Source organism: Lampris incognitus, chromosome 20, assembly GCF_029633865.1.
Source record: "Lampris incognitus isolate fLamInc1 chromosome 20, fLamInc1.hap2, whole genome shotgun sequence".
NCBI classification, from domain to species: domain Eukaryota; kingdom Metazoa; phylum Chordata; class Actinopteri; order Lampriformes; family Lampridae; genus Lampris; species Lampris incognitus.
This window is the reverse complement of record NC_079230.1, coordinates 28167489-28270933: the sequence shown is the minus strand read 5'-3', so window position 1 is coordinate 28270933 and position 103445 is coordinate 28167489. Positions and strand designations below refer to the sequence as shown.

Genomic DNA, 103445 nt, shown 5'->3' with positions numbered 1-103445 from the left:
CCTCATGTGGACACACACACACAGTTTATCTGTTTTTATTCACCGACGTTACAAAATACAGATCATAACAAACCACACACGGGGAGCAGATACATACACGCACGCACACACGCACGCTATTGAAGCAGTGACCTAATGACTAGTTCGGTTTTCCAAAAGTACATCAACACTTAACAAACCACGCTGACTTTTTCTTCTTCTTCTTCTTCTTCTTCTTCCAAAAACGGCGGCAAACTGCAGAAACAGGTATCATATCCGGACTACACACACAGTTCAGGCTAATACGCGGAGGAATTCATAACACAGAGAATCACTTCCTGTAAGGCCGCATACATTCAATGCAAATCAAACAAAAACGCGTGTTGACGTGATTCAGGGGAGATGACGACGGTCGCCTGGACAGGAGGACAGAGAGTGTTTGTTAAACAGGACCCAGGTGGGGCAAAGTAAAGGAAACGGTCCTAGCAGCGCGTCACGTCCACGTGGGATCAGACCTGCGGCCAGCGCATGGATGTATTATAGTGCAACTGGATACCGGATCGAAAAATGGCGCCTGTTCATTCGCTCGCCTGGCGCATACGCCGAAAGTTTCTGGCTTCCGGGTTACTTCCGGGTACATGGGGCCCGCTGAATATGCGCAGTAGCGTTACTCCCATCGTGCCTTTAGGCTATGAGAACGGCTCGTAACACAGCCGTGCCCGTCAAGCAGAAAAAAATGTTTTTCTAGGCTTTGGAAATTAAAAAAAATATATTAAAACCCCATGGCTTAAGAATATACAACAGAAAGGGTAATAGCTGACCGTGATTATAGCTGCAGGTGTCTTGTCAATAGTTTTACAGGCGTCTCTTTTACAATGGTGAGGGAAAATGCTTTTTGGGCCTAAGGGGATTTTTCGCTGCAATACCGCGAGTGACCACTGGGGGAAAATTGCCCGCAAGGCTGAGCGGCGGCGCGGTATCCAATTCTGCTATAATACATCCATGGGGCAGCGCATGGATGGGGCAGCGTTAGCAAGTTAGCAGCGTTAGCAGCGTTAGCGGATAACTGAGGAACGGACGCTGCAGCGACCTGATGCTGCGGATCTGATTCTGTGAAACCAAACCCCAAATGTAGGTTTGGGGGTATGATATGGCCGTACATAGTGATGATCGCTAGCAAAGAACAACATCCACGGAGGCTATTGCAGATCGTTACTCGAAATTAGCTAGCTAACTTGCTAATCCCGTTTAGCGGAATACGCCCCTGTGACGAAGGACGGTCTCCTTCAGTGCACCTCCCTGCAGCCCTTAATTTAACCATCTACCGATCCAGGATGCAGGACAGGATTCCCAACGTGTTGAACGGGACAGAAGGATGGAAGGCACTTGGGTTTTGTAGGGGTCTCTGAAGGCCTAAAATACTTAAACACCTAAATGACATGGCTGTCCTGCCTTAAAGGACCATTCCGTCTTTTTTTTGTTTACAACCTGGGTCTTGTTTTCGTTGTTTCTGCCACCGTTCATATCGGTTATGATGTTATTTATGTCAGGCGTTTCAGTAAGGCCAAATTAACAAGATTATCTAAACATATCAAATGATTTGAAGTGAAAGTTTAAAAGTTATGAAGTGAGATGTCCAATATGATCAATGGTGGCTGACACTGCCGATCTACTTCCTGGTTCAACCTACAGGAAGCAGCAGCCTATACTTACTGTAGGTAGTAGTAACCATTCATAACGTAGCCGGCCAGCACAGTAGAGAAGTTGTAGATAATGGGCAGTCATGGGCACAGTCTCACTGAGACACTAGGGGCGCTGTTGTTTAAAGGACATCTAACTGATATGAACGATGGCAAAAACTACAAAAGTAAGAATCAGGTTGTTAAAATAAAACCGACTTATCTCTTAAATCGGACCCGCTGAAAGTGTGAAGCCAAATTCAAAGGGTGGAAGTGAACAGAGGGGGCCGCAGCACAGCAGAAGGACCCCGGCTGGTCCAAACAAGTCAATGAGGACAGAAACTTACTGTGGTCTACAGCGGCCCCCTGTGGTCACACGGAGATATTACAGCCTCAACACTGTAACGCAATTAGTCTCCCTGATATATGAAGATTTCTTCACTCTCTCGGGAGGGTTTTAAGATGCCGTGTTGATAAGCGGGTCCCTTGACTAGACCTGCGTAAGAAAACAGGCAAGTTGTGGCTTACGGATCAGGGAGACAGACTTGTTCCGCGGGGGTTAGAGGATGGTGGGAGAGGCTGGATTGGCCGAGAGCTCGTCGCTGCTATCTAGAGGTTAAATAAGGACAACGCGGATTTAAAAAAAACGCAAAACGTGATTTAAAAAAAAAAAAAAAAAACCCCAAACATCAACAGGCAGGAAGGAATTAATAACAACACTTTAAGAAAAGGTGCAGATGGTTAGAAGTAATCGTCACAATGGGTCCATTCAGGAGCCGTCGATGTTAATGTTAGAAATGCTTTAGTGTGCATGCAACATGTTCTCACAGAGCAAAGCCACGGTCCAACACTACACAACCACGCTGCTGCTTTACATACTGCACCTGGCTCTTGTCTTATGTATATATACATATATATATATACATGTATATATATGTATATATACATATATATACGTATATATACATATACATATATATATGTATATATATATATATATATATACATGTATATATATATCTGTGAGTGTATGTGTGTAGACTTTTGGGCGGGTGTGCGGGTGGCCCGTTCTGTCCAGGAAGAGGGTGAGTCTATGTTTGTTCGTGTGCGTCGTCGTAATCTAGTCAAATCCTTGCCAGTCACTCTGCTCAGAGTCGTACTCCAGCTCTACACCGACACACCGCACCCCCTCCAGCAGCATGGGCGTACCTTGGTGACGGTCTGTGAGAGAGAGAGCGGGAGAGAGAGATGGGGGAGAGAGAGAGATCATTAGGACGGTCCCTTATCGCTTTTCCGAACCGGGTGTGCGTCCTGCTGCCCTGTCACAGTCCAAGACGTCCTACAAATGAAGCGATGACATCACAGGACGAGAGAGAAGGACAGTTAGCCGCTGACGAGTTTCATCGAGTCCACAACACTAGATGGGCTGGGACCAAAGCCAACACCCTTGTGGAGTCCACCAGTGGATGAGTGTAACTCCTGTGCGCTGACGCCAGGGCGCCAATATTCTACTACGGAGACAAGCGGTTGCCATGACATCAAGTCGCTGTGGAGCGGCTTCTCGGCCAATCGGAGCACACGGCGGGGCTCACCTGTTCTACCACAGCAGGTAAAGCTGAGCGGGGCTGAGACAGGAGGAAGACGTCGGTCTTATGGTCTGTCTGGCACTGAAGAACCATTTCAATTTAAAGAAGCTTTATTAGGCACGAGAGGACACGACTGACGAGCCCTTCAGTACTCGAGCTGCTCAATAATATGGACATCCGCGGGTCTGAGACCGGACGCCCTGGGCGCTCTGAAAGGCTGCACCACAGTAGAGCGAGACAGTTTTCGTTGATAAGGAATTATAACAGTGAATATACTAGGTGATACCGTGCCGTGATGTGAGCCGTCATGTCCTCCTCAGCCAACACTACCGGGACCTTCGCGGCACTACATCGAACCTGGGATATATTGTGAAATTCAGGGTAACCGTATCTATGAGGACCCTCCGACACACATACTCTAGACGTCTGTGGACCGCGAGCTCCTCTGCCGTGCGCCGCACGCTGTGTGCGATGGACGCGAGCGGCGCAGCCGGGACGCGTCATCGACCAATCAGATCGCTCGGCTGATTTAGCCGTCTGTCAGCGATCTGATGGGGGCAGCGCTGGTGCGAATGAAGCCGCGGGAGCGGAGGAGGGGGAACGGGGGGCTTAATCCGCTGACCTGATTGTGATCCGGGCCTGTGCTGCGGGAATATCTGCCCAGATGTTCAGACCACACGGAGGAAAACCACTCAGCAACACACACACACATCTGTCTTCAGTCACGCACATGCACGACTTAACAATTTTAAAGACACACACACACACATTCTGCTGTTTTTAGCCTCCCTCCGCTGAAACAAATGTGGGTCCTTATTCACTCCGAATGACGCTGCAGCTACACAACAGGGCGTCATTTCACACTTCTCTAAGCCTGCCGGGGCCTCACCACGATAACGAGTGAACAATGAGTTGTAGTGATAAAACATCCGCTAGGTGTGTTGTGCTGAGCTGTACTGGGGAGCGTTGACTGTCCAGCGCTGAGCGAGGGACTCTGGTCATGGTGACGCAACACTCGTCTGCACATGTTCTGCGGCGTTCAGTCAGCTCGCTGTCCCTCGTGGGAAACGTGAGGTACTGCGGGGAGGTAACTGGTTTGTTCTGGCTCCAGGGTTCATCAGTCCAGCTCTTCCTGGCCTTAACTTGTGCCCTGACTCACTTGGGGTCCAACAAACGACCTCTCCGTTCCGTCTCAGTCCTCATTATACTGACCTGTCAGCAGGGGGCAGTAGTGCTCTGGTATGGTCAGCATTAACCTGCTATCCATCTATCTATCTATCTGTCCGTCCGTCTGTCTGTCTACCTATTTATCTATCTTTCTATCTATCTATCTATACACCCACCCGTCCGTCTGTCTATCTATCTGACTGTCTGTCTGTCTGTCTACCTATCTATCTATCTATCTATCTATCTATCTATCTATCTATCTATCTATCTATCTATCTATCTATCTATCTATCCACCCACCCGTCTGTCTGTCCATCCATCCGTCTGTCTGTCTGTCTGTGTCTACCTATCTATCTATCTTTCTATCTACCCACCCGTCTGTCTGTCTGTATGTCTATCTATCCGTCCGTCCGTCCGTCCGTCCATCTATCTGACTGTCTGTCTATCTATCTGTCCGTCCGTCCGTCCGTCCATCCGTCCGTCCGTCTGTCTGTGTCTACCTATCTATCTATCTTTCTATCTACCCACCCGTCTGTCTGTCTATCTATCTATCTATCTATCTGTCTATCTATCTATCTATCTATCTATCTATCTATCTATCTATCCGTCCGTCCGTCCGTCCGTCCGTCCGTCCGTCCGTCCGTCCGTCCGTCCGTCCGTCCGTCCGTCCGTCCGTCCGTCCGTCCGTCCGTCCCGTCCGTCCATCCATCCATCTGACTGTCTGTCTGTCTGTCTGTCTGTCTGTCTGTCTGTCTATCTATCTATCTATCTATCTATCTATCTATCTATCTATCTATCTATCTGTCCGTCCATCCGTCTGTCTGTCTGTCCGTCCATCTGTCTATCTGTCTGTCTACCTAACTATCTACCTATCAATCTATCCACCCATCCGTCTGTCTGTCTATCCACCCATCCGTCTGTCTGTCTGTCTATCTTACCCACCCGTCTGTCTGTCCGTCTGTCTGGCTGTCTGTCCGTCTGTCCGTCTATCTGCCCCCTACAGGACACGAGTATGAGGGGCCGTATGTGAGCGCTGTACATGGATGCTGAGTAAATGTGTGTGTGGGTATTGAACTCTCGCTCTCGGTGAAGGTCACTCTGGAGTGAAAGAGGAACTTCTGCTTGAAAACCGACTGAAACAAGGGAAGCCGAGTCTCCCGGCTAGAAGGAAGGGAACAGCAAACACCCGTTCACCCGGGATATTAAAAAAGCTATTTAACAGGCGAACGTAGAGTCGCTTATCCTCCTCGCAGCATTTGTGAACCGCTCACTTGTCAGCGGCGGGCCAGACGGCGACACGTGGCAGCCTGCAGGACACACACGCTGCAGTCCACACAGGCGGACCGGCGGACAGACCGTGGAGGACAGGACTGAACTACTGAGGCCATCAGAAACGCTGCTCACTATTTTCACATGGTAAAACGCTGCTCACCCATGACCCGGGCATGAACTTTGACCTTGACAGAAACTCATCGTTGGTTTCACTCAGCAGGAGCACCTCCTCACAAAGTACTCCCTCCTGCTGGGCATGTACTCACAGGTCACCTTCAGCCCACCTGGAGAGAGAGAGACGGGGGGGGGGGGGGCGGCGAAAGAGGGAGGAGAGGGTGGGGGGGAGAGATAGAGAATCATACACAGGAATCAGATTTCCTCTTTTTACACACAAAAGGCAAATACACACACATGTAGTATGTTACACATATGCACACACACACACACACACACACACACACACACACACACACGGAGCAGCCAAAGGTCATGTAGAGTTCAGTGTGTCAAAATAGATAGCTTATAAAGGTCACGGTCACGGATAAGTTTCTCATCTGCAAACGTGAAGCCACACACACACACACACACACACAGGCAAGCACACACACACACAGACACGCACACACATGCAAGCACACACACACACATACACACACAGACACACACACACACACACGCACATACAAGCACACACACATACACATGCACACAAGTGCACACACACATACACACACGCGCACACACGCACGCACACACACACACACATGCACACAAACAGACATACACATGCACACACACACACACCCATGCACACACACGGACACACCCACACAAGCATACACACACAAAAACACACACACGTGCACACACGTAAGCACACACACATGCACACAAACAGACATACACATGCACACACACACACACCCATGCACACACACGGACACACCCACACAAGCATACACACACAAAAACACACACACGTGCACACACGTAAGCACACACACATGCACACAAACAGACATACACATGCACACACACACACACCCATGCACACACACGGACACACCCACACAAGCATACACACACAAAAACACACACGCACACGCACACGTACACACATGCATGCACACACACACAAAAACACACACATGCACACACACGTACACACATATACACACATGCACGCACACACGCACGTATACATACACACACACATGCACACACACACAAACACACACATACACACACATGCTCGCACACACGCATGGACGCACGTGCACACATGCGCACAGACACACACACACACACACACGACCATAAATTAAGTCCCAGGGGATTCTGGGAGATGCAGTCATAATTCAGGAATGTGACAAGACACTTGAAAAGCTTGTGGTGTGACTCGTGTGAGATGGGACCTGGTTGATACTGGTGTGTGCTGCAGCCCTGTTTACTTTCACAGGACAACACACACACACACCCCTCTGAAATGCTTCATGTGCTGTGTGCTCATGCACATGCCATGCTGCAGCACAAACCGCTAACACTGACCACACCCATGTAGGCCGACATGGAGACTATAACCTGTCAATCTCTTCAAGCAAAGCCAAGGGTGTTTTTTACTCCAAATGACCATCTTATCAAGATCTCTCATCTCGTCATCAGCCACTTCTCCGGGGTCGGGTCGCGGCGGCAGCAAGCTAAGTAGGGCACTCCAGATGTCCCTCTCCCCAGCAACACCCTCCAGCTCCTCCTGGGGGATCCCAAGGGGTTCCCAGGCCAGATTGGACATGTAGTCCCTCCAGCGAGTTCTGGGTCTACCCCGGGGTCTCCTCCCAGTTGGACGTGCCCGGAAAACCTCCAAAGGAAGGCGCCCAGGAGGCATCCTAATCAGATGCCCGAACCACCTCAACTGGCTCTTTTCGACGTGAAGGAGCAGCAGCTCTACTCCGAGCTCCCTCCGGATGTCCGAGCTCCTCACCTTATCTCTAAGGCTGAGTCCAGACACCCTACGGAAGAAACTCATTTCAGTCGCTTGTATCCGCCATCTCACGCTTTCGGTCACTACCCAAAGCTCATGACCATAGGTGAGGGTTGGAACGAAGATTGACTGGTAAATTGAGAGCTTTGCCTTCCGGCTCAGCTCCCTCTACACCATAACAGTCTGGTACAACGTCCGCATTACTGTTGATGCTGCACCAATCCGCCTGTCAATCTCCCGCTCCATCCTTCCCTCACTCGTGAACAAGACCCCAAGATACTTGAACTCCTTCACTTGAGGCAACAACTCATGCCCAACCCAGAAGGAGCAATCCACCATTTTCTGGTAGAGAACCATGGCCTGAGATTTGGAGGTGCTCACTCATCCCGGCCATTTCACACTCAGCTGCAAACTGCCCCAGTGCATGATGGATGTTGCGTTCTGATGAAGCCACAAAACCACATCATCTGCAAAGAGCAGAGATGCAATTCTGAGGTTCCCAAAACGGACACACTCCTCACCTTGGCTGCGCCTTGAGATCCTGTCCATGATTATCACAAACAGAAGCGGAGACAGGGGACAACCTTGGCGGACTCCAACACCCACCGAAAACGTGTTTGACTTTGTGCCAAGCATGCGGACACAGCTCTCACTTTGGTTATGCAAGGACCGGATGGCTTGTAGCAACTGCCCCGGTACCCCATACTCCTTCAGTACCCCCCACAGTCATAAGCCCTCTCCAAGTCCACAAAACACATGTAGACTGGCTAGTCAAACTCCCATGCTCCCCTCAGCACTTCTGCAAGGGTAAAGAGTTGGTCCGTTGTTCCACGGCCAGGACGGAATCCGCATTGTCCCTCCTGGATCTGAGGTTCGACAACCGGTCGGAGCCTCCTTTCCAGCACCCTAGAGTAGACCTTCCCAGGGAGGCTGAGCAGTGTGATGCCCCTGTAATTGGAGTACACCCTCCAGTCCCCTTTTTTAAATATGGGAACCACCACCCCAGTCCGCCACTCCACAGTGCTGTCCCCGACCTCCACGTGACACTGAAGAGGCGTGTCAGCCAAGACAGCCCAACATTGTCCAGAGCCTTCAGCATCTCAGGGTGAATCCCATCAGCACCCGGCGCCTTGCCACCAAGGAACTTCTTAATATATCTTCTCAAGATATATACACTCATTAAAATATATAACAATTAAACAGACAATGTCACTGTTTTACAGGATTTAACTGACTGACAGACAGTGATAGGTCACAGTCTACTACTACTACTTTCGGCTGCTCCCGTTAGGGGGCGCCACAACGGATCACCCGTTTCCATCTCTTCCTGTCCTCTGCATCTTCCTCTGTCACACCAGTCACTCGCATGTCCTCCCTCACCACATCCATAAACCTGCTCTTTGGCCTTGCCTCTCCTCCTCTTCCCTGGCAGCTCCATATTCAGCATCCTTCTCCCAATATACCCAGCATCTCTCCTCCACACATGTCCAAGCCATCTCAATCTTACCTCTCTTGCTTTGTCTCCAAACCGTCCAACTTGAGCAACAAGTGATGGGTCACAGTGATATGGCCAATTTCAGGAAAAACCTTGGCTTTAAAATAGTTTGTGTTTTAGATTTCCAATATATGAAAGAGCTAAAATTACCACTTTAAGGTGGGCCGTGTGATTACAATAACTGGACTATTTTAAACAGCGTTAGTGAAGGAAGGATTATGTCTGGTGGCTCGTGTGTGACTGGTGTAAACAGATGATGACTATGAGCGTGTGGTCCAGCAGACTCTCTCACCTTCCGGTAGTGGGCTGATATTGGTGATGCGGAGGTGTGGGCTTGGTATCGGCGCCGGGCACACATTCTTCCCGAGGGCTGGAACCTCAGGCAAGGTGAACACGATCTCATACCTGTGTTGTGTCTTCAGGAAGCCCACCTGAGAGAGAGAGAGAGAGAGAGAGAGAGAGAGAGAGAGAGAGAGAGAGAGAGAGAGAGAGAGAGAGAGAGAGAGAGAGAGAGAGAGAGAGAGAGAGAGAGAGAGAGAGAGATTAACAGTTTATACTGACGTGGGTCTACTATCAGTCTATCTTGACGAGTCTCAGCATCAATGACTTGTTCCCAACAAGGGGTTTTAGGATGTGATGCCTCCTGCAGGTGAGACTGTGAACGGCTGGTGGGATCACCTGTGTGGCTGTGAGTTGGAGGGAGAAGGAATTGAAATAATTCTGGACCAAACACTGCTAACAACTGTGCTGGATATCTTATTTTGTCCATAGCTTATACTCGGATCAAAATCAGTAATCAGATTCAACTCTTCATGTTTGAAAACATGGCATAAAACACCCAGCAACAATTCTTATTGTAAATGACCAATATTGTTTTTTTTAATAACTGTAGAATGACTCGCATGGAGGCCGTGTTAGCGTCTAGGCTTAACATTTAATAACCATTGCAGGGGAACTCAGGCACAGTGTACAGGCATGTAGCTGTGTGTATAGTGCCGCCACTAGGCTGCATGATCACATGACTACTCTGTAAGGACGGAATGCAGGTCGGTACAAACATAACGCTACAAGCTTATCCACAATAACTTTATCCGTAAACTGTTCTCGGTTTGTCTCGAGCACTCCGAGGGAGTAGTCTAGTCCTCATTAACATTCATGAGCTGATCTTTGAATGACAAGCACAACCAGGCATTGTCGGTAAGGGTGGGAGGGGTTTCATATCTTGATGATTTGATCTGATTGGCTGTATGTAAATGAGTGTCTGACGACATCGTGAGTATCGGAAGAAAAGATCGGCTGACAGAATTTGAACTGGGGGGGGCGGCGCTTTTAAAAAGAGAAAAAATAGAACTGAACTGTACCTTTGATATTTGCATACAAACATTTACACATACATACACACAGATACGCCCATCCATCCACTATCTGAACCGCTTATCCTGCTCTCAGGGTCGCGGGATGCTGGAGCCTATCCCCACACAGATACATATAGACAGTATATGCACATACTTATGCACAAGAGATATACATACCCACACATCTCAGTACACATATTTAAGTACAGGCGGACATAGGCAGACAGGCTCATCGGCAATAACACATGAATAAGGCATTTATTCCAGCTAAATTATCCTGAATTATTAAAGCATCAATTGGGAGGAAAGAAATCTATTTTGGTATTTTAAAAAAAAAAAGATAGAGCAAGAGTGAATTCTATAAAGGGAGACCAAACATCCATAAATTTCTGACGGGACTTACGTCTGTTGTATCTGAGTTTTTCTAATGGAATTAAAGATAGCACTTCTTTGATCCAACTTGTGAATGATGGAGGCTTATCAGACTTCCAATTGTGGAGAATACGTCTCCGGGCTTGAAGTGAAGCAAATGCTATAGCGTTAGCTTGGGGTGTACTGACGTCTACACCCTCACTGGGAACTCCAAAAATGGCAGTGATTGGGCTGGGTTCGATTCTTTTACAACAAATATATGAGAAAGCTTCAAAGATACGACCCCAAGATGTACTCAAAGATGGGCATTCCCAAAACATGTGCCCTACTGTGGCTGGGTTCAGGTGGCACCTAATACAAGTAGGATCAATATTGGGTTAGAATTATGACAGTTTCTCTCTTGTGTAATGTAAATGATGTAACACTTTTAATTGAACAAGGCGATGCCTAAGGCAGAAAGAGGTGATGTGAATGCGCTGTAAGGAATGTTTCCAGATCTCTTCAGTGAGCTCGATGTTTAAATCCTGTTCCCAGGCTGATTTTGTTTTGTCCAAGGAAGGTGAGCCAGTCGCTTGGATTATATATTTTAGAAACATTTCCCTTGGTATCTGGGTCCTAGTCCAATATGATGTCTAACATGCTCTTTTCCTGCAGGGCAGGAAACAAGTACTGTTCTTTGGCAAAGCTGCGGGCCTGGAGTTACCTAAAAAAGTGTGTCTTTGGTATATTATGGTCCTGTTGGAGAATTTCAAATGAAGCAAAAATGTCATCTACGAAAAGGTCACTAAAAAAGATCAAACTGTTGTTATGCCACATTTGAAATGCTGCATCAGTTTGGGAAGGATGAAAGTGATGGTTATGTGTCAAGGGCATGTGGCCGCATGTACTATTGAAATTAAAAGTGTTTTCTGAATTGATGCCAAATTTTAAGAGAGCTTTTTATCACAGGATTATTGACATGTTTAATAGTTTGCCCGGGTAGTGGAGAACTCAGTATGAAAATTGGAGAGAATTGGGATTAGAATGGGACTCTATAAGGGCCCAGGTGGGGTTTCTTTTATTTTTAAATGCTGCAACCCAGTAAGTTAATTTAGCTATGTTGGCTGACCAGTAATGAAACATAAAATTAGGCAATCCAAGTCCTCCCATTAACCTAGGCATCTCCAAAATGGTTCTTTTTGATTGTGGCCTGGATCTATTCCAAACAAATGAAGAGATGTGACTTTCAAATTCATAAAACATAGATGTAGGTAAAAAGAAAGGAATCATTTGGAACAGATACAGGAAATGAGGCAGCACTGTCATTTTAATTGTATTAACCCTGCCTGCCAAGGAAACCGGTACCGATGTCCATTTCACAAGGTCTAGTTTTGTACAGTCTAGTAAGTTCTTAAAGTTATGGCCATATAAATCGTTCTAAGATTACGTAACAGTGATTCCCAGATAGGTAAATGAATGGTGTTCCAGCTTAAATGGAATGTTATTGTAGTTAAGCTCTGACGCTATTTGGTTAATAGGAAAAAGCAGACTTTAGGAGAAGTTTAATTTATAGCTCGAGAGTCTTCCGAAGTGTTGAAACATATCTATAAGCTGAGGTATGAATCCTACTGGATCAGACATGTAGAGAAGGAGGTCGTCCACATAAAGTGAAACTTTACGGGTAGAGTCCGTTCTCACGATGCCTTTTCTTCTGCTCTAAGGGCTATAGCCGAGGGCTCACTAACAATATTAAATGAATATGGAGATAGGCTGCAGCCTTATCTATGCCACGATGGAGGAGAAAATAGTCTGAACATATGGAATTGGTTCGCACTGATGCCTTTGGGGTTGCATAAAGTAGTCTGATCCATGTAATCAATACTGGGCCGAATCCAAATTTTTCCAGAATAGCAAGAAGGTACTTCCATTCAATCCAATCGAAAGCTTTCTTGGCATCTAGGGAAAGTACAACTTCTGCTTGCTGGGTAGAATGAGAAGAACGGAGCACATTGAACAGTCTATGCATGTTATAGAAGCATTGCCTACCTGGTATAAAACCTGTTTGGTCAGGTGCAATGATGCTAGAAATCACTGTTTCAATGCGTTGGGAGAGGATCTTGGTGAGAATTTTATAGTCAGAACACAGAATGCTTATAGGCCGATAGGCACCACAGTCTAATGGATCGCTTGTCTTTTTTCTTTTTTTTTTGATAGAACCAAAATGGTTGCCTGTGTTATCGTTGTTTTTCTTCCAGTAGTGTTTCTTGGTGTACAGAGCATAAGGTTGGAGATAATTCTGAAGAAAAGGATTTATAAAACTCTATGGTTATTATGTTTTTCTAGTAGAAACAAACATTGCAACATGCTTGACAAATAAAAAGTTATATGTTATGATAGAAAATAATGTTTCAATTTCAACATTAAGGCTCCAGATTGCAGAAAATGGCTGCAATTGCAGAAGTTGCATGAAAACTGTAAATCACTTCAATTTGCTTTTGGACCAGCACCATATGGAGGCCAAGACTAAATCTCGCCTCTGGCCCCCACACAGCCTGAAGTAGGCTCTGGACTCAGTGATACTGACCAACCAACAGCAGAGATCAGAAAACAGGAGGAGAAATCAAACTGCATCCTGTTTTACACCCTGATGCAAATGAACAAAACACCTGCTATTCCATCAGCCACATAGAGGACAATGCACATTTTTATTCACATATTAGATATACTAAAGTGTGTGATAAAGAGCGAGAGAGAGAGAGAGAGAGAGAGAGAGAGAGAGAGAGAGAGAGAGAGAGAGAGAGGAGAGCATGAGAGCAGCCAATGAAATGCAGTCACCCTGGTATTTGGAAAAGTGAAAAGAAATATCATGGAGAATTATTAGAGAAAAAGAAAATAGATGCAAGCTAAGAGAAATTGAGGACATGAAAGGAAGGAGATGAAAATAAATGAAGGACAGGGACGAGAGAGATGGCGTGAGAGAGCAGATGAGCTAAAACTCCTCAGGCCAGAGTTGAAAGCGTCAAACCGGCAGTTTCAGCTTTACACAGCCCATTTGGAGGGAGAGAGAGAGAGAGAGAGAGTGGGAGGGAGGGAGAGAGAGAGAGAGCGAGAGAGAGAGTGGGAGGGAGAGAGAGAGAGAGAGAGAGAGAGAGAGAGAGAGGAGAGAGAGAGAGAGAGAGAGAGAGAGAGTGTTGTGTTGTGTTGTTGTTTTACAAGCTTTGGCAATATGTACAAAACGTATGTCATGCCAATAAAGCAGATATTGAATTGAATTGAGAGAGAGAGAGAGAGAGAGAGAGAGAGAGAGAGAGAGAGAGAGAGAGAGAGAGAGAGAGAGAGAGAGAGAGATGAGACAGAGCGAGAGAGAGAGAGAGAGAGATTGAGAGACGAGACAGAGAGAGTGAGAGACAGAGCGACAGAGACAGACAGACAGACAGTGAGAGAGAGAGAGAGAGAGAGAGAGAGAGAGAGAGAGAGAGAGAGAGAGAGAGAGAGAGAGAGAGAGAGAGAGAGAGAGAGAGAGAGAGAGCGAGCGAGACAGAGAGACGAGACAGACAGACAGAGCGACAGAGAGAGACAGACAGAGAGACAGACAGACAGACAGACAGACAGACAGACAGACAGACAGGACAGTGAGAGAGAGAGACAGAGGGAGAGAGAGTGTGAGTGAGAGACAGAGCGACAGAGACAGACAGACAGACAGACAGACAGACAGACAGACAGACAGACAGACAGACAGACAGTGAGAGAGAGAGACAGAGGGAGAGCGAGACGAGACAGAGAGAGTGAGAGACAGAGCGACAGAGACAGACAGACAGACAGACAGACAGTGAGAGAGAGAGACAGAGGGAGAGAGAGACAGAGCGACAGAGAGAGACAGACAGAGAGAGAGACAGACAGACAGACAGACAGACAGTGAGAGAGAGAGACAGAGGGAGAGAGAGACGAGACAGAGAGAGTGAGAGACAGAGCGACAGAGACAGACAGACAGACAGACAGATAGTGAGAGAGACAGACACAGAGAGAGAGAGAGAAAGAGAGAGACACAGAGAACAGCAAGCGAGATGACACACACTAAGATCCACACATTCCCACAAAACTGTGAGGATTCACACATAAACACAAGTGGTATGGGAGCGACACCAAAGGACGAGGAAGAAAAGACAGAGAGGACAGACACACAGACACACTTTTAAAACCCGCCTAGGCTAGTAGCAAACACTTTACACCAGGACATCAACGGGGTTTTCAATCAATCGGTGATTTATTCCAAGAAGAGTATCTTTTAAAGCTACGCGTGGGTAAAGAGTTCAGCATCTCAGGACAAAACCAGTTGTTGGGGGGGGGGGCACACCCCCGCAGCCGGGATTCACATGACAGCCATACACATACCAATTCAAACCTACACACTCTGCTCCAGACTGCCAGGTCCCACTGTCAGGGCCTGTACCCCTCTACACACACACACACACAAACGCGCACACATACACACACACACACATACAGGCCGGTGGCTGTTTCCATAGCGACTCTACCCAGTTATGAGGAGGTCGGGTAAACGCCGGGCTGACAGTGCTCTATCTACACCCACCACTCTGAAGACCTACTCAAAGGGCTTTGAAAACAAACACACACCACACACACACACACACACACACACACACACACACATGCTGCAAAGAAACGATGCCGTTACTCTGCAGACTGTGAACATGAAATACTAACGAGCATAAAAAGCCTCTACAGCCAGATTAGCCACGGAAAGTTTTCTGCAGACTTGGTTTCTGCTTTGTTTCTGTGGTCTGCAGAGACCTTCGGAGCCACGGTGACCTTTATCTGCCGTCTGTGAGGGGGACATCCATCCCTGCCCTCCGTTATCTGGGGGGCGCACGCTGAAATTCAAATGCAATTTGGTTTTCTGCAAGTGCGTCCTTTATCAAGAACGCAGCGCTGAAGAGCTCTGATGGAGACAAGACCGCCAACGAGAACGCATCACGGGATGATAAAAGCTGATTCGCCGAGTGAAAGGAAGAGAAAGAGAGCCAAGAGTTGCATTTATTAATATCATATCAAGAGCTTTCAGGACAGATTCACAGGCAGACCATCTCAATGGTCGTCTGTAAATGCTCCTCATCTTACGTGACATGCACCTGAGGACCCGTGAAACCATCTCCTTCAAGGTCAAACCACATCAGCATCTCAGGGAACCTCACTTCTGCTGTCTGAAAACAGTTCTTCCACAAGCCGCACATCTGGACTCGACATTATATAACCACACGTCAGAGCCAGACTTGATACACTGAATCACGTATGTCACATCCAACAGTCAGTAATATCCGCTTCTGGTGTGGGAAGATGGCGGCGTGAATTCACGTTTGCGGCGGCCATGCGGTGTCTTTGTCCACGTGTAAGTTTGCATCTTTGTTTGATGGCTGGGAGAGCTGGCGCTGGATCGACTGGGAGAGCCTGGTCCGCTGTGTCTTGCGGGCCCAGGGACCACGGCCCTGCCTGGAGCTGTGCCCAAGGAGGAAACACCGAGGGTGGTCTGACGGGATGCGGACGCGGAAGGGGGCAGGCTAAGCTAACTGCTAGCCCATGCAGACCAGCAGTTCCGATAACACCGCGAGCGGTCTGGTGGCCGCCTCGCCTAACCTGGACTGTGTTTTTAGTGTCGTCGTGTGGAGTGCGGGGAGGTGTGTCAAGGGTGTCTGGCTGGCAGAGCTGGCGTCGGATCAGCTGAGAGAGCTTGGTCTGCTGCCTCCTGTGGTCCAAGGACCATGGCCCTGACAGGGGCTGTGCCCGAGGAGGAAGCACCAAGGGCGGTCTGACAGAAGCGGGGCAGGCTAAGCTAACTGCTAGCCCATGCAGACCGGCAGTTCCAACAGTCATCCTGGCTGGTGTTCACTCTCCCTGGACAGTGATTTTAGTTTGTGTGTTAGTGTGGATATGTGTGTTCTTGTATGTGTTTTTGTCTTTGTGTTGCACTGCTGTGAGCTGGGGGGGGCAAATTATGTTTCGTTTCATTTCATGTGCGCGATGTGCGTGAAATGAAACGACGAAGTGTTTCTGATTCTGGTCTTCATCATCATCATCATCATCAGCTACACCTGGGTGGCTGATGTCACTGAGGCGAGCAGAAGCAAAGCGGGCTCAGCGTGACTGCGAAAGAAAAACAAAGCTGGTTCCTTCTTTACAGCCGCTCCAGCTCTCTGATCCTCCCTCGCTTTATTTTCCGGCTTTTGAGCCGCTCGACTCCGTCCGCAGGGTAACGCTCCGACATGGGGAGAGTAAAGAGAAGACAGAGCGAGGTCTGTGGTTCTGTCTGGGGCTCCGACATGGGGAGAGTAAAGAGAAGACAGAGCGAGGTCTGTGGTTCTGTCTGTGGCTCCGACATGGGGAGAGTAAAGAGAAGACAGAGTGAGGTCTGTGGTTCTGTCTGGGGCTCCGACATGGGGAGAGTAAAGAGAAGACAGAGCGAGGTCTGTGGTTCTGTCTGTGGCTCCGACATGGGGAGAGTAAAGAGAAGACAGAGCGAGGTCTGTGGTTCTGTCTGTGGCTCCGACATGGGGAGAGTAAAGAGAAGACAGAGCCAGGTCTGTGGTTCTGTCTGTGGCTCCGACATGGGGAGAGTAAAGAGAAGACAGAGCGAGGTCTGTGGTTCTGTCTGTGGCTCCAACATGGGGAGAGTAAAGAGAAGACAGAGTGAGGTCTGTGGTTCTGTCTGGGGCTCCGACATGGGGAGAGTAAAGAGGAAGACAGAGTGAGGTCTGTGGTTCTGTCTGTGGCTCCGACATGGGGAGAGTAAAGAGAAGACAGAGTGAGGTCTGTGGTTCTGTCTGGGGCTCCGACATGGGGAGAGTAAAGAGAAGACAGAGCGAGGTCTGTGGTTCTGTCTGTGGCTCCGACATGGGGAGAGTAAAGAGAAGACAGAGCGAGGTCTGTGGTTCTGTCTGTGGCTCCGACATGGGGAGAGTAAAGAGAAGACAGAGCGAGGTCTGTGGTTCTGTCTGTGGCTCCGACATGGGGAGAGTAAAGAGAAGACAGAGCGAGGTCTGTGGTTCTGTCTGTGGCTCCAACATGGGGAGAGTAAAGAGAAGACAGAGCGAGGTCTGTGGTTCTGTCTGTGGCTCCGACATGGGGAGAGTAAAGAGAAGACAGAGCGAGGTCTGTGGTTCTGTCTGGGGCTCTGACATGGGGAGAGTAAAGAGAAGACAGAGCGAGGTCTGTGGTTCTGTCTGGGGCTCTGACATGGGGAGAGTAAAGAGAAGACAGAGTGAGGTCTGTGGTTCTGTCTGTGGCTCCAACATGGGAGAGTAAAGAGAAGACAGAGCGAGGTCTGTGGTTCTGTCTGTGGCTCCGACATGGGGAGAGTAAAGAGAAGACAGAGCGAGGTCTGTGGTTCTGTCTGGGGCTCTGACATGGGGAGAGTAAAGAGAAGACAGAGCGAGGTCTGTGGTTCTGTCTGGGGCTCTGACATGGGGAGAGTAAAGAGAAGACAGAGTGAGGTCTGTGGTTCTGTCTGTGGCTCCAACATGGGGAGAGTAAAGAGAAGACAGAGCGAGGTCTGTGGTTCTGTCTGTGGCTCCGACATGGGGAGAGTAAAGAGAAGACAGAGTGAGGTCTGTGGTTCTGTCTGTGGCTCCAACATGGGGAGAGTAAAGAGAAGACAGAGCGAGGTCTGTGGTTCTGTCTGTGGCTCCGACATGGGGAGAGTAAAGAGAAGACAGAGCGAGGTCTGTGGTTCTGTCTGTGGCTCCAACATGGGGAGAGTAAAGAGAAGACAGAGTGAGGTCTGTGGTTCTGTCTGTGGCTCCGACATGGGGAGAGTAAAGAGAAGACAGAGTGAGGTCTGTGGTTCTGTCTGTGGCTCCGACATGGGAAGAGTAAAGAGAAGACAGAGTGAGGTCTGTGGTTCTGTCTGTGGCTCCAACATGGGGAGAGTAAAGAGAAGACAGAGCGAGGTCTGTGGTTCTGTCTGTGGCTCCGACATGGGGAGAGTAAAGAGAAGACAGAGCGAGGTCTGTGGTTCTGTCTGTGGCTCCAACATGGGGAGAGTAAAGAGAAGACAGAGTGAGGTCTGTGGTTCTGTCTGTGGCTCCGACATGGGGAGAGTAAAGAGAAGACAGAGCGAGGTCTGTGGTTCTGTCTGTGGCTCCGACATGGGGAGAGTAAAGAGAAGACAGAGTGAGGTCTGTGGTTCTGTCTGTGGCTCCAACATGGGGAGAGTAAAGAGAAGACAGAGCGAGGTCTGTGGTTCTGTCTGTGGCTCCGACATGGGGAGAGTAAAGAGAAGACAGAGCGAGGTCTGTGGTTCTGTCTGTGGCCTCCCAGCTGATATGAGGAGATTAGCAGTGATGAGAAACGACTCTCATCTTCTGCTGTCCTGCAAGGCTTACACATGAAGACCATCACAGCTCAAAGATGGTATAAAGGGAAACAATCAGGATGTCTCTCTCTGTCTCCCTCTCCCTCTCGCCCCTCCCTCTCTCTCTCTCCCCCCTCCCTCTCTCTCTGCCTCATGCTCTCTTGATCTCTCTCTCTCCCTCTCTCTCTCCCTCTCCACCCCCCTCTCGCTCCCTCTCTCTCTCCCCCCCTCTCTCTATAAGTTGTGTTCATTTTTGCAATGTGGAGCGTTTCATATTCTGTGACTATCATTTGAACAAGTCAGCGGTCAGACTTAACCCCATGTTTTGGGTTGTTTGTCATACGGTGGCATCAAAAGGGGGTGAAAGAGTGAAAGACAAGAGTTCCCCCAAAAAGAGAAATCAACTGACAGTCGGGCATCAAAAGAAGCATTTTCTGCATCCTTCCTCCTGAGCAGTCTGGACCTTGTCCCGGCCGTCCATCCACTAGACAGACCAAGACCTCAACACAGTGACTACCTGGTGTGCAAATCTTTCTTTCTTTTTATTTTTCCCCCTTTTTCTCCCCAATTGTATCCGGCTAATTACCCCACTCTTCCGAGCCGTTCCCGGTCGCTGCTCCACCCCCTCTGCCGGTCCGGGGAGGGCTGCAGACTACCACATGCCTCCTCCCATACATGTGGAGTCACCAGCCGCTTCTTTTCACCTGACAGTGAGGAGTTTCACCAGGGAGGCGCCAGTGCAGCGACCAGGACACATACCCACATCCGGCTTCCCACCCACAGACACGGCCAGTTGTGTCTGTAAGGACGCCCGACCAAGCCGGAGGCAACATAGGGATTTGAACCGGTGATCCGGGTGTTGACAGGCAGTGGAATAGACCACCACACCACAAGGACGCCGCCTGGTGGGCAACTCTTAAAAACAAGTAGAATATAGAATTTGGGGGGGGAAAATGTGCTGTGTCAAACATGCCTTACTGAATTTAACAAAGATTAAGACGGACATCACAGCCCTGTGGGCTGAACCGCTTAACAGATGGCGAACCCCGGCGTACCTTGACCATGAAGTTTCCGTCGCTCTCTGGGGTCACCATGACGATGGAGTCGTGCAGCTTCTCATCAAAGTGGACATGGGAGGGAGCACCGGCGGCAGGGGGCTCCTCCGCAAAGCGCACACCCCCCGCCTTGGCAGAGCCTAAAGGGAGAGGCCAGAGACAGTAGTTAGCTGACTGATAACACTTTACTGCCGCCGACGGTCTGACAAGTACTATACATCAGAACACACACACACACAAACACACACAAACACACACACACATCCAGATACTCTCATACACACATGCACAATGACACCCATGCAATACACAGCCTATACATACATGTACAGGCACTCACATGCACACAAAATGACACATACGCACACATGGCTACGCACACACACACACTCACACGCATGCACACTTACACAGGCACACACACAAAAACATGAAAACACAACAGAAGCACACACGCACACACATGCACGCACGCACACACAGTCACAAGGAAAAAAATGGGCACAGGCTTCAAGGCAGCTTCTCAGTGTTGTCTTAATCTGGAGAGACAGACAGACAGAGAGTAAGAGAGAGAGAGAGAGAGAGAGAGAGAGAGAGAGGAGAGAGAGAGAGAGAGAGAGAGAGAGAGAGAGAGAGAGAGAGAGAGAGAGAGAGAGAGAGACAGAGAGAGACAGAGACAGAGACAGAGACAGACAGAGAGCGAGAAAGAGACAGACAGACAGACAGACAGACAGACAGACAGACAGAGAGAGAGAGAGAGAGAGAGAGAGAGAGAGAGAGAGAGAGAGAGAGAGAGAGAGACAGAGACAGAGACAGAGACAGAGACAGACAGAGAGCGAGAAAGAGACAGACAGACAGACAGACAGACAGACAGAGAGAGAGAGAGAGAGAGAGAGAGAGAGAGAGAGAGAGAGAGAGAGAGAGAGAGAGAGAGAGAGAGAGAGACTGAAGAGGCAGTTCAGAGAAAAACAGATCGTTTAAAGATGTTTTTCTGGTACTTTGTGCCATTTTTCTGACAGGCTGATGAAGAGTATTTCAACTCGGGGGTATTGTGATTTGAGTCTGTATGACACACTGAACCACCAGAGCACTTCCAGTCCAGATGAACCAGCAGAGAACTCCCAGTCCAGATGAACCACCAGAGCACTCCCAGTCCAGATTAACCACCACAGCACTCCCAGTCCAGATGAACCACCACAGCACTCCCAGTCCAGATGAACCACCACAGCACTCCCAGTCCAGATGAACCACCACAGCACTCCCAGTCCAGATGAACCACCACAGCACTCCCAGTCCAGATGAACCACCACAGCACTCCCAGTCCAGATGAACCACCACAGCACTCCCAGTCCAGATAAACCAGCAGAGCACTCCCAGTCCAGATAAACCAGCAGAGCCCTCCCAGTCCAGATGAACCACCACAGCACTCCCAGTCCAGATGAACCACCACAGCACTCCCAGTCCAGATAAACCAGCAGAGCCCTCCCAGTCCAGATAAACCAGCAGAGCACTCCCAGTCCAGATAAACCAGCAGAGCCCTCCCAGTCCAGATAAACCACCAGAGCACTCCCAGTCCAGATGAACCAGCAGAGCACTCCCAGTCCAGATGAACCACCAGAGCACTCCCAGTCCAGATGACTGATAGTTGTTCAGCTCGGGGACATTGTGATTTGAGTCTGTGTAACACACTGAACCAGCAGAGCACTCCCAGTCCAGATAAACCAGCAGAGCACTCCCAGTCTAGATGAACCACCAGAGCACTCCCAGTCCAGATGACTGATAGTTGTTCAGCTCGGGGACATTGTGATTTGAGTCTGTCTAACACACTGAACCAGCAGAGCACTCCCAGTCCAGATGAACCAGCAGAGCACTCCCAGTCCAGATGACTGGCAGCAGAATGAAGGAGGAAAAGTAGAAAACTCCGAGAGGAGAAATTAAGGTCGGCAGTCTCCGGTTTAAACCAGAGAATGAGTTAAAGGTACACCCTGTAAGGGCACGCCGCCACCACCACAGCTGTGTGGAGCTCTGCTGACAACAAGAAACGTGACATCATATCACCATCGCGTCAAAATATTGTGAATGTATTTTAGAAGTGGAGACAACTGAGAGCCTCGAAAGGAACTGGGAGCACTGCAGCATGGGCTTGTTGTCTCAGTCAAGAAGTCAAGTCAATCTCATTTGTATAGCCCAGTATCACAAATTACAAATTTGCCTCAAGGGGCTTTACAGCAGCACAACATCCTGTCCTTAGACCCTCGCGTCGGATAAGGAGCAACTCCCTAAAAAAAAAAAACTTTAACAGGGAGAAAAATAGGAAGAAGCCTCAGGGAGAGCAACAGAGGAGGGATCTCTCTCCCAAGATGGACAACGTGCAACGGATGTTGTGTTTACACAATTTACAGAATGAGGCGAACTTTTACAAAGTCTGGCAAAAACCGCAGCTGTGTGCATCAGTTTCAGAGTGTACCTGCAGAGTCCACCACAAACCAACAAGACCGCCGCAGGATGAACACAGCTAGAGCTAATAACATGTAAGATGGATCCATTTGATTTAGGTGTGCTAATGAGGTAGCACTGAAGAAACTATTAACTTGTCAACGCTACCTCATTAGCACACCTAAATCAAATCAACAGCTGTGTTTATCCTGCTATGCTTACATCACTTGGTCGAAGATCAGCCCAGCCCTTACAGATGGTTCCTTTAGATGGCAGCAAACTCACTAAAGTGCTGCTGGGTTAAGTTGCTCTTTAAATCAGGATCTGTATCCAGATACATTGTCTAAATGAGGAAAGATGGAACCTTCAAGTTAACGCAATGTGTAAACAGTCGTCTGACAAGCATCGCTATCGAAACGTGATCTGATTTGCTTGGACCACTTCTGGAGGGGAGGTACCCCGTGTTCCTGTGGTGTCGGGTACGTCGGATATACGAGTTTCCGAATGAAAAGTAGCACATGAACGGCACACCCAGTCGTACAAACGATGTCAGTAAGTCGAATTTCTGATACCCAAGCTTCTGAGTTGTCACATAAATGTAACCTTTCACCTCTCGGGAACATGGCGGTCGTAACAGTTGACAGTAAGAAAACAGAGTTACTGCGTTTCTAAAGACAATCGATAAGCGTTTTGTGTTCTCTTCATTATCCAGCAAAAAGTGACACTTTACAAAAGTCTTTTAAATGCAAACAGCAGTCATGGCAGTGTTGGCTTTTGGACTAGTGCCATCGTGTTTTCTCCTCCTGACCAATTGCAGGTGAATTCCGTTGCAGGAAGATGGCGGCGTGAACTCATGTTTGCAGTGGCCTCACCCAGTAGCGGTGGGAAGATGGCGGCGCGAACTTACGTTGGCGGCGGCCTCACCCATTACTCTCCATGCAGTGTCTTTGTCCACGTCTGCATCTAAGTTGTCTTGGTTTGATGGCTGGGAGAGCTGGCGCTGGATCAGCTGGGAGAGCCTGGTCTGCTGCGTCCTGTGGGCCCAGGGACCACGGCCCTGCCTGGAGCTGTGCCCGAAGAGGAAACACCGAGGGCGGTCTGACAGGACGCAGCAGCGGGGCAGGCTAAGCTAACTGCTAGCCCATGCAGACCGGCAGTTCCGATAACACCGAGGACGGTCTAGCGGCGGCCTCGCCTGGCGTTGACTGTGTTTTTGGTGTCGTCGTGTGGAGGTGTGTCGAGGGTGTCTGGCTGGGAGAGCTGGTGTTGGATGGGCTGGGGGAGCCTGGTCTGCTGCGTCCTGTGGGCCCAAAAACCACGGCCTTGCCCGGAGCTTGCCCAAAGAGGAAACACCGAGGGCGGTCTGACAGGACACGGGAGCACGGCAGGCTAAGCTAACTGCTAGCCCATGCAGACCGGCAATTCTGACAGTCATCCTGGCTGGCGTTCCCTCTCTTGGACAGTGATTTTGGTTTTTGGTTTTTTTTATATGTTGGATATACGTGTTTTTGTATTTTGTAGTTTTTTTGCAGCTTGGATATATGTGTTCTTGTAGTTTGGATGTGTGTTTTTGTCTTTGTGTTGCACTGCTGTGGGCTGGGGGAAAACCATATTTCGTTTCATTTCATGTACATGAAATGAAACGACAAATAAATGTTCCTGATTCCTGACCGAGTCGGAGGACAAACATCACTCGCCGAGTCGGATCTTCAGAGTTCCTGAGGACCAGCCAACATCAGCCAGGGCTAAATGAAGCCCATAAAGCACGCACGCATACACACACACACACACACACACACACACACACACACACACACACACACACACACACACACACACACACATGAACACACACTGCATGTGTTTCTACACTGCCCGTGGGAGGTGGAAACGCCATACTGCAGCTCAGTCTGAAGACCGTCATTACACAGATTCACTCCATTGCATCATGAACCACACGACCGCCACACGACCGCCACACGACCGCCACAGTAAACAAGTCACTTTAGTGACTCTCAGAACGCCTGGACAGAAAAAAAAACTCGCTTAAAATTAAGCCTCTCTAACAAAAATGCGTCGATGCCGCTTTCCTTTTCCTTGACTATTGTTGGGTGATAATAGACAGACTTCCCACCTTCCCACCCGCTCGTCTGCTTCGCAGTAACTGTGCCAAAAATGAGACCAGATCCCAGCGTGGACACAAAGCGTTCAAAGAGACCGCATCGAAGCAGCGGGCGGGGAACGCCGGGGACGCGATCAGATAATCCAGATAACGCATGAAGCTGATAACACACCCGGAGTCAGATGACGCGATAACGCCGACCTTTGACCCTCGGGGGCACCTGGTTCAGGGTGACCCACCTCCTCCTGCGAACCTGCAGGATCCCAACACAGACAGACATCCTCAGACTACACCTCTCCTCTCCGTCACTCCGCCCCGTCTGTCTTTTTGGGGATACTATACTGCAGGGCCCGTGCGGCGGTCTCCACGGGGCCTCCATTTTTGGAAAAACGGGCCGAAAGAAGCCAGACGCACACAAGCACGCGTTGAGGCTTACAAGCCAAACATATCGCCCCCCATTCCCGCAGCCAGGGGTTAGCTGGCGTTCCCCCGCGACGCCCGACCCTGCTGCCGTTTGTTGTTCTGCTGAGCGGGCGGGCGGGCGGGCGGGCCGGCGTTCACTGGTGTGAGAGGCCGGAAACCGTTCCTTCCACGTTTTCCCGGCCTGGAATGACGCTCCTCCGTCGCCACGAGCGACCTGCCTGACGCGGCGCTCCGGCACATTTTGATCTGTGCGCAGAAACATCAGTTTCCCACGGCACCGGAGGAGCAAGACGTGAACGACGTCTAAGATAAACCGACGGCGATCTCCTGCGCCGCGCTGAAGCGCCTCTGATGCTGCTTTAAATAGCAGCAGAAAGTCCTTCAGAGAAACTTACTGCTGACCTCCCCTGAACCTCGGAGGAGGGATTTTCCATACAAACTTAAACTGCTAATAGACGAGTGTGTGTGTGTTTGTGCACGTGTGTGTGTGTGTGTGTGTGTGTGTGTGTGTGTGTGTGCACATGTGTGTGTGTGTGTGTGTGTGTGTGTGTGTGTGTGTGTGTGCACATGTGTGTGTGTGTGTGTGTGTGTGTGTGTGTGTGTGTGTTGTGTGTGTGCGCGCTGGGAGTTTGATCCAGCGGAAACTCAAATACTCAGCAGATAATCCAGAGCACACGAAGAAACAAAGTGTTTTTTGTGATGTGAGATTTCCAGATCTGTTTTGTTTCCATAAACACCCTGACTCAGTCACAAGCACCCGTACGCATGAATGCCCTGAAACCCTCTCTCCCTCATTCTCCCACCTCTCCCCTTCTCTCTCTCTCGCTCTCTCCCTCATTCTCTCACCTCTCCCCTTCTCTCTCGCTCTCTCTCGCTCTCTCCCTCATTCTCCCACCTCTCCCCTTCTCTCTCTCGCTCTCTCCCTCATTCTCTCACCTCTCCCCTTCTCTCTCTCGTTCTCTCTCCTCTCCCCTTCTCTCTCTCGTTCTCTCTCTCTCGTTCTCTCTCCTCTCCCCCTCTCTCTCGTTCTCTCTCCTCTCCCCCTCTCTCTCGTTCTCTCTCCTCTCCCCTTCTCTCTCTCGCTCTCTCTCTCATTCTCTCACCTCACCCCTTCTCTCTCTTGTTCTCTCTCTCATTCTCTCCCTCTCTCTCGTTCTCTCCCCTCTCCCCCTCTCTCTCATTCTCTCTCCTCTCCCCCTCTCTCGTTCTCTCTCCTCTCCCCCTCTCTCTCGTTCTCTCTCCTCTCCCCTTCTCTCTCTCGCTCTCTCTCTCATTCTCTCACCTCACCCCTTCTCTCTCTCGTTCTCTCTCGCTCTCTCTCCCTCTCTTTCTCATTCTCTCCCCTCTCCCCCTCTCTCGTTCTCTCTCTCTCGTTCTCTCTCCTCTCCCCCTCTCTCTCGTTCTCTCTCCTCTCCCCTTCTCTCTCTCGCTCTCTCTCTCATTCTCTCACCTCACCCCTTCTCTCTCTTGTTCTCTCTCTCATTCTCTCCCTCTCTCTCGTTCTCTCCCCTCTCCCCCTCTCTCGTTCTCTCTCCTCTCCCCCTCTCTCTCGTTCTCTCTCCTCTCCCCCTCTCTCTCGTTCTCTCTCCTCTCCCCTTCTCTCTCTCGCTCTCTCTCTCATTCTCTCACCTCACCCCTTCTCTCTCTCGTTCTCTCTCGCTCTCTCTCTCCCTCTCTTTCTCATTCTCTCCCCTCTCCCCTTCTCTCTTTCTTGTTCTATTTCGCTCTCTCTCTTTCTTGTTCTTTCTCTCATTCTCTCTCTCTCTCGTTCTCTCCCCTTCTCTCTCTCATTCTCTCTCTCTCTCTTGCTCTCTCGTCTCGCTTTCCTCTCTCGTTCTCGTTCTCTCACCTGTCTCTCGTTCTCTCTCCTCTCTCCCCTCTCTTGTTCTCTCTCCTCTCTCTCTTGTTCTCGTTCTCTCTCCTCTCTCTCCCCTCTCTCGTTCTCTCCTCTCTTTCTCTCTCCTCTCTCTCCTCTCTCTCCCCTCTCCTGTTCTCTCTCCTCTCTCTCTTGTTCTCGTTCTCTCTCCTCTCTTTCTATCTCCTCTCTCCCGTTCTCTCCCTCTCATTCTCTTGCCTCCCTCTCGTTCCCTCTCCCCTCTCCTCTCTCTCTTGTTCTCGCTCCTCTCTCGATCTTTCCTCTCTCTCTCTCATTCACCCTCTCTCTCTCTTGCTCTCTCTCTCTCATTCTCGCCCCCCCCCCCCCCCATCCCTCGGGCACCATGCTGGTGATTAAAAGCTAACCAGTGATGGTTGATTTATTCAGAGGGCCGAGAGCTGCTGTCAGCGATCTGGGCAGCGAGAAGGGAAGGGAAGCTGCGTGTTCAGAGGGTTTGCTTATCCAGCCTACATTACTGATCCCAAATACTGAAGCACAACGTGTGACAAAGACGCAGAGACACGCGCGTCGAGCATGGTGTAAGAGGTCTCGAAGTGGAAAATCTCACAGACTAAACAACACAACTGAACTAATGATCTGTGGATCTTACGCGTCCGTTTCAGGGTTTAGTGTCTTTACATCCCTGCACACAAGTTGTTGGGAGCCAACACAAGTGACACAATGACTGACATGCTGACATCCGGCTGACAACTGAAGAAAACCATGTTTGAAGTGTTGATGTGGCCAGACTCAATAGTTCAGCACAGAGGTGCTCCTGAGAGAGAATGAGTGAGGGCGTCTGGGTGGCGTGGCGGTCTATTCCGTTGCCTACCAACACGGGGCTCGCCGGTTCGCATCCCCGTGTTACCTCCGGCTTGGTCGGGCGTCCCTACAGACACAATTGGGCGTGTCTGCGGCTAGGAAGCCAAATATCCCCCTAGGTAAACTCCTCACTGTCAGGTGAAAAGAAGAGGCTGGCGACTTCACATGTCCTGGTCGCCGCACTAGCGCCTCCTCTGGTCAGTCGGGGCGCCTGCTCAGGGGGAGGAGAGAACTGGGGGGGAATAGCGTGATCCTCCCACGCGCTACGTCCCCCTGGTGAAACTCCCCCCCTGTCAGGTGAAAAGAACTGGCTGGTGACTCCACATGTATGGGAGGAGGCATGTGGTAGTCTGCAGCCCTCCCCGGATCGGCAATGGGGACGGCTCGCAGAGCGGGGTAATTGGCCGGATACAATTGGGGCAAAAAAGGGGGAAGTAAATAAATAAGAGAAAGAAAGAAAACCATGTTTGAAGTGTTCATGGGGCCGGACTCAGTAGGACAGCACAGAGACGCTCCTAAGAGAGTTTGAGTTAAATATATTGTTAATGTTGAAAATATAATTCAGTGCTTCACCACCACGGCATCGATTTAAACCCTGCGCTGACTTCATCCGGGCAGCTTTGGCACTGTAAACCGCGCCGCAGATTAATTCCACATGCTTGCTGATCGTATCTTCGTATCGCTTATGAAACACGCGCCATTAGCGAGCCGCCTCACTCTCGCTTCATGAAACTTTCATACACGTTCATATCGCAGATTACAAATCCCCGCTGTTGGCAATCTGGGTCAGTGTAATGAGTTTAGTGTTACATCACGTGCCATACGGCAGGACTCACGAGGAGGAGGTTTATTATCCAACTCTTCCTCACAGATCTGAGGCCAACACCGAGTCCAAGCACAGACGCATAAATACAACACTTCATTCAAATATCAACAAGCTTTAACTGAAAATTCACTTCTGCACAGAGGAACATCTTGCCCGGCGACTGCTTAGGAACTGCAAGCACAGGCGGGAAAATGGCGTTCAGGCATTACCGATCAGAACCGAAAAACACGTGTTAAACATTTGGGTGGATTCTTCATCACGACAGCGGTTTACGGCAGTCGCAACTTTGGTAAAAGCTAACATTTCTGCAATAAACTAGCTAAAGGCAATGAATTAGTTATTTCAGAAAAGCGAAGGTTTTTTTCACGTCACGTCTCTCATAATGCTTCTTATCTGTTCTTAAAAATCACCGGAAAACCGAGTTCTGATGGGGATTGCTCACATGACCCATTTGAATAAGCTGACATCATCACAAATCAGTCAGACACAAACAAAACACCACGATACCGACTTTTTGGAGTAACTATGTAGAACCTCAAGATTTCAAAGTGTCGTAATTTTTCCTCTTAAAACGCTTATACAGCCAAAAGAATCCCCGTTTGTCTTGGTGACGCACTCGGGAAACGAAGACCTAAAGATCCAGTCCAAAAAAATCTTGTTTTCAATCTCATATTTTTTAACAGAACGTTTGTTAAAGTGAAGAACCCCTGAATATACGAAATGCTTTTTTTCTGACAATGTGACTAAAGCCCCGTGAGGAACTCTCCTCCTGGCTGTCAACACAATTAAACCGTTTCAGACAACCAATCAGCTTCTGGTGATAAATGACATCATCTAATACTATGATTTGATTGGACAGTCAATGAATCATCATCATCAGTCTGTCAGTTGGCCAGTTTTTGAATAGTTGCCTAGCAACATCATACTAGTTAGCGAGCTAGCTAGCTAGCTATAAATAAAGAGTCTCGTGAACTCAACCTGCTGGGAATTGTCTGTTCAGAGAGGGGGCGCTAACACAGTTATAACAAATCACATGATACTTGACAAATGACTCTCCTAACATGAATATTACACTATAAAACTTGTCTGACTGAATTAAAATCATTGGACTGGATCTTTAAAGATTAAGTGGATTATGTGACCTGACTGGTAGGACTATTTCTCTCCTTAAAGACTTTGTGTAATGCAGCACAAGACCTCAACAGGAGCTCAGAGACAGTGCATGTATTACATTCACAGTCAGCCTGATAATGGGACGATTTCATTCGACGAGGCTGATGGGAGGTTATCAGCACTCAAAGTTACAAGGGTACACCATATCCAGCACGAGATATAGTGTACCCTTCAGGATGGGAACCTATGGAAATCAAAGTGGGAGTAATCATCTGTCAGGTTCAGGAAGGTCCCTGTGGGCTGGGTGTGTGGAGGGGAACTGGATCTGGGTCACCAGAACTTTCCACCAAGGCTTCGTGAGGAGCCGTTGACCTAATTCATCAACCCATCGGTGCTGGATAACCCCACTGTCATACCAGCTTCCGCCCACCTTTTTCCTTTAAAACATTAAAGCAAGGAGTATACTAAACAAAAAAATGTCCAGGTCATGGTTGCATCATATCCTGTGTATTTCTTAAGTTCTACCACACTGAGGGTCAACCACCTAACAATTAAAGACTTTCATTGAAAAAGAAAAGCGCTATTATCACCATTTAGGAAATTATATGTATTCTAATTAAATCATTGCTGGCAGAAAGTCAATATTAAATTCTCAATGTTATTGAATATTACTGAGTGAATATTATTGAATAGTGACAATCTATATGACAGAGTCATGTAGTGCCAAATTAATTGTCTCGAAGTGAAACCTTATTAATGATTCTATTCTGTCAAAGTCTGTCCCACAATAGAATAGAGTGTACATGTAAAACTCATTCATTCTACTTTGCTGTTTGTTTTCCACCCTCGTCTTGTTTGAAAGGTCAGCTCAGCGCAGCGCTCAACAGGCTTCACCTTTTGTAACCTGGGACATTAATAGAGGGTTGTGGTGGGGCGTGTGCGTCCAAGCGATCAATAGCTCTCTGGAAAATACAATACACACCACAGAGAAGCATATCCAGGCTTCTAGCACGCACAAACACACACACACACACACACACACACACACAAACACACACACCTTTGGCTGGCTACTTGGTCGGCCAGGTCCCAGCTGATGAGCGGAGAGCCTTGGGCCGGGCCTCCGTGTCAGACTCATTATCACAATACTGAGATCTCTGTCCTTTTGTACGGGCCCAATAATCCACATTCTCTGGCAAGCCGCCCAGACAGCGTGAGAGCAAGGACGCGAGAGGGCTTTTCGTTTCCCCCAGCCAACTTCGGGAACGCCTGCCTCTGACTGGCTAAGGTCAGGTTTAGGGTGGGGTTAGGGTTAGTGTGAGCCAATCGGAGCTTTCGTCACATGGAAATTTGATCTAAAGTTGACTGGAAAAACGTTACACGCAGCAGAGACGCACACACATATGCACACACATATGCACACACACACACACACACACACACACACACACACACACAGAGGCATGCATACACGAATTCACACGCACATGTGCACGCGCAAGCTACCAAATTGGCTTATTTCAGCTGAATCTCTGCTCCTCTCCCTCCGACGAGCTGTCTGACTGCGTATCTGCTCCCAGCTCTGTCGGATATTAGTCTGGCTCTGGACCTTCTTCTTCTTCTTCTTCCCCTCCCTTATAAATGTCAAGTCTTTCCCTCACCATGTTTCCCCACTGGACCATCTCTCCATGTCCTGAGGCCTCTCTCCATGTCCGCCTCTCACCTCTGTCTTCGGCACAGGGTCCTCTCTGATTTTCATGGTACTGCATCACAGCTCTGTGCCCAGGTCTCCAGCTCTGTGCCCAGGTCTCCAGGTCTGTGCCCAGGTCTCCAGGTCTGTACCCAGGTCTCCAGGTCTGTGCCCAGGTCTCCAGTTCTGTGCCCAGGTCTCCAGCTCTGTGCCCAAGTCTCCAGCTCTGTGCCCAGGTCTCCAGCTCTGTGCCCAGGTCTCCAGCTCTGTGCCCAGGTCTCCAGGTCTGTGCCCAGGTCTCCAGGTCTGTGCCCAGGTCTCCAGGTCTGTGCCCAGGTCTCCAGGTCTGTGCCCAGGTCTCCAGGTCTGTGCCCAGGGCTCCAGGTCTGTGCCCAGGTCTCCAGCTCTGTGCACAGGTCTCCAGCTCTGTGCCCAGGTCTCCAGCTCTGTGCCCAGGTCTCCAGGTCTGTGCCCAGGTCTCCAGGTCTGTGCCCAGGTCTCCAGCTCTGTGCCCAGATCTCCAGCTCTGTGCCCAGGTCTCCAGCTCTGTGCCCAGGTCTCCAGGTCTGTGCCCAGGTCTCCAGGTCTGTGCCCAGGTCTCCAGCTCTGTGCCCAGATCTCCAGCTCTGTGCCCAGGTCTCCAGCTCTGTGCCCAGGTCTCCAGGTCTGTGCCCAGATCTCCAGCTCTGTGCCCAGGTCTCCAAGTCTGTGCCCAGGTCTGCAGGTCTGTGCCCAGGTCTCCAGGTCTGTGCCCAGGTCTCCAGCTCTGTGCCCAGGTCTGCAGCTCTGTGCCAAGGGCTCCAGCTCTGTGCCCAGGTCTCCAGCTCTGTGCCCAGGTCTCCAGCTCTGTGCCCAGGTCTCCAACTCTGTGCCCAGGTCTCCAAGTCTGTGCCAAGGGCTCCAGCTCTGTGCCCAGGTCTCCAGGTCTGTGCCCAGTTCTCCAGCTCTGTGCCCAGGTCTCCAACTCTGTGCCCAGGTCTGCAGCTCTGTGCCAAGGGCTCCAGCTCTGTGCCCAGGTCTCCAGCTCTGTGCCCAGGTCTCCAGCTCTGTGCCCAGGTCTCCAGCTCTGTGCCAAGGTCTCCAGGTCTGTGCCCAGGTCTCCAGGTCTGTGCCCAGGTCTCCAGCTCTGTGCCCAGGTCTCCAGGTCTGTGCCCAGGTCTCCAGCTCTGTGCCCAGGTCTCCAGGTGTGCACTGCTTTTTTACGGCATACACACCACTCGTCATGACTTCTTACTGTCTGTCACTTCTTACTATTTCTACCCATCAAAGCTTTTTTTATTTTTTGGCTTCCCCCCCCTCTTTTTCTCCCCAATTGCACTTGGCCAATTACCCCACTCTTCCGAGCCGCCCTGGTCGCTGCTCCACCCCCTCTGCTGATCCGGGGAGGGCTGCAGACTACCACATGACTCCTCCCATACATGTGGAGTCGCCAGCCGCTTCTTTTCACCTGACAGTGAGGAGTTTCCTCAGGGGGACGTAGTGCGTGGGAGGATCATGTTATTCCTCCCAGTCTCCCCCAGTCCCCCACCCCCCCGAACAGGCGCCGCCGACTGACCAGAGGAGCCACTAGTGCAGCACTCAGGACATGTGGAGTCGCCAGCCGCTTCTTTTCACCTGACAGTGAGGAGTTTCCTCAGGGGGACATAGTGCGTGGGAGGATCACGCTATTCCCCCCCCCCAGTTCCCCCCCCCACAGCAGCGCCCCGACTGACCAGAGGAGGCGCTAGTGCAGCGACCAGGACACATACCGACATCCGGCTTCCCACCCGCAGATACGCCCAATCGTGTCTGTAGGGACGCCCGACCAAGCCGGAGGTAACACAAGGATTCAAACCGGCGATCCCTGTGTAATGGCAATGGAATAGACCCACCGCACCCCTCGGACGCCCCACAGTTGATTTTTTGTGACTTAAGGACATCCACCCTCCGTCGCAACCCGCCCCCTTGTCTCTCTCTGCCGTGTCTCTCACATGCATGCGACCGTGTTGCAAGCTGTTTGTTTTCCCTTGTTCAAAAAGCAAGGCAGCATTTAGCACAATCCTCTCAAGATAACCATGGAAACAAACCGGCTGTCGGCTTGCATACAATAGTATTCTCCTCTCTCGCTCACACACACACACACACACACACACACACACACACACACATATACACACACAATTGTATTCTCTAGCGTTACATTTGCAGGAAACAGCAGTCACTTTAACACATATACGGGCGCTTACACACTTGTCCACACACACATTTCATTTGTTTTATACACACACACACACACTCACACACACACACACACACACACACACACACTCTCTGGCTTAGCATAACCTCTCCCTGGTTAGACGCCAACATGCACATGCTGGGGGGGGGGGCGCACACATGAACACATTTACAAAACAAAACATTTCCTGTGACACCCGACTCGTTCCCAGACACATAAACACATTTCCTGAAATGCCGTCAATGGGAAATCAATAGCGAGGCTCCTTCTGCACCGTCTGCCACCCGGTAATCTTATCAGACAAAGAACAAAAGGCCGGGGGAGAACTCTTTGTGAGCAACAAAGAGCCCAAACTCAGGCGGGGAGGAGATGAGACGCATTCACAGGCGGTGATAAAAAAGTGCCGAGTCACTCGGGGGAGTCTCCCGGGTCAGGCCAGCCTCGTCTCCAGACGAGGTTTTCGTCTGGCCCTTCGTGCTTCTGAGCAAGAAACCACAAAACCTGCTTGCGTCGACGCGTATCACCGGCGCTAGCTAGGTTTCTTTAATTTCAAGTTACCCAAAATATCACAACTGCCGCTGTTGAGGAACTCCCCTCCAGGTTGTCAACACAATTACGCCGTCTCAGACAACCAATCAGCTTGTGGTAATAATGACACCATCTAATACTGTGATTTGATTGGACAGCCAATGAATTGTCATCATCAGTCCCTCGGTTGGTGTGTTTTTGAATAGTTGCCTGGCAACATCGCGCTAGTTAGCGAGCTAGCTAGCTATCAAAGAAAGAGTCTGCCAACGTCAACCTGCTGAGAACTGTCTGCGTTCACACGGGGGGCGCTAACGCAGTTATAACAAATCACGCGATGCTTCTAGAGATGAAAAAAAATGACTCCTAATATTAATATGAAACAATAAAACTTGTCCGGCTGAGTTAAAATCGCCGGACTGCCCGCGTACGAAGATGACGAAATACACGAGAAGGTCCGTGCACTGTTGTTAGCGAGACACGTTTATTTCCCCTGATGAATAAAGCGGTTCCGAGTCTCGTCCTGAGTCGGCTCTTTGGCTTTTGAATAACAACAGCTGGCAGTCCATCTGGTCGGAGCAGAGGAAGGAAAGCAGCGTCAGAATTAAACGGAGACCAGATCTACTGAACGGAGACCAAAAGAAATCTGATTTAGAGCCAACAACAACTGTCTGATTTCCTCTGTGAGACCGAACAGGCCCGGCTCTCTGAGCAGCTCTTATCGTGTGCTGTAATTCCTCCCCGCCACAACCAAGGAAACGACAAAAATAACAGAAGAACAACAAAATAATCACAACTCATTTTGAAAATGGTTTTTTGCGCTCATTAATGGAGGTATTTCATATTTCTATTACAAAACAAAACGCATCTTTACTCCCCCCTCCCCCTTTTCTCCTCAATTGTACTCGGCCAATTACCCCACTCTTCCGAGCCGCCCCGGTCGCTGCTCCACCTCCACCCCCTCTGCCGATCCGGGGAGGGCTGCGGACTACCACGTGCCTCCTCCCATACATGTGAGGTCACCAGCCGCTTCTTTTCACCCGGCAAGTGAGGAGTTTCACCAGGGGGACGTATTGCGTGGGAGGATCACGCTATTCCCCCCCCCCCCGAACAGGCACCCCGACCGACCAGAGGAGGCGCTAGCTCAGCAACCAGGACACATACCCACATTCGGCTTCCCACCCGCAGACACGGCCAGTTGTGTATAGGGGACGCCCGACCAAGCCGGAGGTAACACGGGGATTCGAACGGGCGATCCCCGTGTTGATCGGCAACGGAATAGACCGCTACGCTACCCGGACGCCCCTATTCTTGCACATTTTTTGTACATGACAATTGAATTGACTCATTTCTGATCCCACACCACGACGTCCTTCCCCCTTAAACGGTGTCCCCGGTGTCCCGACTAGTGCAGTCATCCTCACAGGGAGTGAAGAGTATCCAAAACACTCACTCTTCCTCGCAGTGGCCATGTCAGGATGGCAGGTTCAGAGCAGATGGACACACTTGGACAGACCCGGTCACAGCCTCATCCTCCCCGCCGTCTGACCTCAGAACCACCCTGGGAAACGGTGGGGATGAGAAAAGAGAAAAAAGAAAGAGAGACAAAGACAAAGACAAAATTACATGCAAGGATTAAATTAAAGCAAGCACACGGGGGGGGGGAGGGGGGGAAATTTGGATAAAAGCTGTTTGCAGGAAACTAATCAAACGAGGAAACAACAACTTGCCTCAGTAAGCTGAGGTGGTGGGGGGGGGTGGGGTATGTTCTTTGGTAAATCCACCCACCCCAGGTCAGCGTGTATTTCAATGGAGAGTCCAGCTGTGCAGTCCCGGTCAAACCGGGAGGACTGCGGAGTCCCGACGGAGACGCAAATTAAAAGGAAAACAAAACAGCGCGCTAAGAGGATTAGCTTCGGGACGAGGCTGCTGCTGCTGCAGGACTCGGTGGAGGTTCGCGTAGACGGAGCAACATTCAGGACACTTCAGGGTGGTGCCTCACATGCAAACAGGACACACACACACACACACACACACACGAGTGTGGTGCAGCGGAGGTACCCAGGAGGTGCTCCCTGCTGTCCCGTATCGTGAACAATAACACGTTCTAACACCTTTCATCCCTGTAGCATGAACATCAGATATATATTTTTTTTAAAAACAGGTGAAACCAAGACAGATCATCTGCTCCATCGCTTCTCAACAGGGGCGGTCACAGAACGCCGGGGAGCTGGAAGCGTATTTTTGCAAGGGGGGCGCCGAAGTGTCCCGGGGGTTGGGTGGGGTTGTATCGTATCAAAATATCAGAAAAATGGTGCAGAACAAGAAAAAATGCCACCAGTATTGTACTGAATACCTCAGCTGAGGAGTCATACCTTCTCCCACCTATGCACACCTTCCAGTGTGTTTACTGTGGTTACCGATGAGGTCGGGAAACCCTCACGTCTCAGAAGACCTTCACGTCTTTTTTTGGGGGGGGGGGGATTTTTGTCCCCAATTGTCAGTTGTACTCGGCCAATTACCCCACTCTTCCGAGCCGTCCCGGTCGCAGCTCCACCTCCACCCCCTCTGCTGATCCGGGGAGGGCTGCAGACTACCACGCGCCTCCTCCCATACATGTGGAGTCGCCAGCCGCTTCTTTTCACCTGACAGTGAGGAGTTTCACCAGGGGGACGTAGTGCGTGGGAGGATCACGCTATTCCCCCCCGGCTCCCCCTCCCCCCTGAAAAGCCGCCCCGACCGACCAGAGGAGGCGCTAGCGCAGCGACCAGGACACATACCCACACCCGGCTTCTCACCCACAGACACGGCCAATTGTGTCTGTAGGGACGCCCGACCAAACCGGAGGTAGACTAGACCGCCACGCCACCTGGACGCCTCAACCTTTATGTCTATTTGACGGATGCCGCGTCAATTTAGCTTATACCCTTCAAACGTTAAGATAAATAGCACCATAATACAGGACAGCCTACATATCCTTATGCTTTTTTTCCAGTAGCCTCACGCTTTCCTTGGCAGGCTGCTCTTGTTTTCCATTGGATCAATTAATAAAAATGCTTCTCGTTTGGCACGGGGCGCAAAATTACTGCTTTCTGATTGGCTGCTGTTTGTGATCAATAACGACACCTAATTCAAGTCTGAAAGCCAAATTTCTACCCTTTGCATTTGTTTAAGACTCGGAAATTTCATTTCATTTCACGTGGCTTTTCTGCAACACGGTGGCCCAGTGGTTAGTTAGCATTGTCGCCTCACAGCAAGAAGGTCCTGGGATTCGAACCCCGGGCCATCCCGGGTCCTTTCTGTGCTGAATTTGCATGTTCTCCCCGTGTCTGCATGGGTTTCTCCCGGGTGCTCCGGTTTCCTCCCACCGTCAAAAAGACATGCGTGTTAGGGTTAATACTCCTGCCTGTGCCCTTGAGCAAGGCAGTGGAGAGAAGAACTGGAGTTGGTCCCCGGGCGCTGCAGCTGCCCACTGCTCCTGTACAATACACTTTATGTAGTGTGGGTACAGGGGATGGGTTACATAGACAGAATGAATTTCACTGTATGTATGTACAGTGACAATAAAGTACCTTCTTCTTCTTGCTCCCTGGGAATATCTGGGAATATCTGGGAATATCTGTCCAGTTAAACCAGCTCTGTTATTTGGGCATTCGGTGACACACTTTTTAATTATATAACAGAATAATAATCAACATTAATATTCAGAGAAGACAATTAGCCTACATATTAATTGATGGGGTGGCGGTAAGGGACCTGGATAATGGGTAGGGGGGCGCTGGCCCACAAAACGTTGAGAACCACTGATCTTCTCCCTAGACGATAACCGAGTCGAGCTAGCAGCCAGTTTTATTATTATTATAGCATGCCTAGCCTGGTGCATTATGGGAACAAGCAGCGTGATAGGATTACGTGGTCAGCCGGTTATACTGCGTGATGAAGTTACACAATTTATGAAAAGGTTTTCCAAAAGCACCATGGTGATCACAGGACAATACACTGTGTTGAGACGGATGCCCTCCTAGAAATAAAACGAGAGGCCTCGTCTCCGTCTAAGAGACAGGTGCCTTGGGTTTACCAAGCCCCGTGATAGCGTCTCTCATGGAGATCTGATCAGAGAAAGATGCGCCACTGATCCTATTGTTGGAAACACTCACAGAAAAAATAGACGATAGCATGCTTTGCTGAAAGGCTTTCTCACGAACGGTCTCAACATGCCACATTTGGATAATTATAGCTAATTATTAAACAAGCGGGGAATAAAAATAGAAATATTAACCGAGATGCTTCCGCCTCTGAATCCAGGACGTAGTCCTATTCTTGCTTTCTGTACATGTGGAGCGAGTATTTTTTTCTTTGTGAAAAATGTTCCCCCCTTTCTCCCCAATTGTACTACTTGACCAATTACCCCACTCTTCCGAGCCGTCCCGGTCTCTGCTCCAACCCCTCTGCCGATCCGGGGAGGGCTGCAGACTACCACATGCCTCCTCCCATACATGTGGAGTCGTCAGCTGCTTCTTTTCACCTGGCAGTGAGGAGTTTCACCAGGGGGACGTAGCGCGTGGGAGGATCATGCTGTTCCCCCCAGTTCCCCCTCCCCTCCGAACAGGCGCCCCGGCCAACCAGAGGAGGTGCTAGTGCAGCGACCAGGACACATACCCACATCTGGGTTCCCACCCGTAGACACAGTCATTCGTGTCTGTAGGGATGCCCGATCAAAAAGGAAGTAACAAGGGGATTCGAACCGGCGATCCCCGTGTTGGTAGACAACGGAATAGACCGCTACGCCACCTGGACGCCTGCGAGTATTTTTTTTCCACACAAAATACTCATGTGCAAGCGTCGCTCACGTGCAGCAACGTCCAGGACCTGCAACAGAATACAACTCCACCTACAGATCAGACCCCGGTCAACCTCCAGGAACACCACGACGCCCCCATCAGGACCTTTCCCTTCATCACGGCTCTGCCTCTCCTGGTGAACAAACAAAAGGGTCTTCTCTCACACACAGCTGTTCTCCGGGGCTGTGTGAGAGCAGATCGGAGGGCATTAAGACACAACCTGTTGGATGTAAAGCGTCAGACAGCCTGTGTGTCCTCAGCATCCGTCTCACATCCTGCACCGACGGAGGAACCGCATCATGTCTTCTGTTTTGCTTCCCGGATTTGAAGCTTTAGGAAATGTTTGTGCTCGCAATACTGTGAAGAACAACATGGCAAAAGGTGCTCTTCTGTCCTTCTCTTTCTTCACACGCAAGAATTTCTATCTGCTTTAATGCCCCGTGTCACGCTCTTTTATTTAGTTGTATTTCTGTTGTGTCTTTTCTCTTTTTTTCTCCAATTTTTGTGTCCAAATGTCCCAATTTTTGCTTGCATTAATTTTTTTTAAAAACGCTAATAAACAGATTAAGTAATGGATAATATTGCTTATATACTACTGTAGATTCCCAAATCAGTTGTAATTTAACAATTTTTGGCTTCTTTGTTTCAGTTTTAGGAAAATAAGTGTTCCACCTCAAACACTCCACCTCCAAACCCCACCCCCCTCTCAATTCATTTCAATTCAATGATGCTTTATTGGCATGAATGTATTAATTACAATGTTGCCAAAGCAAAACAGGTCAACAGAGTACTAAAAAACAAACAAACAAACAAAAAAAGGAGAAAAAAAGGAAAAAGGAATACATAGATCTGGCAGAGACATAGAACAGCACTTGAACAGCAACTAACAGTAATTGACAGTGTTTTGGTCACTCACTGACCCTTAGGCTATGGCATTCTGACACATATTGTGCCGCAAGGTGTGACCTTTGACCCTCTCCTAAAACCAGTGGCTATTGTTCTTTCTCATCCAGGAGTAGAACATTTGGAATCTGGTTTTCAAATTTCTCCTGGTATTTTTCTCTTATGTTCTAACCCAGCCACTTAGGATGCACAAGCCAGTGCATTCTTAGTGCCGGTCCCAAGCCCGGACAAATGGGGAGGGTTGCGTCAGGAAGGCCATCCGGCATAAAATCTTTGCCAAATCAAATATGCGGATCATAAAATCAAATATGCGGATCATGTCCAGAGACAGCTACAGAGGAGGAAAGGTAGGCGTGTGGAGGTGAGAGTCTGAACTTTGAATGTTGGCACTATGACTGGTAAAGGGAGAGAGCTGACTGATATGATGGAAAGAAGAAAGGTAGGTACTGTGTGTGCAAGAGACCAGGTGGAAGGGGAGTAAGGCCAGGAGTATCGGAGGTGGGTTCAAACTCTTCTACCATGGTGCGAATGGGAGGAGTAATGGGGTAGGGGTAATTCTGAAGGAAGAGTATGTCAAGAGCGTGCTGGAGGTGAAGAGTGTCAGACAGAGTGATGAGTATGAAGCTGCAAATCGAAGGTGCATTGCTGAATGTTATCAGCGCATACACCCAGCAAGTCGGGTGTGAGATGGACGAAAAAGAAGAATTCTGGAGTGAGTTGGACGACGTGGTGGAGAGGGTACCCAAGGAGGAGAGAGTGGTGATTGGAGCGGACTTCAATGAACATGTTGGTGAAGGGAACAGAGGTGATGAGGAGGTGATGGGTAGGTATGGTGTCAAGGAGAGAAATGTGGAAGGACAGATGGTGGTGGATTTTGTTAAAAGGATGGAAATGGCTGTGGTGAATACATACTATGTCAAGAAGAGAGAGGAACACAGGGTGACATACAAGAGTGGAGGAAAGTGCACACAGGTGGACTATATCTTATGTATAGAAGGTGCGATCTAAAAGGGATTGGAGACTGCAAGGTGGTGACAGGGGAGAGCGTAGCTAGGCAGCATCGGATGGTGGTCTGTAGGATGACTTTGGAGACCAAGAAGAGGAAGCAAGTGAAGACACAGCCAAAGATCAAATGGTGGAAGTTGAAGAAGGAAGACTGGTGTGTGGAGTTCAGGCAGGAGTTAAGACAGGCACTGGGTGGTAATGAAGAGTTGCCATATGGCTGGGCAACCACTGCAGATATAGTGAGGGAGACAGCCAGGAAGGTACATGGTGTGTCATCAGGACAGTGGAAGGAAGACAAGGAGACTTGGTGGTGGAATGAGGAAGTACAGCAAAGTATACAGAGGAAGAGGTTGGCAAAGAAGAAGTGGGATAGTCAGAGAGATGAAGAAAGTAGACAGGAGTACAAGGAGATGCAGCATAAAGCGAAGAGAGAGGTGGCAAAGGCAAAGGAAAAGGCGTATGGTGAGTTGTATGACAGGTTAGACACTAAGGAAAGAGAAAAGGACTTGTACCGATTGGCTAGACAGAGGGACCGAGCTGCGAAGGATGTGCAGCAAGTTAGGGCGATCAAGGATAGAGATGGAAATGTGCTGACAAGCGAGGAGAGTGTGCTAAGAAGGTGGAAGGAATACTTTGAGGGGCTGATGAATGAAGAAAATGAGAGAGAGAAGGTTGGATGATGTGGGGATCGTGAATCAGGAAGTTCAGTGGATTAGCAAGGAGGAAGTGAGGGCAGCTATGAAGAGGATGAAGAGTGGAAAGGCAGCTGGTCCTGATGACATACCTGTGGAGGCATGGAGATGTTTAGGAGAGATGGCAGTGGGGTTTTTAACTAGATTGTTTAACACAATCCTGGAAAGTGAGAGGATGCCGGAGGGGTGGAGAAGAAGCATACTGGTACCGATTTTCAAGAACAAGGGTGATGTGCAGAACTGCAGCAACTACAGAGGTATAAAGTTGATCAGCTACAGCATGAAGATATGGGAAAGAGTAATAGAAGCTAGGTTAAGAGGAGAGGTGATAATCAGCGAGCAGCAGTATGGTTTCATGCCAGGAAAGAGCACCACAGATGTGATGTTTGCTTTGAGAGTGTTGATGGAGAAGTATAGAGGAGGCCAGAAGGAGGTACATTGTGTCTTTGTAGATTTAGAGAAAGCATATGACAGGGTGCCGAGAGAGGAGGTGTGGTATTATATGAGGAAGTGGGGAGTTGCAGAGAAGTATGTAGGAGTGGTGCAGGATATGTATGAGGGAAATATGACAAGAGGGACCACTCAAGTTGGACGGTTTGGAGACAAAGCAAGAGAGACAAGATTGAGATGGTTTGGACATGTGTGGAGGAGAGATGCTGGGTATATTGGGAGAAGGATACTGAATATGGATCTGCCAGGAAAGAGGAAAAGAGGAAGGCCAAAGAGGAGGTTTATGGATGTGGTGAGGGAAGACATGCAGGTGGCTGGTGTGACAGAGGAAGACGCAGAAGACAGGAAGAAATGGAAACGGATGATCCGCTGTGGCGACCCCTAACGGGAGCAGCCGAAAGTAGTAGTAGTAGATTTTTCTCTTATGTTCTGGAATTTCTCACAATTTAGCAGGAAGTAAATCTCTGTCTCGACCTCACCTGCTGTACAGTGACCACATATTCTTTGCTCTTTTGGTAGCCAAGATGTTGTGTGTCTGTCCTTTTCTGTGGTCAGACTGTGATCAGTGAGGCCGTACTTGGTAAGGATGTGTCTCTGCTTACTGTCTCTGACAATGGACAGACAGACAGTCAGCCAGTTTGTATTCTCTTTTTAGGGCCTGATAACGCTCTAATTTGTGTTGTCATTTGGTTTCTATGTCCCGATGTTCCAGATATGAGTTGTTGCATGGTGTGATGATGTGGTTTACTCTGATATGTGGTTGGTTAGCAGTGCTGGTCTGAAACTCATCTGTGATAGTGGTTACGGGGATAGTTGGGTTCACAACCAGCTGACTGAGGGGACTCTTTCTTAGCTCTTGGATTTGAAATGCTTTAAACTGCAGTGTGTGGTGGGGACTTCATTTAAGGTGCATCCAGAATTTAAGTGTGATCTGTTTTGGATATTTATTATCAATGGGAAACGGCCTCATTCTGCCCTGCATGCATTTCTTGGCGTTTTCCTTTGTACGTTTAGCAATTTTCGACAGAATTCTGCATGCAGGGCTTCTGTTGGATGTTTGTCCCATCTAGTGTAGTCTTGCTGACTGAGTGGACCCCATACTTCACTTCCATATACTGCAATGGGCAGGAGGACACTGTCAAAGATTTTGGACCAGATTTTAATTGGGGTGTCTGTTTTATAGAATTTTCTTTTTATTGCATAGAAAGCTTGCTCTCTCTCTCTCTCTCTCTCTCTCACACACACACACTTACCAATGCCGGACTGATGGCTCCAACGGCAACTTGAGGTTTGAACTTTCTTCTTCTGGTCGGAAACCCTGGTGAAAAAGACAGTTAGGATTCAGAGACAGGTTCCTTTGTTTTCTCACTTTTATACAGGAGGAAAAGATGTCACGCTTTCCGACAACAGTCTGGACTCAGAGCAACTTCCTTTTCCAACAGCATAATATGACGGTGCTCCTTCCAACAGTTAAATGGGTCACTATGATTAGAAAACTGCTCCAGGGATTGAAATATACAACTCCCAGCTAATAAAATGGAGGCTAACAGTGTCACAGTCACAGCAGTGTTTTACAAGGGAGCGACAGTTTGGAAATAACCCACATCAAGCAAAGCTTCTGCAAAAAGACTCAAATTGAATCCTACTGACTCTTTTGCAGGAACTCAGAAAATATCACTTAGTATTGCATAGCCTTATTTCCTCTAATGTGAACACTAACCTACTCTCCACTAAAACTGGGCTGTTGAGACGGATGACTCACGAAAGCAACCCATGAATCCGTGTTCGCAATGGCTCAGAGAAGGATGTGTGTGTCTGCAGGATGTGTTCTGATGGAATCGGATAATTTCATTTTTGATAAGATCATTTTTTTACCTACATCAAAACCTGAAAATATCCACTTAAATAAAGTGTTGAATAACTTAAGCATTGGACCTTGTTAATTAATCATTCATACATACAGATTTTTGGCTTTGGTCACGGCTCCAAGAAAGCCATGACCAAAGCTGCCAGCAAGGAAGGGAAGAAGCGTTGAAAGTCTAGGAAGGAGAGCTATGCCATCTACGTGTTCAAGGTCCTGAGGCAGGTCCACCCCGATATCGGCATCTCCTCCAAGGCCATGGGAGTCATGAACTCTTTCGTTAATGACATCTTTGAGCACATCGCTGGTGAGGCTTCTCGTCTGGCACATTACAACAAGTGCTCCACCATCACCTCAAGGGAGCTCCAGACCGTCGCCCGCCTGCTGCTCCCTGGTGAGCTGGCCAAGCACGCCATGTCTGAGGGCACCAAGGCCGTCACCAAGTACACCAGCTCCAAGTAAACTACCCACTGACACCAAAAATGGCCCAAATTTTGGCCTGGCAGCCTGTCCAGGGTGTCTCCCCGCCTGCCACCCAGTGACTGTTGGGATAGGCTCCAGCATCCCCGCGACCCTGAGCGCAGGATAAGTGGTTTGGATAATGAATGGACGGACAAATTTGTTCTTACACACCCATGGGATTTTTTCTAGCCCCCAAGTCTATCTTGTAGACCAGTGTAGAACCTGGGTAACCCCTGAATTTAGACACCAGTTTGCTAACACCGATGTCTTTGCAGGCCTGGGTGATTGGCAGGGCTGGGCAGTCTTATCCAGAAAGGGCCGGGGTGGGTGCAGGTCTTTGTTCCCATCAAGCGGTTACACACCCGTGTCTCCTAATCAAGTTCCTCAGCGAAGACTCTACTGGTTGATGAGTGGGATCAGGTGTGTAACTGCTTGGTTGGAACAAAAACCTGCACCCACACAAGCCTCTTTCTTGATAAGATTGCCCACCCCTGCTAGATGTTAGGGTGAAGGAGTTCCAAATAACTCATCAGGCTTTGCTGTGACTGTCAGATGATCTTGAGAGCCCATGGGTGTGCAAGAACACATTTGTACATATGAACGATGGATGAATGAGACCCACTGTCTTTTACCTCTTAATAGCCGTAACAGTGACAGCTAAATATTTCTTCGCATGGAGAACAATAAGGTCTAATGTAACTCAGTCCCTCTCAGAGAACACCCCCGCAACGCCCCCCCCCCGCAGAAACGAATGTAACTCAGTCCCTGTCAGAGAACACCCCCGCAACACCCCCCCCCAGCTGAAACGAATGTAACTCAGTCCCTCTTAGTGAACACCCCGCAACATCCCCCCCCGCAGCAGAAATGAATGTAACTCAGTCCCTGTCAGAGAACACCCCGCAACATCCCCCCCCCCCGCTGAAACGAATGTAACTCAGTCCCTCTCAGTGAACACCCCGCAACATCCCCCCCGCAGCAGAAATGAATGTAACTCAGTCCCTGTCAGAGAACACCCCGCAACACCCCCCCCTGCTGAAACGAATGTAACTCAGTCCCTGTCAGAGAACACCCCCGCAACACCCCCCCCCCAGCTGAAACGAATGTAACTCAGTCCCTGTCAGAGAACACCCCGCAACGCCCCCCCAGCTGAAACGAATGTAACTCAGTCCCTGTCAGAGAACACCCCCGCAACAACCCCCCCGCTGAAACGAATGTAACTCAGTCCCTCTCAGTGAACACCCCGCAACATCCCCCCCCCCGCAGCAGAAATGAATGTAACTCAGTCCCTGTCAGAGAACACCCCTGCAACACCCCCCCCCCGCAGCAGAAATTAATGTAACTCAGTCCCTCTCAGAGAACACCCCCGCAACGCCCCCCCACAGCAGAAATTGTCTAGATTAGCACCGCCACTGGGGTTTAAAAGCAAGGGACGGCATGTTATAAAACAATTTCAGCAAGCAGCAACAAGTACCCGTTTCTCCCGTTTATGTTTCTCCATGAAGGGCTGATTGCTCTCCACCATTTTAAACTGTGGGAGTGACACGCGTGGGCTGATAATTTAACACTGGAATAGCTGCGTTATTATTTTATGCTGGCCATGTCCATTTACGGTAACGCAGCCCTTGGGGGTCGGAGAGACGGTTTCATTTTAAAACAAACAAACAAAAAAATGCAAGCTCACCGCACAGTTTTTAGACAAATCTACCAACACGGACAAACCTGAAGGACCAGCCAGCTGAGAGATGCACCTGCTGATCGCCTTTCTCCTGACGTTTGCGAAAAAAGTAAGCGGTCAACTGCTTTACTTGTGAGGCTTACCTTAGCTGGGCGCAAGAAGAGGACAAAAAGGAGGAAACCCGTCCAACTGTCTCGCGGAACAGCCGTGATCTGCAGAAGTTAGTGCAGCGGGCACCAAGGGTTGCTGAAAATAAGGAGGGGGGGGGGGAATCGACATTCACCAAAATATCCCTCGCTCTTCTTGCACTACACGCTGAACACCAAGTTCCGCATTTGGTCACGTGCTCCGCTCCGCCACCGACGCCCGTGCAGCGAAAACGCGGTTCCGCCGAATAAGTGAGGAGGTCCAGTCACCCAGGACTCCTGCGCCCTTTCTGTGGTACTGTGCGGCAGGGAATTTACGATCCGAGCCGCTTGTAAACAGCTTCGCTCTCTCCCGACGCTCGCCAGCCTGCGCGCGTGTGTGTGTATAGGAAGACGTCGCCACCTAGCGCATGTATCTTGTAGTACGCGTAGCAGGGGGGGGGGGCACCAAACCTGACACAACAAGGGGGGCATGCTGACACAGGCGGCCCCGCCACTATCGGTCTGACCCAAGCGAGCAGGAGTGCAATGGCAGGTAACGGCAAATCAAAGACAAGAACAACAAAAAACGAAGAGACATCTAGAAGCGTCTCGCGCTCAGAATGATGAGCCGAGACACGCGTCATGTCAGCATCTGGATGACAGGACCGAGTGATCAGTGACGTTGCTGAAAGCAGCGAACATATCTCCATGGTGTGTCCTGATATAGAGTATAGCTTACTGGCTAATTATTACAAACTGTTCTCTTCTCTCACGTCTTCTCTCTGAACGACGTCTTCCTCTTCCTCCTCTTCTGTGCGTGTGAATGGTGTGATGCGAGTCTCCCCCCGTGCGCACGTGTAGTCTGTCCTCCTCCCCCCCAGGTGTCCGTGGTGACGGTGGTCGCCACCTGGACCCTGCTTGGCACCCTCCTCAGCCCCTTTTCTTCTTATATATCTTATAAATCCACATAATTTTGTTATCCTGTTTCAGTGCTGTATCCTTCTCTCTCTCCAATGTGTGACTGCTGTTTTCTCTTGTCTCTCCTCCCGTGGGTGTGGATGGTGTGATGCGAGTCTCCCCTGTGTGCACGTGTAGTCTGTCCTCCTGTCAGGTCTCCATGGTGACGGTGGTGGCGTGGGTCAGGTCCTGGGCTAGTCTGGTGGCGTCTGGACACTGCTTGGCATCCTCCTCGTCATATTCTTCATACATTTTGTCATTCCATTATAATTGCGTCATCCTCTTTCAGTGTTGTATTGTGTAAGTTGTGTCAACACAACAGCCACTGCACGTTGTGCGTCTTGGGAGAGAGATCCCTCCTCTCTTGCTCTCCCTGGGGTTTCTTCCTACTTTCCCTCCCTGTTAAAGGTGTTTTACAGACCAGGGGCCTCGTGTGTCAATCGTTACTATGGGCAAATTTGCTCTTACACACCCATGGGTTTATTTCATTTTTAGCCCAAAAAATTGCCTGACAGTTAGCAGCAAAGCATGCTGGGTATTTGTAATTCCTTCCTCTTAACATCTATTGTCTACCTCTTGTAACGAGCAGTCACCCAGGCCTGCGAAGACATCAGTTTTAGGCAATCGGTGTCTAAATTCAGGGATTGTCCAGGTTCTACCCTGGTCTCTGAGACAAACCTCAGGGCTAAAAAAACCCCATGGGTGGGTAAGAACACATTTGCCCATAGTAACGGTTGCTACGTGAGGCCCCAGGTGTAAAATGTAAAACTGCTACTAGCTTAGTACAACTAGAGTTATCCAAAGGAGTTGAATCAAGTGCAACTGGACTTGGTATATATCCGTGAAGACGTTTCGCCTCTCATGCAAGAGGCTTCCTCAGTTCATGCCTTTCTGACTAGACCAAGCTAGTCCAACTTGGTCTGACTAGACCAAGCTAGTCTGACTGGCTGGTGATGAGACAGCTAGAGTTGAAACTAGAGTCTCAATAGCCATGTGTACTATTCTGCAAACATCCCCTAATCCTCTGTGAATAGTACACATGGCCATTGAAACTCTAGTTAATGGTCACACCCATATTTGCATATGAAACTGGTCAAGTCCACTTCATTTGTATAGCCCCCAACATCACAAATTACAAATTTGCCTCAACTGGTTTTACAGCAACACAAGTCAAGTCAAGTTGGTTTCGGTCATTATGCAACTGTATTGTTCGTAAGGGTGGAGATACCTGCAGTCAGCTGAGACTGAAGAGGTCACGTGCATGAGTGATGAAACGTTTCTGTCAGTAAACGCTGTGTCCAGATGAACTGATTCAACCTTCTTTGATTTTCTTATCTGGATTATTGAGCATGCATCAAGACACTTCCTAAACAGTTGTTATTCATTTGTTCACTTGTCTATTCGGTCACTATCTCACTCAAAAGCCCCAGACAGAGGTTTGACTCCTGGACCAGTGAGGCCAGAGTGTTGCTCCGAGGGTCCCTGCAGCCCGTCCGCAGGGTCACGAGGCCAGAAGACAGACCTTGAGGTGGGTGTGATGCTGAAGGTAAGGGACACCCAGAGGCACGCTCTTCTATTTGATAGACTCATTATAGAAATGCAGGCTATGTCATACATGCATACATATCTGTATTAGTATAAACTGGTCTGTACATGGTCTATACTTTAGGAATCAGGAAAATTTATTTGTCATTTCATTACATGCACCTGCACACATGAAATGAAATGAAATATTGTTTCCCCCAGCCCACAGCAGTACAATACAAAGACAAAAACACATCCAAACTATAAGAACACACATATCCATCCCTCCATCCATCCATCCATTATCCGAACTTCTTATCCTGCTCTCAGGGTCGCGGGGATGCTGGAGCCTATCCCAGCAGTCATTGGGCGGCAGGTGGGGAGACACACTGGACAGGCCACCAGACCATCACACAGGGCCGACGTACACGTATATCCAACATATCCCAAAAAAATTCACTGTACAAGAGAACGAATGCCAGGGTGACTGTTGGAACTGCCGGTCTGCATTGGCTAGCAGTTAGCTTAGCCTGCCCCGCTCCCGCCTCCTATCAGGCCGCCCTCAGTGTTTCCTCCTCTGGCACAGCTCCAGGCAGGGCCGTGGTCCCTGGGCCCACCAGATGCAGCAGACCAAGCTCTCCCAGCCGAGCCAATGCCAGCTCTCCCAGCCAAACACCTTCGACACACCTCCCCGCACTCCACATGATGACATCAAAACCACAGTCAACGCTAGGCGAGGCCGCCGTCAGACCGCCCTTGCCAGTCTGCATGGGCTAGCCTGCTCCGCTTCCGCGTCCTGTCAGACCGCCCACGGTGTTTCATCTTCGGGCACAGCTCCAGGCAGGGCCGTGGTCCCTGGGCCCACAGGACACACCAGACCAAGCTCTCCCCAGTGCCAGCTTTCCCAGCCATCAAACAAAGATGCAAACTCAGACACAGACGTGGACAAAGACACTGCATGGACGGTGCTGGGAGAGGCGTAAGTTCGCGCCGCCATCTTCCCACACCGGAGGGGTACAACAAAGGTTCAGTTTGAAAAGGCAGACAGGTGCTTCGTATTGGAGGTAATAATTCTTTCTTCTTTCTTTTTTACTTTAGTGGTGCTGTAAATACTTTATGTTTTAGAAGTACTCTCTATTTAAAAAAAAGACAACCTGTTGACCCAGCTGAAGTACTAATCATAATCACTGACCGCTTTCTTTCGCTCTATACGGGACATTGATGTAAGACTGATGCATTTCATATCCCCATATGTCTTAGTCGTAGTGCTGTCGATATGGACGCTCATTACCCGGAGGAGGAAAAGAACGAGGGAAAACATCAGGGGAATGTGTTACAGATGTTTTCGCTATCAAACGTCAGCGTTCGTATTTCTGCTACCTTATATCCAAAAAGCCTCGGTACACGTTGTGCTGGCAACCGTGTAGTCAGTGTGTTGTCTGTGAAATATGATTCATCCTACCTGACCTTTATTTTACAGGATATCCTCAATGAAGTGGTTCTCCAGGAAGGAGATGAAGCGTATCTAACGTTGGTTCTGGGGCGCACCACCTTCACAGACACTGTGTCCACTGACTATTTCAGGACACGGGCACATTTTCGGCGGCTTGACAGTTAAGTGCTTTAGTAAATGGACTCCATTTATATAACGCTTTTCTAGTCTACCGTCCACTCAGAGTGCCTTACAGTGTATGTCTCACATACATACGCTGGTGGTGGAGGCTGCCATGCAAGGTGCCAACCTGCTCATCAGGAGCAGTCAGGGGTTCAGTGTCTTACTGAAGGACACTTCGGCACGCTCTCTGGAGGAGCCGGGGATCGAACCAGCATCCTTCTGATTTACTAGACGACCCGCTCTAGCTCCTGGGCCATGCCGCCCCCAAACGAGTAAAGGGTGCAGCAGTGTGCAATACTCGAGTGCTGTGATGTCTGTGCATGTTTCCACCAGCTCTGTGGAATTGAATGTCGGAGGCTTTATAAAAACTGCGCACCAGGTGAATAATCTCATATCTGTCAGTACATGTAGTACTGAAGTCATATGGTCTATGCCTAGACCACATGCGGGGCTTCGTGGTCAGAGTATGATTTTACTCTGTAATTTTCTTTCTCTGTTTTACAGGATATGTTGGGGCAGAGAAAAGGGAAGAAATAAAAGGGATGTATTCTGAAGACCAACATCCCGGCTATTGTGACCACTTCTGCAGCCAAATGTTACAGATGAATTTAAAGTTACACACACACACACACGCACACACACACACACACACACACACACACACACACACACACACACACACACACATCCCAGCCTAGACTAAAGGGTGTCACTGAAATATATGAATTTAAAGGTAAAAATCTGCAAAAAGACTCTAGAAAGTAATTGATTCATGTAATTTATTAGAGGACCCTTAGAATAAATCATAAACTGTTCAGTACTGGTTTTTTTATGTATGTTACTATTTTTTTAATTCAACGTTGTATTTCTACTTTGTCGTTTTTCATCATCATTTTTACAAATCCTTAAAAGGGGTCCAACTTTATGCCATTTATGCAGCTGTGAATGACGCAAACCAGCCTATCCGACTCAGGGTGGCGGGGATGCTGGAGCCTATCCCAGCAGTCATTGGGCGGCAGGCGGGGAGACACCCTGGGCAGGCTGAGAGGCCATCACAGGGCCCCCCCACACACACACGCACACGCACACGCACACACACACACACGGTGGCTGGTGTGACAGAGGAAGACGCAGAAGACAGGAAGAAATGGAAACGGATGATCCGCTGTGGCGCCCCCTAACGGCAGCAGCCGGTAGTAGTAGTAGTAGTAGTAGTAGTAGTAGTAGTAGTAGTAGTAGTATTTTAGAGCACGTGTTACCAAATCAAGTGTCAGTCAAATCGTTTTTTGGGCGGGACTAGCGAGCTTTCGCGCGAGAGAAACGACGCGGGGGGGGGGTGAGTTGCCTTTTCCCGCTTCGCAGAAATTGTATTCGGTGAAACGGATAAATGTCCGGGGTTTACGAAGGAATATTTTCTTTTTCTTTTTTTTTCAATCAGTTTTTGGTCCAGTTAAATAACTATGTTAATAACCAACAGAGCATTACGCCAGAATGCACAGAACTGACTTGTGACGGACACCGGGTCGTAGTGAACTGCGTTTAAGCTAACGGTTGCTAGCGAGCGGCGCCCGGCTTACCCGCGTGGGAGGAACCGTTGTCGCCACGGTGACCGAGAGTGGCGGGCTTTTAACGGCAGCTGCTGAGTATCCTGGCCACGGTAGTTGACGGGGACCGCTTACCCGTCCATATTGCCCCGCCATCTCACTGGACCTTGGTTCCTTTCTCAAGTGGGATACTTCTTTTGACTGCGCAGCTGTGAGTACGTTGGATCCTTTCCTCTGGTTGCTATGAGCTCCTGCGTTGCCCGCCAGTGACAGGTGCCACGCGAGTGAGGCGTTGTCGCGGGCCGATATTTCCGCCTCAGTGTTTGCCGAGCGGCGTGGGCGAATACACGATGCCGCGACAGACCGGGTGGCCGTTAGCTACCGTTAGCGGCTAACGACCGCGCTATGCTAACCTGCTGCTCGGTCGCGTAACGTTAAGTTGATGTTTGTAGACTCGCCCTTTTGGTGTTCAGCGACGAAAGCGGCCCGGCCGGACCGCCACAGCCGGGACGCGAACCCGTGTTTCCCGCACCGCGGGCGACAACGTTAACCGGTCGACTAAAGCACTGTTTCTCAACCCAGTCCTCAAGGACCCCCCCCTATCCTGCAGGTTTTCATTGTAACCCTGCATAGGTAGCCCTGCTTGTACTTACTCGACCAATCATCTCGCAGCACTTAATTATGCAAGGTGTGCAACGTCTGACAAATGTCATTGCGGATTGGGTGAATAACTACAAACAGGCACCTATTCAGGGTTGCAAAGAAAATATGCAGGATACGGGGTCCTTGAGGACTGGGTTGAGAAACACTGGACTAAAGGGTCCAACCCGTTAGCCAAGCGCTAGCGAGCTTGTTTATCCGTGCACGTTACACCGTCCCCCTCCTTCGGGATTCGCGTCCCCGCGAATCGCCACAGCCAGGACGCGAACCTGAGGCTCCCGCACCGCGAGCGACAATGTTAACCAGTCGACTAAAGCAGTGTTTCTCAACCGGGGGTCCGTGGACCCCTAGTGGTCCTTGGTGTAATTGCAAGGGGTCCGTGAAAATAAAATATCTTTAAAAAAAAGATCCTATGACATTTATAGAAATAGGATTATTTTACTCAAATGTGACTGAGACCTTTATCTACCTAAACTATAAAGGGTAACGGGACTTTTTTCTCTAATTACATCTGTTTCACAAGCGTAATTTATTGTATTTTAATAAGAGATCTCGCTCCCGTTTGCATTGTTAAAAGTTACTGAATACATATTCTGTGTTGTTACATATATCTGAAAGTTACTGAATACATATTCTGTTTTGTTACATATATCTGAAAGTTACTGAATACATATTCTGTTTTGTTACATATATCTGAAAGTTACTGAATACATATTCTGTTTTGTTACATATATCTGAAAGTTACTGAATACATATTCTGTTTAGTTACATATATCTGAAAGTTACTGAATACATATTCTGTTTTTTTACATATATCTGAAAGTTACTGAATACATATTCTGTTTTGTTACATATATCTGAAAGTTACTGCTTAAGAATTCTGTTGTGTTAACTATATCTAAGTTACAACTGAAAGCTCTTATTTTTGCCCCAAAGAGTGAATAAATGCTATAATGCAATTTAAAATGCAGTTTCTACTGTTTCTATCAAATTGCAACCCCCCCCCCCAAGATCAGGTGGAGGGGTCCTCAGGGTAGATCAAAAATACGCAGGGGGTCCAGGACCCCAAAAGGGTTGAGAACCACTGCATTCGATCCAAAACCACCAGATTCACCAAAAGCTTTTTCCCCCAAACGCAACAATCGCACTAAACAAACATAGTTAAACCTCTCACAGCCACCTCTCGCACTTTAATGCCCGCGCTTTATCCCATTGCTGCTCCTTTATTAATCTTGTCTTGCTATTGTGTACTTTATTCCATTGCTGTTTTATCCAATTGCTTTTTTTAAAATCATTCTTGTTTTTTTAATGTGTGCTTTTTATTTATTCTATTGTTGCACCACAGTGGAGTTGCACTCCCAGTTTCGTTGTATTGAAAAGTACGATGACAATAAGGGCATTCAACTCAATTCAATAAATGAAAGACACGTGTTGCACCGATGTGCCGTCCATCTCAGCCAACAGCCCCCCCCCCCCACCGAATATTCGCTGTTGATTACTACCGAAGCTTTGGACCCCAAAAAAATTGTATTCGGGACAGCCCTAAATATTATAATATACTCATAAATGCAATAAGGTGTAGTGTAGGCTATTATTAATAATAATAATATACTATACTGCCATAATATACTGTATATTGTTGTACTACATCTCACTTTATACCATATTACACTTATATTCCATACCATTTATGCTGTATTATATTGATAGTTAGGTCTACCAGGGGTCTAAATACACTACTGATGACTTACATGTATTTCTTTTTAGAAAAAAAAACATTTTCTTTTCAACCCCGAAGCTTTCTAATGCGGAACACGTGAGTGCCATGATAAAATTAATAAAAGAATAAAATTGATTTGGAAAAGAATAAATACATGATAAGAATAAATGGTTGACAAATGTAAGTGTAGGAAAATGTAGCTCTAAATAAGTTCTGATCCGTACAGAATTGCAACCTTATATTAATTTTCCAGCTTCTATTTTATTCCTATTTATATGCTGCATTGAATGGTTAATCCTGTGATTAATGTGTCGTCATTGTGGAGCTCAGTGTTCCACGTGGTTGAAACCGTGTGATAGTTGTAAACGGATGCTCCTTCTCGCCTTATCAGTCCTTTTATACCCCAGACTGAGAAGGACGTTTGTTCTTAACCCCCGCCTCCAATCCGCTGACAAGTCGCCCGGCTAGCTCAGTCGGTAGAGCATGAGACTCTTAATCTCAGGGTCGTGGGTTCGAGCCCCACGTTGGGCGCACAAATTTTTTGATTTTGTGTAACCGTTTTTAAACGTGACCGTGTTCATCCTACTACCAATACTACTTTGCTTTCAGTAATACATTTCTCAAATCCACAGATCTGTGGAAAAGTTTGTAAAAGAAAAAAATAAGTGGAAAATGTTAACACATTCTTCCCATCTTAACATTTCATTTCTTTATGAGAATGTCAGCTGTGTCGCAGTGAGCTCTTAAGTTGTAGGTCTGACACCTTTTTTGAAATGAAATCTCTGTTTTAGCTTTCAACGCATTTTTAACAGCCATATATATATGCATACACATACTATATACATATAGACACTTATGTTACGACACATAGAAGCACTCTTTTTCATATGCACATATATACAGAGATAGATATGTACAAAAAAAAACAGAAGTCCACACATCGAAACAGGAGTGTGTGTAATACAAATTATGTCTGCATTGCGTGAGTGGTACCTTGTCTCTGTGGCGCAATCGGTTAGCGCGTTCGGCTGTTAACCGAAAGGTTGGTGGTTCGAGCCCACCCAGGGACGAGCACTTCCTTTTCATAGTAGCAATTTCCACTGTTCCTAGGTAGATCAGGCAGACCTTGCTACCCGCAGCTGAATTTGGGTTACAGTGGTTTTAATTCGGGGGTGGGATTCGCCAATGGAAGGTGTCAAACATTGTGCAGGCAGAGTGAGTGGCTCAATGGATACGGCAGCAAAGCTCAAAAACGCAGATCTCACGGTGGATTTGAATTACGCAGCTAACAGCACTGATCTGCACCGGGACGTCATGAAACAAAGACCGATGTCACATGACTGTTCATACTATCTCCTAACAAGCCAAGTGGCATACGAGTAATAGCCTGTGAAGATATGACGTTAGCATGCACAATTAATGTCTCTGTAACTCGGCAAGAAGCAATACACACATACATACAATACATACAACAATGCCTGGCAGTTAAGAGATTAGATTACATTACATTCGTTATATTAATCCCTGTATGGGAAAATGTAGGTGCTACAGCAGCAGAAAGAATTAAAAGAAGAATAGACGCAAGAGAATTAAAACAAGCATACAAGTACTAAAACAAACAGTATCATAAATGTGCAGCAGTCATACAATAGTATTGATAATAATAATAATAATAATATATACCAAGTCCAGTTGCACTTGATTCAATTCCTTTGGATATTGATAATAATATCAATAAATAATAGTAATAAATAACACTAATACTGAAATAGTAAACGCAGCAGTGTGCAAGACCAGACTAAAAGTTATGCAGTTCCAGACTTGGGGGTTGGGGATCTTAAGGCACTGTTGTTGCATGGTGCGATGGCTGTTGGCACAAAGGAGTGCCTGAGACGCTTATTCTTACCCATGGGGTGGATGAACCGGCGGTGCTCTCCGCCTCCACATTTCCTCGTGGCGTGGGTGTGAGGGTAGGCCCAGACAGTCCACCGTGTAGCTTCTCCGCTAGTAGGAGGCGCTGGATAGTGCTGAACGCACTGGAAAAGTAAAACCAAACATGGGCCATCGGGGGCGACCGAGCAGTGGTAAAGTCCAAACTAATGAACTACAGGTTTAGCTCATTCGCTGAGTCTCCGTTCCCCATGATAACTCGTTGAAGTCCAGTAGTCCGTTTCAGCCCTTCCCGTACCTCCTTACTGTTGTTTTGTTGGAATTTGTCTGCCAGCCTCAAATTATAGCTATATTTTGCCCAATTTATCTGTCTCCTCATCTCCCTGCCCCTCATCTCCTCCTTATAACTTAACATTAATATCGGCTTCTTCCCATTGAGTTTTAACGTCCTTATTGAACCATGGCTTATTGTTCGGGAAAAGGAGGACCTTCTTGGTAGGTACAGTGCTATCTTGGCAGAAGCAGATATAGCCTGTAATTGAGTAGGGGAGTTCTTCAGTGGTCTCCCCATGGTCCTCGATAAGCAAGTCCTAGTCGGTGGTGATATGATAACAGAAGTAAAAGGGATGGCATGAAATCAGACAAAACATTAGTTGGACAAGTCAAGTCAAGTTGATGTATATAGCACATTTAAAACAACCGCAGTTGAACCAAACTGCTGCACAAGCTCAAAATACAATATAAAATAAGTGAGACATATGAATATAAAAATATATGTAAAGACAACAATAAAATATAGAATATAAAGTGTAAACAATAAAACATAAGAGTAAAAGTATATTTGCACAATAAAATCATGGTGTCAAGCTCAACTTGAATTGAATGGCGGACAAGGTCAACAATACAAAGAACAAGAATAATATAGCCATGAAACAGTGCAAGGAAGATGTCATGCGAGTTTGACCACGCCCCCTTTTAATGCTAAAGGGGTCTCTGTGGCGCAATCGGTTAGCGCGTTCGGCTGTTAACCGAAAGGTTGGTGGTTCGAGCCCACCCAGGGACGCGTCGTTTTCGTTGCTGTGGTGGGATCAAAAAATTTGAATTGGTCAGACCCTACATGTGACTAAACATATGATAACGTGAGTAAAACGAACGGCGAGAAATAAGGCAAAACAAGAGTTGGACAAGGTCAGCGTTAAAAAGAACAAGAATGATTTATCCGTATAAACAAAGCAGGGACGATGTCATGCGACTTTGACTACGCCCCTAAAGACGTTAAAGGAGTCTCTGTGGCGCAATCGGTTAGCGCGTTCGGCTGTTAACCGAAAGGTTGGTGGTTCGAGCCCACCCAGGGACGCGACCTTTTCGTTGCTGTGGTGGGATCAATAAAAAGTGAATTTCTCAGACCCTACATGTGACTAAACATATGATAGCATGAGTAAAAGGGAGGACGAGAAATAAGGCAAAACAAGAGTTGGCAAGGTCAGCGTTATAAAGAACAAAACCACAACCGTAGAAAGAGTGCAGGGAAACTATCATGTGACTTTGACTGTGGCGCAATTGGTTATCGTGTTCAGCTATTGGTGGTTCGAGCCCACCCAGGGATGCGACATTTTCGTTGCTGTGGTGGGATCAATAAATCTTGAATTGGTCAGACATTAGTTGGACAAGGTCAACATTACAAAGAACAAGAATGATATATCCGTAAAAACAAAGCAAGGACGATGTCATGCGACTTTGACCACGCCCCAGAAGACGTTAAAGGAGTCTCTGTGGCGCAATCGGTTAGCGCGTTCGGCTGTTAACCGATAGGTTGGTGGTTCGAGCCCACCCAGGGACGCGACGTTTTCGTTGCTGTGAACCTTGGTCAGACCTTACATGTAACTACACATATAGCACGCTCACAATTGATGGCATGAAATCAGGCAAAATATTTGTTGGAAAAGGTCAACGTTACAAAGAACAAGAATAATATACCCATAAGAACAAGAATGATATACCCATAAAAACAGTGCAGGGACGATATCATGTAAATTTGACTCCGCCCCTTTTAATGCTAAAGGTGTCTCTGTGGCGCAATCGGTTAGCGCGTTCGGCTGTTAACCGAAAGGTTGGTGGTTTGAGCCCACCCAGGGACGCGTCGTTTTCGTTGCTGTGGTGGGATCAAAAAATTTGAATTGGTCAGACCCTACATGTGACTAAACATATAGCATGAGTAAAAGGGAGGGCGAGAAATAAGGCAAAACAAGAGTTGGACAAGGTCAGCGTTAAAAAGAACAAGAATGATTTATCCGTAAAAACAAAGCAGGGACGATGTCATGCGACTTTGACTACAACCCTAAAAACGTTAAAAGAGTCTCTGTGGCGCAATCGGTTAGCGCGTTCGGCTGTTAACCGAAAGGTTGGTGGTTCGAGCCCACCCAGGGACGCGGCCTTTTCGTTGCTGTGGTGGGATCAATAAAAAGTGAATTTCTCAGACCCTACATGTGACTAAACATATGATAGCATGAGTAAAAGGGAGGACGAGAAATAAGGCAAAACAAGAGCTGGACAAGGTCAGCGTTGCAATTGGTTATCGTGTTCAGCTATTGGTGGTTCGAGCCCACCCAGGGATGCGACATTTTCGTTGCTGTGGTGGGATCAATAAATCTTGAATTGGTCAGACATTAGCTGGACAAGGTCAACATTACAAAGAACAAGAATGATATATCCGTAAAAACAAAGCAAGGACGATGTCATGCGACTTTGACCACGCCCCAGAAAACATTAAAAAAGTCTCTGTGGCGCAATCGGTTAGCGCGTTCGGCTGTTAACCGAAAGGTTGGTGGTTCGAGCCCACCCAGGGACGGGCGCGACCTTTTCGTTGCTGTGAACCTTGGTCAGACCTTACATATAACTACACATATAGCACGCTCACAATTGATGACATGAAATCAGGCAAAATATTTGTTGGAAAAGGTCAACGTTGCAAAGAACAAGAATAATATACCCATAAGAACAAGAATAATATACCCATAAAAACAGTGCAGGGACGATATCATGTAAATTTGACTCCGCCCCTTTTAGAGTTAAAAGAGTCTCTGTGGCGCAATCGGTTAGCGCGTTCGGCTGTTAACCGAAAGGTTGGTGGTTCGAGCCCACCCAGGGACGCGACGTTATCGTTGCTGTGAACTTTGGTCAGACCTTACATGTAACTACACATATAGCATGCTCACAATTGATGGCATGACGTTACAAAGAACAAGAATGATATAGCCATAAAAACAGCGCAGGGATGATATCATGTAAATTTGACTCCGCCTATTTTTGCATTTAAGGAGTCTCTGTGGCGCAATCGGTTAGCGCGTTCGGCTGTTAACCGAAAGGTTGGTGGTTCGAGCCCACCCAGGGACGCGACGTTTTCGGTGCTGTGGTGGGATCAATAAAAAGTGAATTTCTCAGACCCTACATGTGACTAAACATATGATAGCATGAGTAAAAGGGAGGACGAGAAATAAGGCAAAACAAGAGTTGAACAAGGTCGGCGTTATAAAGAACAAAACCACAACTGTAAAAAGAGTGCAGGGAAACTGTCATGTGACTTTGACTGTGGCGCAATTGGTTATCGTGTTCAGCTATTGGTGGTTCGAGCCCACCCAGGGATGCGACATTTTCGTTGCTGTGGTGGGATCAATAAATCTTGAATTGGTCAGACATTAGCTGGACAAGGTCAACATTACAAAGAACAAGAATGATACATCCGTAAAAACAAAGCAGGGACGATGTCATGTGAGTTTGACTACGCCCCAGAAGACGTTAAAGGAGTCTCTGTGGCGCAATCGGTTAGCGCGTTCGGCTGTTAACCGAAAGGTTGGTGGTTCGAGCCCACCCAGGGACGCGACGTTTTCGTTGCTGTGAACCTTGGTCAGACCTTACATGTAACTACACATATAGCATGCTGACAATTGATGGCATGAAATCAAGCAAAATATTTGTTGGAAAAGGTCAACGTTATGTAACGGGGGCAGTCCTATGGTGTTCTATGCTGGTCAGCCTGCTGCACGCCCGTCACTCTCATCGTTAGCTCTGCGTTGTGTTCTAGTTGGGTGGGGCCCCAGGTGTTGTTGGGGGGGGCCCTCAGTCTCTCATCATCATCATCATCATCATGATCAAGGAAGGGGGGGGACACACAGGACTCTATTTGGCCCACCTTGCCATTTATTTTCGAAATAACTGGTTTCCACTGCCGGTCATTTGAGCTTTGTATTGTCCTATTCAGCAGTCTAGACTAGAACGGCACATATGGGTACTTCACTCGTGTGCGTTAGAAGGAGAAACCGTCCACAGGACTCCGATGTAAGGAAGGATAAACAAGTATTTTATCCCACAGCTTGCAGTATCTTCTTACAGGGATACTCAAGGTTACGTTCTCCTCAATCAGCAAAACTGTGCTACGGTAAGAAACACGTGTGGCTCGGCTCGGTCGCTGCTTGACCTCCCCCCACAAAACAAAAATGGCCTCTCCCGCGTTCCCTCTTCCGTGTACCCACAAGACCTCTCTCTTAAAGCGACAGTACATGTATATGACGGTCGTTGTAAAACATACATAAAAGTAAATAATGACATAAAATAAAATGTAGTAAACACAAATAACAGCACACAGACAGGATTTGGTGATATTTCATACTCAAACAAAATAAAATAAAAACATTAATTTTAACCTGGTTACAGTTACAAAGAACCACAATAATATAGCCATAAAAACAGTGCAGGGACGATGTCATGTAAATTTGACTCCGCCTATTTTTGCGTTAAAGTAGTCTCTGTGGCGCAATCGGTTAGCGCGTTCGGCTGTTAACCGAAAGGTTGGTGGTTCGAGCCCACCCAGGGACGTGACGTTTTCGTTGCTGTGAACCTTGGTCAGACCTTACATGTAACTACACACATAGCATGCTGACAATTGATGGCATGAAATCAAGCAAAATATTTGTTGGAAAAGGTCAACGTTATGTAACGGGGGCAGTCCTATGGTGTTCTATGCTGGTCAGCCTGCTGCACGCCCGTCACTCTCATCGTTAGCTCTGCGTTGTGTTCTAGTTGGGTGGGGCCCCAGGTGTTGTTGGGGGGGGCCCTCAGTCTCTCATCATCATCATCATCATCATGATCAAGGAAGGGGGGGGACACACAGGACTCTATTTGGCCCACCTTGCCATTTATTTTCGAAATAACTGGTTTCCACTGCCGGTCATTTGAGCTTTGTATTGTCCTATTCAGCAGTCTAGACTAGAACGGCACATATGGGTACTTCACTCGTGTGCGTTAGAAGGAGAAACCGTCCACAGGACTCCGATGTAAGGAAGGATAAACAAGTATTTTATCCCACAGCTTGCAGTATCTTCTTACAGGGATACTCAAGGTTACGTTCTCCTCAATCAGCAAAACTGTGCTACGGTAAGAAACACGTGTGGCTCGGCTCGGTCGCTGCTTGACCTCCCCCCACAAAACAAAAATGGCCTCTCCCGCGTTCCCTCTTCCGTGTACCCACAAGACCTCTCTCTTAAAGCGACAGTACATGTATATGACGGTCGTTGTAAAACATACATAAAAGTAAATAATGACATAAAATAAAATGTAGTAAACACAAATAACAGCACACAGACAGGATTTGGTGATATTTCATACTCAAACAAAATAAAATAAAAACATTAATTTTAACCTGGTTACAGTTACAAAGAACCACAATAATATAGCCATAAAAACAGTGCAGGGACGATGTCATGTAAATTTGACTCCGCCTATTTTTGCGTTAAAGTAGTCTCTGTGGCGCAATCGGTTAGCGCGTTCGGCTGTTAACCGAAAGGTTGGTGGTTCGAGCCCACCCAGGGACGCGACGTTTTCGTTGCTGTGGTGGGATCAATAAATCTTGAATTGTCAATGTTGTCTTGCAGCGGCGTTTGACTGGCCTGGCAATGATGTCGATTGAAAGAAGAATGCTGCACAGAATGAAGACTTCCGACAGCTTTTATGACAAAGTCATCGCAGAGTTTACAAAGAAGGATCGGAGGATGGACTTCGTGTACAAATACGGTAGGACATTGTGCGTATTTTTGAGCGTTCTTTGTATCGTGTTACATAGCTGCTGCGGTTTATCCTGGTCCGCCGAGGCCGCCGCTTGTGCTCTGGTCCGCTGTGGCCTCATGTTTGTTTATTATGGGGTACTGCTGTCGGTGACATGTGTGTGTGAGTGAGTGGGTGAGGGTTGCGAAGGTGTCATTTACAGTGGTGGGAGGGGGTTGTAGCGGGCGGGCCGTCGTGCGTGCGTGCGTGCGTGCGTGCCCCGGGGTGGGGGGGACGAGGTAGCATTCCCCGCTTCAAAGGTCACCGTTCGCCACTGAGTCCGACCCTACATGTGACTAAACACATGAGAGCGTGAGTAAAAGGGATGGCGAGACATCAGGCAAAACAAGAGTTGGACAAGGTCAACATTACAAAGAACAGGAATAATATATCCGTAAAAACAAAGCAGGGACGATGTCACTCGAGTTTGACTACGCCCCCTTTAATGTTAAATGAGTCTCTGTGGCGCAATCGGTTAGCGCGTTCGGCTGTTAACCGAAAGGTTGGTGGGGGTTGAGAGGGTTGCGTCAGGTCATCGCCAGCGGCTCTTAGATAGAGAATAGTGGTACCCGGAAGCTGCTGCCCGATGAGGCAAGGAGAAACATGTCCCTGCCGGAGAGGCCCGCCGCGAGTGGCCCCTAGATAATCAGTGGCACACGGCAGCTGTTGCCTGATGAGGGAGTGAGAATTTGCGTGTATGAGTGCGTGAGTGTCCCTGCCGGAGGGGCCCTCGATGACTGACGCAGCCCCCCTCCTCTTGATTCTGCCCATGGGAACGCAAATGGTTTTCGGTGTCAGCCTCCTCCTTCGGTGTGGGTCCGTGGACGTCACTGCCAGCTGTTACCGGCTTCGTGACATCAATAACTGGCGTTTATTTTTTTTTTATATGATCTCTTCTCTATTCTGCCATAACCTCTTCATTTGTTCTACTCAGTTAGCTATTTTCTGTGCTTAGTTTTCTTTCTCAAACGACTCTTGTGTTTAGTAGGCAGCCTCTCGTTCCTAGTTTACTAGCTCCGAGTTTATTCTAGCTTAGCGATTAGCGCTACTGCATTAGCCTAGTTTAGCAGTTAGCTCTATCGCGTTAGCCTAGCTTAGCAGTTAGCGCTACTGCATTAGCCTAGCTTAGCAGTTAGCTCTATCGCATTAGCCTAGCTTAGCAGTTAGCTCTATTATATTTGAAGTCAAAGCAGCCTCGTTAAAACGATGCGTGCCGCCTGTTCCGCAGTTACAGATAGGTGCTACGTCAGTGAGTTTTTCTCCCCCAAAACTTTAATTTAAAACAAAGAGGTACACAATTGTTATACAGAGGAAAAAAAAGTTTGAACAGACCAAGAGAGTTCAAAGTCCACTCGATTTAGGTCCTCAGAGTTCAAATAAAATGTACTTTCTTTAAGATATCGAAAGTCCATCCATTATCACCTGCTCAGAGGGTCGCGGGGAACCGGTGCCTATTTCCAGCAGTCATTGGGCGGCAGGCGAGGAGGCACCCGGACAGGCCATCACACACACACACACACGCACACACACACACACACCCCTAGGGACAATTTAGTATGGCCAAGTCACCTGACCTACATGTCTTTGGACTGTGGGGGGAAACCGGAGCACCCGCAGGAAACCCAGGCAGACACAGCGAGAACATGCAAACTCCACACAGAGGACGACCCGAGACGACCCCCCCAAGGTTGCACTACACTGGGGCTCGAACCCAGGAGTTCTTGCTGTGAGGAAACCGCGTAAACCACTGCGCCAACATAACGCCAATTTTTGACTATAGAAGATAATAATAAAAAAGGGATGGTCATTATTTTTGTATAAATCATTGAAATAAACTTATAAAATCTTAATCTATAACCAACGATGGTGTCATGTGAGTAGTTTGACTATTCCCTTTTTGATGTTCAAGTAGTTTCTGTGGTACAATCGGTTAGCGTGTCTGGCTGTTAACCGACAGGTTGGTGGTCAGGGCCCACCCACCTGGAGACATGCTCTCGAAACCTTTCGGTCAGTGGTCCCTGGCGGGTGGTATTCGGCCTGCTTGACACATTACTGATCGGGGGTTTAGCCATGCGATAGTCATACATGGCCTTGTGATGCTTTCTTAACAGGTTTGTCGTGTTGCCCCGTGTTGTAGCTACGGTAACAAGGCACGTTCTGCACATTACCTGACTCTCTGCAGCAGCTTCTATCCTAAATCCAGAACAGCTCCAGACAACCGACGTACTGCTCCTCTTTGAAACTAAAGTCACCTCTTCAGTGTTCGTTTCTGCTGAGGCCATTTTCACAAGATAGTAACGTTACTGCTAAAGTCAAGCGTAGCGTGGTAAGTTGCTTTCTTCACAGTTCTCACTCACATGTCACGTGAGCGTAGGGTAGCGTGTGTGTTCGTGAACCTTATGTGGTCATGTGTTTCCGACCCTCTGATTGGTTAGATTATGTAACGTTTAAAAAAACACTTTTATTTTAATCGCAGCCTTTGCGATTTGAAACTTGGTACTATTACATCGCGATTTCGGTTTCAATTCGGTTAATCATTCAGCCCTACTTTAAGGCTAAAGGAGTCTCTGTGGCGCAATCGGTTAGCGCGTTCGGCTGTTAACCGAAAGGTTGGTGGTTCGAGCCCACCCAGGGACGGGACGTTTTCGTTGCTGTGGTGGTATCAGCAAATCTTGATTTGGTCAGACCCTACATGTGACCACACATATAATAGCATGAGTTAAAGGCATGGCAGGACATCAGGGAAAACATTAGTTGGGCAAGATCAACTTTACAAAGAACAAGAATCTACTACTACTATCTTCGGCTGCTCCCGTTAGGGGGCGCCACATCGGATCATCCGTTTCCATCTCTTCCTGTCTTCTGCATCTTCCTCTGTCACACCAGCCACCTGCATGTCTTCCCTCACAACACCCATAAACCTCCTCTTTGGCCTTCCTCTTTTCCTCTTCCCTTGCAACTCCATATTCAGCATCCTTCTCCCAATATACCCAGCATCTCTCCTCCACACATGTCCAACCCATCTCATTCTTGCCTCTCTTGCTTTGTCTCTAAACCGTCAAACTTGAGCGGTCCTTGAATATAATCCTGTCCTTCTTCGTCACTCCTAGTGAAAATCTTAGCATCTTCGACTCCGCCACCTCCAGCTCCACCTCCTGTCTTTTTGTCAGAGCCACTTTCTCCGAACCATTCAACATAGCTGGTCTCACAACCATCTTGTAAACCTTCCCTTTAACTCTTGCTGGTACCCTTCTGTCGCAAATCACTCCTGACAGACTTCTCCACCCACTCCACCCTGCCTGCACTCTCTTCTTCACCTCTCCCCTGCACTCCCCGTTACTTTGGACAGTTGACCCCAAGTATTTAAACTCATAAAAAACAAGAATAATATAGCCGTAAAAATAGTGCAACGATGGTGTCATGTGAGTAGTTTGACTATTCCCTTTTTGATGTTCAAGTAGTTTCTGTGGTGCAGGGCCCACCCACCTGGAGACATACTCTCGAAACTTCTCGGTCAGTGGTCCCTGGCGGGTGGTATTCGGCCTGCTTGACACATTACTGATCGGGGTTTTAGCCATGCGATAGTCATACATGGCCTTGTGATGCTTTCTTGACAGGTTTGTCGTGTTGCCCCATGTTGTAGCTACGGTAGCAAGGCACGTTCTGCACATTACCTGACTCTCTGCAGCGTCTTCTATCCTAAATCCAGAACAGCTCCAGACAACCGACGTACTGCTCCTCTTTGAAACTAAAGTCACCTCTTCAGTGTTCGTTTCTGCTGGGGCCATTTTCACAAGACAGTAACGTTACTGATAAGGTCAAAGCGTAGCGTGGTAAGTTGGTGTCTTCATTTACTGTTCTCACTCACATGTCACGTGAGCGTAGGGTAGCGTGTGTGTTCGTGAACCTTATGTGGTCATGTGTTTCCGACCCTCTGATTGGTTAGATTATGTAACGTTTAAAAAAAACACTTTTATTTTAATCGCAGCCCATACGATTTGAAACTTGGTACTATTACATCGCGATTTCGGTTTCAATTCGATTCATAATTCAGCCCTACTTTAATGCTAAATGAGTCTCTGTGGCGCAATCGGTTAGCGCGTTCGGCTGTTAACCGAAAGGTTGGTGGTTCGAGCCCACCCAGGGACGGGACGTTTTCGTTGCTGTGGTGGTATCAGCAAATCTTGATTTGGTCAGACCCTACACGTGACCACACATATGATAGCATGAATTAAAGGCATGGCAGGACATCAGGGAAAACATTAGTTGGACAAGGTCAACATTACAAAGAACAAGAATAGAGGCTCCGCGGTGGTGTAGCGGTCTAAGCATCGGCTTTGTGTCGATGCAGTTGCCCACTGGGGACCGGGGTTCGCGCGTCGGTCTCGTCAGATCCGACTATGGCCGGACTCGATGAAGCAGCAATCATTGGCAACGCTGTCTTCAGGAGGGGGGCGGAGTCGGCTTGTGTTCGTCACATGAATGCGTCTCTGGGTGTGTCGGGGAAAATCAGTGGTTCGGCCTGGATTCGCCTTGTCACGAAAGTGGGGAGGCGTCTCCTCTGAGACTGCCGGCCGGAGAGATGCAGTTGGCGAACGCATGCAGTTCGAGGGTGGGTGTTTGAACTACAATAGGGATCGATTGGCCACTAAATTGGGGGCAAAAGGAAAAAAAAGATCAGAAATAACATTTTTTTAAAAAGAATAAATTAAACGGCCTGCCATAGTCTCTCACACATCAGAACACAGCATAACGAAGCCTCCATGTCCAATCAGCTTCTCTTTCACAATAGAATGTTGCCTGTTACCATGGATACGCCACATGCCACAGTATAATCTAGCGACATTTCTCCAAAAATCATCAATTTTCGCTAATATTCAAAAAGAAAGTACCGCGAAAAGTGATCGGTTCGTTAAAACGTTACAATCTCCAGGTGATGAGCAAATAATTTTAACTTTCAGTTATTGCACCCTGATTGAGTTTCGTGTTGCTTTTTAACCTCATAAATAGTCATCGGGCACCACTGGGCTGTTGGGAGAGAGGGTTGCGTCAGGTCATCGCCAGCGGCTCTTAGATAGAGAATAGTGGTACCCGGCAGCCGTTGCCCGATGAGGCAAGGAGAAATATGTCCCCGCCGCGAGTGGCCCCTAGATAGTCAGTGGTACCCGGCAGCTGTTGCCTGATGAGGGAATGAGAATGTGCGCGTGTGACTGCGTGAGTGTCCCTGCCAGAGGGGCCCTCGATGACTGACGCAGCCCCTCTCCCCTTGATTCTGCCGATGGGAACGCAAATGGCTTTCGGTGTCAGCCTCCTCCTTCTGTGTGGGTCCGTGGACGTCACTGCCAGCTGTTCCCGGCTTCCGGCTTCGTGACATCAATAACTGGCGTTTATTTTTTTTTATATTATCTCTTCTCTATATTCTGCCATAACCTCTTCATTTGTTCTACTCAGTTAGCTATTTTCTGTGCTTAGTTTACTTTCTCAAACGACTCTTGTGTTTAGTAGGCAGCCTCTCGTTCCTAGTTTACTAGCTCCGAGTTTAGCCTAGTTTGGCAATTAGCGCTACTGCATTAGCCTAGCTTAGCAGTTAGCTCTATCGCATTAGCCTAGCTTAGCAGTTAGCTCTATAACCAACGATGGTGTCATGTGAGTAGTTTGACTATTCCCTTTTTGATGTTCAAGTAGTTTCTGTGGTACAATCGGTTAGCGTGTTTGGCTGTTAACCGACAGGTTGGTGGTTGGAGCCCACCCACCTGGAGACATGCTCTCGAAACTTTTCGGTCAGTGGTCCCTGGCGGGTGGTATTCGGCCTGCTTGACACATTACTGATCGGGGTTTTAGCCATGCGATAGTCATACATGGCCTTGTGATGCTTTCTTAACAGGTTTGTCGTGTTGCCCCGTGTTGTAGCTACGGTAGCAAGGCACGTTCTGCACATTACCTGACTCTCTGCAGCGTCTTCTATCCTAAATCCAGAACAGCTCCAGACAACCGACGTACTGCTCCTCTTTGAAATTAGAGTCACCTCTTCAGTGTTCGTTTCTGCTGAGGCCATTTTCACAAGATAGTAAAGTTACTGATAAGGTCAAAGCGTAGCGTGGTAAATTGCTTTCTTCACCGTTCACACTCACATGTCACGTGAGTGTAGGGTAGCGTGTGTGTTCGTGAACCCCATGTGGTCATGTGTTTCCGACCCTCTGATTGGTTAGATTATGTAACGTTTAAAAAAAGCACTTTTATTTCGCAGCCTTTGCGATTTGAAACTTGGTACTATTACGTCGCGATTTCGGTCTCAATTTGGTTAATCATTCAGCCCTACTTTAAGGCTAAATGAGTCTCTGTGGCGCAATCGGTTAGCGCGTTCGGCTGTTAACCGAAAGGTTGGTGGTTCGAGCCCACCCAGGGACGGGACGGGACGGGACGGGACGTTTTCGTTGCTGTGGTGGTATCAGCAAATCTTGGATTGGTCAGACCCTACATGTGACCACACATATGATAGCATGAGTTAAAGGCATGGCAGGACATCAGGGAAAACATTAGTTGGACAAGGTCAACATTACAAAGAACAAGAATAGAGGCTGTAGTGGTCTAAGCATCGGCTTTGTGTTGATGCAGTTGTCCACTGGGGACCGGGGTTCGCGCCTCGGTCTCGTCAGATCCGACTATGGCCGGACTCGATGAAGCAGCAATAATTGGCAACGCTGTCTTCAGGAGGGGCGGAGTCGGCTTGTGTTCGTCACATGAATGCGTCTCTGGGTGTGTCGGGAAAAACAGTGGTTCGGCCTGGATTCGCCTTGTCAAGAAGGTGGCGAGGCGTCTCCTCTGAGACTGCCGGCCGGAGAGAGGCAGTTGGCGAACGCATGCAGTTCGAGGGTGGGTGTTTGAACTACAATAGGTATCGATTGGGGGCAAAAGGAAAAAAAAGATCAGAAATAAATTTTTTTAAAAATAATAAATTAAACGGCCTGCCATAGTCTCTCACACATCAGAACACAGCATAACGAAATCCAGAACAGCTCCAGACAACCGACGTACTGTTCCTCTTTGAAACTAAAGTCACCTCTTCAGTGTTCGTTTCTGCTGAGGCCATTTTCATAAGATAGTAACGTTGCTGATAAGGTCAAAGTGTAGCGTGGCAAGTTGGTGTCTTCATTTACTGTTCTCACTCACATGTCACGTGAGCGTAGGGTAGCGTGTGTGTTCGTGAACCCCATGTGGCCATGTGTTTCAGACCCTCTGATTGGTTAGATTATGTAACGTTAAAAAAGCACTTTTATTTTAATCGCAGCCTTTGCGATTTGAAAATTGGTACTATTACATCGCGATTTCGGTTTGAATTCGGTTAATGATTCAGCCCTACTTCAATGCTAAATGAGTCTCTGTGGCGCAATCGGTTAGCGCGTTCGGCTGTTAACCGAAAGGTTGGTGGTTCGAGCCCACCCAGGGACGGGACGTTTTCGTTGCTGTGGTGGTATCAGCAAATCTTGAACTGGTCGGACCCTACACGTGACTGCACGTGTGATAGCATGAGTAAAGAATATGGCAAAACATTAGCAAGGTCAACATTACAGAGAATAGTATATTTGTAAGAACGAAGCAGGACGATGTCATGACAGTTTCACTACGCCGCTTTTAATGTTGTAAGAGTCTCTGTGGTGAAATCGGTTAGCGCGTTTGGTTGTTTATCGGAAGGTTGGTGTTTCGAGCCCACCCAGGGACGTGACAATTTCGTTGCTGTGGTGGTGGCAGTAAGTCTCGTCTTGGTCACACCCTGCATGTTACTTACACAGCATTTATTTGTCATTGCCTTATGTGCATGTCTTATCCATAAAAGGGAACGAAATTACATGTCACATGGACCTCAGTGCCACATAAAAACAAATAACACGCAATAAATATTAAAAACAAAAATTGCATTAAAAATAAAAATTGCCACAGACCTAAACAACACAAGCACACCTGACACGGACAGTGAGTAAGAAGGTCAAAAAGTCATTTTGTTGAAGGTCTGTAAGTGTTCAGGTTGTTGAGGAACCTCACAGCCTGAGGAATGAAACTGTTGCACAGTTTGGTGGAGGCACGACGGATGCGTCTGTACCTAGAGGGTGACGTGGATGTGGGAAGGATGGGTGGGGTCCTTCACGATGCTAAAAGCCTTCCAGGTGCACCATGCATCATAGATGGCCTGGATGGATGGGAGAGCAGTTCCTATGAACTTTCCAGCTGTCTTCATTCTCCGCTGTAGGGATTTGCAGTCGGATGCCTTTCAGTTCCCATGCCAGACAGTGATACAGCTGGTCAGAAGGCTTTCTATGGTGCCTCTGTAGAATGTGATGAGGGTAGGTGAGGGAAGACTCGCCTTCTTCATACGCCACAGGAAGTGAAGACGCTGCTGGGTCTTCTTGGAGAGCGCAGTGACATGTGAGGACCTTGAGAGGCCCTCTGTGAACTCCCAGGAACTTAACACTGCTGACTCTCTCCACGTCCATACCGTTGATGGTCAGAGGGTAATGGTGGGCGCTGTTCTTTCTGAAGCCAATAATAACCTACTTAACTTTTCCTACTATTTAGGGTGAGATTGTTGTTTTTGCACCTTGCCACCAGTTGATCCACCTGTGCTCTGTATGATGATCCGTCGTTGTTGCTGATGAGACCTGCCACTTTAGTATCATCAGCAAATTTTATAATGAGGTTGGAGGTGGATCATGCTGTGCAGTTGTGAGTCAGCAGGGTGAACAAGAGCGGACTGAGCACACAGCCCTGTGGAGTGCACAGTGTTCAGTGTGATGGTCCTGGGGGTGATCTTGCCAATTTGCACTGACTGTAGCCTCCCCGTGAGGAAGTCCAGCACCCAGTTGCAGAGGGAGGTGTTCAGGCCCAGCTGGCTCAGCTTTCTGATCAGGTGTTGTGGTATGATTGTGCAAAAAGCTGAGCTGAAGTCAGTGAACAACATCCCCACATAACTGTTCTTTCTCACCAGGGGGGATAGGGGTGGATGAAGAGCAGAGCTTATGGCATTGTCTGTGGAGCAGTTAGCGCGGTATGCAAACTGGAGAGGGTCCAGAGTGGAAGGGAGGCTGGACTTGATGTGCTTCATGACCAGCCTCTCAAAGCACTTCATGATGATGGGAGTCAGTGCAATGGGGCGGTAGTCATTTTGGCAGAACACAGGGGACTTCTTTGGCACTGGTATGATGGTGGTAGACTTGAAACACGTGGGGATGACTGCCTAGGACAGCCAGATGTTGAAGATGTCAGCAAGGACATCTGCCAGCTGCTCAGCACAGTCCCTGATTGCGCGGCCTGGGATTCTGTCTGGACCCGCAGCTTTATGTGGGTTGACTCTGGAGAGGGTCTTTCTCACATCATCTGCAGTCACCTGCAGAACCTGGTAATCCATCAGGGATGTAGCTTTCACCACCATTGTTCAGTCTCTAATATCGTGTGTAGAAGTCATTCAGTACATCTTGGAGGGTATGCGCACTGCCACAGGTCTGAAGAGGTAGCTTGTAGCCAGTGACGGCCTGGATGCCCTTTATAAAAACAAAGCAGGGACGATGTCATGTGAGTTTGACTATGCCCCTTTTAACGTTAAAGTGGTCTCAGTGGCACAAACGGCTAGCGTGATTCGGCTGTAAACGTAAATGTTGGTGGTTGGAGTCCACCCAGGGGCAGTCATTTTCGTTTCTGTGGGGGTATCAGTAAATCTTGAATTGGTCAGACCTTACATGTGACTACACATGTGAGAGTATTAGTAATAGGGATGGCATGACATCAGGCAAAACATTGGTTGGACAAGGTCAACATTACAAAGAACAAGAAAGCGATTACTGTAAAAAACAGCGCAGGGACGATGTCATGCGAGTTTGACTACGCCCCTTTTAATGCTAAAGGAGTCTCTGTGGCGCAATCGGTTAGCGCGTTCGGCTGTTAACCGAAAGGTTGGTGGTTCGAGCCCACCCAGGGACGAGATGTTCTTTGTTTTTGTTTTCTTGCTGTAGTTGTATCAGCAAATCTTAAATTGGTCAGACCCTACCTGTGATTAAACATATGCTAGCATGAGTAAAAGGGATGGCATGAAATCAGGCAAAACAGTAGTCAGACAAGGCCAGCAGTACAAAGAACAAGAAAACTAACCGTAAAACAGGGAAGGACGATGTCATGTGACTTCGACTACGCCCCTTTTAATGCTAAAGAAGTCTCTGTGGCGCAATCGGTTAGCGCGTTCGGCTGTTAACCGAAAGGTTGGTGGTTCGAGCCCACCCAGGGACGTGACATTTTCGTTGCTATGGCAGGATCAGTAAATCTTGAATTGGTCAGACCATACACGTGACTACACATATAATAGCAGGTACCAACTATGTAGACCTTTGTGTTTTGTTTTCAATATTGACAGTGATTGATATTATAGCTGAGTTTTAGGTGAAGTCTTAGAATGTAAAGGCGACGAGAGTTGTTCTGGTCCATTATGTGCAAGGAAAAGAAGTCCTTCGAGCCGGAGTCGAACCAGCGACCTAAGGATGTCCATTGCTGTTTACCTACAGTCCTCCGCTCTACCAACTGAGCTATCGAAGGGCCATGTGTATGTTTTGTTCATAATTTTCTTGACTGGTTGGTGTGGTAAAAAAAAAGAGGAAAAGAAACAGACTGAAAGCGTTGCATTTATATATTTTTATTATATGAAATCATATAATTTGTTTACATGTTACTCATTAGTGATGAATTAGTCATTCCGTAGCAAATATCTAAATTAAATTCATGTATTTGGCAGAAACTTTTATCCTCTAACAACAAAAAACAAAGAAGAGAAGCATACATTTTTGTTGTGACCAAACTTTTATTTTCAATCAGCCATCAGTGACTCCCTCCATTCATTCATTCAACAGTTACTATAGACAATGGCAGAAAACATATACAGAACTATAAACAGAAACAATAATGTCTGGTGTCCATGCCTCTGGGGGATAAAAGGAGTAGAGAGGCGCTAGCCCAGTGTCCTTGCCTCTGGTAGTGAGGTAGAGGCGCAGTAGCCCAGTGCACACCATCAACCGATGGGTGAAGAAGCGGTCTGATGTCGGTGTCTGGTGGTAATTGGGGGCTGAGACAGGGGGCTCGTATCACAACTTCAAATTCGAAGTGAAAGAGGGTGTTGGCAACCCACCTCTACTCGAGCACAGAGATGGTCTTGCTCATCTCACCCGGCAGCCAGAATGAAGCTGCAGCTCCAGCAGTGGCTGGCTGAACTCCTCCAGACTCATCCAGTTTGGAAGACAAAAAAAAGAAAATTAGTTCACTGCATTACTAAAGATGACTTAGAGTCAGACCCTCATTTTTTGTTGGATTATCCTGTTATCAGACTATTGGAGAGGGATACACAATGCCCTACACTACAACCTATTTCTAAATGTGACATACCCCTAGAGAATAAGACCAGGGTCCAAATTTTAACTTTTTTTTGTTGGGGGGGGGATTTCTCCCCAATTGTATCCGGCCAATTACCCCGCTCTTCCGAGCTGTCCCAATTGCTGCTCCACCCACTCTGACTATCCGGGGAGGGCTGCAGACGACCACACGTCTCCTCCGATACATGTGGAGTCACCAGCATCTTCTTTTTCACCTGAGAGTGGGGAGTTTCGCCAGGAGGACGTAGCGCGTGGGAGGATGACGCTATTCCCCCCCAGTTCAGGCGCCCCGACCAACCGACCCACCAGAGGAGGCGTTAGTGCAGCGACCAGGACACATACCCACATCCAGCTTTCCACCCGCAGACACGGCCAGTTGTGTCTGTAGGGGCGCCCGATCAAGCCGGAGGTAACACGGGGATTCGATCGGCGATCCCCGTGTTGATAGGTAACGGAATGGACCGCACTCTACCCGGACGCCCCCAAAATTTTAACTCTAATTAACGGTCACGGCAATTTGCATATGAAACTGATCGCTGGTTTCTGTTGTGACGCAACTGTGTCGGTTTTGGTCGCCAAACAACTGTGTTCTTTATAAGATTTGTGATACCTGCAGTCAGCTGAGACCGACAAAGTCACTTAGATAAGTGATAAAATGTTTCTCCCATTAAGCTGTGTCCAGATGAACTAATTCGACTTTCCCGTATTTCCTTACCTGGATTATTAAGCAGGCGTCAAGACATGTTGAGTCATTTCAGCAAGGATTGCCTTAAACGGCGCGTAAAATAGCAGACTACAGGAACCACCTGAGATTCAGCCTCGGGTGCAAACAGCATGATTACACCTAAGAGCCTGCAAATGAAATCTTCTGTCAAGGGCCACCGAGCTAGCAAGATCCTCCAGAAGGCACCGAGCCAACTGTTGAGCGAACGGGGGAGACAAACTAATTTTACCGTCAACGCTTTGAAAGCCAAAGAGGAGCAGATCCAACAGAGACTTGCGTTGCATCTAGATCAGACCATTGTCCAACATGTAATTGAGTTCACGGAGAAGACTCGTGTAGCACAACACGGAAAGTCGAAAACCAGGCAGCAAAAGAAGTTTGACCTACTTGTTGCACGCCAGAGACAACAGACGGTGACCTCAACGGCAGACAAAGAGATGGATTCCCGAAACACGCTGGTGATTTGGACAAGTGGGTGAAGAATCTGTCCGATAGACAACTCACCCAGAGGGAGAAAGGGACTGAATTTTGCTGTCACGCCGACATTTATTCCCGATAGTGGAACTGATCATAGCCACGGAATCAGCTCAGCGATCTGTAACAACATCACAGACCCAGAAGCGGAGAAAATGCAGACGAAAGTTTCAACCTTGCTCAACAATGCGGAGCTGCCACCGTCCAACCTCAGCAGAGATGAGAGGAATGCACTCACGACTGACAGTAAGGACAATAATATCATCATCCTTCCGACGGACAAAGATAGGTCCTTTTTCCCTGCATTGTTTTATTAAACCATCATCATCGGCGGTCACTTGGGGTCGAGTGTGGCTGACCTTTAGGATACCTGCGCGTGATAGCTTTTTATGTGGAGTGGCTGATGCGCCTGCAGCTGTTGTGGTTACACCGCCCCGAGCTGCCTCCTCGGCACGTTCAAGCCACCCCCCCAGCTCGGACGTGCCGGAAACATCCGAGCGCTCGGTTCGCGCTCTGAGGAGACGAGCGCTGCGCTGCACCAGGTGTTTGCCATCATCTACCAGGCACACCTGCGGCAATCAGGCAGCCCTCTACAAGAAGCCTCCCAGAACGTCTCTCAGTGTTTCGACGTCCTGAATCCTGCGATAAAGCTCTGACGAGCCTATTCCAGGGGCTTATTCCTTTTCTCGTGCCTATTCACACGCTATTGTTTTGTTTCTCTGTATCCAACTCCTGTGTTTTTGTTTTTTTGCGTATGTTTCGTCTCGCTGTTTTTGTTTCCCTCAAGACCCACTCTCCGCGACTTCCACGGCTCCCCGCGTCTCCCTCGCTCCTCGTCCCCAGCGACCATCACGTTTTCCCCGGACCTCTCCAGCGATCTCCCTCCGCGTCTCTCTCCCTGGACCCCTCCCTTCGGACTTGACTTCCTGGATCTCGGACCCGGACTTCCTCGGACAACCCCCACGCTCTACGAATTCGGACTTTGGTAGCCAGGCGCACGCACATCGTCACAACAACCCCCACCTGAGATTCCCCTGTTATCATCCCTGTGGCAGTGTTGTTTATTTTCCTGCATTAAAATCGCCTTCGGGTTTTTTTGGTGCTCTGTCTGTCCGTCCTTTGGGTTTCGCTACACTGGCCTCCATTCGTGAGACGTAACAGCAGCCCCCACACGATCCTTGGCAGGGGTGGCTAGAGTCCAATGGCATGGACAACCAAGACGACTATAGGGACACCCTCTGTTGCAGCCTTCATCCGCCTTCACTGCTGTTGTGACCCGGAGACATGTTCCGCCGTTGAGGTCTTTGTTGGATCGCGCTTTGTCTGGAACCTCTCCCTTGACTTATCCGCCTTGGGTGACCCTACCAGGATCCAAGCTCCGGCTGGCACAGTTCTTGGGATCATAAGTACACATAAGCTTCTCCACCACAACAAAATGGCGATCCAGGAGAAGATTTATTAAATCAAACTATCATGAGAAAGTCATGACATTGTGACTTAAATACTCATGGGCCTCTGAAACGAGATCCAGGTAGTAGGTACACGAAAAAGGTGATAGGTTGTCTGAAGCTGTTAGAAAAGGACAATGTTGTCGACAGAATTTTGTAGCATAGTTTATACCCGGGGAAGCTGTAGCTAGTCTGTATGTTTTACCTACGATGCATAAACGGGATGTCATTGTGGTCTATTGTTGGTACGATTAACCCAGTGACCTATAACATCGCTAAGTTTCTGACATCTGTTAACCCACTGGTAGGCAGTAATGAACATCACATTCAGAACACTGTGGATTTTGTGGAAAAGGTAAGGGACATCATTATGGAGGCAGATGAAACAATGGTCTCTTATGATGTTACGTCTCTCCTCACGTGCGTTCCTGTTGAAGCAGTGGAGGTGGTAATAATACATTTTATTTGTGGGCGCCTTTCAGAGCACTCAAGGACACCTTTTACAGAATAGTTTAAAAAAAACAAGCAGCACTGTATCAGACAGCATAAAATCAAAACAAAGCAGGGTAGACAAAAAGTTAATACAACAGATAAGTATAAAAAACTCATCTGCACAAAACTCGAAAGAAGCGTGGATCAGACTGAATATGCCAGTTTGAAAAGGTACGTTTTGAAGTGGGATTTGAAGGTTGAAAGAGTCAATATTGCGAATGTCTTATGGGAGAGAGTTCCATGAGCTGGGGCCAGAATGACTGAAGGCTCTAGACCCCATGGTAGTCAAGCGGGCCAATTTTGTAGTGAGTTGTAGAGCAGAAGAGGATCTGAGTGCGGGAGGGTGTGTGGATATGGAGTTCAGAAAGATATGGAGCTAGGTTATTAATGGCTTTAAAGGTGAGGAGCAGGATCTTTAAGGCAATACGGTATTTAACAGGGACCCTATGGAGTTGCTGAAGAATAGGAGTGATATGATCTATGGAAGGAGTTCTGGTAATGATACGGGCACCTGAATTCTGGACCAGTTGAACTTTATGAAGATACTTGAGGGGAAGACCAAATTGCAGTAGTCAATACGGGATGAAACCAGCGTGTGAATCAGTATAGCGGTGCTGTTCGGTGTAAGTGACGGGCGAAGATGTTTAATATTGCGTAGGTGGAAGTATGCAGCTCAAGTAACATTGTTGATGTGAGCTTCAAAAGATAATGTGCTGTCCAAGATGACACCCAGACTCAACCTCAGGCAATGGAGGAACTATGGAATTGTCAATAGTTGGGGGAAAAACTATCAGGTTTAGCCAAAGTAGATTTAGTACCTACTAAGAGGGCCTTGGTTTTATCACTATTAAGTTTGAGAAAGTGGTATGAAAACCAGGATTTAATTTACAGTAAGCAGTCAAAGGGAAGTGGGTGGAAGAGCGGAGGCAGGTTTGGTGGCTATATAAAGCTTGGAGTCATCCGCGTAGCAGTGAAATTGAATGTCAGATTTCCTGAAAATGTGGCCAAGAGGTAAAAGGTAAATAATAAATCGGAGGGATCCCAATACAGAGCCCCGGGGAACACCAGTAGTAACAGGGAAGGACTGTGATCTCAAATGTTTAAGTTGGACAAACTGAGTGGGGCCAGAGAGATATGATCTAAACTAGTCAAGGGGGTGCCAGTTATTCCAATGGAAGCTAGGCTCTCTAAGCGGATGTTATATGAGATGGTATCAAAGGCTGCACTCAGGTCAAGAAGGACAAGTATGGTTAAGAGCCCAGAGTCAGCTGCCATCAGCAGATCATTGGTGATTTTATTCAAGGCTGTCTCCAAACTGTGCATGGAGCGAAAACCGCACTGGAATTGTTCAAACAGATTGTTGTGCATCAAGTGAGCGTGTACCTGAAATGCGACGGTTCTTTCAAGTGTTTTAGAAAGAAATGGTAACTTTGAGATTGGGCGAAAATTATTCAAATTTTTGGGGTCTGCACCAGGTTTCTTGAGTATTGAGTTATTGCAGCTGTTTTGAGAGACGATGGAACAAGCGTGTCTTCTTATCCATGCACGTTACACTACCCCCCTCCTTCGGGAAGCGCGTCCCCGCGCTTAAGCATATCAGCTCCTTCGCGCCTCAGGGCGGATACGCTTCCGATGGCCTTACGGTCGCTCCATCCCACTTCTGACACCAATGTAGCGAATTCGGGGGACAACGCAACCACAGTAACTGCCGCGGCCGGGAAGCGAACCCGTATCGCCCGCACCGCAGGAGACATCGCTAACCGCTCGACTAAAGGGTCAGATCCGCCAGCCAGCGGCCAGCGTGTCTACTTATCCATGCACGTTACAGTATTTTCCAAACACTGTGTCTCAGTTGCTTTCAAACCCCAAAACATGCTGCGCTAGAAGTTGGTCCACCCCAAGGATTGGGTCCCCTGGCACAAACAGTTATATAGTGTACTGTGGTGATACACATTTGAGGGTAGATTCACCAGGGGCTGCTGCTCCTTTAAGGCAGGCATTCAGAGTGCTGACGTAGGCACTGCTTAGTGTTTCCGGGGGAGCCATGTTTGCAGCAGCCTAGCGGTTAGCTGGCTGCCACGAGAGATTGTGCTGTATCGGTGTTGTTTTGTGTGGCGAGTAAACGGAATTGACTCGACTCGATCTCTTCGTCTCCTCATCCTGCACTCCCATAGTACGGATGATTGCCGTGGGTTTTACATCGGGGAAACCAAACAGACACTTGCCAAGATGGCACACCACAGAAGAGCTAACACGTCAGGCCAGGACTCCGCAGTCTACACCCATCTACAGGTCAGTGGCCACTCTGAAGGATGAGGATGTGCACATCATTGATAGGGGAGGGGGCGGGGACGCAGGTTTTAAAGGGTAGTCAAAGAGACCGTCAAGTATGTGAAGAGCGAACGACCATTCCTGAACCGAAAGGGGGGGGGGGGTTAAGAGTACATTTGTCACCATCTTACAGTGCTGTGCTTGCACCTATTCCCAAATCCTCTGTGAATAGTACACATTGTCATTTAAATTCTAAATAATGGTCACAGCAAGTGGCATATGAAACCAATCATTGTTTTCGGTCGCTATGCCGCTGTATTGTTTATAAGGGTGGGTATACCTGCAGTCAGTTAAGAATGAAGAGGTCACTTAGATGAGTGATGAAAAGTTTCTCTCTCAGTAAACATTGTGTCCAGATGAACTGATTCAACTCTCTGTGATTTTCTTACCTGGATTATTGAGCATGCATAAAGACATAAACATATGATAGCATGAGTAAAAGGGATGGCACGAAATCAGGCAAAACAATAGTCAGACAAGGTCAACAGTACAAAGAACAAGAAAACTAACTGTAAGAACAGTGCAGGGACGATGTCATAAGACTTAAACTACGCCCCTTTTAACATTGAAGAAGTCTCTGTGGCGCAATCGGTTAGCGCGTTCGGCTGTTAACCGAAAGGTTGGTGGTTCGAGCCCACCCAGGGACGCGACGTTTTCATTGATATGTCGGTATCAGTAAATCTCGAATTGGTAAGACGCTATTTGTGACTATATGATAGCAGGTTGTAACGTGAAAGTACCCCAGTCTGTGTTTGGTTACTAATGTTCTAAAAGACACAAGCTGCAAATCCTTATTTTACCAACTATGTTAGACCTTCTTTGTGTCGTCCCCCCCCCCCCCCAATATTGACAGTGATTGATATTGTAGCTGAGTTTTAGGTGAAGTCTTAGAATGTAAAGCCGACAAGAGTTGTTCTGGTCCATTATGTGTAAGGAAAAGAAGTCCTTCGAGCCGGAGTCGAACCAGCGACCTAAGGATGTCCATTGCTGTTTACCTACAGTCCTCCGCTCTACCAACTGAGCTATCGAAGGGCCAAGTATAGGGTTTGTTCATAATTTTCTTGACTGGTTGGTGAGGTAAAAAAAAAGAGGAAAAGAAACAGACTGAAAGTGTTGCATTTATATATTTTTATTATATGAAATCACATAATTTGTTTACATGTTACTCATTAGTGATGAATTAGTCATGCCGTAGCAAATATTTCAATTAAATTCATGTATTTGGCAGAAACTTTTATCCTCTAACAACAAAAACAAAGGAGAGAAGCCTACATTTTTGTTGTGCCAAACGTTTATTTTCAATCAGCCATCATAGTAAGTGACTCCCTCCATTCATTCATTCAACAGTTACTATGGACAATGGCAGAAAACATATACAGAACTATAAACAGAAACAATAATGTCTGGTGTCCATGCCTCTCGGGGATAAAAGGTGTTGAGGGGCACTAGCCCAGTGTCCATGCCTCCGGTAGCGGGGTAGAGGCGCAGTAGCCCAGTGCACACCATCAACCGATGGGTGAAGAGGCGGTCTGATGTCGGTGTCTGGTGGTAATTGGGGGCTGGGACAGGGGGCTCGTATCATAACTTCAAATTTGAAGTGAAAGAGGGTGTTGGCAATCCACCTCTGCTCCTGCACAGAGATGGTCTTGCTCATCTCACCCGGCAGCCAAAATGAAGCTGCAGCTCCAGCGGTGGCTGGCTGAACTCCAGACTTGGAAGACAAAAGCAAATAAAAAATAGTTTATTGCATAACTAAAGGCTACACTAAAAATAATGTACAACAGAGTTAGACCCTCTTTGTCTAGATTACCCTGTTATCAGACTATTGGAGAGGGATACACAATGCCCTACAACCTTATCTAGGCTTATCCAGGTGGACATAGGCACAGTGAAGCAGGAAAATGGTGGCATCCTCAACCTTTGAAGTCTAAGGCTCATGTTGAAGACACGGTGAAGCACTCCACATAACTGAGGGGCACAGGCTTTGAGCACCCTGGGGCTAACACCATCCGGGCCTGCCGCCTTGCTTGCGTGAAGTCTCAACAACTGTCTTCTGACATGGTCAACATGAAGCACACTGTGGGTGTTACAGGTAGGGGGGAGGGGGTCGTCAGGATGGAGAGGGCCATTAGTCCAGGAATCCAGGGCGGGGGGAGAGTAGGGCCCCCACTGGAGGCTGGGGGGATGTAAGGAGAAGGGCGGGAGGAGCAGTGAAGTTGACAGTTGGTGAGGGCAGGCAACCGGGGGGACGGGGGGGGGGGGGTCATTGTGTCAAATCTGTTAAAAAACACACTAAGTTCATTGGCCCTGTCTAAGCTGCCCTCCACTGCTCTGCTGCCAGTCGGCCTGAAACCAGTGATGGTCTTCATACCACTGCAGACCCCTCTCATGTTGTTCTGCTGGAGTTTTTGCTCCAACTTCCTGCTGTAGTTATCTTTAGCCTCCCTGATTCTCACTTTAAGGTCACGTTGTATTTTTCTCAACTCCTTATTGCCAGCTCTAAAGGCCCTCTTCTTTTCGTTCAGGATGGCTTTGATGTCCTTCGTTACCCATGGTTTGAATAACAATGGACAGTCTTTTCAGGGACAATGCAGTCCACACATAGTCGGTGACACACCCTGTGATCCCATCCAGGTCATCCCCATGTGGCTCACAGACAACCTGCCAGTTTGTTACCTCAAAACAGCCCTGGAGTTTCACGCAGACCTCCTCCGACCATTTCCTCACTGTTTTTGTGGTCACAGGCTGCCGTTTTACAAGGGGCACATAGCAGGGGTTCAGATATACTAGGTTGTGATCTGACTTACCCAGGGGAGGGAAGGGATAAGAGCAGGAAGCCTCTTTCATGCTAACGTACATCAAGTCCGGTGTCCTCTCCTCTCTGGTTGTGCAGTTCACATACTGGGCGAATTTGGGCAGGATTTTCACCATGGAGACATGGTTGAAGTCACCCGAGATTATGATGAGGGCACTCGGGTGTTGTGTCTGAAGATGAGCTATGGCGGTGTGAATGACGTCACACGCTGCCGTCGGGTTGGCAGATTAAGCCGACTTTTTAAATGGCATTTTTATAGTGGAGTTTTAACATTGGAGGCTATGGCACTTCTGCGTGGCGGCGAGGTGAATAGGGCGACTTATTTTGGTTCACCCTGTTCTCCCGTGCTAATATATCAGCAGTGAAATATTTGTTGGCCTGCTAAATATGACCGACTTCTCGTTTACTTTCAAGACTCCTACCCGAATACATAATGCTTTGGTTTTTACATTATCACTGCCCGATCTGACTCAACTGTAGATGTGAGTCGCGCATGCGCACGGTTGACTCAGATCGGGCAGCGACGGAAAGCAGCGTTGGTGAAGCGAGCTAGAGTGAATGAGGAGAGGGAGCGGCGATAGCAAGAACAAAATTTTTTTGAAGGTTTTTAATCACCGCAACCATGAGAGGTTCTTCACCATACACTCATAAAAAAATAAAGGCATACAAAAATTAAGGATGATTGGTCCAGGAGTCTCTCTCTCTCACCCACACACGACCAAACGCATAATCCCCTCCAGGTTACCGGTGGAGATAGTAAAGGTGCCTATTCATATGTGACAACCAGTCGACATTATTAGGCATATAATGCTGGACAATGAAGACACTATGAAACTATAGGCCACACTACAAGTGATGGCTGAGTAATTGTCTTGTGCGATACTTTTTATTACTTTCATGCAAATTTAATGCGAGAGAGGATACACAAAATGTGCTTGAGATATAATGCACCGTCTTGGACTGGACACACACTAATGGAGAAACTTGAGGTGCCAACAATAATGCGAACATTCAGATACAAAATAAACATTCATATGGCAAAGTACTCTAGAATACCATACAAATAATTAAATGAATAACTAGCCTACATGACAGAAAATTCGTAAAATCGAAGTCAAGACACTTGTCGGTTACATAGCATGCCACATTTTGCGAAAGCGATATCACAAGTCTGATTGCATTGAATCAGTTTTACAACACACATCAGTTACAACAACTGTTAAACATTAACTCATAACTAGGGATGAGTACCGAGACCCGGTATTGAATGGGCACCGATGCTAGATTATTAGACTGTGGTATTGATCAACTCCGACGGTTCTGCTAGCAATATTGGAGAAATTAAGAAAACAATTTTACTATTTATTTAGGCTACATAAATGCTATCTTGCACCTTTTTATCTCGCCAACTCCGTTTCTAATTTGCAATAAGATTAAGACATTTGTCTATTATGCCTTTTTACCATTCCGAGTCCAGAGAAGAGATCTCTGTCTCTTTGAACCTGTCGTACGCATGGACGTAATATAGTACATCCATGGATGACTGTTGTATCTCTGTCAGCATCAACTTTGACTTCCGGTGGGCTTTGAACTATCCTGAAAGAGGGACGTGCTGGGATGGGAAACACAATCCATGGTCGTATGTGTGAGCCGATGGGCGGGGCCAGTTCTCTCCGCCTCTCTCTCTCAGGCGCATGCGCACACGCAGACCCACAGAGCTTGTTCTTAGTGACAATGGCAGAGAGAGAACTATCCATCCATTATCTGAACGGTAGAGGCTAGTTCCCATCAATGCAGAGAACGGTCAACTGAGCATGCGCAAGTACTCGTTGCCTCCGTTGTTTGGGTAGGTTAAGGTTAGGGTGGGGTTAGGGTTAAAGTTAGCTAATCAGACGCAGAGTAGGGGTGGGTCTTCCTAGAATCCTAGCGCCTGGAGGCTACGCGGGGCGTGTGGAGGCATTTCGCGCATGCTCAGTTGACCGTTCTCTACTCCATTTCCGTTCTCTGCATCGATGGGAACTAGCCTCTACCTTATCTGAACCGCTTATCCTGGTCTCAGGGATGCTGGAGACAATCCCAGCAGTTACTGGGATAGTTACAGGGCCCACACCCTCATTTATTCATTCATTCATTCATAGAGACAATTTAGTACGGCCAATTCACCTGACCAGCATGTCTTTGGACTGTGGGAGGAAACCGGAGCACCCGGAGGAAACCCACGCAGACACGTGGAGAACATGCAAACTCCACGCACAGGACGACCCGGGGCGACCCACCAAGGTTGGACTACCCCGGGGCTCGAACCCAGGACCTTCTTGCTGTGAGGCGACCGCGCTAACCACTGCGCCACCGTGCCAGAGAACTAAACGGTCAAAAGTCTGGATGTACTTCACTAGAGTCGACGCTGACAATGCTCGTTGCCACAAGTGCAACAAGTCTTTCGCATGTAAGGGCAGAAACACAAACAATCTTTCAAAACAATAGCAAAGGCGCATCAAATACAGGCGGAGAAATGCAGTTTTCGACTGCCGGGCTCGTAGTTCATCTCTCGTTGCCCCATCCACCTCAGGTATGTTATGCATGCTAGCAGCCTGGAGCCCACACAGAGTTAACTAAATTATACACACATGGGTTGAGCATTAAGAGTAATGCTCTGGCCAGACACGAGAAAATAAAGAAATGTTAATTCTCTTCTTAATTTCTTTTTTCTCTTAAAAAAATAACAAAAAGAACAGACAAGAGTTCCGCTAAAGTACCGGCTCGATAAGCGGCATCGGTAAGAGTAGTGGTACCGTTAAAATCCTAACGATACCCATCCGTACTCATAGCTGATCATTTATCCATTTATATATTTTCCTCGTTCTAAACCACGAGCTGCAAATATGCTGTGGCAGAATCAAAATGGCTCTGCCACAGTTTGCCGACGGGTGGTCTGCAGACTGACTGTCGTGGTCTCTACTCGTCTTGTGTCAGTTGGTTAGTTTCTATGCTGACTCTCTTGTAAGTTGCTTTGATTAAAATCATGTGCCAATTGAGAAACTGCTTTTCGCTCCATTTGGTATTAAGGTGTATCAGTTGTCCAAATACACTACCTGTGCCTTATAGAATTATTTTTTAGCTGGCAGTATGATTTGATTTTATTTTTTCTTCTTTTCAACCCTCGAGCTTTCTTACGTGGAACACTGAGAGTGCCACAATAATACATGAAGTAATAAAATTGATTTATAAAAGAATAAATAAAGTGAGAGTAAATGGTTAACAAATATTAGTGTGAACAAATATAGCACTAAATAAATTCTAACCCATCAGAATTACATCTCTATATTAATTTAAAGCTTTGTTGAACGTATTCTGAATACATTTTCATTCTATTTTATTCCCATTTTTTCCAGTTTAACAAGATGGCACAGCTGTGTCCAGGCGCCTATTTTGTTGCTCCACTGAGACTGTGGTTATTTTCTTTTTGTTTTGTTAGTTTTTCATATTACTTGTGTATCTATTTCATCGGCACTGATTATTTTTGACAGGAGTACAATTTGAAACATCGGATTAAGGACTACTCACCAGTTTTAATATAGTTTACCCACCCCTTCTTGGCTGGGGAAGATGCTGGGAGGCAGCAAACACAACAAGAATGGAGATGCGCCTCCGAGGAAGTGTACACACAGGGGGGAAAGAATTCAGAATAGACTACGATCTTGGGCATTCTGTCCACTTCTGTCCAGTGTCCTGCTTGCCCATATCCAATCCCCGGAGAACAATCTGGATGACATCAGGGCAGCAACAGCTGGTGTGACCTCAAGAACATTACAGCCCTCTCACACTCCTGCTCGCCTCACCTGGAACATCTGGTGATGATGTGTTGTCCAGCTTACCTCCCCTGCGAGTTCTCCTCAGTCATGCTCATGGCTTTCTACATCCAACCTCAAACCAACACCGACACAGCATTATCAGAATTTCGCGATGTGCTAAACAGACACCAGACCAGACAACCAGACACGGCCCTCGTTGTGGCTGGGGATTTAAACAAGGCAAACTTGAAACGAGTTCTGCCACATTTCCACCGACATATCTCCTGCCCCACAGAGGTGTTAACACATTGGATCACTGCTACACACAGTTTAGAGGAGGCTATAAAGCTACCTCTCTCCCACCGTTTGGCAAATTAGACCACAATGCCATCCTCCTGATTAGGGGATATAAACAGTAACTGGTACGGGAAGCTCTGATAGCGAGGGAAATCAGGCCCTGGACCACCCAATCAGAGTCCGTGCATCAGGACGTGCTGAGTGACGTTAACTTTTTTATTGTAGCCACTTTAACTATTAGGCACTTGATTCAATTCCTTTGGTTAACTATTAGGTGTTTTCCTAACCAGAAGCTGTGGGTCAATAAAACCATCAGGGACGCTTTGAATGCACGGACCACTGCCTACAATGCCGGACTTGTGTCAAGGCTTATGAACAATTACAAAGTGAATCTAAGCGGAGTCTCAATTCCAGCTGTGGCAGGGATAACAGACTTCTACAGACTACAAAGGCAGACCTGCCGCCACGGTGAGTGCTGATGCATCTCTAGCAGGGGAGTTGAACTTTTTCTTTGTGCACTTTGAGGATAGCGCATTAGCTTGCAGGCTAATGCAGTAGAGGAATTGTGTTCCACCAGTAAATTGTGTTCCACCAGTAAAGATGAGCGTACATTCATCTCAGAACATGACGTGAGGAGGGCTCTGAGGCGGGTAAACATCAGGTAGGCAGCAGGTCCAGATGGTATCCCCAGACAAGTGCGAAATACCTGCGAATCCCTGTATTCACCACAATGTTCAATCTCCCCCTGGCCCAGTCTGTAGTCTGCATTGTGTTGGAAGAGGTCCACTATTGCTCCAGCACTAAAGAAAACCAACCCAAGTGACCTGAACAGCTACCATCTTGTAGTTCTCACTTCTGTGGTCTTGGAAGTGTTTTGACAGGATTATTAAAGACTACATCTGCTCCTCTCCCCCGAGCACTTTGGACCCCTACAGCACTGAACCCTAATAGGTGGCCCACGGGCTGAAACAACTGTCTGGCCTGCACCAACTCATTGGCACTATAGACCTGTCATAACATGTGAAATAAAGTGCATGCTGCTCTACTTTATTTTGACCCCCACCCCACACTGTACACTTGACCTACGCCATAGAGTGCGCATATACGTAAGACATAAGACGTATTGCTTACTTTCTACAGTTCTTGACTAGACAGCACCACTGACCAGCCTTTCATCTAAGCAGATTATTACCAGTAAGTCACAGATAATCAATAACTGCCCTAACCAAAGAACAACATGGCCTGTGTAAAAAAGCACGAAGTTGACCAGGAAGACCGTCAGTTCAAGTCTTACTGGACTGATCAGTTTTGTTTTATTTTACTGGACCACACCAATGCTAAACCCACATGCTTAATAAGCATGCAGACCATAGCTCTTTTCAAAGCAGATAATCTATAGGGGCACTTCAACACTATGAATGATGCCACTTTTAATGTCAACTACCCTACAACCACTGGTACTACCCGACAGCAGAAGGGTTGCCTCATCCCGTCACTAACTTCTCTCACTGATTGATGAGTGAACATCCATTTATTTTTTTTCCATTTGTCAATCATATCGTGGGAATTTAAGTAATTAAAAATGGTTGGTTTTGGACTTATTTTGTTTCAAGGGTGCATTTTTTTCTTGTGTTATTCTAAACACAGGCTTTGAGAATCCAAGGCCCAAATTATTATTACTACTACTACTACCACCATCACCACCACCACTACTACTACTACTACTACTAATGATATAATAATAATTCAAATGATAATGGTAACAGCAGCAACAACAGCTGCACATAAAACAACTTTTACTGGCACAATGGAAAATAAACCTTGGATGTTTTGGCCCTTGCCTTGGCAACTAATTGAGGAACCCTGCCTTATACCGCCCCAGGTAATCCACAGAGGATGCCATCTCCCATGTACTGAGCACCACCTTGACGAATGGGGGAAGATAACTATGTGAGAATACTGTTTGTTGACTATTTTTCATCCTTCAATACCATAGTACCCCCTCAGACTGGTCACCATGCTCAGGGAACTTGGCCTGAACACCTCCCTGTGCAACTGAGCCCTTGACTTTTTGACCGGCAGACCGGTTTTGACCCAGTGGTTCAGGTGGGTAGCTATACCTCCACCTCTCTCACCCTCAACACTGGTGCCCCCCCAAGGTTGTGTCCTGCGTCCCCTGCTGTATTCTCCATAAACACATGACTGTGTGGCCACGAGCAGCTCCAACACGTCGTTAAGTTTGCTGATAACACAGCAGTGGTTTGCCTGATCTCCAGCAGCAATGAGATGGCCTACCTGGAAGAGGTGGAGGATCTGTCACTGGTGCCATGCCAACGGCCTCTCCCTGAATGTCAGCAAAATCAAGGAGCTTGTTGTGGACTTCAGGAAGACACAGGAGAGAACCTACACACTCTATCAATCAACGTATAACCACTAGAGAGGGTGACCAGCTTCAGGTACCTCGGTGTTCATATCATTGACTACCTAACATGGACACTACATGCATATGCAGCGTCTTTATGGTCAGCTGGGCATAGCACCGGGACCACACTCACCCCCTTACAGGATTTATACACCGGGACCAGGGCTAAAAGGGTTATTATGGCTCCCCATCATCCCAAAAGCTGACTGTTTCAGCCGCTGTGGTTGGCCAGACACTTCTGCAGCCACAGGTCCCTCACAGAGAGACTCAGAGGGGGGTTTCCTCCCCCAGAACATAAGGGCACTAAACACCAGACAGTACCATCAGAGTATATATACACTGTGTATACATTACTGAGAACTGTCACACGACTGTCACTTTACCTCCGACACTTTCCTTCATACAGCCTTTTCACATTTGCTCATTATTTGCACATTTATGTCAATATTTATCGGCGTATACCTTCTGTATGCTCCCCGGATTTTTTACTTTTAAACTTTATTCCTGTTCACTTGTTCAACTTCTTCGCAGTTGTAGTTTGCAGCAAAAAAAAGCATTTCATTGCTCGTGTACGTGACGTATGTGACAAACTTATGAACGCTTTGAAATCGTTATTTATATTGTTGTCCCCCGAATTCGCTACAATATTACTACGTTGAGTGGCTAATTCTCTGATTAATGTGTTTAGTATTGTGGAACTCAAGTGTTCCATGTTGTTAAAGCCGTGCGATAGTTGTAAAAGTATGTTCCTTCTCACTTTATCAGTCCGTGCTTTTAGTCCCCCAGCCTGAAAACGGCCTTTGTACTATGTTTGTTCTTACGCTCCTCCTCCAAGCTATCGACCCAGTAGCCCGGCTAGCTCAGTCGGTAGAGCATGAGACTCTTAATCTCAGGGTCGTGGGTTCGAGCCCCACGTTGGGCGCACGTCTTTTTTGATTTTATCGTTTTTCATCCTACTACCAATACTACTTTGCTTACAGTAAAACGTTTCTCAAATTCACTGCAGCATCAGCAGCAATGCGGACGTTGTACGGGACCGTTGTGGTGAAGAGGGAGCTGAACCGGAAGGCAAAGCTCTCAATTTATCAGTCAGACTTCGTTCCAGCCCTCACCTGTGGTCATGAGCTTTGGGTAGTGACCGAAAGGGTGAGATCGTGGATACAAGCGGCTGACATGAGTTTGCTCCGTAGGGTGTCTGGGCTCAGCCTTAGAGATAGGGTGAGGAGCTCGGACATCCAGAGGGAGCTGGGAGTAGAGCCGCTGCTCCTTCGCGTCGAAAGGAGCCAGTTGAGGTGGTTCGGGCATCTGATTAGGATGCCCCCTGGGCGCCTTCCTTTGGAGATTTACCGGGCACGGCCAACTGGGAGGAGACCCCGGGGTAGACCCAGAACTCGCTGGAGGGACTACATGTCCGGTCTGGCCTTGGAACACCTTGGGATCCCCCAGGAGGAGCTGGAGGGCGGTGCTGGGGAGGGGGACGTCTGGAGTGCCCTACTTAGTTTGCTGCCACCACCAGAAGCGGCTGAAGATGAATGAATGAATGGATGAATTAAATTCACAGTGGAGATGCAATCAATATAAACAGGTTTATAAAAGAAAACAAAGCTGCATTTTTTTAATGTATTCTTCCCCTCTTAAAATTCATTTATTCATGAAAATGTCACTGTGACATCTGAAATTATTGGTCTAACACCTTTTTTGTAACGAAATATCTGTTTTATCTTTCAGTCCATTTCTAACAGCCATATAGGCCTACACACACATACACACATACATTATGACGCACACAGAAACACTCCTTTGGATGTGTACACAAACCCACAAGTCCGCACATCAAAGCAAGAGCCTGTGGCCTGCGCTCCAGTCTGTGAATCCTAAGTACAAAACGTGTCTGCATTGCAATGCAGTTGTTCGGTCTCTGTGGCGCAATCGGTTAGCGCGTTCGGCTGTTAACCGAAAGGTTGGTGGTTCGAGCCCACCCAGGGACGAGCTGTTTTTAATTGTAGCATTTTTGTAAAAAAAATATTTTTTTTAGGTAGATCAGGCTGACCTTGCTCCCCGCAGCTGTATTTAGTTTACAGTGGTTTTAATTTGGGAGTGAGATTAGTCGTAAAACATTATGCAGGCAGAGTGAGTAGCTCAATGGACAGGGCAGCAAAGCTCAAAAAAAGCAAATCCCGTCGTGGATTTGAATTACTCACTTAACAGCACTGATTTACACCTGGACGTCATGAAACAAGGACTGATGTCACGTGATTGATCATACTATCTCCTAACAAATCAAGTGGCATAAGATCAATAGCCTGTGAAGGGATGACATTAGCATGCACAATTAACGTCTCTGTAACTCGGCAAGAAGCAATACACACATACATGCAATACAAACAACAATGCCTGGGAGTTAAGAGATTACATTACATTACGTTACATAGCATTAATTATGTTAATCCCCATATGGGGAAATCTAGGTACTACAGCAGTAAAAAGTGAGGTGTGCGAAATGACAGATGGGTTCAAGGTGGAGGTGGGATTACATCAAGGATCGGCTCTGAGCCCTTTCTTGTTTGCAATGGTGATGGACAGGATCAGGCAGGAGTCTCCGTGGACTATGGTGTTTGTAGATGACATAGTGATATGTAGCGAGAGTAGGGTGCAGGTTGAGGAGAGCCTGGAGAGGTGGAGGTATGCACTGGAGAGAGGAGGAATGAAAGTAAGTAGGAGCAACACCGAATACCTATGTGTGAATGAGAGGGAGGACAGTGGAATAGTGAGGATGCAAGGAGTAGAGGTGATGAAGCCCGTATGAGTTTAAATACTTGGGGTCAACTGTCCAAAGTAACGGGGCATGCAGAAGAGAGGTGAAGAAGAGAGTGCAGGCAGGGTGGAGTGGGTGGAGAAAAGTGTCAGGAGTGATTTGCGACAGAAGGGGACCAGCAAGAGTTAAAGGGAAGGTTTACAAGATGGTTGTGAGACCAGCTATGTTATATGGATTGGAGACAGTGGACTGATGAAAAGACAGGAGGCGGACCTGGAGGTGGCAGAGTTGAAGATGCTAAGATTTGTGTTGGGAGTGATGAAGAAGGACAGGAATTAGGAACGATTATATTAGATATTGGATGGTTTGGAGACAAAGCAAGAGAGGCAAGATTGAGATGGTTTGGACATGTGTGGAGGAGAGATTTCTGGTGTACTGGGAGAAGGATGCTGAATATGAAGCTGCCATGGAAGAGGAAAAGAGGAAGGCCAAAGAGGAGGTTTATGGATGTGGTGAGGGAGGACATGCAGGTGGCTGGTGTGACACAGGAAGATGCAGAAGACAGGAAGAAATGGATAAAGGATGATCCGCTGTGGCGACCCCTAACGGGGGCAACGGAAAGTAGTAGTATTGACTTCGGTATCATATATATCTTGAACTGATCAGACCCTACATGTGAGTAAACATTTGATAGCACCAGTAAAAATCATGGCATACGGGTGCCCCTGGTAGAGCGCGTAAAACAAAAAGCTGAGTCCTTAACGAGGTGTCCTATGGTCCTGTGTTTGAATCTTGTCCGGGACATTTGCTGCTTGTTATCAGATAAATTTCCTGTCTCACTATTGCTATGAAATAAAGACCGAAAATGCCCCGCAAAAAATCTTCTTTTTTTTAAAGGGATGGTATGACATCAGAAAAAACATTAGTTGGCCAAGGTCAGCATTAAAACAAAGAAGAACATTTTAACTGTAACAACTGTGCAGGGATGATGAAATGTGAGTTTGACAACGCCCCCTTCAACACTGAAGTAGTCTCTGTGGCGCAATCGGTTAGCGCGTTCGGCTGTTAACCGACAGTTTGGTGGTTCGAGCCCACCCAGGGACGCGATGTTTTCATTGCTTTGGTGGTATCAGTAAATCTTGACTTGTTCAGACGCTACGTGTGACTTAACAATCATAACACGAGTAAAAAGGATGAGATGCTAACAGACGAAACATGAGTTGGACGACTAATGCAGCAATGCGAAGGCGCCGCCGTCCTATGTAGGCAGAGATGAGGGTAATGCATTCATGAACCTTATAAGGACAACAACACCAACATCCTTCCGGTGGAGAAAAGCAGATGCATTATTTTATCCAACCAGACAGACTATCATGAGAAAGTTAAGCTGTTACCTAGCGAGATAAACACTTATGAGCCCCTGAAACTAGACCCTGGCAGCGGTTCTAAGAAAACGGTGATAGATTGTCTGAAGCTGTTGGTACAGGACAATGTTATTGATAGAATTTTTTACTATAGATTATACCCAGGGGGAGCTACACCCGGTCTTTATGGTTTACCTAAGTTACATAAACTGGATGATGTGCCGTTACGGTCTATTGTTATTATGATTAACTCAGTAACCTATGACATCTCTAAGCTTCTGGCATCTATTTTAACCCATTGGTAAACAGTAATGAACACATTCAGAACACTATGGATTTTGTGGCTTTGGTGAGGGACATCATTATGGAGGCGGCTTATGATGTAAATTCTATCTTCACGTGCATTCCTGTTGATTAAGCAGTGGAGGTGGTCCATATGAAATTACAGGATGACCCCCACTATTCGCAATAAGACCACCCCTAACTCTGATCAAGTGTGTCTGCTCCTGAAGATGTGTCTTCAGTCCACATACTTCACATACAGTGGGAGCACTATGGGCAGAAGCGTGGGTGTGCTATGGGTTCCCCAGTTTCTCCAATAGTGGCATTTCCATCTCCATCCTTGATCGCCCTTACCTGCTGCACTGCCTTCCCAGCTTGGTCCCTCCATGTAGCCAACCGGTACAAGTCCTTTTCTCCTTCCTTAGTGCATAACCTCATACAACTCACCATACGCATTTTCCTTTGCCTTTGCCACCACTCTCTTCACTTTACACTGCATCTCCTTGTAATCCTGTCTACTTTCTCCATCTCTCTGCCTATCCCACTTCTTCTTTGCCAACATCTTCCTCTGTGTACTTTGCGTTACGTCCTTGTTCCACCACCAGGTCTCCTTGTCTTCCATCCTCTGTCCTGATGACACACCAAGTACCTTCCTAGCTGTCTCCCTCACGATTTCTGCAGTGGTTGCCCAACCATCTGGTAGCTCTTCACTACCACCCAGTGCCTGTTTTAACTCCTCCCTGAACTCCACACAACAGTCTTTGTTCTGGACTCTGTTAGTTATTGTTAAGTTGAGACCTTTATTCTGTAGGTGGACTTCCTTCGCGACTGGCAAATTGTAATCAGGAAGTGTTTTACCGTCTTACCAGTGCATCGTGTGTGCCGCAAAAGGTTATCCTCTATCCTTGATTCTTACATCTTGATACACGCAATGTTTTTTCACCTTTTGGCAAGTAAATATCATAAACTTCACTCCGCATCCTGAAATGATTGATTGCCAAAGAATTTAGCTGACTGGATAGTTGGTTTATTGCTCAGATCCTCTGAGATCAGTACAGTGAAAAAACAGTATATCATCAAGCCGTAAGAAGGGAACGGCTGGATAAGAGATTTGAGGACCGTCATACAGGCATTGAGCAAGCCTCCACGACACCCTCCCCTGATGTCTTCACTTCAATGTGAGCCCACACATCTTCTCTCACCATGGCAGAAGGAGGCACACGTGCTAAAGTGCTAGAAGGATGTGCCACAGAAGAGGACCTCCACTCATTACGTTCTCGTTCCTCCAAATCATCAAGTAGTTCCAAATCATTACTCGCCATTGCCAAAGCACGAGCCAAGGCTGAGGCAGGTATCTCCAAGATGGGCTATGCTCAGAGGGAGATGGAACTTAAACTACAGAAGGCCCGTCTGGAAGCTGACCTAGCAGTGGAAAAGGTCCGCACAGAAGCCACCCTAGAGGCTCTTCAAGTAGAAAAGGAAACGGATGCTGCACGGATTGAAGCAGAAATACTGGAGTCAGGTTTGATGGACCAAGACCGTCACTCACGTAGCAATAGAGCCTCTAATCATCTCTCACCCCGGACACGACTTCAACGTATAGAACACTATGTACTGGACCAAGCCAGCCTGAAGTCCAACCCCTTCAGCTCACATGCCTCACCTTATCATGAGCTCCAATTCACAAGTCACACCCAGCAGCCTGCTACATCCATCCCACTCTACAGACCCCTTCCCATGAAATTGGAGCTGCTCTGGCAGAATGACAGAGGAGCAGACAAGAGAGATCAACAACGACCCCTCAGTGATCCTAATAATTACAGGAACAGAGTGGTCAGCCCAGGCACTCCTGACACCTCCACCACCAATGACGTCATCCGGTTTCCCTGCACAAAGACAGTTGTTGACCTCAGGGTTGACCAATTTCGATGACGAGCCAGAGAATTACTGAGCGTGGAAGTCCACCTTCGATGGAGCCATCACAGGCCTGTCCCGGTCAGCGGGAGAAGAACTTGATCTTCTCATCAAATGGCTTGGCAAGGAGTCTTTGGAACAGGCACGGAGGCTCAAAGCAGTCAACATGAGGCACCCTCAGGTCGGATTGATAATGGCTTGGCAGAGACTGGACGAATAATACGGCTCACCTGAGGCAATCAAAAGGGCTCTCTTCAATAAACTTGAAGACTTTCCGAAGGTGACGCACAAAGACCCATACAAGCTCCACGACCTGGGTGACCTGCTCCTACAAGTGGAAGCCGCAAAGAGGGATGGCTACTTACCCAGCCTGTCTTACCTGGACACCTCCAGAAGAGTGGCTCCCATCGTCAACAAACTTCCATACAATCTTCAGGATAAATGGGCACCATTTGGATCCACATACAAGCAACAAAACAATGTGGCCTTCCCTCCATTCACTGTGTTTGCTGACTTTATCCGCAAGGAAGCCAGAGTAAAAACAGATCCCAGCTTCAATCTCCCACCATACCATGCAGCACCTGAAAGGAATGAGAGGTCGGACAGACAGGGGAAGACAGCTATATCAGTACACAAGACGCAAGTGTCTCCTATATAGAAAACTGAAGATCAAAAGAAAGATATTGACCCTGGAAAGCACTGCCCCATCCACTGCGGAAATGTAGAGGCTTCAGGGAGAAGACTCTAAAAAAGCAAAAATAGTTCCTCAAAGACCATCACATATGCTTCCGGTGCTACTCCTCCACAACCCACCTTGCTAGAGACTGTAACATAGAAGTGGACTGCAACGAATGTGGCAGCGACCGTCACACCTCAGTACTCCACCCGGGTCTGGCTCCCTGGAAATCCAAGTCATCTCCTCCCACTTCAGAGAACGGTGGGGAGGGAGAACAAGCAGACAACCAGGAAGTCACCTCCAACTGCGCTGAAGTATTTGGAGAAGGAATTAGTCTTAGGGCATGTTCGAAGATCTGCCTAGTCAACGTTTATCTTGAAGAACGTCGGGGGGAGTCCAGAAGGATGTATGCCATCCTGGACGAGCAGAGTAACCGTTCCTTGGCAACACCAGAGTTCTTCAGCATCTTCAAGGTAGCGAGTAGTCCATCGCCGTACACACTCAAGACATGTGCAGGACTCAAGGAGACATCCGGCAGAAAGGGCTGGGTCAGGTCCGCGATGGTGTAGCGGTCTAAGCATCGGCTTTGTGTCGATGCAGTTGCCCACTGGGGACTGGGGTTCGCGCCCCGGTCTCGTCAGATTCAACTATGGCCGGACTCGATGAAGCAACAATCACTGGCAACGCTGTCTTCGGGAGGGGGCGGAGTCGGCTTGTGTTCGTCACGTGAATGCGTCTCTCTGTGTGTATCGGAAAAACCAGTGGTTCGGCCTGGAGTCGCCTTGTCACGAAAGTGGGGAGGCGATCTCCTTCGAGACTGCCGGCCGGAGAGATGCAGTTGGCGAACGCATGCAGTACGAGGGTGGGTGTTTGAATTAAAATAGGGATCGATTGGCCACTAAATTAGGAGAAAAAAGGGAAAAATCAGAAATAAATTTAAGGAGAAAAAAAAAAGAAAAAAGAAAGGCCTGGGTCTACATTGTCAGCAGAAGAGAAGGTTGGTTTCCCTCTCTCCACACTACTCGAATGCGATAAGGTCCCAAACAACCGGTCGGAGATCCCAACTCCCAATGCCGCTCATTGGTAACCCGGGCCTCGGCCGATCCAGTTTGGAAATCTGATTTATGATCCGCATATTTGATTTGGTAAAGATTTTATGCCGGATGCCCTGCCTGACGCAACCCTCCCCATTTATCCGGGCTTAGGACCGGCACTAAGAATGCACTGGCTTGTGCATCCTCAGTGACTGAGTGAAGCTCAACTTTATGAAGAACAAGAAGATTAAACTAAAAACAGTGCAGGGATGATGTCATGTGAGTAAGCCTACGCCCCTTTTAACATTAAATGGTCTCTGTGGCGCAATCGGTTAGCGCGTTCGGCTGTTAACTGAAAGGTTGGTGGTTCGAGCCCACCCAGGGACGAGCATTTTTTCTCATAGTACCAATTGATTAACAATGCTCTAAAAGTCACAAGCTTCAAATCCCTATTTTCCCAATTATGTAGACCAATCTGTGTTTTCAATATTGACAGTGATTGATCTTGCAGCTAAGTTTTAGGCGAAGTCTTAAAATGTAAATTGTCTGCATTTGAGTGTGTGTGCATGTGTATAGGTTTATGTCATGTCGTAGTGTGGAGAGAGGGTCAAAGTGGGTGGGGGGCAGTGTCAGTATATGTGGGTGTCTGGGGGCTTGTTGGAAAGGCCTACTGCTGTAGGGAGAAAGCTGTTCTTGAGGCGGGAGGTTCTGGTTTTTATAAACCTCACCTTCTTGCCAAAGGGGGAGTGTTTTGAAGAGACTTGACTTGACCATGGCCTTGTTGGGAAGGGTCAACCATGATCTTTCCTGCTCACCTCATTGTTCTTGAGGCGTACAGGTCCTAGAGGGACGGCAGGTTACAACCAATCACCCACTCAGCAGAGCAAATGATATGCTGCAGTCTGCTCATGTCCTTGGCAGTGGCAGCAGCATACCAGATAGTGATGGAGGAGGTGAGGGTGGACTCAATGATGGTGGTGTAAAAGTGCACCATCATTGGCTTTGACAAGGTGAACTTCTTCAGCTGCCACAGGAAGTACAACCTCTGCTGTGTCTTCTTGGTGAGGTCTTGGGGTCTTGAGTGATGATTGTGCCCAGGAAGCAGTAGGATTTAACAGTGTCGACTGGATAGCCACACAGGGTGATGGGGGCAGGTGGGGCTGGGTTCTTCTTAAGTCCACAACCATTTCCACTGTCTTAAGAGTATTGAGCTCCAAGTTGTTTTGGCCGCACCAGGACACCGAATGGTCAATCTCCCACCTGTAGGTGGACTCATCCCCACCACAGATGAGCTCATTGAGGGTGGTTTTATCAGCAAACTTCAGGAGCTTGACTGACTGGTGACTGGAGGTGCAGCTGTTTGTATACAGGGAGAAGAGTTGAGGGGAAAGGAAACAGCCTTGAGGGGAACCAGTGCTGATGTTCCGGGATTCAGAGACGTGTATCTCCAGCTTCACGTGCTTTTCTCACCTCCTTTTCTCACCTCCACCCAGGAGGTGAAAAGGATGTGACTTTTCTCACCTCCTTTTGTCACCACCCGGTTAGTGCTGATTGCACTATCCCACCCTCTGCACCCTCCCTCACCTCTCCACGTCCCACCCTATCCCACCTCGCTCCCCTCTCCCCCGACAAGTTCCTCAACCTCATCACATCCAGTCGCCCCACCACATGCTCCCTTGCCCCGGTCCCCTCCCTTCTTCTTCAGTCTATAGCACCTGAACTCCTTCCCTATCTAACCGATCTCATCAACACCTCCCTCCAGACAAGATGCTTTCAATCTGCCTTCAAGACTGCTAGAGTCACCCCCCCCCTTCTCAAGAAACCATCACTTAACCCCTTTGACATCAAAAACTACAGACCAGTTTCCCCTCTACCCTTTCTATCCAAAACTTGCTGTCTTTAACCAACTTTCTTTGTACCTCCACCCGAACAACCTCCTGGACCCCAACCAGCCTGGGTTCAGGGTGGGTCACTCAACAGAGACGGCCCTCCTTGCAGTGACAGAATCGCTGCACTCTGCGAGAGCAAACTCTCTCTCCTCTGTCCTGATACTCCTGGACCTGTCAGCTGCATTCGACACAGTGAACCACCAGATCCTCCTCTCTACCCTCGAGGGGCTGGGTGTCACAGGCTCTGCACTCTCAATGTTTGCAACCTACCTGACGGGTCGCTCCTACCAGGTGACATGGAGGGGATCTGTGTCGGAGCCTCACAGACTGACTACAGGTGTTCCACAGGGTTCGGTTCTGGGTCCTCTCCTATTCTCCCTGTGCACAACATCCCTGGGTTCTATTATTTGCTCGCATGGCTTCTCTTACCATTGTTATGCCGATAACACCCAGCTGATCTCGTCCTTTCCTCCCTCTGACACACAAGTAGAGACACACATTGCTGCGTGCTTGACTGACATCTCGGAGTGGATGGCGACACACCACCTGAAGCTCAATCTGGACAAGACAGAGCTGATGTTCCTCCCGGGGAAAGGTTGCCCGCACCGAGACCTGGCCATCACCATTGACAACACCGTGGTGACGCCACCTCGGACTGTGAGGAATCTGGGTGGGATCCTGGATGACCAACTGTCGTTTGCTGAAAACATTGCATTGGTTGCTCGCTCCTGCAGATTTCTCCTCTATAACATCAGGAGGATTCGCCCATTCCTCACCGACGAGATGGCACAGGTGCTCATCCAGTCTCTGGTCATCTCCCGGCTGGTGCCCCGGCGTCAGCCATCAGACCTCTGGAGCTTGTTCAGAAAGCTGCAACTCGTCTGGTGTTCAACCGCCCTAAGTTCTCCCACACAACTCCCCTTCTCATGTCCCTACACTGGCTCCCAGTAGCTGCTCGCAGTTTAAGACTCTTCACTGCCCTGTAGGCTAGCACCAAGGAACAGCTCCTTCCTATCTCCAGGCCATGGTCAAGCCCTACACCCCTGCCAGACCACTTCGCTCTGCTACCTTGGAACGCCTGGTTGCCCTGTCGCTCAGAGGCCCTTGCTGCCGATCAACCCGGTCACGGCTCTTTTCTGTCATGGCCCCACAGTGGTGGAATGAACTCCCCACTGATGTCAGGACAGCGGAGTCACTGAAAACTCACCTCTTTAAGAACTACTACCCTGTTACTTGTTCTTAGCACTTATTGTATTCACTCATTTAAAAAAAAATCTCTTTCTTGCACTTTTACTTAAGCACCGGTTTTGCTCTTAGATGCTTGTTTAGATGCACTTATGACCTCTGATGACTAGTAGTTCTCCTGATTTCCTACGTTAAATGCACTTATTGTAAGTCGCTTTGGATAAAAGCATCGGCTAAATGACTGTAATGTAATGTAAATCTGTATTGTTGAGTTTTATTGTTTCCCATTTTTAATGTAAAGCACTTTGAGCTGCATTTAATGTATGAAAGTTGCTATACAAATAAAGTTTATTATTATTATTATTACATTACTAAGAACTGTCACTACTGTCACTTTGCCTCCGACATCACAGAAAGTTGAATCAGTTCATCTGGACACAACGTTTATTGAGGAGAATTATGAGAATTATTATCGCCTACACGGCCTGGTGAGAGGCCGTGTATTATGAATTATGGCGTACACAGCCTTAAGAGAGGGTGTGTGGGCCATAGTTCCTAGCTACACTCTCTCACACACTATTTAGCCCTGTGATGGCCTGGCAGCCTGTCCAGGGTGTCTCCCCGCCTGCTGCCCAATGACTGCTGGGATAGGCTCCAGCGTCCCCGTGAGCCTGAGTAAGGGTGAGGGGTTTGGAGAATGGATGGATGGATGTTCTGCCCAAATGAACTGATTCAACTTTATGTGATTTTCTTACTGGGATTATTGAGCATGCACGAAGACAGTTTGCCTCGGACACTCTACTTCATACATACTTCTGCACATTTGTGCATTATTTGCACATTACTGGAGTATATACCTTCTGTAGACTCTCCAGATTTTTACTTCTTAAGTTTTATTCCTATTTACTTGTTCTACTTCTTGTTGCGCAGTTGGAATTTGTTAAAAGAGCATTTCACTGCTCAGTGTACGTGAAATATCTGAAAAATATGTATTTCTAATACTACATTGAATGGTTAATTCTTTGATTAATGTATTTAATATTATGGAACTCAGTGTTCCATATTCTTAAAGCTGTGTGATAGTTGTAAAGTCTTTCTCACTTTATCAGTTCATGCTTCTAATCCCCCAGATTGAAAAGAACCTTTGTTCCATGTTTATTCCTAATCACTGCCTCCAATATTATGGTAAGTAGCCCGGCTAGCTCAGTCGGTAGAGCATGAGACTCTTAATCTCAGGGTCGTGGGTTCGAGCCCCACGTTGGGCGCAGAATCTTTTCGATTATTGTACAAGTTTTTTTTAAATTCTAGCGTTTTTCATTCTACTACCAATACTGCTTTGTTTGCAGTAAACATTCCCCACAATCATATGGAGACGAAATCTTTAAAGATTATAAAAGAAAATAAAGCTGCAAAGTTTATGTATTCAATCCATTTCTAATAGCCATATATGCATACACATACATACATGCATATACGTTATTAAACACACAGGAGCACTTGTTTTCATACAAATACACGAGTCCACACACGACACATCCAAACAAATCTGTGGTCTCTCTTCCAGTTTGTGAGTCATGACAACAAACTTACATTGTAGTGGCATGCAGGCCAGTTGCATTGAAACATCAACATATTAGTACTACATTGCGTTGCTTTTTATTTATTTATTTTTATACCAGTCACATCTGCATCTTTGGAATCTAGCATCTTCCATTCACGTCGTTCCTCTGGCGAGAGCTGTACTTTTTGATCTTCTCATCAGCGGAACAGCAATGAATGGTTAACGTGCAACTATGTGAACAAACTTTTAGTAATTTAAAAGAGGGATATAAATACTTATATATATAAAGTATATACAAAATATTTTTGAACATTACTGAACCCTTATATGTTCATTTTTTTACAAATATTTCCAACATATGATCATTTTAAAAATTGTTTACTTGGTTTTTTTTTTATCAGCCAGATGTCTGGTCAACTGTTACTACGATCAGGTTATTAAATATCAAAACAATGTTAAAATGAGGTGACATGCTACAGAAATTCCCACGACAGACCTAAGTTTACTGCAGTAGTGTTGTTTATTGCTATAATACGTAAAGCCATGTAATGATTCAGCACAACAGTACTCCACTCCTGTAGAAACCCTAGGTCAGCTTTGTGAAACCAGCCCAAATCTCACGAGTTTTAATTTCTTACTTTTCCAATTAGGCCTATGTTGGTCAATATCGACAGTGATGGATACTGAAGTTGAGTTTAAATTGTTGATTGTCAAGCCGATACACGTTTTGTTGTGTTCCATTAAGTGTAAGAATAAGTACTCCTTCGAGCCGGAGTCGAACCAGCGACCTAAGGATTTCTACTTCCTAGAACCTACAGTCCTCCGCTCTACCAACTGAGCTATCGAAGGGTTAGAGTAGTGCAGTACAGCTGTCCATATTTCACAGCAGGTTTACTGCGTTCTAGCCTCTCTCAGCGTCCTCGAATTGGATTGAAGAGCGCAAATTACTGTTACACATCCTCCCTAATCAGCTAGAGCGCGGGGTCATGTTGACCATTGAGGTTGACGTTGTGCTGCGGGTTGATAAACAGGGTTCTGCGGCGAGCCGGTAAGCCGCCGCCTCTGTTGAAAGGCTTTTTAGTTTTCGCCTGTTTGTGTATAGTTGACGCGATAGGTTCATGCTCGATGCTGCGTCCCTGACGTCATCACGTTTCTTTCGTCGCGCTCGTAGCTCATTCGTCATCCATGGCGGGACGCGACAACTGTTTTTTGTTTTTTTTTTCAATCCGCCGCGGGAAGCCTGCCTCTAATTGGTTAAGGATAGGGCGGGGTTAGGGTTAGCCAATCAGCGCTTTCGTCGCACTTACGCGCTAATCAGAATCGTTGGGTCCTCCACAGTCATCTGCCGAGTCCCGCGCATATACAAACATATACCAAGTGTCACGTGCGGCACTCGAGCGTGGAGGCAACGGGGGATGACGTCATCTGTTTCTGCAAGCTCAAGGTAAGCGACTTATTGCCGTTATTCGTGAGGCAAACGAATGTGTGTTTATAATGAGAGCTAGGTTAGCTTCAGTTACATCAGTAAACAGGACTGGACCCTCAGTAGCCTACTTGTTAGCTCCACCTTCAGCTTAGTCAGGCCGCAGCCATTACCCTCCTATCACTGCACCAGTCCAGACAGTAGATGTGGAGAGGCTGTTCTTTGCCCTCAAGTTGGTAAGCAAAAAGGATGCATTCATTGAGCACATTTGGGATGACATGACATAAAATGTTACAAATGACTGTTTCTCATCATTTTTATGATTTTTGTTTTGTTTTTGTTTTTTTTTTTACAGTGAAGACCCCACTGAGGAACAGACTCAAAAGATGTCCACCTAGAGGTGTGATGGACCACCCCACTGGAAGGATCTTGTTGGACGTTTTTATTTTTTTTAAAAAAGGGGAAAAAAAACAGCCAGGGGAGTCAGATGTGATTGCACAATCTGCCACTGAGTTTTTTTTTTGAGTTTTATGTTTATTCCTGTGCCAAAATAAACACCCGTTTGTCACAACCTTTATTTTTTAATCTTTTTGTTCCATCTTGGTATAAAGTTTAAATCTCTATGGACACGTTTGTCTGTCAAAACGTGTTTTTTCCCCCTTAGGCACAAGACACTAAAGGTGCACACATAAACCATGTACGCCACACGTGCCACGCACCGGCTCCAGCCTTTGCCACCTTTGTCTCAAAAAAAAAAATCCAGGATAAACTCTGAAAAGGTGTTAATTTGTTCCTCCCCCGCCCCTTTAA

General features: G+C 47.7%; 1 protein-coding gene and 28 non-coding genes across 29 annotated transcripts; 25 read left to right on the top strand and 4 right to left on the bottom strand.

The window, feature by feature from the left end:
- Nucleotides 1-2686: 2686 nt before the first annotated feature.
- Nucleotides 2687-46725, bottom strand: adissp (adipose secreted signaling protein). The gene is given in 9 exon segments (XM_056300728.1): nucleotides 2687-2879; nucleotides 5844-5882; nucleotides 5885-5941; nucleotides 5944-5967; nucleotides 9449-9587; nucleotides 20283-20422; nucleotides 35787-35894; nucleotides 43478-43542; nucleotides 46366-46725. Coding segments are annotated over 7 exon segments (519 nt in total). The 5' UTR covers nucleotides 35806-35894; nucleotides 43478-43542; nucleotides 46366-46725; the 3' UTR covers nucleotides 2687-2778.
- An 8103-nt stretch (nucleotides 46726-54828) lies between these two features.
- trnak-cuu (transfer RNA lysine (anticodon CUU)) lies at nucleotides 54829-54901 on the top strand. The gene has a single exon. It is a non-coding gene; the product is annotated as a tRNA-Lys (tRNA).
- A 465-nt stretch (nucleotides 54902-55366) lies between these two features.
- Nucleotides 55367-55440, top strand: trnan-guu (transfer RNA asparagine (anticodon GUU)). The gene has a single exon. It is a non-coding gene; the product is annotated as a tRNA-Asn (tRNA).
- A 1809-nt stretch (nucleotides 55441-57249) lies between these two features.
- trnan-guu (transfer RNA asparagine (anticodon GUU)) lies at nucleotides 57250-57323 on the top strand. Its single transcript has one exon. It is a non-coding gene; the product is annotated as a tRNA-Asn (tRNA).
- A 220-nt stretch (nucleotides 57324-57543) lies between these two features.
- trnan-guu (transfer RNA asparagine (anticodon GUU)) lies at nucleotides 57544-57617 on the top strand. Its single transcript has one exon. It is a non-coding gene; the product is annotated as a tRNA-Asn (tRNA).
- A 409-nt stretch (nucleotides 57618-58026) lies between these two features.
- On the top strand, nucleotides 58027-58100 carry trnan-guu (transfer RNA asparagine (anticodon GUU)). The gene has a single exon. It is a non-coding gene; the product is annotated as a tRNA-Asn (tRNA).
- A 224-nt stretch (nucleotides 58101-58324) lies between these two features.
- On the top strand, nucleotides 58325-58398 carry trnan-guu (transfer RNA asparagine (anticodon GUU)). Its single transcript has one exon. It is a non-coding gene; the product is annotated as a tRNA-Asn (tRNA).
- A 217-nt stretch (nucleotides 58399-58615) lies between these two features.
- On the top strand, nucleotides 58616-58689 carry trnan-guu (transfer RNA asparagine (anticodon GUU)). The gene has a single exon. It is a non-coding gene; the product is annotated as a tRNA-Asn (tRNA).
- A 345-nt stretch (nucleotides 58690-59034) lies between these two features.
- trnan-guu (transfer RNA asparagine (anticodon GUU)) lies at nucleotides 59035-59108 on the top strand. The gene has a single exon. It is a non-coding gene; the product is annotated as a tRNA-Asn (tRNA).
- A 228-nt stretch (nucleotides 59109-59336) lies between these two features.
- trnan-guu (transfer RNA asparagine (anticodon GUU)) lies at nucleotides 59337-59410 on the top strand. The gene has a single exon. It is a non-coding gene; the product is annotated as a tRNA-Asn (tRNA).
- A 169-nt stretch (nucleotides 59411-59579) lies between these two features.
- trnan-guu (transfer RNA asparagine (anticodon GUU)) lies at nucleotides 59580-59653 on the top strand. Its single transcript has one exon. It is a non-coding gene; the product is annotated as a tRNA-Asn (tRNA).
- Nucleotides 59654-60063: 410 nt separating this feature from the next.
- trnan-guu (transfer RNA asparagine (anticodon GUU)) lies at nucleotides 60064-60137 on the top strand. Its single transcript has one exon. It is a non-coding gene; the product is annotated as a tRNA-Asn (tRNA).
- A 921-nt stretch (nucleotides 60138-61058) lies between these two features.
- Nucleotides 61059-61132, top strand: trnan-guu (transfer RNA asparagine (anticodon GUU)). Its single transcript has one exon. It is a non-coding gene; the product is annotated as a tRNA-Asn (tRNA).
- Nucleotides 61133-62053: 921 nt separating this feature from the next.
- Nucleotides 62054-62127, top strand: trnan-guu (transfer RNA asparagine (anticodon GUU)). The gene has a single exon. It is a non-coding gene; the product is annotated as a tRNA-Asn (tRNA).
- Nucleotides 62128-64919: 2792 nt separating this feature from the next.
- On the top strand, nucleotides 64920-64993 carry trnan-guu (transfer RNA asparagine (anticodon GUU)). The gene has a single exon. It is a non-coding gene; the product is annotated as a tRNA-Asn (tRNA).
- A 1438-nt stretch (nucleotides 64994-66431) lies between these two features.
- On the top strand, nucleotides 66432-66505 carry trnan-guu (transfer RNA asparagine (anticodon GUU)). Its single transcript has one exon. It is a non-coding gene; the product is annotated as a tRNA-Asn (tRNA).
- Nucleotides 66506-68690: 2185 nt separating this feature from the next.
- On the top strand, nucleotides 68691-68764 carry trnan-guu (transfer RNA asparagine (anticodon GUU)). Its single transcript has one exon. It is a non-coding gene; the product is annotated as a tRNA-Asn (tRNA).
- A 967-nt stretch (nucleotides 68765-69731) lies between these two features.
- On the top strand, nucleotides 69732-69805 carry trnan-guu (transfer RNA asparagine (anticodon GUU)). Its single transcript has one exon. It is a non-coding gene; the product is annotated as a tRNA-Asn (tRNA).
- Nucleotides 69806-72251: 2446 nt separating this feature from the next.
- trnan-guu (transfer RNA asparagine (anticodon GUU)) lies at nucleotides 72252-72325 on the top strand. The gene has a single exon. It is a non-coding gene; the product is annotated as a tRNA-Asn (tRNA).
- A 229-nt stretch (nucleotides 72326-72554) lies between these two features.
- trnan-guu (transfer RNA asparagine (anticodon GUU)) lies at nucleotides 72555-72628 on the top strand. Its single transcript has one exon. It is a non-coding gene; the product is annotated as a tRNA-Asn (tRNA).
- Nucleotides 72629-72842: 214 nt separating this feature from the next.
- trnay-gua (transfer RNA tyrosine (anticodon GUA)) lies at nucleotides 72843-72931 on the bottom strand. The gene is given in 2 exon segments: nucleotides 72843-72878; nucleotides 72895-72931. It is a non-coding gene; the product is annotated as a tRNA-Tyr (tRNA).
- Nucleotides 72932-79800: 6869 nt separating this feature from the next.
- On the top strand, nucleotides 79801-79874 carry trnan-guu (transfer RNA asparagine (anticodon GUU)). The gene has a single exon. It is a non-coding gene; the product is annotated as a tRNA-Asn (tRNA).
- Nucleotides 79875-80170: 296 nt separating this feature from the next.
- trnay-gua (transfer RNA tyrosine (anticodon GUA)) lies at nucleotides 80171-80259 on the bottom strand. The gene is given in 2 exon segments: nucleotides 80171-80206; nucleotides 80223-80259. It is a non-coding gene; the product is annotated as a tRNA-Tyr (tRNA).
- A 9142-nt stretch (nucleotides 80260-89401) lies between these two features.
- On the top strand, nucleotides 89402-89474 carry trnak-cuu (transfer RNA lysine (anticodon CUU)). The gene has a single exon. It is a non-coding gene; the product is annotated as a tRNA-Lys (tRNA).
- Nucleotides 89475-90466: 992 nt separating this feature from the next.
- On the top strand, nucleotides 90467-90540 carry trnan-guu (transfer RNA asparagine (anticodon GUU)). Its single transcript has one exon. It is a non-coding gene; the product is annotated as a tRNA-Asn (tRNA).
- Nucleotides 90541-92337: 1797 nt separating this feature from the next.
- trnan-guu (transfer RNA asparagine (anticodon GUU)) lies at nucleotides 92338-92411 on the top strand. Its single transcript has one exon. It is a non-coding gene; the product is annotated as a tRNA-Asn (tRNA).
- Nucleotides 92412-96890: 4479 nt separating this feature from the next.
- On the top strand, nucleotides 96891-96964 carry trnan-guu (transfer RNA asparagine (anticodon GUU)). The gene has a single exon. It is a non-coding gene; the product is annotated as a tRNA-Asn (tRNA).
- Nucleotides 96965-100843: 3879 nt separating this feature from the next.
- Nucleotides 100844-100916, top strand: trnak-cuu (transfer RNA lysine (anticodon CUU)). Its single transcript has one exon. It is a non-coding gene; the product is annotated as a tRNA-Lys (tRNA).
- Nucleotides 100917-101972: 1056 nt separating this feature from the next.
- On the bottom strand, nucleotides 101973-102061 carry trnay-gua (transfer RNA tyrosine (anticodon GUA)). The gene is given in 2 exon segments: nucleotides 101973-102008; nucleotides 102025-102061. It is a non-coding gene; the product is annotated as a tRNA-Tyr (tRNA).
- Between the last annotated feature and the right edge of the window lie 1384 nt (nucleotides 102062-103445).